Source organism: Astyanax mexicanus, chromosome 14 (assembly GCF_023375975.1).
Source record: "Astyanax mexicanus isolate ESR-SI-001 chromosome 14, AstMex3_surface, whole genome shotgun sequence".
Lineage (NCBI taxonomy): Eukaryota > Metazoa > Chordata > Actinopteri > Characiformes > Acestrorhamphidae > Astyanax > Astyanax mexicanus.
The window spans coordinates 32,984,506-33,126,555 of record NC_064421.1 but is presented as its reverse complement, the minus strand read 5'-3'; the positions used below and the strand labels follow the sequence as shown (position 1 = coordinate 33,126,555).

At 38.9% G+C, this 142,050-nt stretch overlaps 5 protein-coding genes and 1 long non-coding RNA gene across 55 annotated transcripts; 3 read left to right on the top strand and 3 right to left on the bottom strand.

The window, feature by feature from the left end:
* Window positions 1-8,854: 8,854 nt before the first annotated feature.
* yipf4 (Yip1 domain family, member 4) lies at window positions 8,855-14,183 on the bottom strand. The gene is made up of 6 exons (XM_007244575.4): window positions 13,892-14,183; window positions 12,336-12,489; window positions 12,090-12,261; window positions 10,948-11,025; window positions 10,732-10,845; window positions 8,855-9,836 (listed from the first exon to the last, which is right to left on the bottom strand). Exons 1-6 carry the CDS (start codon window positions 13,947-13,949, stop codon window positions 9,699-9,701), a joined length of 714 nt encoding a protein of 237 aa, XP_007244637.1. The 5' UTR covers window positions 13,950-14,183; the 3' UTR covers window positions 8,855-9,698.
* Window positions 14,184-15,814: 1,631 nt separating this feature from the next.
* On the top strand, window positions 15,815-18,500 carry LOC125781100 (uncharacterized). Of its 50 annotated transcripts, XR_007424221.1 has the most exons (8): window positions 15,816-15,988; window positions 16,790-16,956; window positions 17,162-17,203; window positions 17,295-17,328; window positions 17,364-17,689; window positions 17,746-17,849; window positions 17,892-18,309; window positions 18,345-18,500. It is a non-coding gene; the product is annotated as an uncharacterized LOC125781100 (long non-coding RNA). The 50 variants fall into 50 exon arrangements; XR_007424207.1 differs by lacking the exon at window positions 17,162-17,203 and adding an exon at window positions 17,051-17,126 and having other exon boundaries at window positions 15,815-15,988; window positions 17,274-17,689; XR_007424206.1 differs by lacking the exon at window positions 17,162-17,203 and adding an exon at window positions 17,038-17,105 and having other exon boundaries at window positions 16,790-16,943; window positions 17,274-17,689.
* A 1,928-nt stretch (window positions 18,501-20,428) lies between these two features.
* On the top strand, window positions 20,429-38,812 carry exo1 (exonuclease 1). The gene is made up of 13 exons (XM_007244576.4): window positions 20,429-21,093; window positions 22,603-22,722; window positions 22,813-22,936; window positions 24,119-24,256; window positions 24,860-25,072; window positions 25,789-25,976; window positions 26,553-26,655; window positions 26,816-27,038; window positions 29,690-29,927; window positions 30,735-31,287; window positions 32,641-32,730; window positions 32,987-33,180; window positions 38,520-38,812. Exons 1-13 carry the CDS (start codon window positions 20,933-20,935, stop codon window positions 38,584-38,586), a joined length of 2,412 nt encoding a protein of 803 aa, XP_007244638.2. The 5' UTR covers window positions 20,429-20,932; the 3' UTR covers window positions 38,587-38,812.
* Window positions 38,813-55,045: 16,233 nt separating this feature from the next.
* Window positions 55,046-69,219, top strand: si:ch211-125o16.4 (neuroblast differentiation-associated protein AHNAK). The gene is made up of 5 exons (XM_007244578.4): window positions 55,046-55,241; window positions 62,631-62,688; window positions 64,303-64,414; window positions 64,502-64,638; window positions 64,823-69,219. The coding sequence occupies exons 2-5, from the start codon at window positions 62,686-62,688 to the stop codon at window positions 68,651-68,653; spliced, it is 4,083 nt and encodes a 1,360-aa protein (XP_007244640.3). The 5' UTR covers window positions 55,046-55,241; window positions 62,631-62,685; the 3' UTR covers window positions 68,654-69,219.
* Window positions 69,220-74,131: 4,912 nt separating this feature from the next.
* Window positions 74,132-98,309, bottom strand: edaradd (EDAR-associated death domain). Its single transcript, XM_007244579.4, has 6 exons — window positions 97,920-98,309; window positions 83,663-83,721; window positions 81,423-81,465; window positions 79,441-79,511; window positions 76,810-76,861; window positions 74,132-75,430 (listed from the first exon to the last, which is right to left on the bottom strand). Exons 1-6 carry the CDS (start codon window positions 97,975-97,977, stop codon window positions 75,042-75,044), a joined length of 672 nt encoding a protein of 223 aa, XP_007244641.2. The 5' UTR covers window positions 97,978-98,309; the 3' UTR covers window positions 74,132-75,041.
* Window positions 98,310-119,467: 21,158 nt separating this feature from the next.
* Window positions 119,468-120,375, bottom strand: LOC125781111 (uncharacterized). Its single transcript, XM_049464208.1, has 2 exons — window positions 120,058-120,375; window positions 119,468-119,889 (listed from the first exon to the last, which is right to left on the bottom strand). Exons 1-2 carry the CDS (start codon window positions 120,367-120,369, stop codon window positions 119,506-119,508), a joined length of 696 nt encoding a protein of 231 aa, XP_049320165.1. The 5' UTR covers window positions 120,370-120,375; the 3' UTR covers window positions 119,468-119,505.
* Between the last annotated feature and the right edge of the window lie 21,675 nt (window positions 120,376-142,050).

The following is a 142,050-nucleotide window of genomic DNA, read 5'->3' as shown; positions in this document are numbered from 1 at the left end:
ACATAAACAAGGAATAAACAAGAAACTAGAAACTACCAAAATAACCAAGAAATAACCAAAACTAAACAGGGCAGGGATATAAATATATACAAGGAATATACTAGAAACAAAACACTAAGCAGAGGACTGGGAAACGAGGAAATAAACAAGAAACTAGAAAACATACACAAGAGAATAACTGAGGTAAACACGGGCAATGACTAGGGCTATGAAACACGGAAGAACACGGAGAGACAAAACAACAGGGGAAGGTGCAAAGACCGACGGAGACAAAGTGGTAGACGAGGGCTATTTAACAAACAGGAAACACACTAGAATTGGAAACACCTGGGGCAGGGGCGGAGCTACAAATGAGAAACACATGGAAAAGTACTGAGACAGAACACAGGGGCACAGGTCGCATGGGACACACACAGAGACATGAGACAGGGCTAAGACATGACAGAAGCCTCCCCCTAAACGCGCAGCTCCCGAGGCGCGGAAAAACGAACCCCGGGGGCTGGCGGCAGGGAGAGGCCAGGGAAAACAGGAGTCGAGACCGGGGACTGAAACGGAGACAGGACAGAGGACAGAGACTGGACGGGAGACTGAACGGGAGACGGAGACTGGACGGGGAACTGGACAGGAGATGGAGACTGGACAGGGGACGGAGACTGGACAGGGAACGGAGACTGGACAGGAGACAGAACGGGAGACTGGACAGGGAACTGGACAGGAGACGGAGACTGGACGGGGAACTGGACAGGAGACGGAGACTGGACGGGACTAGACATGGGAACAGGGACGAGGACATTAACAGGGACAGAAACAAACACGGTGACTGGGACAGCAACGGAGAAACCACCAGGGACAGGAACCGGAACAAACACAGACACAGGGACCAAGACAGGGAGAGACAGGGGCACAAAAAACATAGGTGGGTGCCCAGGACTGGCAAAAGTCTGTGTGGTAGTCCAAGGAGCCAGCCTGGGCACAGTTCTGGAGTGAAAGTCCGGGGACCTCGGTGCCTGCCTGGGTAAATGGGCCCTGGGGCCAAACAAAGTTCTGGGAGCAGGAACCGGTGGGGTAGTGACTCTGGCAGCGGGAGCTGGTGCTGGCGGCGCGGCGACTCTGGCAGCGGGAGCTGGTGCTGGCGGCGCGGCGACTCTGGCAGCGGGAGCTGGTGCTGGCGGCGCGGCGACTCTGGCAGCGGGAGCTGGTGCTGGCGGCGCGGCGACTCTGGCAGCGGGAGCTGGTGCTGGCGGCGCGGCGACTCTGGCAGCGGGAGCTGGTGCTGGCGCTTGAACAGCTGGAGCAGACACAGAGGCTTGAACAGCTGGAGCAGACACGGAGGCTTGAACAGCTGGAGCAGACACGGAGGCTTGAACAGCTGGAGCAGACACGGAGGCTTGAACAGCTGGAGCAGACACGGAGGCTTGAACAGCTGGAGCAGACACGGAGGCTTGAACAGCTGGAGCAGACATGGAGGCTTGAACAGCTTCAGCAGAGACGGAGGCTTGAACAGCTTCAGCAGAGACGGAGGCTTGAACAGCTTCAGCAGAGACGGAGGCTTGAACAGCTTCAGCAGAGACGGAGGCTTGAACAGCTTCTGCAGAGACGGAGGCTGGAGCAGCTTCTGCAGAGACGGAGGCTGGAGCAGCTTCTGCAGAGACGGAGGCTTGAACAGCTTCAGCAGAGCAGCCCCTGGAGGCAGCGGCAGACGAGCTGGTGTAGGGAGAAAGTCCTCCTCCTCCTCAGAGCTGCTGGGAGCGCACCCGAGAAAGTCCCACGGGTCCCGCTCCTTGAGCCTCGGGTACTCGGAGGCACCGAGGCTCATAACACCAACCCTCATCGCCCCCCCAAGAAAATCCTCCCTGGAAAAGGGGTCTTTTTCCGGCTGGTGGGACCCCTTAGAGCGCCTACCCCGAGGCCTGCGGCGTCCATGAGGCCTCGAGGTTTCCTGCGCCGGGATCCCGCCTGGAGTACGGCGAATCGCCATCCTGGAGCCTGTCCACACAGAACCTGCTGTGTCCATGTTTTGGTCGGTCTTTCTGTCACGAATGACCCAGGCAGGGAGACGAGGAGGCGGACACAAGTGCAGGTAGGGATGAAACGAATAATTTAATAAATATATATAAATAACAAAGATAAACAAATAACAAAGAACACGTAATAATAAAGTAAACCAAAATAAACGAGAGGAACTAGTGAACATAAACTAAACAAACAAGAAGTACTAAATATATTTATATACAAACAGGGAGTAAATAAACAAAGAAACAAACAAAGCTAAGAACATAAACAAGGAATAAACAAGAAACTAGAAACTACCAAAAATAACCAAGAAATAACCAAAACTAAACAGGGCAGGGATATAAATATATACAAGGAATATACTAGAAACAAAACACTAAGCAGAGGACTGGGAAACAAGGAAATAAACAAGAAACTAGAAAACATACACAAGAGAATAACTGAGGTAAACACGGGCAATGACTAGGGCTATGAAACATGGAAGAACACGGAGAGACAAAACAACAGGGGAAGGTGCAAAGACCGACGGAGACAAAGTGGTAGACGAGGGCTATTTAACAAACAGGAAACACACTAGAATTGGAAACACCTGGGGCAGGGGCGGAGCTACAAATGAGAAACACATGGAAAAGTACTGAGACAGAACACAGGGGCACAGGTCACGTGGGACACACACAGAGACATGAGACAGGGCTAAGACATGACACTTTTCATATTATTTTCTACATTGTACATTAAAATTGAATAAATCAAATCTATGAAGATACACAGTGGTGTGCTGAGGGGAAGCATATTCAAGAAGGACACCTCCAGGCTGGACAAACCGATCAGGTGGGTTCTGTCTGTCTCTTAAAAATACCGCCTTCCAACTTAGTTCCTCCTTTTAGGGATGTGGTATCAAATGCGATTTCTAAGAGGAGAGCAGCTGAAACAACATTACTGACTCTGGTTGAATTCTGACACCTTAATGTCAAGGTCAGATCCCTCTACCTGTGATGGTGATTAAAAACACTTCTCCAGAGAGCTGTTGTGGCTCTTCCTGGTTAGCCTTTTTTATGTTAATTATGCCAAATGGTTTACCCTCCACACATTTGGGAAGAGACACACTGATTTGTAATTTACTTATATTCATGCCTTTATGTGAAGTGAGATAAGCCAGTCACCTTCTTAATTCTTACACCTGTCACGGTTCCTTAGCTGTCAGCTGAGGATTTTTCTCCGCCTTTTGTTTTAGGTATCGGACAGCAGTCACTGACAGCATCCTTTTTCTGCCACATCCAGGTAGAGTTTCCACTGTGCTTTTAGCTTTAAACTTGCGAAATATGTTTCCAATTGTTTTTCTTGAAATATTTAATGTCTTTGCTATTTTTTATATCCATAATCCTTGCTTATGAAGAGAAATACCTCTTTTCTAGAATTTGGATATTCCCTGGACTTCACCATGTTGCAAAGACACCATTAACTGTCTAGAAGGAGCTGAGTATCTAAGGCTATGTTCACATTACCAGGCTGATGTGACTCAGGTCGAGGAGGAGAAAAAAGGGTCAGGCAGTTTGCTTTTGCTGTTTTTACAGCTATAGCTGCACAGCTGCACCAAGAGATGTGGGGGTACGAGAGAGAAGCACATAGCGCATGCTTAAAAGCAAAAAAGACACATGAATACTGAATAGACCATTTATGTCTTAAATATGACGTTTTGTGTTGTTGGTGAAGAAGGTAATGTTTATTCACATATCAATGTGCGCATGTGAGGCATTTCAGGGACAGATTCGTTTACATTACACACAGATACAGATCACTTACATTTGTGAATGTGAACCGACAAGATCCGATCTGAGAAAAAAAATTGATTCGAGCAATGTGGCTTGTAATGTGAATTTAACCCTTGTTTGGTGTTCATATTTTTGTTACTCGTTTACTTTGTTACTTGTATTTAATTCAGCAAAATTGAGCAATTTTACATTAAAATGCTTTACACATGCTTGCTTCACCTAAATTGCAAGCAATATAAACAGCTTACATGGTTAATATTTGCCCTTTACCTTTCTTATGTTACATTTCTTTCAAAAAGTGCTAGTCTTTTTTTATTAGTTTTTTTAATAAAATGTAAAAGAAAATGAATTAAACTCAAGATATGAGTAGAACATTTATTTAGTTTCAAATTTACAAATGAAGCAATGTTTATTAGCACCTGGCCAAACATACTGTATATAATATAAATGTGTGTGTGTAGGGGGGGGGGGGTGTACAGTGTGTGTTTATCGAAAATGTGTTTTGATATATGTTTTTCACAAAAAATGAGCCAATGCCAATGAGTTTGAGTTAGAAAAAAAAAATTTTTTAGTATCATTTGATGAAAAATGAAAACGGGTCCCACAGACCCGAACACCATACAAGGGTTAAATAAGTGTATATATACACTGAATTCATATAACCTAATATGACCCATTCTGTAAAGATTAGAAAAACAATAGGATTATCCGCATATTTGCACACACCTGCGTTACTGCACATACAATTTGCAAGCATCAACACTGAAGTTTTAATAGGGCTGAATACACAAGCAGGCGTTACTGCTGGTGAGCAGCCAAACATCCCATCTGAATTTATTAGCCTCAGTATTAGCGCCTATGCTATAGCAGTCAGGGTTTCTGTAGTGCTGTGAAGGAGATTCCCAACAGACCACTAAAGTCATGACATCATTCTGCAGTCAGAGGTTTAAAAACTCCATAACTAAGCTGGATTTCCCTGCTGGAAAATCACTCTGAAGACCAGCTTTGGCTGGTGGCTGGTGTCGGATGGTATAAGCAGGTCTTTTATGGTCAATGTGTTTAAAAAGCTGCTCATCCAGGGGAAAACATACCTATAAACTAGCTGGTTAATCATCTTAGTCATTCTGGTCTTGCTGGATAACCATCACAGTAATGTTTGCACACATTTGCTTGACATAACTTTAGTTTATCGAAGTTTAGTCACATTACTTCACTTATCATTCTCTTCTCTTCAAGTTAGTTGTGAAATACTATGGGCAATCTTCTTCATGTTGGTTAAAGGACGGCAAAACACTAACCCATCACCCTGAATACACCATTCCCACTGTGAAACATGGTGGTGGCAGCATCATGCTGTGAGGATGCTTTTCTTCAGCAGGGACAGGGAGGCTGGTCAGAGTTAATGGGGAGATGGATGAACCTAAATGCAGGGCAGTCCTGGGAGAGCACCCATTGCAGGCTGCAAAAGACTTGAGACTGTGAAGGAAATTTACCTTCCAGCAAGACAATGACCCTAAACGTACAGCCAGAGCTACAATAGAATGAGGATGGATACTTTAACAAGACAATGACCTTAAACACTGCTCAAAATCTACTAAAGCATTCATGCAGAGGAACAAGTACAACATTCTGGAATGATCATCTCATTCCCCAGACCTGAATATTATAAACAATCTGTGTGTGGTTTAAAGAGGGCTTTTTTCATGCTTAGAAACCATCAAACCTGACTGAACTGGAGATGTTTTGTAAAGAAAATGGTCCAAAATACCTTCAACCAGAAGCCAGACTCACATTGGAAACTATAGGAAGCATTTAGAGGCCAGTATTTTTGCAAAAGGAGGATCTACTAAATATTGAAGTATTTTTTCTGTTGGGATGCCCAAATGTATGCACCTGCTTAGCTTTGTTTAAAAAAATTGTTGCACACTTTCTGTAAATCCTCTAAACTTCATTTCACTTCTCAAATATTACTGTGTTCACTTGCTGCATGATATATTTAACTTTTAATTTCTGATCCAAACAACCAATGATTTATAAAGGACAATTGTGAAAATTTTCAAGATGCCCAAACTTTTTCAGACCACTGTAGATGACAGGATAAGTGCTTGGAGGATGTATCTGCTGCTCAGAGTCAGTCTTCTAAGCCCAGGGATCCAGAGTCTTATCACAAGTGCTGAGCTTCAGACTGAACCACACCTAGAGCTGAATATCCAGTTCTTCCAGAACATCACAACAGGTAGACTGCTCACAGGAAGGACTAAGAAACTGTGCATTTGAGCTCCTCCCTCTCTTTGTTCAGTCCTTCTTCAAAGCAGAAGGTTCTGAATCTTCTTGAGGTAGTTCTCATTTCAGACTGGCTTCTGTCCATCCACTGCTCCCAACTCAGCCTCAGGCATGAGCTCCACCAGCGGAAAGACCTCCTGCTGGTCCATGGCCTCAGTATGAAGAGCTTCCAGACTGTGTGGTGGAACCTCAGAACATCTTCAAGGCAGCTCTAGTCCTCCAGTCTGCAGGTAGGCTGTAAAATTAACAGCTCCAGTGGAAGAAGCCCTCTATTCAGCTCTGATTGGGGAGGCCCACTCTGCGGGACATTCCTATTTCACCCACTGGGAAAAGGTCATTTTCCGCCACTCACATTAAACTGGACACCAGTGGTGAGGCAATGGCTACGCAGATCCAGATGAAGAAGTAAACAAAAATATACATTTTAAATAAGAATTTAACTACGTTTCACAATTTAAATTACTTTTAAACTACTCAAATGCCCTTTTTGTTGTTCTTGTACCTTAAATGTTTTATAAGTACTTTAAACTAAAAAGTAACAAAGGACAACTACTTATGAAGCACAATGACACTTCATCCTTGGCCCCAATTTACCGGGTGAATTACCCAACCCACTCATTAGGACTCCCCCTATCACTAGTGATGCCACAACACTGAAGTGTGAAGACTCCGATACATGTGAAGTCAGCCATCGCCTCTTTTCAAACTGATGCTGATGCAGCATTGCCGAGTAGCATCACAGTGTGCTCGGAGGAATACTCGGTTCGGATACATCAGCTCACAGATGCCTTGTCCTGATCGACATCACCCTTTGGAATGATATGGGGAGAGAGCGTCATCTACCTACCTAGAGAGAGCAAGGTCAATTATGCTCTCTCTGAGCTCTAGCGGTTGGCAAGCTACATGAACAGGATTCGAACCAGCAATCTCCCAGAGAACTACTTACTAATTATGTCTCCTTTATAATAACTATTCCAGAGTAATACACACTGAAGTATTTTACTATATGTTGCTAATATTTGGAAGGAACTGAGGATAATAAGGTAATTAAGGTTACCACTACTACAAATGGTGTCACTTGCTTAATTCAAATATGCCTTCAATTAATATGCATTTAACTCAAATATGCCTGATTTAGATCTATAGTTCCCCAGGTGGGATGTAACGGTTTTCAGTAATTAATGTTGATTTAAGCAGTAATTAATGAATAGTTATTATAAAGGAGACATAATTAGTAAGTAGTTCTCTGGGAGATATGTAAGTCTCAGTAATTATTGTGGAGTTAATAGTGAACTACTATAATCATTAGTTCAGTACTATTTACTGAGTAATTATTCAGTACTCCCTGGTAGTTAATAGATAATATTTAGGTGTTAATGCAGCACTATTAATTAGTTCCTGCTTAGTTACCTATTAACTATGGATCAGTATTATAAAGTGTTACCGTATTTTGAATGGAGATTTTCCATTAAAATGGAAATATTGCCGGTCCTCCAGCATATTCTATCCCTTTAATTACTTATTTCCCTCACTTTATTTTCTATATATATGATGAGTATCATGTACCATATGTTTTGCATTTTAAAAGACACTATAAGGAACTTCTAATTTATCAGGTCTGGCCGCTGGGTGGTGGTGGTGGGGGGGAGGGGGGTAACTAACTTAAAGTTAAGTAAAGCTAAGCTAAGTAAACAAAACTGTAATAAAAAAGTTTTAAAGTCAAACAAGCGCTAGATGTTGATCTACATAGATTTTACTCCTGAAAACTGTTTATTTGGGTGAGTACAGCGCTTCCGTTTATTTGCAGTAAACTTAGATTACCGAATTTTTCCAGCACTAAGTCATTAGCAGCTAACCACTCCAGCAGTGCTAGCCGGGATTAGAAGGGGGCTACAGGCCGATAATACTCACCTCTGAACGAGGAAACAGTGGTTAGCGGCAAATGCTAATGCTACTTCAGCCCCGATGCTGGAGAACTAAACTCAACTCTAAACTCAAACAAACTCTAAACTAAATTTGGGAGAAAAAGAGAATCAGCTCATCTGTGAAACGCTGTGGGGGTGTCATGGCTTAAGCTTGCATGGTTTCTTCTGGGATGGGTTAATTAATCCGTAATTATGTAAAAAAAAAAAAACAGAAGTCTACAAACACATTTTGCCTGTCAATTTAATGAAAGATACAAACAAACTAATTGGGAAATCCTTCACAGTGCAGCAAGATAATGACCTAAAACCCACTGCCTAAATTGCATCACACAGCCAAAGTTTGGTGGTGTTAAGTAGGTCACAAGCAAGTGATTGGCAACTGGAAATTAATTCTTATTTACTTTAATTCATTGAAATTCAAAAATGGGTGGGTTGAGACAGAAGGGGCTATATTCTGAACTGTGTATCAGATCCAACAAAAGCTGAAATAAAAGCTAAAATTTGAATCTTTTATCTCACATTCAACTTTTAATGTCAAACCCAAATGTATTTAGTCTACAGAAAAAATAGAACAGGGATTGGTCTCAATACTTTTGGAAGGGACTGTATTTAAATAAAATGTAACACAGTGAACATAATAAATAACTTTGGGGAAAAACTGCCATCTGTGTTGTGTGATAAACCTCTCGCATTCAAAATGTACACAATAGTGTTTATTATTGTAAGCATTTATAAATCTTAACAATGGCGTAGGAGTACGAGAGTAAACACAAGAACAACAACAACGGCTGGTCTTGGCCAGTGAACATTGTTGCCAAAGAGAGGAGTGTGTGGAAGAGAAAAATAGAAAACCTCTCTGAATGAGATGAACTTCTTTTAATCAAATGAATGACCTGTATATGAACAGCACAATTCTGTACATTTAATTCTTCTTAAAGAAACTCGTTACAATCCTTGGGTGTGTGTTTTATACACAAAGTATAAAGTTCTCTTAATTCGCAAGTTACACATTTTTCTTTTTTTTGGCTACATTTACAGTCCAATAAAATAAACAACAGCCATATAAAACAACTAATAAAAGGCACCCATTCTTAGTAGACATTGTTTGCTCGTGTCCTTTAACCCATTCAGAATTTTCTTGTTAAAGTTATATAAGTTAGGAATCAAAACTGTGAAGAACAAAATGGAGAACTGTGTCAACAATAATGAAGACTAAAAAATCCCAGTCACCTCAAAATATCACAGAGGAAAAGAGTCCCGGCAACTTTTAATATCTACAGCATTAGGCTTGACAACACATTGAAAGGGTGTATCTGATATGCGACTGTGTGCGTCATAATAACCAGATCCAATTGCAACGTCTAGAAAAAGTATTTTTGTTAGTGTATTTCGTATAATGCATAATAGCCCTGACTTTACTAGAGTTATCTGTGTGAGAGAGTAACACATAACTGCTCAGCTTTCTCAGTAAAAGCTCTACCTTTTTAGTGGATACAAATTGAACCACCTTAAATACGTTAACTCTGCACTCTTTGCCCGTCGCTGTGGAAGAGTAATCCGGGTAAAATAAGACATAAAAAAAATGGGGAAATAAAGATTCCATGCTCCTTCTTCCGCGTCGTGTAAACAGTCCTGCGGTGTATCCCGCTGCGGTGCGCTGTGTCAGTGTCCAGACAACGTGCCAACCAAGGCCAGCGCCATCCAATCACACTCCAGTATACAGAGACAGGAAGTAGATATACAAAAGAAAGATGGGGTATATGAGGAGGGGTTTCTTCGTCTTGAACTCGTCACCAACAAGTAGTGACGCAGCGCTGTATGCAGCCCAGAATACTCCAGCGAGCTAGAAAAGAGGTTGGGGAAACAAACAAGAGGACATTAAATTATTATTGTACATACAGACAACAATGATACATGCCAACACATTTCCATCTACATCTGTAAGTATGTGGTCTGACAAGCAGCAGGGCTGGGTTCCAAGTTTGTGTGTTCCTTTTCGCACTATAAGTCACACTAAAAATCTTTAAATTGTCCCCAAAATAATAAGTGCGCCTTGTAATCCAGTGCACCTTATGTATGAATTTGACTAGTCAGTTTGTATGCAGCAGCAAAGCCACTCTGCTGAACTACAGCGTTAAACAGGAGTTTCAGTTCTCCAGCACCAAGACTGGAGCAGTATTAACATTTAGCCATTTAGAGGTGAGTATAGTCTGCCTTTAGCCTGTGTGTTTACCGTGTTAAAACAAGTTATGTGGGATGAGCTGCTAGCCAATACCACCCTGGCTTACAAGAACACTCAGAATTCCTCAGTGTAGAGCTGTTGGTCAGCATTTACTAGCTGTTAGCTGCTAATGCTAATGCTGCTGCACGCAGCCTTAGTGAAAATCTGGAAATCTAAGCTTACTGTAAATAAACAGAAGCACTTTTCAGGAGAGAAATATGTGTAAATTAATATCCAGCACTTGTCTGGAAAAAAAATACAATTTAGTTTACTTAGCTTAGCTTTTAGTTACCCCCCACTACCATCCAGCAGTGAGTACTACAGAATTAGAAGAAAAATATGGCGACACCCCTCTTCCTTATTAGTCGCATAATGCTTCTTATAATATGGTGCACCTTATGTATTAAAATAAGACGTTCATTGATACTGCACCTTATAATCCGGTGCTCCTCAGTGTGAAAAATATGGGTATATATTGTTAGTGTGAGAAATGTCTTCTAACTCGTGTTAAATTTACCTTTATAAGAGTAGCGACAACTTCAAAACCGCCAGTAATCAGAAGCACAGGAGCTATTACGATGAGTGGGAGCAGTGAGTATCCAATCACTCCAAGAACTTGACCGTAAGAAACCTACATAAAAACAGAAGAAAATTTAAATTGTTCTCTGCTCACTCATTACATTATATATACACATTATTATTTTTACAACAGTGAGCACTATTATACAATTACCTCTCCACCCAGCACTCGTGCAAGCAGGAAAACCGTTAGAGAGCCAAATATCCAAATGGTAATTATCCAGGACACAACCTAGGACCAAAAAGAAGAAACCCCATCAATCTTGAAAATCATACAGTCCTGGTGATTTTAACCTGAACTAAGTATATGCTGTACTGGTTACAAAATAACAGATATATGCATATAGGTTTTATTGATGAATCTTTAAAAAGATGTTGAGCTTTGATATTACAGAAAAAAATAAATAAGCTTCCTTAGCTTTCACTGGAAGACACTGGATGTGAAGGATTTGAAAATATGGCAGTGAACAGTACGAAACTGTAATGGAATATACTGGTACAGTTTTTAAAGATATATCACGATGATAAAAAATACCAGCACTACCCATCGTATTGTATTGACAGCATCATCGTATTGACAATATGCTACATTAAGGTTATGATCAGAGCTTAAAGAACACTGACCCAACTGTACATTTCATTACGGAGACTGTAATAAATCCCATTTAAATTAGATGATGTGCAGAAAAATAAATACAAATCACTGTCCTATGCATAAAATGTCTTTAAATATTGTAATATAATATTTTTACCACAATGCCCATCTTTACTATCCCATCAACACAAGATACCAACAAAGATAGAGCTGGAGTAGTTGCACCTCTCTGGTCTTGTTTGCATAAACAAGACTTGACTGTGTAGGTAAACAGGTGTTTGGTTGAATCAGACATTAATCACTGTATATTCTGCAGCAGAAGCTGGAGGTTATAAGCAACATGTTCGTGTGAAATGACAGCTGAAATTGTACATCAAGTGTCAGCGTGCACAGTTGAAGGTATGATTTTGTCACTGTTTGGAAATTAGGCAGATCATCCACCTCAGAGATGATGGCCCAGAGAACACATACTGTCCCATGTGTTCTCAGCTACGTTATTTTATTTTTATTTCTCCTAAGCTCTCTTTAACTGCAACCTACATGGCTTGTTCACCTGCACCACTGACTATGTCATACTAGAGGACAAGCATGAGAACGCTAAAATAAATACATTGATTGATTAATTAATTAATTAATTAAAAAAGTAATAAAAATCTACATTAGCGAAACACATCTGAAATGAACATGCAGTGTTTTCTAACCCGGAACTGTCCGTAGATGGAGATCATTGAGAAGAGGAGCACGACAGCCAAAGGCCCCCAGAAGTCAGGGTTGTCCCGGACCACCTGTCTGTTGAATCCCAGTGAGGGCATTGGCATCAGCACACATCTGACCTTATAGTAGATGTCCTTCAAGTCAATATCCAGCTCCTCCCTGTTCAAAACAATCTCAGCATTAAAAAAACAGAAGAGAAAATGAGAAAAACTGCTTCCAGCCCAAACACTTACAGCAGAGGCTTAGTGTCCTCAGCCTCGTCCTCCTCCACCTCCAGCAACCAGCCGTAACCCCTCTGCCTAAGGAATGTGGTGGCATACGCATCCTTGCCCTGATCACCGCCCATGTTCAGCTTGATATCAGGGGCATCGATGGTCCCACTCAGTTCTGCAGTGAAAAACAGTATTTACTGCAGACAAAGAGTCTAAGAGTATTGTCATTAGTGTACTACTGGCCAAACACACAATTGGTAATATAGCTGATAAACACGTAATCAAGCGTGTAATTAAAAATATATAGAGAATATGCAATCTAAACTAAATAATAAAAAAAAACTAAATTACAAAAAGTACATACAATCATATAGTACTAAACTATCGTTAGCTACATTTTGTACTGAAAGAAATTAAATTATACATTGGGTAGTACCGTCAGTAAAAATTACATATTGCAAATTACAAATTATATATTAACCGAGAAACAAAATGATACTTGTGATAGTAGTTATATTACATTGTAAGTACATAAATCACACTGTAAAGAAGATAACTACACTGTCAGTAGTTAAATTACACTGTAAGGAATATAATTATACTTCCAGTACCTAAATTACACTGTAAGGAATAGAATTATACTGCCAGTAGCTAGATTATACTGTCAGTAGTTAAATTACACATTAAGGAATAGAATTATTCTGACAGCTGTTAAATTACACTGTAAGAAATATAATTATATAGTAAGTAGTTAAATTACACTTTAAGAAATATAATTATACTGTCAATATTTAAATTACACTGTAGGAAATATAATTATACTGTCAGTAGCTAAAGTACACTATAGAGAAAAAATTGTAGCTAAATTACACTGCAAGAAATGTAATTATATTGTCAGTAGTTAAATAACACTGTCAGTAGTTAAATTACGCTGTAGGAAATATAATTATACTGTCACTAGCTACAATACACTGTTAGGAATAAAATGTACACTTTCAGAAGCTAAATTACACGATAAGGAATATAATTATACTGTCAGCAGTTAAATTACACTGTAAGGAATACAATTATACTGTCAGTAGCTAAATTAAACAGTGAATTATACCGCTGTCCTGACAGTAGTTAGCTAGGTTAATTAGCTAGCTAACCAAACCCGCAAAATAAATAAGCTAAAGTCTGGGTAGCCTGGCGAACTATTTGTCAAGATTTTGCAGCTAACAGCTAACTAACAGCTAAAGTAAACAGCGTCAGATCTCCTGAAGCACTCTTGTCCTGAGTGTAGTGTTAATTTTAGCTGTGAAATAAAGCAGTAGAGTTGTGTGTTGTGATCTGGGCCGGTCTGTAGAGTAAATTGGGGCTGGAGTGTGTTTGTTAGCCGGTTAGCTGGCTGGCTAGGTTACAGTGCTAACACACACAGCTAACCTACAGTAGCGAGATTATCTCTATCTCTATGCTGAACCTGAACCCTGCACTAGGCTGGCTAAGGGCGGTAGTTCCAGTGTGCGGGTCTGAGTGTGTTTCTGGGTCTGTAAGGGTCCGGTTCAGGGTCTCCGGGCCGCCGGACGGGGTGTCGGTACCTTCGGCGTCAGTGGAGGAGACGAAGGTGAAGTCTCCGTTGGTCGGGGAGAACTGCATGGTTGGCGGTTGGCGCTGATCTCTCTCCCTGCAGCCCGAGCTCCCTTCAGCGGTCTGGCAGAGTCACAGAGGCGGCGGCAGTCAGGCAGCGCTCACTCCATAGCCCGGTCCGGACGGGTTTAAGATGAAGCTGGGTGTGAGCTGGGCCTCGGCCCGTCCACAACATCAACCTGAAAACAGAGGAAGTGCGGCGGACACGACACGTCAAAATCTCCACACAGAGGAGAGGCGAGACCGGCGCCCTCCAGCGCTGAACCCGAAACACTGCACACCGGAGACCCGTCTCCCCGGAGGAGCCCTGACAGCAGCGAACCCGAACCGACCGCACAGTTTTACCTTCAGGTCCTCCTTAGAACTTCACACTCACCAAGCGTTCTGTTCTAGAGCTTTTGGTCAAAATCATATTATCGATTCTCACAGCTTAAAATGTAAAAAATACACATTGAATCAATCAAACTTTACTTTCAATCGGGAATAGACTGAAGGTACCCGGTCACTGTAACGATTATTAATTACATTTCGTTTTAGGATAAATGCAAAAAAAGAAAATTTGATGTAAAAACTCATAATTTTTTTTTTATGTAGTGCAGTGTACAATAAATAATTTTTAATATTTTTTTTCAATATTAGTTTTTTCATCTCGAAACAAAAAACTAGATGATTTTTAAAAAATGGATAAAATGGAAAATAATTATAATTAAGTTTTATAACCAATTTTCTATTTTCAAATTTAGCTAAATACAGTCAGAAAATTAAACTGCTAAACGTTACACTGACTACCACCCCCCCCCCACCCCCCATTTACAACTTCAATAAATCCTAGACAGCAGCAAATAACTTAAATATTAAATATTATTAAATATTAATTGTTTGGTTGCATCACATCTTTTAAGATTAATAAAGGAAAAACAACCTTTAAACAACCTTTACTTAACATTAACTAATAGGCATATTGGTTAATGTTGCAAAATGTTTGTGGAAGTGTTTCATGGCACGCGCAAAGAAGATATCTGAGGACCATATCAGAAAAAGCAACAAAACCAACTCTAAAGAGTTTGGACTCCACCAATTAAGTACAAATTGAGGACATTCAAGATTTGTTACCCTCCCTAGAAGTGGTCGACCAACATAGATCACCATCCAGAGTACACCATCCGGAGAACACTGAACAACAAACGTTTGCATGGCAGGGTTGCAAGCAGAAAGCCACTGCTTTATAATAAGAACATTGCTGCTCATCTGCAGTTTGCTGAAGATAAAATGCACAAGCTAGAATGCTGTTGGAAGAATGTTTGGTGGATGATTGAGACCAAAATAAAACATTTGGGTTTCATTAAAAAGCATTAGAACATTGTCTCATCTGTGAAATATGGTGGTGGTAGTATCATGGTTTGGGCTTGTTTTACGGTATCCTCACTCACACTAAACATTATACGTCTTATGGACGTGCAGATCATGTCTATATTGCGTCGGTCGGTCCAAGACCAATTCTGTACGTCTACACGACGTACAAACTAGGTCCGACCCCACTTGGACGTCAATATGCAGTTAAACATTTGAACAACGGACTAGGTCACTTTTTTGGACGTCATGGGGACGTCTAATACAGGTGCAGGAAATTAACGTTATTTAAGAATATATTTATTTTTAAATGTATGTCAACATTGTTGTTATCAATATTGTTAATCACTATGAATATAGATTATTTATGATTAAGCATCATTTATTTCTAATTATTTATTTGAGTATTATATTTTTTATCTATTTAATTAATTAACGAATGTAGGTATTTATTTACGTATGTTTTTATTTTTATTTGGAAATGCAATTTATGTGGAAAACTGTTAAGTTGATTTCAACCAGTCAACCCACTCTGATTTGCTGAGACCGCACGTCATCATAAACTCCACTCTGATATGCCGAGGCAAAACACGCTCAACATTTTTTGGCTGCTGCAGTAGCTCAGCTCAGCTCGTTCAGTTCAGCTCGCTCAGCTCAGCTCCGCTCCGGACCGGACTCAGCTGCCACTAGGCTATAAGGTAAGACGATATGTATAAGTTAATGTATTTGTAGTGTTAGTTGTTTTAGCTCTGTGGTCTTAAATCATCTGAACCTGCTGCCGTTGCCTCTCTTCCCAGGCAATTAGCTAACTAGCTAGCTAGCTAACGATAGCTAAACAGTGGCCATAGTTAAAATGGAATTGGAATTACTTTTGAGAACGACCGTATTGCCAATAATATTTACTGTAACCGAAGCTTTAACGTAGAAGCATTGTCCGGTCATTAAGTCAATGCACTAACCAGAGCTAGGCTGATAAGCCAATCTAAGCTAAATCAAAGAACCGTCTTTGGCTAAATTCGCTAAGCTAGCGTTAAGTTATATAAGTTTGTGGCGCCCACAATTAACCTAGGCAACTGGGGGCAATATCAAGTGCATTTTGAATAGCGTGAAGAAGTAAGTTTATGTTAATATTACATAAATAAAGCAATTTAAAATAGTTTGTTGTGGGAAAACATTTATTAAAATAGCTTAATATGATGTGTGAGAATTAAAACGGCACGATAATTCTCGTCAGGTGTTAAATGTGTATTCCCGCCTTTAGCTTAGCGTTAGCTAAGCCATAGTGTGAAGAAGTAAGTTTATGTGAATATTACATAAATAAGGCAATTTAAAATATAGTTTGTTGTGGGACAAAAATAAATTAAAATAGCTTAATATGATGTGTGAGAATTAAAACGGCACGATAATTCTCGTCAGGTGTTAAATGTGTATTCCCGCCGTTAGCTTAGCGTTAGCTATCTTTGCTGAGATTTCTAATTTGTCTTTTTCTACTTGTGCAGATGGAGTCATGAAATGTGACGGGACAGCCACCGAGGACTTCATACGGATGTGTACTTCGGAGCATCTCAAACATGCACCACAAAGACGTGGAGGACACACCGCTGTCTCTCAGGACCTAGAATCTTAATGAAAGTATAATGATGTTAAGGGAAGGTGTAATGGAAAGGTGTAATGTAAAGTTGTAATGGTGTTAAGGGAAGGTGTAGTGGAAAGGTGTGATAGTGTTGAGGGAAGGTGTAATGGAAAGGTGTAATGTAAAGTTGTAATGGTGTTAAGGGAAGGTGTAGTGGAAAGGTGTGATAGTGTTGAGGGAAGGTGTAATAGTGTTGAGGGAATGTGTAATAGTGTTGAGGGAAGGGGTAATGTTAAAGGTGTAATAGTGTTAAGGGAAGGTATAATATTGTTAAGGGAAGGTGTAATCTTAAAGGTGTAATAGTTTTGAGGGAAGGTGTAATAGTGTTGAGGGAAGGTGTATTGTTAAAGGTGTAATAGTGTTGAGGGAAGGTGTAATGTAAAGGTGTAATAGTGTTGAGGGAAGGTGTAATGTTAAAGGTGTAATAGTGTTGAGGGAAGGTATAATATTGTTAAGGGAAGGTGTAATGTTAAAGGTGTAATAGTGTTGAGGGAAGGTGCAATGTAAAGGTGTAATAGTGTTGAGGGAAGGTATAATATTGTTAAGGGAAGGTGTAATGTTAAAGGTGTAATAGTGTTGAGGGAAGGTGTAATGTTAAAGGTGTAATAGTGTTGAGGGAAGGTATAATATTGTTAAGGGAAGGTGTAATGTTAAAGGTGTAATAGTGTTGATGGAAGGTATAATGTAAAGGTGTAATAGTGTTGATGGAAGGTATAATGTAAAGGTGTAATAGTTTAAAGGGAAGGTATAATATTGTTAAGGGAAGGTATAATGTTAAAGGTGTTATAGTGTTAAGGGAAGGTATAATATTGTTAAGGGAAGGTGTAATGTTAAAGGTGTAATAGTGTTGATGGAAGGTATAATGTAAAGGTGTAATAGTTTAAAGGGAAGGTATAATATTGTTAAGGGAAGGTATAATGTTAAAGGTGTTATAGTGTTAAGGGAAGGTATAATATTGTTAAGGGAAGGTGTAATAGTTTTGAGGGAAGGTGTAATAGTGTTGAGGGAAGGTGTAATGTTAAAGGTGTAATAGTGTTGAGGGAAGGTATAATATTGTTAAGGGAAGGTGTAATGTTAAAGGTGTAATAGTGTTGATGGAAGGTGTAATGTAAAGGTGTAATAGTGTTAAGGGAAGGTATAATATTGTTAAGGGAAGGTGTAATGTTAAAGGTGTAATAGTTTTGAGGGAAGGTGTAATAGTGTTGATGGAAGGTATAATGTAAAGGTGTAATAGTTTAAAGGGAAGGTATAATATTGTTAAGGGAAGGTGTAATGTTAAAGGTGTAATAGTGTTGATGGAAGGTATAATGTAAAGGTGTAATAGTTTAAAGGGAAGGTATAATATTGTTAAGGGAAGGTGTAATGGTGTAATAGTTTTGAGGGAAGGTCTAATAGTGTTGAGGGAAGGTGTAATGTTAAAGGTGTAATAGTGTTGAGGGAAGGTATAATATTGTTATGGGAAGGTGTAATGTAAAGCTGTAATAGTTTTAAGGGAAGGTAAATGTTTAGTGAAATTGTTATGGTGTGAATCTAAGGTGTATGTTATGTTGATGTAAAATAAAGGCATTAACCCCAAATGAGATTTACTCATTATTTTTATTATTATATTAATGTTTCCCCAAACAGAAAGGGTCAATTTAAAATCAACAGTGGTAAGATGGGAGTAATTAATTTATTCCTTGCTTTTACTGGTTCTTTGCAGGTTGACATGGGGTTGAAATGCAATTTATTTGTAAAGCATATTGTGTATAACTAACGTGCATAACTAGTTCCAGAAGGTTGTGAACCTAATTGTTTGGCTTAGCTTTGTATGCGTTTCCAGTTATCTGCTGAAGCTGGAACAATGGAACAGTTGCCACCGTCTGAAATGGCACTACAGTTATGCAGGGAGCCTCAAAGTAGTTGGTCTATAAAAACGTATACATGTAAATTTCACGTAGAAAAGACGTCCACAACGACTTAATTTAAACTAGAATTAGCCCTTATCCGGAGGTCTCGGGGTCGTCAATACTGGACGTGCAGAAGACGTCAGAAAAAAGACGTCGTCTGGCGTCACAGTCTGCACCTTCAGGAGACCAAAATTGGACGTGCAAAAATGACCTAGAAAAGAAGTCGTTTCAACGTCTCTTTGTTTAGTGGGCTGGGCCAGGATGGCTTGCCTTCTATCAGAGAATTCTAAAAGAAAAGGTGGGTCATGTACCAAGACAATGACCCTAAGCTCACACTACATTCTACCAAAGAATGGATCAAGAAGAATAAAATTAATGAGTCTTGACCTTTATCCAGTAGAATTGTTGTGAAAGGACCTGAAATGAGCAGAAAATATGAGGAAACCCACCAACATCCCAGAGCTGAAGCTGTTCTGTAGGGAGGAATGAGCTAAAATTTAACCAAGACGGTGTGCAAGAATGATTACAAACAAAAAGGTAGAAGGGCAAAACGTGAAATACAGCTCTGGAAAAAAATAAGAGATCTCCTAAAAATGATGAGTTTCTTTGATTTGACCAAATTGAAAACCATCAGGAGGAAGAGGGATGATCAAAGCCATCACACCAAGCTAAACTGCTTGAATTGTTGCACCAGGAGTGGCATAAAGTTATCCAAAAGCAGTGTGCAAGACAGGTGGAGGAGAATATGCCAAGATGCATGACTGTTTCACCAAATATTGATTTCTGAACTCTTAAAACGTTATGAATATGAACTTGTTTTCTTTTGCATTATTTGATATCTGAAAGCTCTGCATCTTTTTTGTTATTTCAGCCATTTTTAATTTTCTACAAATAAATGATCTAAATGACGATATTTACATTTGGAATTTGTGAGAAATGTTGCCTGTAGTTTCTAGAATAAAACAACAATGTTCATTTTACTCAAAAATATACCTATAAATAGCAAAATCATAGAAACTGACTTTTCCAGAGCTGTATATAACAAATAAATATAAGAAATCAAATAAATATAAAAGTAAACAAAATAATTACAGGCTGTCTAAAGGTGGTTAGAAATTAAATTTGTAAAATCATTTAGTGACTCCAGCGAGCGAGTTTTATTGTTTCTTGTTGTAAATTCCACTTTGCTGCTGCATTGTAGCTAAAATTATCCAGTGTCAAGCTGATAGTGAGGACCAACTAGCTTTTTTATACACTAGAAGAGGTTTTAAAAATAATAAACAGAATACATAACATTAATTATTATTTTATTACGAATAATATTAGTATTATCCAGTGATTATCAAAATAAATCTACACATATTTCTATTAGGAATAGTATGTATGCAGGAGATCACTGTGTTGCATTCATGCTTTTTGCTTTAAACACTGACCTTTAACATTAAACATTACCTTTTTTATTGTTTATCAGAATTTTAATTGTTTTTCTCGTGTTTTTTGCGCCAAGTAGAATTGACCAATTGCGTTAGTTTTCTGTGTTTCATCACACTGTTGCCTATGATATCCTGCTTTGTGATTGGCTGGGGAGATCAGCCTGACCAATAGCATTCGTTGTAGGGCTGGACGTCAAGTTTTGCCGCTAAAGTCGAAATGGGTTAGTGGTGCGAGCTGAGCTGCAAAGGAGAGACGGAGAGAAGGCGATAAACCACCCCCGGTTATTGTGATTAAAAATGTTACTTGAAGCGGTTCGGTTTTAGAGACAGTTTATATAGCCTGTGGAGAGAGTCGGGCTGTGTTAAAGTTAGGCTCGGTCTGAGACTCGGAGATCGGAGTAACGCGGGACCGCTGAGCTAGCCTGCTTTAGCTAACGTTAGTTAGTTTAGCCCGTTAGCCGGTTTTGGCGCTGACCGACTGGTTTATGGATTAAATCTAAAGAAACGATGAAGCGATAACTCGATATTATCCACCAACATTTTAACTGGCGTTCAGATTTCTACATTTGATTCTTTTTAACGGTCATTTGATTCCTGAACCGATTCACTTTACATTAGCTAGCTATCAGTTCACGGTCGGTAGCTAAGTCAGTTATCCAGCAGTTGTGAGTGTAAACCCGGGTCAAAATGGGGATTCAGGGGCTGCTGCAGTTTATTAAAGACGCTTCAGAGCCCGTCCATGTGAAGAAGTACCGGGGACAGACCGTGGCTGTGGACACTTACTGCTGGCTGCACAAAGGAGCGTTTTCCTGCGCTGAAAAGCTCGCTAAAGGAGAGCCCACTGACCAGTGAGTGACTAACAAACAGGCTTCTTCTTACTGTAATAAACAGCGCTGCTCTGTTATTAACTATGTGACACAAAGAGAGAACTGCTGCAGTTCATTTTCAGTTATAGATACAGTATCAGTCAAAGTGTGGACGCACCTTTTCTCATTCAGTGTGTTTTCTTTCTTTATAATGATTTTTTTTACGTTGTACAATTTAATATTGATGATATTTAAGGAGAAATTCGGTGTTAAATTGACTCAGGTAAGTTAACCTTAGTTAAACCTGATAACGTTAAACTCACATTTGTCGACTAGCCCAATTCCCAACGGTAACACACAAGTTATTCATGTACTATTACCATATTAAAAGGTTATTTTGAGCTGCTCAGTCGTTATTTTGAGATACTGTCTTATTGTTTTGAGATATTAAAAGGTAATTTTGAGATGCTCAGTCGTTATCTTGAGATAACGTTACTATGTTGTTATTTGGAGATACTATCTCCTTGATAATAGATAATAAGTACTTACTTTGAAATATTAATTCGTTATTTTGAAATAATAAGTCATTATTTTGAGGTACTAAGTCATTATTTTGAGATAATAGGTCATTATCTTAAGATACTATCTCGTTATTTTGAGAAACTATTTCTTAATTGAGATGCTAAGTAGCCTAGTTATTTTGAAATATTAAGTCATTATTTTAAGATGCTTAGTCATTATTTTAGGATACTATCTCGTTATTTTGAGGTACTATCTTGTTCTTTTGAGATACTATCTTGTATTTTGAGATCTCATTATTTTGAATTACTAAGTCGTATTCTGAGATATCTTATTGTTTTTCGATATTAATATAATTTTGAGCTGCTAAGTCGTTATTTTGAGATACTACCCCACTGTTTTGATATAATAAAAAAATATTTTGAGACGCTTAGTCATTACTTTGAGATACTTAGTTGTTATTTTGAAATACTAAGGAATTTTGAGATGTCATTATTTTGAGGTATTAAGTAGTTTTGAAATACTATCTTTTTTATATGAAAAGGTCATTTCAAGATGCCACTTTATTTTGAGATACTATCTCATTGTTGTTGCATATTAAAAGGTAATTTTGAGATGCTAAGTCGTTATTTTTTAAATACTATCTCACTATTTTAATATATTAAAAGGTAATTACTTTAAAAAATACTTTGAGATTCTTAGTTGTTATTTTGTAATACTAAGTCGTAATTTTGAGATGCTATCTCATTATTTTGACATACTAAGTATTTATTTTGAGACTTAAAGTCATTACTTCAAGATAATAAGGCTAGTTAGTTTGAAATTCTAAGTTGTTAATTTGCGATAAAAAGTAGTTATTTGAGAGAGTAACGTTATATAGTATATGTTTTTTGCCTACTCCTATAATAAATACTGTTTATAATTACACATTGACATTAAGTTTCTTATGTAAAGCAAGTATCAACACACCTCTTTTATGTTCAGACATGAAAACATCTCTCTTTAACTATCTGTCCTCTCTGTGTTCATCAGATATGTGTCCTACTGCATGAAGTTTGTGGACATGCTCCTGTCTTTTGGAGTCAAGCCAATCTTGGTGTTTGATGGACGGAACCTTCCATCAAAGCAGGAAGTGGAGAAAGCGCGGCGAGAGTGAGCACTCGCTAATCCGTTTTTAGAAAGGAAAGAGGGAAGTATTCTTAGTAGTGTAATTAATCACGGGTTTGTTTCTTTGAATATCAGACGTCGTGAAGCGAACTTGCAGAAAGGGAAACAGCTGCTGCGGCAGGGGAAGCTGTCAGAAGCCAGAGACTGCTTTACTCGCTGTGTTAATGTCACGCCCACCATGGCCCATGAAGTCATTAAGGTAAGAGCTTCCTAAACCAATATTATGTGGGCGTTTTGTACTAAAATGACTTAAGAATCATGCTGATGTTCCACAGGCTGTATTAAGGTTTAAATAAGTGGATTTAAATGATCTTCACACTCATCTTTGTTTTAAACCACCAAAATGATTCTTCATTTTTAATTAAATAAAACCTGTATAAAGAATAACTGTAGATCAACCCTTTCTCCCTCTTTATTTTTCTACATTAAAAAGCCAAAATGTGCTTTATGTAGAATTATATTTTGTAATTCATGAAGGCACGTATAAAAAAAGAAATAGATAAGAAAATATCTGATTTCTTCCAAAAGGAAGATTAATAAATGTATTTTTTTTTCTGGATAGATTCTGGATAGCTCTTTTTATCTGATCAGAATTCCCAAAGCAGCTTCACAGAAATCTGGTGATAAGACAAAAGATCAAACAACACACAAAACATAAACCCTCACTGAGCAAGACAAAGGTACTGTACTTTCACAAAGAATAGTGAATATTCACGATATTGATGATGAAAAATATAGCCGGAGGCAGCAACTGACGATCGAAGCATGGCCGCGTGGTTTAGCAAGCCACCTAAAGGCCTGTCTGGCTCAAAGTTGACAGTTGTCCTTACAATATTGTTGTAAATGAACAAGATCAATGCTTTTAAATGCCACAAACCAACAGCTGGCTCCACATCACTGTTTATCTGAGAAAATAATAATATTAAGAAATGACTACTGAAATGCAGCAACACACCACACAAAACCACAATTTAGCATTAATTTAGCGATTATTTTGGTTTTCTGGGCATTGTAGAGGCAGGCTACTGAAGACTGATTTGGCTCAAACTTGGCTATTGTACTTACAATAGCATTATAAAGATCAATGTCCTTAAATGCCACAAATCAAAAGCTTGCTCAATTAATCATATTGCTTAATTATAATAATAAAAATAATATGATTTACAAAATGATTAGTTAGAGTTGTTCTTGTTTTTTGAGGGTGTTCACCTAGTCCAAGGCAGGTAGCAGTGCTTGGAAGGGGGGCAGCTGGCCTGTGGTGGGTAAACAGGAGAGCCCAATGGTTAAAGTTCCATCAGTGATGTCAGTTTCAGCTGTATCACTGAAGAAAATGTGGCCTTTTTTTTTATATATAAATATTATACACTGTCACTGTCCTTAGGCTGCCAGGACACGCGGGGTGGACTGTGTTGTGGCCCCTTATGAAGCCGATGCCCAGCTGGCCTTCCTGAACAAAAGTGGAATCGCTCATGCCGTCATCACAGAAGACTCAGACCTGCTGGCATTCGGCTGCAAAAAGGTATTAAAGCTGTTCTTCGTAAAAGACTGTCTGCTGTAATAACTTCATTAGTTCCTAGATGTGTTTGGGCCTCACAGGCATTGATCCAAAGCTTAGTATTTTTTTATTTATTGCTTTGCAAGCCTTTCATGCAAAGTCTGATCTGCCAAGTGATCCACTTTAAGTGATGCAACTTGTATAACTTTAGACTTCTAACAGTTTAGTCCAGTGCTGCTTCCGTCAGGGTGCTTTGCATTGCTATGGTCCTTTAAACACAAAACAGGATGTTAATGGGTGGTGCTGTCTGTACTTCTTCTTCATATTTACCACAACTCAACAACTGTTGTGCTTTAGAGCAAAGAAAAAAAACTTCCCACTGCTTGAAGGAATACTGATTTAAAAAATGTTGCACCTATGTTTTTTGCTTTTGACACTCAGGGGAGTAAATATTTTATAGAATCAAATAACTTTAATATAATAAAAAATAATATATAGCCGATCCCGTTTTTTTTCGTCTGATATCTGCCAGACACTGATTCCAATCAATAGTAATTTTATTTCTAGTAACTGCTTGCATATAAAATATGTACAGTATCCATTCAAAGATCTGCTCTGTGACTGCAGGTGTTATTAAAGATGGACAAGCAGGGGAACGGTCTGGAGATTGACCAGTGCCACCTGGGACGCTGTCGGTCGCTGGGTGACATCTTCACGGAGGAGAAGTTCCGCTACATGTGCATCCTGTCAGGCTGTGACTACCTGGCCTCGCTGTATGGCATCGGCCTGGGCAAGGCCTGCAAGCTGCTGAGAATGGCCAACAACCCTGACATCCTCAAGGTGCAGAGTTGTAGGGTGCACTAAAAAAAAAAGTGCCTATTCTTATTGGTAGATATACTAGTGCATCTCAAAAACTAGAATATCATTGAAAAGTTAGTTTATTTCAGTAATTTAGTTCAAAATGTGAAACTTATATTTTATATGTGTATTATATAAATGCAGAGGTAAGCATGAGGTGCTGTAAGATTTTGCAGGAAAACACTGAACTGACTTTGGACTTGATACAGTATAACACAGTGGATCAACATCAGCAGATGACATGTCTCTCCAAACCATCACTGATCATCAGTAAATTTTACATTTTATTGGTAAATCAAGGAAGCAGAGTCTGGAGGAAGAGTGGAGAGACACACAGTCCAAGCTTCTTGAGGTCTAGTGTGAAGTTTCCACAATCAGTGCAGTGTTTTCCCGGAACATCTTACAGCACTTCATTCCCTGCATTCCCTCTGCTGACAACTTTTATGGAGAAAAGCCAAAAGCACCAGTTGTTCTTAAATAACATTCACATTTTCTAAGACACTGATTTTTGGGTTTTCATTGGCTGTAAGTCATAATAATCAACAGTAAAAGCAATAAACACTTAAAATAGATCACTTTCTGTGTAATATATCTATATAATATGAGTTTCACAATAAAGTAACTTTTTAATTATATTTTTTTGAGATGCACAAGTAGTTGCATCCTAGTAAAGACTTTTATCATGTTGTCCTACCCAGGTGATCCGGAAGATTGGTCAGTACCTGAAGATGAACATCACTGTGCCTGAAGAGTACGTCGAGGGCTTTGTGAAGGCCAACAATACATTCCTGTACCAGCTTGTGTTTGACCCCATTAATAGGAAAGTCGTGCCCCTAAACCCCTACCCTGAGAACATCGATCTGTCCACGCTCAGCTACGCTGGAGTGTATCCTTTAACAGAAGTTGACTTATTTAAATTATCTTGTTGCCTTTTATATGATAAATCATACATAACTCATAACCAGAGTAAACATTTATTGACCTCATTACAAGATTATTACAAAATTTCACTTGCTGTTTTAGTCAAATTAAATATTTTCAATAATTTGATGTAAAAAAATGTATATTGTTAAAATCTCGCTTTTGTCTCGTCAATCCAATATCATATCTCCTCTCTTTTTGTAAGATGATTGACTCATCACACCCCTAGTGTACAAAGTTGTTTCAAAGCGTCATACTTTATTTGCTTAAAGTAGAGAAAATGTCAGCTAGATTTGTTGCTGTTGCCATGTCGCTTGTCATCATATATTGGCTGCACATCACATGGAAGGCAGTGTAATAATTTTGGTTGTCAAGCGTTCTGTGCATTCTTGGTATTTTTGCAGGTGAAAGTGTTTTACTGACCTGGAAAATGTGGTCTCTAACTAATTTCTGATGTTTATAACTTTCTTAAAGAACAAAAGACTATGTCTGAGCTTTCTGTCAATCTCTTGGGAACAATCCTTAATTTGCTTGACCACAGGAATGTCGGGGATAAGCAAGGTCTGCAAATGGCTCTTGGAAATGTGGATATATACACTATGAAGAGAATCGATAATTTTGACCCGGATGCTCCACCAGCACAGGTAAAAACCTGAAAACAGTTTCAGCTCCGTCTGTTAAGCTCCCAGATTTCTGATAAGTGGTGGCCAAGTTACATTTAAACATCTAGGTCTTTAAAAATGAAGCAAGTGTGTCGTCATAAATTCATATATGATGCAAGTTTTTTTATTTCCTCCCCCACAGCCTATCAAAGCACCACGCAGTCGAGGCTGGAACGATAAGTGTGAGGTTCAAAGCCCAGCCCGTGGCAGCATCTGGAACAGGGGTTACCTGCCAAGCTCCTCCCAGCCTCAGATACCGTCCTCCCCTGACAGACCTTCTCCTACCCGGGGAAAAGAGAGGCTCGTTACAGTGAAGGGCCTAAAGCTCTCCAGCAGAGAGCCACAGGTCAAAAGACCTCGTGAAGGTGAGCAAGGAGTGGCTGTATTACTGAACAGCTGATGTTTTTTTTTTTTTCACAAATCCATTTCTGCTAAAGAATATATAGCTGGTGACCACGTTAATGTTTATGTTAAGCATGCTGTTTATTTTAATAAAACACAAAGCAGAAATTTAATTATATAATTTTTGTTGGGTTGTTAATGCTTTACTTCATGCAGTGTTGTAAAAAAAAATAGCCTCTATAGACTATAGTAACTTGCATGTTAAAACAGATAGCTGACTTCAGCAATAGTTCTCAAACTGGTGTGTGTGCATCACTGGTGGTACGCCAGAAGAGCTCAGAAAATGTGTTGTATGCCCTAAAATATTGGAATGTTTTCCTGTAATTTTCAACATTTTTGGCCAAGAACCCTGTGGAATGCCACAACTTCGAATAGTTTTTGCATCAGAATTAATAGCTGAATAACTGTCCTTGCAACCTGAAGTGTAGTGTTATACAGGAGTTTCAGTTTAGTTCTCCAGTATCAAGGCTGGAGCAGCATTAGCATTAGCCACTAAGAAATAGCTCTTTTGCCATTCAGAAGCTAGTATATTGGACTGTAGTCTGCGCATTTACAGTGTTAATACAAGCTATGTGGGATCACCCGCCAGCTAATATCGCCCCAGTTGGGCGCTGTTGGGCACCGTTTACTAGCGCTAATCGCAGCTAACCCAGCCTTAGTGGAAATCTAAGGGCGTATTCACACCTGTAGTTCGTTTCTTTGGTCCGGATCAGTTAATGAGTACATTTAGTTGGTTTGATTTCACACAAACATAAATGTAAAAGCACCAAAATGCGAGCAGGCCGTGTCCTCTGATTGGTCAGAGCTGTCTGGTGTGGGAGTAGATATAAATATATGAAAAAAGTAAAAATAGCGAGAAGATTCTGTGTTCCAGCGCGTATATCTATGCTTTAACACTGAAACGCTGCGCTTTCAAACACAGTGTTTGGACTTGCAGTGCAGGTGTATACATAGTAAACGGAGTCACGCAGCTGTGTGAAGTGAACACAGCACACACCCTGTGTGCATGGACCCAGCGTTTCCTTATAGGTGTGATAATTAGTGGTATCTAGCTAATATATCAGTTTAAAATGCGCCTTATCAGCAGTTTAGCTCAAAATAATGGACAATATTTAATAGCTGGGTCGGATCGAGACCAGATCATGTTCTCACCACAAGTGAACCTCTCCAGAGTTCGTTTGGGACTGGACTGAGACCACCTCCTCTAGCTGGTCTCGGTCCGGTTCTTTTGATCCAAACCAGAGTATATTTACTGTATATTTACCATTACCTGCTCAATGGAACCACACTAAAGTTATAAACGGACCAGAGTTTATTTTAACCAGACCAAACTGGTGTGAAAACGCCCTAAGCTTACTGTAAATACACCGAAGCGCTTTATTCACCCAAATAAAAAGCCTTATATCACCTATAAAATCCAGGATCCACTTTTAAATGTGGTCCAGCTGATCCCAGTGTTTTCACTAACTGATTTTGTTGTGCTGGTGCATTAGTGTTCTCTGAAAGAGAAAAAAAAGCATTAAAAGAAAGCACTGATTCATCACGTGACTGAGAACATTAGTGCAGGATATGAGTCCGTTCACAACTGCTTACAGATAAATATAGCAGGGCTGCTTAATATAACCCATCATTGCTGAGGCGAATGCAAATTTAAAAGGTCAGTGATGCACAAAAAACACATAGACACTGCTGTGCACAGATGTGGAAAAAGTGAATCAAATGAGTCATCCTTCACCATATTCTCCACAATGTGTGTGTATGCATAATAACTGCAAATTGGCTCGAGAGGGCAAGTAGCAGTGGGGAGCTGATCTTGGCCTGCAAACCACCAGTGCCAGATCTTTATTTTTTACATATGGATTTTGATTTTGTACTAAAACAGTTCTCCTAAAATTAAATTTTCCACAGGGTTCGTCACATGGTAGACCACCACACATCACTGTCACGGCTGGACTGAAAATAGTTCACAAACAGTGTATTTTTCGCGATAGCGATACTACTGGTGATATGACAAAACACTGAATAAAAAAAAATAGTGTACAGTGGACCAACACCACTGCACCAACCATCACTGATTGTGGAAACTTCATACTAGACCTCAGTCAGTTTGGGCTGTGTGTCTCTCCACTCTTCCTCCAGACTCTGCTCCCTTGATTTCCAAATAAAATGCAAAATTTACTGATGATCAGTGATGGTTTGGAGAGACAGGTCATCTGCTGGTGTTGATCCACTGTGTTTTATCAAGTACAAAGTCAGTGCAGTGTTTTCCCGCAAAATCTTACAGTGCTTCATGCTTCCTTCTGCTGACAACTTTTATGGAGATGCGGATTTTATTTTCCAGCAGGACTTGTCACACTGCCCACACTGCCAAAAATAACAATTGGTCTTATATAATATTAGAATTTTCTGAGAAACTGATTTTTGGGTTTTAATGGGCTGTAAGCCATAATCATTAACAATAAAAGAAATAAACGGTTAAAATAGATCTCTGTGTGTAATTGTGTACAATTTAATCAAAATACTACACACTAGTATGCACTAGTATGTCTAAAAAGTTTTAGATTGTTTGTATGTTTATATCTATGTGTATGCTTGTATGTTTTAAATGCACCAGAGTCAGAAACCTCTGAAGTGGACATTTTGGAGCAGTACTCGATTAGTCCAAAGAGGCAGTGCAGATCAGAGCCTGCTCGACAAGCTCCAATCACTGTTGAAGTGGACTGCAGTACATCCAAGGACACCAATTCCAGCATGGTTTCCAGCAAGCCTCGACCTCGTAACCGTTTTGCCACGCTGCTGCAGTGGAGGAACCAATCAGATGGGAACGATGGAGAGCAGGGAACACGCAGCAGGTAAGCATACTGTCTAAAGCAGTGGTCGGCAATAGGCGTCCTGCAGGCCATATGTGAAATCATGAAACGTGGCTCAAGGATGAGCTTTTGTTTACATTCCTTCCCCCTCTCTCTCTCTCTGTCGCACTCGGCGTGACTTTAGTTTCTGTATGTTCTCGTTTTTTCTACCCGTTCTTGGGCTCCCTGTCTCCCTATAAGGGCATTTTGTTTTGTTTTTTTCCCCCCAGCCGTGTCCCAATTCACTAGCCAAGGCAGCGGTAGTGTATTAGACTGTGTAGTGTGACCCTGACAACACGGGTTTGATCCCGCGTGAGGAGAGTTGTGTTTATTTCTTTATTTAATTAATTTTTTTTCTTGGGTTTACCTGCTTTGAGATCAACTGTTCTGCAAGAGTGTTTTTTTTTTTTGTAGCCCACCATGTAATGGCTTGGAAAATATCTGGCCAAAATTATTTGGCCAACCAAACTTCATTTCTGATACCTGGACTAAAAATTGTACTGGTATGAATTGGTGTTCAGCTCCACAGAACGGTAGAGTACACAACACGCATTGCTTCCCATTAAATGTTATTTAAGTATGTTCAGAGCGATACAATCTGTGATACTTTCTGCTATATGTTGCACTGACATTTGTGGTGAACAAAGTAGTTCAATTATGGACAGTGACGTTAGCAAGCAAAGGTCATAACTGGTGTAATGTGGGCTGAGTACTGTGTTCTTTTTGTTTTTCCCCTTTTCCTCTTCCCAGAACCTGATTTTAATCAAGGTTAACAAGGCTACTAACATTTCTGTCTTGGTATCTCCTCAGATTCTTTGGTAGCGTTAATGATTCGGGAGCTGAATCTCAGGAGCAGAAGTCCTCTGTGAAGGAAGAATCATCCAGTTCTAAGAAAACAGATGACATGCCCTTACCAGCCAAAGACCTAGTATTGAAGAATGAGACTGTAGACCCACTTACTGAACCCTCCAGCTTTTCACCTTCCCCTTCCCCTCCTCCTGGCCATGCCAGCATGGGCCTCAGTGCCTTTAAGTGGTCCAGTAGCACTGGAGGACATTCCAGCAGTGTTTCAGCAGCAGCTTCATCTGCCACTACAGACTGCCGAAGGACGCCCAGCACTCCCTCAGGCCTTTCAGCCCTACGCCAGTTCCAGAGAAAAAAGGATACTCTATCCTGGGGAGAATCATCCCAGCGCTCCCAATCGTCCTCTCCTGTAGAGGGCGCTGCCGACATAGAAAGTCCTCCTGGTTCTCCTCCCTCTCAAGACAGTGCTTACTTCTCTCAACCCAGCAGCAACCCCTCTAGTGTGGAGGATTATTCACCAACCACAAGTCATCAGGTCATTGGAGACTCACCTGAAAAGGTGATAATTACTAAATATTTTATTCTTTATCTTCCCTATTTTTTCATCACTTTCATTTTTAACCTCTTTTGATTGGATCGTCTTATGTTTGTGTATTTGTGTAAAATATTGATAATAGGAGCATAAATAGCCACAGTATAAAACATTTAACTATTTAAAACATGTACTGGTCAAACGCTGCTTTACTTATTTTTTTTTACAAGGTTTCTAAGCTGAAAATGTAAAAACATGTTTAAAAGCAAGTCCTCTAATTCCTTTGATTTTCTCTCAAGAAAGCCTTTATTTTAAAGAAATGGTTGACCGCATGTTCAAATGATTGATATTTAGGACAAAAAAATCACTCCTGTTAATGGCACTCATTCCTGTTACTGGCACTTATTACTGTTACTTTTTATGTTTTGAGTAACAGGAATAAAAGGAACAGGAATGAGTTTTTAGCGTATGATTAACAAAAACATAAAATAGCCGAATGGTAGCTATGCTAATAGCATGAGGACAATGAGCATATTCTAGTGATTTTCCCAAAAATGTGTAATTTAAAAATAAATAAGTTTATTTATTAATTTGGGTAACAGAAATGAGTGTTGAGATTGATCAAATATACAGAAAATCAAATAAGGGAACCTAAGTTTGGTCTTCCCGTGTTCTTCAGAAGAACCAGCTGATGTAATTTCCTGTTGTATACGAGACTAGAATGACTAGAATGTTCATTGACTAGAATGTTCCAGATTTTTCAGATGGTAATGTGTTACGGTATCAGGTCTGAGTGAAACGACAAGAAAAAACTGAGGGACACAACTAAAATGTGTATTTTACTTAAATATTATGGATTTGTTATGAACAAATAGTTTTAAAGCATAGATGAGGTTTTAAGTCACACAACAATGCAAAAAAGTACATAATTATTTTTGTGTGTAATATTGTGAGTGTGTAAAAAAAAAAAAAAAAAAAAAAAAATATATATATATATATTGCCCAACCTTGTCAGTCTTCGTGTTGGTGTACCATTGTTAAATGTTGTCATAAACGACCACTGCAGCCTTAATTATAATAATAATAAAAATAATTTTTATTATTATTATTATTATAGTAGCTTACTCAGAATTTTGTCAGTTCAATCAGATCAGCATATATTAAGCATATATAGTTGGGCTGTTGTATTGATTTGTCGAATATGTTGCTGAACGGATTTTAAACGGCCATAGCGTCCTTTTAGACAATTGTTAGGTAAAGGTGAGAGAGAGAATGGTGTAGGTGAAGAGAATGGGATGAGCTTTATGTGTAACCTCATTTAATATGTGCAGGATTTTGTCATTTTTCTGTACTATGACACTTATTTCTTTCGTTTTTTAGGAGACAGATCATTGGAAAGGTTGCGATACTTCAGCGATTCCCAGCAACTCCCCTGTAGAGGAGGTCAAATGTACACCCATGAGATCAAAGGTACTTGTGTCTCCTTCATATTAAATGTCCGTGGGTGGAGTGTGGTCGTGGTGGTGGGGGAATGTCTGTGGCGTGTGTTTCCATTTTATCTGTCCTAAGCCTGCGTTAGGTGACCATTGGGGACAATCCCTAATAAAGTGAAAGTGTGTGATGACTGTTTTTTTTTTTTTCTCATTCATCTTTCTTCATAACTCATCTTTAATCATCTCTTTCTCAACCTCACACCCCCACCCTCCATACACCCAACGCACCGTAGGTGTCAGGTCTACCCCGCACGCGGCCCAGTGAGCAGGATAAAGGTGTGAAGATCAAACCTTCTGCCCCAGCCAGGGTGAGCGGCTTGAGAAAGAAGACTGGCACTCTGGGCAAGAAGGGAGCCGTTACAAACGAGAACAACCCAGGACTGCAGGCCACCATCAGCGGCCTCTGGAAGAACTTCGGCTTTAAAAAGTAAGTATCAGTGAAGATTATGTTGCTCTTAAAAAAAAAAAACAAGAGCGGTTCAGTGGGCTAAGCACTGTCACTATGATTGGGGGATTGTTGGTTTGAATCCTGGTCATGCAGCTTGCCATCCGGTGACGGAGCCCTGAGAGCACAATTGGTCTTGCTCTCTCTGGGTGGGTAGATGGGTCTCTTCCCTCATCACTCCTAGGGTGATTCTGATCAACATAACACAAGGTGTTTGTGAGCTGATGTATCAGAATTGAGTTGCTGCATTTTCCCAGAGGCGGGGCTTGACTGCACACGTGTCGGAGGAGGCATGTGCTAGTCTTCACCCTCCTTGTGTTGTGGCAGCACTAGTGATGGGGGATACACAACTGAATGATTGGGACAGCCGGTCTAGCTAAATTGGTAAGACAAAATGGGAGAAATTTTGAAATAAATCTTAAAACAAAAATTACTTATTCTATGTACTGTAAAAACATTTCTTTGCAAAAAGAAAGTAGTAATTTTAGTGGGTTTATTGGGTCCCAGATTTTGCTTAATTTTTTAATTTAATAGAATGTCTGATTCCTTATAGTTTTAGTGGAGTAGAATCCAAACTAGGCTGTTAGTTTCTAGTGACAAACTTCACCTCATGCATCAGCTTAAGGCTGGGAAATATAAATGTCTATATATTCAAACGTATTTTTACTAGACATATAAGATAAGAGTGATAATATTGTTACTAGCTACGGTATTTTTCTTACTATAAGACACACTTAAAATCATTTAATTTTCCTAAAAATCGTAAGTGCTCCTTATGTATAAATTTAACCAGTCAGGTTGTAAGGAGCAGTAAAGCCACTCTGCTGAAGTGTAGTGTTATACAGGAGTTTTAGTTTAGTTCTCCAGTAACAAGATTCAAGACTCAAGACTGGAGCGGTATTAGCATTGGCTGCTAACCGTGCTAGCTTTTTTGTCGTTCAGAGGGTGAGTGTTATCGGCCTTTAGCCTGCTGCTAACCCGGCTAGCACTGCTGGAGCAGCATTAGCAGCTAACCAAACTACCGATTTTGCCGTTCAGAAGTGAGTATTATTGACCTGTAGCATGCGTGTTTACCGTGTTAAAACAAACTATGTGTAATGAACTGCTAGCTAATATCACCCTGGCTTATTGTAACACTTAGGGTTCCTCAGTGTAGCGCTGTCAGGCGGCATTAGCAGCTAACCGCGGCTAGCCTTTGTGCTGCCATGCTGTGAGACCTGCTGAATTAGAAGGAAAACATGGCGACACTCCTGTTCCATAATAGTGTCACATAATGCGCCTTACAAGCCAATGTGCCTTGTGTATGAAAATAGACCAAAAAATAGTTAATTATTGACGGTGCACCTTATAATAATCCCTTGCACTTTGTAGTGCTTACGTGTGTTTTAAATCCAAAAAGCATGGCACATTGGTCTTGTGTGTAAAAATGTTTGGTTTTCATTTCAGCCAGCCCTACATCAGCTCCAATTAATTAATTCATTATTATTATTATTATTATACAGTGCCAACTGGAGCCATGCTCACGTACAAAAGGCCATTAGGGAAGGGTGAGTGGTATAATCTTGCATGTGCCATTACCATGACAGAGGTGCACCCAAATGCTTATGTGAAATAATTTCGGGTGAGGTGTTGTCTGGCACAAGCTGAAAGGAAAATCTTCTATGATCTGAGTGACTAGAATAAGCCACTCCTGAGTCAACTGGGTGATCTATCATAGTTGTGGAAGGAAGAAGAGGCCAGTAATGCTTGTGGTAAATAGATCTGTACCTCAATGCATCTTGTGGTCTGCTTTTGGGTTGTTCTTTGTTGTTTCTGAGCTCGGCAGTAAGCTTTCATCTGGAGTTGCTTCTGTATTTTATGGCATTACCACATTGGATTTTACTTTACCCCCTAGAGATGTCTTATCCTACTGGATCACCAAAAACTTTGGACTACCGACCACTCAGGTACTTCACTTAACTCAACTTTATCCGCTTATGCTATTGGAGCAACTGTTTGGTTGTCATGATCTGCTTCTGGGTACATCCTCTGTGAAAGATGACAATTTGGATAGTTTTGATACAGCTTTTAGACGCATTTTAATTATACTCCTGCTACTTATCTCTGGCAATGTTCACCCGAATCCTGGGCCTGCTTTTGACACTACCTCATCTCAGTTGTTATTTAATGACTTCTGTGATCGCAAATCTTTGGGTTTTTTACACGTGAACATTTGTAGTCTGTTAAATTCAAGGCACTTTGATAACTTAAAAACACTGGTACATACTTCTAACCCTGATGTCTTAGCCATCTCTGAATCCTGGCTTAAGAAAAGCAACACTGATCTTGATATTTTGTTACCAGGTTACATTGTATTTAGACAGGACAGAAGTACCAGGGGAGGTGGTGTAGCTATGTATGTGAAAGACCATCTGCATTGCACTGTTGCTTTTTCTAAATCAGTCCCCAAGCAATTTGAGTTATTGGTGGTAAAGCTTAAACTTTCAACAAATTTCGTTCTTACTGTTGCTGTTTGTTACAGAGCACCCTCTGCTCCAGCTCTGTCACTAACAGTTCTCAGTGAATTCCTAGCTCCATTCATCACCTCAGAATTTGTTCTTTTGGGTGACCTGAACTGGGATATGCTCAACCCCCCAGACATAGTTCAGCAACAATTTGATGCTCTAAACCTCTCTCAAATTATATCTGAGTCTACAAGACCTAACCTTAAATCTCCCTTATCCTCCACACTGTTAGATCTTATTTTAACTAATACTCCATCTAACTACCAATCTGGAGTTTTTAGTCAAATAAGTGATCATTGTGCTATTGGATGTATACGCTCTGGCACCTCTGTTAAACGACCACCGGTGATTGTGACAAAGCGTTCCCTGAGGAAACTTGACATGCAGGCCTTTGTTCAAGATGTTGCAGCAGTGCCTTGGGACATAATCAATTCCATCCACAGTTTAGACAATGCCTGGTCTTATTTTAAGAAAACATTCAGCATGCTTATTGATAAACATGCCCCGATGAAAAGATTTAGAACAAAAAATCGGTATAGTCCCTGGTTCTCCCAAGACCTAGCAGTGCTTATCCATAAAAAGAATACTCTCTGGCGAAAAGCTCGATCTACTCAATCTCCTGCTGACTGGCTTGCTTTTAAGCAGTGTCGGAATAAAGCCACACAGGCCATCAGAAATGCCAAAATCTCCCATTTTAGGGAAAAATTTAACACTTGCGGTTCTGATGCAAGAAAGTTTTGGAACACAGTCAAGTCCATGGAAAATAAACTTAATTCTCCTCATCTGCCAAGTTCTATGATATTCAACAACATTGTTATTAATGATAAGCATCAGATGGCCTCACTCCTTAACCATCATTTCATTAATTCAACTAAAGCGTTTACCACCTCAAACTCAGTCACTACCTTTCAGCCTCCCTCTTCCAGCAATTCAGGCTTTTCCTTTAAATCCATCTCTGTCTCAGAAGTGTTGGAAGAACTCACTAAATTAAATCCAAATAAATCCGCTGGCTATGATGGACTTGATCCCATGTTCCTCAAGGCATCTGCTCATGTCATTGCTGCTCCAATCACAAAAATATTTAATCTGTCTTTACATCTGTCTGCTTTTCCATTGGACTGGAAGTCAGCCTTGATTTTTCCCCTTTTTAAAGGTGGTTCTGGCTCAGATCCCGATTGTTATCGGCCCATCTCCATGGTCCATAAACAGTTAAGCTACTTCCTTGCCTCAAATAACATCTTGTCTGACTTTCAATCTGGTTTTCGGGCTGGATATGGTTGTATGACCGCTGTCACAAAGGTCCTTGATGATATTATCACGGCATTAGACAGCAAGAAGACCTGTATAGCTGCCTTCATTGACCTAGCCAAAGCCTTTGATTCAGTTGATCATAGAGTTCTCCTAAGTCGGCTTTCTAGTATTGGTTTGTCCACCTCCTGCTGTAATTGGTTTGCCAGCTATTTAGTAGGCCGTGTTCAGCAGCTGAAAACAGAAAACTTTCTGTCCGAGCCACTAGCCATATTTAAAGGTGTACCTCAGGGTTCCATTCTGGGTCCAACCTTGTTTTCTATCTACATTAATGATGTAGCCAAAGCTGCTGGTAATTCACATATCCATCTTTATGCTGATGATACCATTCTATATTCATTTGGTCCCTCACTTCACTCTGCAGCTTCTACACTTCAACTTAGCCTCACCTCCATTGAGCAGTCCTTTCAAAACCTCCATCTCCGTCTTAACACTAATAAGACTAAGTGCATTATTTTTGGTCTAAAAAATGACGCCACTAACCCTCCCAAGATCAGCTGTGCCAATGGCACAGCTTTGGAATATGTTAATGTTTATAAATACCTAGGCATCTGGCTGGATTCTTCATTGTCTTTCACCACACACATCAATAACTTGCAGATGAAAGTTAGATCTAGACTTGCCTTCCTTTTTCGTAATAAAGCCTCTTTCACTCATGTTGCTAAATACACTCTTGTCAAGATGACAATACTCCCAATTTTGGACTATGGTGACGTCATTTATAAAATGGCATCAGGCACTGCTCTTAGGAAATTGGACACTCTTCATCACTCAGCAATCCGCTTTGCCACTAACTCTCCTTTCCACACTCATCACTGTGACCTCTATAAACTGGTCGGCTGGCCCTCCCTTCATACTCGGCGGCTCCATCACTGGTTTAATTTAATCTATAAAGCAATATTGGGAAAGACACCACATTATCTCTCCTCTCTACTTGACATAGCCCGTAATACGTATCATACTAGGTCAAGTAATTGCATTAAGCTCACCATTCCAAAAACCCGTACTATTTTTGGCCGTAACTCCTTTCGTTTTGCAGCAGCAAATGACTGGAACGCCTTACAATGCACATTGAAATTTGAAATTTTAACTAAATTTACCACTTTCAAGCAATGTGCAAGATTTTGAACAATTGAGAGCAAACCAAACTTGTGTCTGATGTTTAAATATGACAGACTCTGCCCACATCCTCTCTAACCCTGTTCCAATCATCTGCAGTTGATGTGTTGCACCTCATTCTTTTTATATCAGTTATATTATTAAATATAAACACAATTATGTATTTGCACGATACTGTTTAGACGTGGTGTGCCTTTGGAAGAGAACATGTCTACTGTTAATTATTAGGTAGCAATTTAAGCAATTAGCTGCTCAAGAATATTAAGTCAATAAAACCAAATCTGAGATTTTATTTTATTGTGATTGTGTAATTATGATAAAACCATAATAAAGTGAGGTAGGCTAAGAAATCCAGATAATGTTTTAATTTCCATCACTCCTCTGTTTCAGGGAAAGCTCAATGTTAAGCCCAAGTAAGAAAGGGAAGCCCATGTCACCAGTGAAGGACAACGTGTAGAAGAACAGACCTTGATGGAACAAACACCTCCACTTCCAGCTGTGGCCAGTTTGCCAGATGTGCTGATACTATTGGAAGCTGGTGACTCTCTGTAACAACAGCTGATCTTTAGAAACACTGGGCTTGGATTACATACCTGCTGTAATACTCTTTAAACATACTATGTATGTTCATGTCTTAATATGGTTTTAGTTCAATAAATATAAAATAAATCAGTTTAAATAAACTGTGCGTCTCTGTCATTGTACAGCAGTGCACCACTGCATGTAACACACACACACACACACACACACACACTAGGGGTAGTGAGTACATACACTTCCAGAATGGTGGGCTGACACTCCTCTGCCTGGGAACCAATTGCAGATTAGGTGTCTTGCTCAAGGGCTCCTCAGCTGTGCTTGTAGAGGGAGAAGAAGGCGTTGTTTAAGTTCCCTGCCCTGATTTTTCTTTGTCATTCCAAGGCACCAAGCTGACAAACATATACTGTATAAACTGATAAGATAAACTAGCTTGAGCTTTATATGGGAAAACCTTAATGAGGAGTGCTTAGGCCAAGGGTCGGCAGTAGGCGGCCTGCAGGCCAGATGTGGCGCAAAAGCATTAAACATCTGGCCCGTGAGGTTTTTTGAACTATAATGAATGAGAAATAATAATAATAAAAAAAAATGCTTCTCTAGAGAGCTTTTGTTTACATTGCTCCCCTGTATCTCTGTCACGTTTGGCGTGACTTTAGTTTCCACCTCTCTCCTTATAAGGGCGTTTTTCCCAGCTGTGTTCCAATTCACTAGCCGGGGCAACGGTAGTGTATTGGACCGCAACCCTGACGACACTGGTTCATGAGGAGCAGTGTGCTTTTTATTTATTTATTTGATTTTTTTTCCTTTCTTCTTAGGTTTACCTGCTTTGAGATCAACTGTTCTGCAATTGGGTTCAACAACCCTCTGGGCTGGAGAGCTACTAGTCTGTAGCACTCCATCCCATTACACTTCATTTTTAAAACTGATTTTTTTTTTTTTTTTTGTGGCCCGCCACCTAATGGCTTGGAAAATATCTGGCCCACAGCAAAATTTAATTCTCCCCGACCCCTGGCTTAAGCAGTGATGTAGTGTTATCCTTAAATATGTATTGAATTCTCATATGGGTGATTCACTGTATTGCACTTTCTACATTTTGGGTCTGTGAGTCTACCTGCATGCTGGATGAATGAACAATGCGTAGTTGTGTGTTTGCCGCCTGTAGCTGGACTGGTTTGGGAATGCGCCATGATGCCACAGTGAATGCGGGCCTGAGGCAGAGAATGAATAAGAATAGTGTCAATTAGCATGACTTCATGCTGACTGGCACCCTTATTAATCATTTATCATTTTGTAACATAGTATTTTTGATCAGGGTTGATTTATTGTTTTGTAAAAAAGCTGCACACACAAGTCTGATTCTTTTAAAGAGCTCTTTATTCTTTATTTCTCAACATTTTTACAACACTGCATGTGGATAATGCAGTTTGAGCAGCTGGCAGTTAAACACAATGAAGCACTACTGCAGCTTCATGATAAATGTGTTTCTTATGAAAAATCATTGAAAAATGTATTATAACAATAAAAATAGGCTTAGCAGATAACTTCTGCATTTAACTCATCCGTGGCAGTGTAAACACACACACGAGCAAAAGTCATAATTAGGATTAGGAATAACCATTCTCTTATTCTTTTCTCTGTAGATGAAGGTAAAAGACTCGTAGATCTTAAAAAATCTGCAGACAAAATGTATCTGGCTGCTGCTGCTGAAAAGCTACTAGACTTTTGTTCCTGCTTATTTGCGTAGACGTTGGGCTCGAACATGTATCGTAGATGGTGGTTTCTGCCTTTGTCACTGTATTGTAAAGTTGTTTCCCCTCCAGCTTGCACATGTTGTGAAACCACAGGTGTGTTGGCAGCCAACTGGACGTGATAAAAGGTTATCTGTTGGAATCTCGATCGTCTCTCATCAAGCCAGTCGAGCGCTGTGGCTGTCACAGATACTTGGAGTGCCTTTGTCTCATGCGACCATTCCAAAGCTCACAGCAAAACAAGAAGAATGTCAGGTTGGGGGTTGTGGGGTTGTGCTGTAGACAACAGGTCAAGTTCAGCAAGTGATGTGAGGTAATGTAATGGAATGCTCGTTAACACTGCCTGATTCATGCAGTCAGTCGGTCAAGAGAGTTTTAAAATATGGTAAAAGTTTTGATTTCAAAATCAGGCCTAATTTTGGCTTGGTCAGCTGATGTTTGACTAGCAGTGTGAAAAGAAGCAGTCTCCAATAAACTGCCCTAACGAGCACCAAGCTTTTCAAGAAAATAGCTGAAGTCTTCAACAGACATGCAGCAGGTCATGAAATCCCTTAAATGCCATCAATCAACAAATAATATAAAGTATGAAAAATCATAACAGAATGACACGGTATACCTGACAGATCAATTTAAGAAAAACAATATACTATCACACTACACAGCCTGGGCAAAAAAAAGTCACCACCTGGATTTAACTAAATGATGTATGGTTGCTGGAGTTGGTCAGGTTTGGGTTCAGCAACAGTATATGCTGAAAGATGCTGACTACCTGAATATACTGAATGACCAGGTTATTCCATCAATGGATTTTTTTTCTTCCCTGATGGCATTGTAAATTGCAGGTATTGTCCGTACATTGCCTACAATTCAAACGTGCAGCATAAGCTGTAATCAACATACACAATTTCCAAAATCACAAAGTGTACACCTGGCTTAAAACCTTATGATTTAAGAAAAAAAATGAAGCTGATGTTGGAGATCTATGTAAAGCCAAATCATGAATTAAATTTATGGATAAAAAAAACACTATCTGTTGAGAATGAATCCTAGATGAACTGCATTTCTCAGCCACTACAACACAAAAGATTGTTCTAAACTAAAGAAACCTTCATACGCAGCCAAGAAATGCAGCAGATGCTTGGAGTATTCTTCACATCCCTCGATCACCTACAATTTACTTGCCACGCCCAATACAATGAGGGAAAAATGGTGTTACCAAAGACTGACTGAAAGAGCTTGTCTTAAAATGTTTTAAATGATTCATAAATTAGTTCTGTGAAGAGATGAAAAAGTTCATAAATATCATGCTTTAGTGTCATCACATGACATTTGCACCGGACATTACACCAAAACAAGTTATGATGATTTTTCATAGCTTTGTGAACGTGCCAAATCCATTGAGTGAAGAAATGGGTTTCTATCTTTTTTTTTTATATATATATATATATAATTTTATTTCACTTTTCAAAAACAGAATTTTAGGAAAAAATATAGATTTTAATTTTTGCATCTTGTAACAAAAATATAAGAGTATAATCCAACCTACTTTTGTTACAAGATGCAACTATTTGAAAATCAAGAGGATTCAATGTGCGTGTGATTCCCTGACATTCAAATCAGATTCAAATTAGAACATGTATCAGATTTTTAACGTTACACAAACCCAAAAAACAAGTTGAAGTCTGATTTGAGGATCTAGAATGCAACACAGATATAAAAATTTGACTGAAGTCACATTTCTCCCCACCTTTAAATGTTTTCTTGTTTGCCCAGGATTTTATGTGGTTTTTGGCTGTTCAGACTATCAAAAACCAATCTTAATACGAGCTAGATTTGCCTAAAATCAGATTTGGTTTTGCAGTGTGAACATAGCCTAAAGCATTTCCTGCTCTACCACACCCCCTTCACCTCTGACTGGGTTTGGTAATGAGTTGATTAGTTGAATCAGGTGTGTTGGGAGCAAGGTGCCTCCCGGACCAGGCCTGAGAAACACAGCTTCACACGATCTCTCAAAGTACTAACAAACAGTCGTACAGAGCCACTGAAACTCTTCTGTGAGCTCTTTGGACGTGTAAAGGTATGTTTCATCAAGTACAACCACTGTGTGTCTACCACCAATATCCATGTAAACAAAAGCTGTTTAAACACTGCATAGTCAAGTGTCTTTAAGTGCTAGTCAGTCCAGGGTGATACAGCATGTGGGTGTCGCAAGAAGCGCAGGCATCGCAATGCGGCCTGGTGACATTCCTTCTGGATGCATTCACACTGTCCAGCAGCAGCTACAGTTTAGTCAACGAGTGTACTAGCTACGTGGATGCGGTGGTGCTGACTAAAACACCGATAATGCTCCTGATCCACCAGATCTGGTTACAAAGTGTACTGTTCTTTTAGCTGTGCGTCAGGTTCAGTAGGCTACAGGCCTTTGGGCCTTTTGTTTATGGAGTTGAAACATGCTTATGCTAAAATGTTTGGCTAATGTTTGTCACACACGTTGTTGGCTACAACATGAGCAAAGTATATGTGAAAGAAGTGAACTCAACCTGTTAAACGTAATAGGAATGTGATACTCTCTACTACCGTCTTATCCTAACCTCAATGTTTTTTTAGAGAAACAACAAGGACCAGGAATGTGATTGGCATGCTTTCATGCCCTGATATAACCCCACCCACCCCTCTACCATTGGAATTTACCTGTCCGTTCAGTACAAAACATCACTGGTGCCTGAGTGAGATAAACTTAGATAAGATATTTACAAGGTGATTGTAAGTGTTTTGAGTAAGGGCAAATTGGTATTAGTAAAGGGGCCACTGGTACATATGGGAAAAAAAAAATATATATATATATATCATTGAAAAGTTACTTCAAAATGTGAAATTCATATGATTTATTTATTTTATTGTTGATGATTGTGACTTTCAGCCAATGAAAACCTAAAATTCCAAAAAATAGAATATTGTATAAGACCAATTGGTCCTTGTGGCAGTGTGCCAAGTCCTGCTGGAAAATGAAATCTGCATCTACATAAAAGTTGCCAGCAGAGGGAACATGAAGTGCTGTAATATTTTCTGGGAAAACACTGCACTGACTTTAGACTTGATATAAAACACAGTGGATCAACACCAGCAGATGACATGTCTCTCCAAACCATCACTGATTGGTGGAAACTTCACTTCTAGACCTCAAGCAGTTTGGACTGTGTGTGTCTCCACTCTTCCTCCAGACTTGATCCTTGTTCCCACACTGCCAAAAGTACCAATTGGTCTTACATAATATTTTATTTTATATTTTATTAGATGTTGGCTTTGTTTGGTTTTCATTAGATGGGAACCATAATTACATTTAGAACAGAATTACTGTACAGTAACATTTCAATTATTTTCTAATTTCTTGATATGCACCTGTATAACCTTCTGGTTTCTGGCTTTTTCTTAATACCACAATGTATTAAGTCTAATCATACATTATTAATGTACATCACTCTCTTAGAATGTTATCTTAAATAATTAAATGATGAGCGAGAGGTCAAATAATAAAAATAAACCATTAATATCAGTAAGGTGATTTTGGCACGCCCCAACTCGTCCCAAGTCTTATCAAAGTTTAAAGGAAACCCCTGCTTCCCAGTGGTAAATACAAGTTTGTGGTGCTTGTATTAATACTTCTGACATGGCTTGAAGGCACCTTTACAATGTTATCTTGGATGCATACTGTTGTTGGTCTGTCTGGTTTGTAAAGGAGTGTGTGGTAGATCGATTACATAAGGCACATTGTTGCCCCCAAATGTTTTTCACCATTATGTTCAACACTGAGCGGTAAACTACCTTTGAGATTGAGTGCCTGTGAGATTTTTAGAATTCTTTTGTACTGAGATAGGCACACTTCACGATCAGTTTTAACCCCAAACATGTCAGACATCTTATCCCAAACTAAACAAAAAAAACCACAAACCTAAAACCCTGTAATTAAATGTGCAATTCAAAAAATGTCGCCATCATTAGAGGACTGTTGGTTCTGAAGAAGTAAGAGGATCTTCAGTTCATCGAAAACAAGACTAATTATGACGGGAATGTTTATTTTTCTTCTTTTATATTTTTTGTTCATTGGTCAAACTTGGAGACACCTGCTTCTAGGTTCGCCTTGCTTAAATGATGAGTTAATCGAGCTCCACGTTTCCTGTGAAGTTCAGCTTCACCCAGTGTTAAGTGTTAATCATCACTGAGGCCTGAGCATGCTCGTGAATGAAGTCAGTGTCTCAGTTTTTTCTAACTGCAGTTTACACCTGATAGTATTTCATTACATCCACGCTCTGAGGGAGGCAAGTTCGAGCTTGAGAGCCAGACACCCAGACCAAAATGCAAGATCAATTGTAGAACAAAAAAAAAGCCAAAGCCTTGATTCCAAAGTCTTCGCTTTAGGCGAGAGCGCTGCTCTGACTGTAGACATGTAGTAACAGATGCATCACCTCCATGCGCTCTCCAGTTTTCATTCATTAGCAGAAGAACGTCTGGTGCTTTCCTTGCTGAAATTCTCTTTGTCTGAGGAACGGGTTACATTTGTTTTATTCATCGCATTCTTTGTCAGAGAATGCCTTTTCTTTGTGTAAACTAACGAGTGAAAGGAAGACTTTTCTTGTCGCCACAGTAAAACTTATAAAAATCTGTTGTCACAGGAAGGCATGGTACATGAACCTTAACCCAGCTACAAATGTTTTGTTGATTTGGGTTATTAATGTTCAGTTTGTTCTGTTAAGTTTTTTGCATGTTCCTAAAACATTGTATTCATTTAATTAGTTTTACTTTTTAAAATGTTTGTTTATTATCATAGTTTACATGCAAGTTCTTCATATAAACTTTTTTATTGTGTATTTTTTCTGCACATCTTTCTTTAATGTTAGTTTGGGTCTAACTGAGAACTGAGTAGACATTCTAATATTCCTGTGATGCTTCCTGTGAACTTTTATTGCATCACACAGTTTCCAAACCTTTTTTTGGACATTGTTTCTGTAACATTATATGTGATTCTTAAAGCTGTTGTAGTTTTTGTACACTTACATGACTGGTTGGCAACACATGGTCATAAATTACATGTTGTTGTTTTTTTCATCTTGTGAAATTGCAATTTATCACAAGAACATGTCAGAACTAAATGCAAGGGCTACCATGCAAAAAATATGTTTGTTGGGCACAAGGTTCTCTCTGTATGCAATCGTACTGGCTGTAGGTAGTCGCTGCTCATGACTCTCTCTGTTAGTAAGTCTTCATGTTCTGTATGTTACAGTAAAATAAATATACACCAAAATCCTTAAAGGGGACATTATTATAACCCGTTGCCAGCCAGGCCTCTCACGTTTGCGCTGAGTGTTTACCACACGTTAACTTGTGCTAAAATGGCAAAACACAAACAAGCTAGATCATGCTTAGCTGCGACTCAAGCACAAAACTCCTTATTTGAAAGTAATTACATCTCCTTTATCTGCTGACTTGTCTCAGACAGTAGGTACAGATCCCTCCTTCAGATGAAGTCTGCTGGCTAATCCTGCTGTGTACTGTTTAAGGTTCTCAACCCAGCAGACTCTAGAGGGTGGGGCTCTGGTGGGTGTTGATGGGGAGGGGTGGTGCAGGGTGGTTCTATGCAGGATTCTTTATACATCACAATAAGGGCGAGCATCTGATTCCTAACACCAAACTCTTTCAGCTGATTCACAAAAAAACGGATGGATAGATTTTGTTTTGGTGCTTGGGAGTGTTTATGGCACGGTGGAGACCCAAGTGGACATACAAAAACACACATTGAGTTTTGTGTAATATGTCCCCTTTAAACTTTCAGTTGGGTCCTGTTATTCGAAGAGAATATGGTGCAGGCGCTGTGTTAATATGTCAAGGTCCCTCGTCAACCACACCATCAATCGTAACCGTGTGTTATGTTCTTAATTAATAACATGCCATTACATTTTAAACCCTAGGCTATGGTCTGTGAGCACAGCATGTTTTCTGAAAATATTTTTTTTATTATTTTATTTCTCCTCAATTTACATAGCCAATTACCCAACCCATACATACCAGGAGGGTAAAGACTAACATCAGCTTCCTCCAATACATGTGAAGTCAGCCACTGCTTCTTTTCGAGCTGCTGCTGATGCAGCGATGCAGAACAGCCAGCACACTCGGAGGAAAGCACAGCGGCTCAGTTCTGATACATCAGCTCACAGACGCCCTGTGCTGCAGACATCACCCTAGGAGTGATATGGGGAGAGAGCGCCATCTACCCACCCGGAGGGAGCAGGGACAATTTTGCTCCCTCTGAGCACTGGCAGCTTGATGGCAAAGCTGCATGAGTGGGGGTTTGAACCTGCGACCTCCCGCTCATAGCGGCAGCGCTTTAGACCCCTGGACCACTCGGCGCCCCCTGAAAATTTTTATACAATTATTTACAATTGAAAATCTATGATCAAAACAAAATTATTTGAATTACAATTATTTTAGTCAACAAATATATACATTTCATGAATGTTTTATAAAAACATCATCCCAATTGTAAAGTATGAAGTAGGGAACATCATGATTTGGTCTTGCTTTGCTGTATCAGGGCCTGGCCAGCTTACAGTCACTAAGGGAAAGATGAGTTCACAAGTGTTTCAACAAGAAGTAAAAAAAAAAAAAAGACCAGAATGATCAGATTTTTTTGTTATTTTATTAGGCACATTATATTTGTATATATACTAGTGCATCTCCAAAAAACCTTATATAGACAGGTGTGTGCCTTTTCAGATCATGTCCAATCAACTGGATTCACCACAGATGGACTCCATTTGTTCTACTCCAGCTGTAGAAACATCTCAAGGATGATCAGTGGAAACAGGATGCACCTGAGCTCAATTGTGAGCTTCATGGTGAAGGCTGTGAATACTGTAAATACTGTAAATGTGATTTCTTAGTTTTTTATTTTTTAATAAATTTTCAGAACTCTCAAGAAAGCTTTTTTTCAGATGGTCATAATGGGGTAACGTTATTTTGTGTAAATTATTGAGGAAAGAGATTAATATAATACAATTTGGAATAAGGCTGTAACAGAACAAAATGTGTAAAAAATAAAGCGATGTGAATACTTTCCGGATGCACTGTATATAATGAGTTTCACATTTTGAACCGATTTACCGTGTTTTTTGCACTGTAAGGTGTACTTTAAAATCCTTTCAATTTCCCAAAAATCGTCAGTGCACCTTTAATCCATTTCTCCTTATGTATGAATTTTATCAGGCTGGTTGTAAGGAGCAGTAAAGCCACTCTGATGACATGGTGTTATAGAGGAGTTTCAGTTTAGTTCTTCAGCACAGAGTCTGGAGCAGTATTAGCATTAGCTGCTAACCATTTAAAGGTGAGTATATTGGACTGTAGCCTGCTGCTAACACTGGCTAACACTGCTGTAGCAGCATTAGCATTAGCTGCTAGCCGCGCTAGCTCTTTCGACCTTCAGGAGAGAGTATGTACCGCGTTAAAACAAGCTATGTGGGACGAACTTCTAGCTCATATCGCCCTTGCTTACCGGAGCACTCAGTGTTCCTCAGTGTAGCTAGCGGTTAGCCACTAATGCTAATGCCTTAGTTCAGAAATCTTAGCTTACTGTAAATAAACAGAAGCGCTTTACTCACCCAAAAAACAGCTTTCAGGAGAGAAATCTGTGTAGATTAACATCCAGCGCTCATTTCACTTTAAAAAAAGAATTTTTCATTATTTGAAATGATTTATTATTTATTCTTTACTTAACTTAGTTAGCTACATCCCCCCCTCCCCAGCAGCGAGACCTGCTAAATTAGGGAATTATAGTTCACTATAATAAGTGTCTCTTAAAATGCGCCTTATGTATGAAAATAGACCAGAAAAAAGACGTTTGTTATTAGTGTGCCTTATAGTTTTAAATATATGGTACTGAAGTAAAACAACCATTTAGTAATATTCAAATTTCAAAATATATAATACTCTCTACTTGGAAAATTAACAATTTTTATTACAAATTCATGTAAAGAAAGAAAATAGCATAAAATGCATTAAATACCAAAGGGTTCACATGCTTTGCTTGCCAATGTTTATTAAAGTGCACAATGTAAAGTCCAGAGCAGTTTATATCTGTGGCCGTTTGCAGTTATCCAGTCATTTCAAGAAAATCTCTGATAACAGTTGGTGAGTCACCAGTCACCTACCTCACTGTTTATTCATTCTTTAGCAGTAAAGTAACTGATTTGAGAGGGAATCGTCTGTAAGTAGATACTTAACAACAATTTTAATGATCTCAAGTATGAATTACTGCTAATGCTTATTGTATTCTGACGACATGACTGATTACTTAGAAATGAGGACAAACGAGACTCCACCACACACCTACGCTTTGAAGGTTTAGCCAGGATGGCATACTTTGTATACTATTTGTATTAGTGTTGGCAAAGGCGTGAATGTTCTCAGAATCAAAAACTAAGGTATGTTCCTTAGAACGATGATATGTAATGTAGTTTTAGTACATAATTCTGATACATTGTCATAGGTGTAAAATGTACGTTCATTACTCTGTAGGTAGAAATATAGATACAGGGTTTAAAATACTAGTATCAACTCAAGCTTTTTACTTTTTTAAGTAAAAGGGTAAAAGTACATCCTTTTAAAACTACTTAGGTAAGTATAAAAGTAAAAGTAATGTAAGGGGAAAAATGCCATTAAGAAAAAAAGCTTAGCCTGAGCAACAGGGTCCTATCGGGTCCTTTAGTCGTGTGGCTTTCACACAACATGGTATTACAAATTACACAAATTTCCCAACAAAGCTTCTTTAGTATATTTTTGGTGCTCAGATTTTGTCTTTATTGTCATTCCCCCCCCCCCCCTTACTTTAAATTCACGTTTGTACTTTAAGTAGTTTTGAAACAAGTACTTTTACTTAAAGTAAAAATCTTGAGTTGATACTTAAACTTCTACAGAAGTATTTTAAACCCTAGTCTCTATACTATTGAGAAATGCTTAATTTCTTCAGACAAAGATAAGAAAATATATTTAATAAATATATTTAATAGAAAATATATTTGCTTTGGGTCTGCCAAATATTTAAATTGATTTCGATCGCAATTTTTCATTTTGCACCATTTTGAGGCCACTTCAATTTCTGAATCAGTTTCTGATTTTGCTATTTATATGTATACTGTTTGTTTTAGTAAAATAAACATTGATATTTTTATTCCATAAACTACGGTCAACATTGCTCACAAATTCCAAATAAAAATATTGTCATTTAGAGCATTTATTTGCAGAAAATGAGAAATGACTGAAATAACAAAAAAGAGCCTTCAGAGCTTTTAAATAATGCAAAGAAAACAAGTTCACATTCATAAAGTTTTAAATAGTTCTGAAATCAATATTTGGTGGAATAACCCTGGTTTTTAATCATTTTTCATGTTCTCCACCAGTCTTACACACTACTTTTGGATAATTGGTTAACAGTTCAGGTTGGTTTAATGGCGTGGGATCATCCACCTTCCTCTTGATTATATTCCAGAGGTTTTCAATTTGGTAAAATCAAAGAAACTCATTATTTTGTAAGTGGTCTCTTATTTTTTGTATTTTTTTTTTCATTATGAAACTTCTTTGTCTTCTCTGCTACACTGATCTTTGTAGATACAGTAATAACAGTCCCTGAACTAGAGGCTCTATAGCCAGGGTCCAACAGGCAGGGCCATCATCCTGACTTTAAAGTGAGATTGATACTGTTAAAGTGATCTCAGAACAGCTCCGCCTCTCTTAAGTGCCTGGTATTCGTATGCGTTCCGGACTGATACATGGCCCAGGGCGGAGGGAGGAGGTAGAGAAACTTGGCTGTGTATGGGGCCATTCCTTGGAAACACACTTCTTAGAGCACAAAACATACAATCAGTATCTAATTCCTCACTTTCTAAGCTCAGACGCTGCCACCCAGAAGAGAGGGGGCTGTGGTTTGATGGTTTGACTGGTAAAATGACGACATGCTCAATCATGATCGCCCCTTTCAGGATCTTATCCTAGTAGCTAAAGAAAGAGGGGTGTGAGACGTTTACTGATTATTTTAAAGCTCCTACATGGAGAGAGAGAGTGCACTGAAGAGCACAAAAAGGCTTTTATTTTTATTAGTGTCATTTAAAGAAAAAGAAAACACTGGTCCAGAAGATGCTGGATATTCTAGAGAAGGTTCCTCTGGGGTTCTGTATAGTTCTGTATAGTTATATGTAGGTTTCTCAGGACTTCAGGACTTTCAGGAGTGTGCTGGAGTTGTTGTTTTTTCTAGGCTGGTTTACATACTTGCCTGCTCGAGTCAGTAATTCAAGATCACTGTCATTTCTTTGGTCTCAAATTACACAGTGAAGTTCAACCACCATGTCACACTAAGCTTGCGACAGCAGGGAATGCAACAGGGTGGAATGTTTAAGGCTAAACAGGCAGCCGTGCTGCTCCCTGTTATAAAAGCAAGACTGTTTAGATATCGGTGTAACACGGAGACATTAGTAATATTGAATTAACACAGCATGAACGTGTATGTTAAATTAGTTGAGAACTTTACGTATACCAGAAATCAAAGTTTTTAACCAGAAAAAACAAAAGTGTCGTAGATGGAGCTTAGATCGGGCCCAAGCACGTGCGCGACTGCCTGAGCCTGACCCATCCCCATAAACTGTCATTATGATCCAGAGCCCGACTTAAAACTGACATTGTTTAAGTAAGTAGAGCATTTTTAAAACTGAGCTTTTAAAGACATTTCCGGGTTGTTTGAATGAGCGAAATCTGTTCAGAACTGTGAATTAACGTTGCAACACTGAAGAAGCATAGACCTATTATTTAAGAACAATGTTTATTAAGAACGAGATCTCCAAAAGATTAAAACCCAAACAATGCGAACAATTATCTACCATGCCTAAACATCAGTAAATTAGGCTACAAGAATGATGTCTGAACGACATTCCTCTAATCCAATATAATTTAATGTGGTTTAGGAAATTAATATATATAAAAAAATATAAAATATAAAAAACTTTCTAAACAAACTAACCTTTTTTATATCGAGCTTACAGCCCATGTGCAAAAAAAAAAAAAAAAAAACAGCAATACGGCTATACCCTGCACATTTATTAAACCCAAATAGACCAACAACAATAACTAGGGGCGTAACGGTTTGTGTATTCTTTACGAACCGCCACGGTACGGGGGTCACGGTTTGGTTCGCGTTAACGCACGCAGAATACACGGTGCACAGGCTGAAGCACACAAGCAAAGAGCGCTCGCAGAAAATCAGATGATTCAAACTGTCCACACACAGTCGCTGCACTGCCAAAGAAAATGACTGGTCACCTGTCGCTTTCCAGTGTAAACACAGGGTTACTATACACTCTCATCCAGTAATTTGCTTAGAAAAAAAATTGTAGTTTAAGCAGTTAAAGTAATGCTGTTGTTGACAGTAGGTGAGAACCCTGGTTACAACATTCCATATAGCCTACATCCAAAAACTAAGGTCAGAGCTGCGTGATTAAAACATTCTAACTTGTGCAACTTTTAAAAAAAGACACATTTTGATTTGTTACTTTGCTATATTGTAATGATCACACAATAGATTTATATGACATAAAAATAGCATTAAAAAACAGATGCCTACATCACAGACCATTTTCTTGAGTCCGACCCGACCCGGCCTGAAGAAAGTGGTGGGAAATTTTGGCCCGACCCGAGTTCGTGTCAGGCATTGGTTCAGGCTTGACTCGAGCACAGAATCTAGACTCTAGTCACAGACCCTTTAAAAGCTGTGTACAATTCCTTACAGCAGTGGTTCTCAAACATTTTAGATCATATACCACCCACAGTCAAACTAAAATCTTTAAGTACCACTCAAAAGTCATCCACAGAAACATACGCAAGCAAACGAGAGGAACGATATGGAGAAAATATGCAGAGTGTGATAACACCGTTAGATATCCTTATGTTGACGTATACTCCAAATTCCAATAGAAATGTTCCAAAATGACTTTCAATTTGAAGTTCATGGCATTTGGAGAAATTTCTGTTTATTGTAGAAATATAATGGTTTTAAGTGACAGTGACTAAATGTCATTGTTTCCGATGAAACTAGGAAAATTCCTAAGACCCTAAGATTTGGATTTCCCTTGTATAATCTTTTGTTTTTGATTCATTTAAAAAACATTTATTTAGTGGTGTTCCACCTTGGTGTGCTTCATAAACCACAGTGGTAAACGTACTACTTTTTGAGAAATACTGCTTTACAGCACTCTGTCCTTCACTTTAACTCATGAAGTCTTTAATAGCACTTTTCCACGGACGTGGAACCGGCACCAATTTTGTTTCACTAACCTAATTTTGAACAGTTTGCAACGTTTCCATAAACAACAGTAAATTATGGAAATAGGAACATTCGTTTGCAGTGGGAACCGAAGAATATTAGTTTTTTTTTCAGACGCGAACCCTGACCGCTTTCATTCACCACCGCTGTGCAACAACCTCTGTTAATGACGTATGATGTGACGTTTTGACGGTTCCACTAAAATTGGTGGAAATGCAGTTGGTTCGCTGAAAAGCACAACGGTTCTTAGAAGAAGAAACGGAACTGGTTGAAGAACCAGAAATCTTTTGGTGGAAAAGTAATAGGAGTGAAATACAGTGGCTTGCAAAAGCATTTATACCCCTTCAGTCATAACATATAACATAATGTAAATGTATTATATTGAGATTTTAAGTGATAAACCACAACAATGTAGCGCATTAGGAAAGTAGACATTTGTATAGTATTTGTATTGTGTTCAGCTCCCCTTAATCAATTACACCTTTCCTGCAATTACAGCTGCAAGTCTTTTGGGGTTTGTCTCTACCAGCTTTGCACATCTACACACTGAGATTTTTGCCCCATTCTTCTTTACAAAACAGCTTAAGCGCAGCCATTATTGGTAGACAACGTCTGTGAAAACCATGCCTTTTACACGTGTACTTGAATAAACAGCTCAATACATGTAGAAGTTGATACTTCAACTCCTACAGAAGTATTTTAAGCACTAGTATCTGTAAGTCCTACAGAGTAATACATGGAAATACTTTTGAATCCTTTGGTATTCTGTAGTGTAGGGGGGTGGAGCCAAATCTTTGGTAAGGAACATAACTTTGACCTCATGACCTAAAATACTGTGAACCAATGAGACCTAAATTGTGTTAACTTCATCCTTATTATTGTAAACAATAAGAAAAGGCTGAAAAATGCGTTTTAAACATCAGTTAAGATGATAAATTTGCTGTAGTGTGGGCCAGGCATTAACTAAGGAAACATTCTCTCAATACTTCTCTCATTCTACAGCATTCCTGAGATATTTAAAATGCTGCAGGTAACTTTACATCTTCAACAGAGCCTAAATTTTACGAGTAAATTCAGCTCCTTCAAAGAGGACGATCTGGCTTTGATAATTGCCATCAAATATGAAGGAGTTGCATTTTTGTCTTTGTAGGCCAGCGTCAGGGTTTTTAATCTGATGAGGGTGGCAACAGGAAGCCAGTGGAGGGAATGCAGCAAAGAAGTCTAATGACTGAACTTCTGTGCGTTCTGAATTATTTACAAGGTGGCTCGCAGTGGAAGAGACTGGGTTCTGGCTCACACTCTAATTCATCCCAAAGGTGTTCTATTGGGTTGAGTTCAGGACTCTGTGCAGGCTAGTCAAGTTCTTCCATACCAAACCTATCAGCTCATCAACGTTGGAACAGGAAGGGGTCGTCCTTGGGCTCCGAGTGGTCCAGCAGACTAAAGTGCTGCCACTATAATTGGGAAATTGCTGGTTCGAATCCCGTTCATGTAGCTTGCCATTAGCTGCCGGAGCCCTGAGAGAGCACAATTGGCCTTGCAGAATAGATGGCGCTCTCTCCCCTCACCACTGCAAAAGGTGTGATGTCTTTTAGCTCAAGGTGTCCGTGAGCTGATTTATCGGAACTGAGTCGCTGCGCTTTCCTACGAGAGCTCTGGCAGTTTGAAAAGAGGCGGTGGCTGATTTCACATGTGTCGGGAGAGGCATGTGCTAGTCTTCACTCTCCTGGTGTTGGGGCATCACTAGTTATGAGTGGGTTGGTTAGTTGGCCTTGTAAAATTAAGGGACAATGGAATAAAAATGGGGAAAAAAGGAAGAGGTCATTCTCAAACTCTTTCTACGAAGTTTGGAGCATTGCTGAAGCATTAAGGATCCCTTTCCCTGAAAAAATCTGTTCGTAAAAAGCCTGCATGTCTAGGTACTTGGTTTTATATCAAGTGATTGGAACAGCTGAGGTCAGTGATTTGGATGGGTGAGTTAATATTGTAGTTCTATTAACCTCTCCTTCTGTCTTTCTGGAAAACGTCCAACCAAAAGTCAGATTCAGGTATAGGATGTTTTAGATGTTAGTGGACTGCGTCATGACCCGTGTCATCACACTCATTCCTATAAGCCACACTGCCACATTTGAGCAAGTGTTGCTAAGTGGCAAAGTGTGTGTGTGTTTGTCATATTTTGGAAACCTTGTAAAGCCTGTTAGATCCTCTCTCTCTCTCTCTCTCTCTCTGTCTCTCTCTCTCTGTCTCTTTCTTGCTCGCTCTCAGGTTTCGGTGCCCTGTGCTCTATGCTGTCAGCTTGTGTGGATCAGGGAGGCGGGTAGCCGGGCTGCAGAACCTGTTTGCTCGCTTTACACTTATCTGACAGGAGCTCTATGCTCGGCCAAGTGAGCAAGCGTTTCAGATTTAGCCGAAGTTTGGAGGAGTCAACATCTCCTCCGGACACATCCAGACCTCTCCCATCAGCATCTTCAGGTGAGACTTACAAATAGCATCAAACAGGATCAGTCCTGTAATGCTGTAAGAAAATATCATAGAATATTGGTTTTATACTGGTTTTATACCTGTTTTGGTCAAAATACGCCGCATGTTTTGATATAACATGATGTAGGCTGTTTCTCAGCAAGGTGTGGTTTAGTGTGATTGCTATAGTGTGATATCACACAGTATGGTGGTACATAATTGTGGTAGTAAAATGTCTATAATTGATTGGGGTAATTTAATTAACCTTAATCTGTTATCTGTTTTTTATGATGTATTATCTTAAAAAAAAAGAGACACAAGTCATTTTGGTGTTTTCTTTGCTAAATCTTAAGTTTTACAAAATGTCTGGAATTGATTGTGGGAAATGTAAAAAAGGAGCTAGCATTTTTGCATTTTTGGTTGAATTTTATCAGTTTTGGTGTTTTCTTTGCTAAAATGTCTGAAATTGATTGGGGCAAATTTTATTACTCATTCATCTATTTATTGGATTTTTATTGAATCTAGAAAAAAGAGGCCCAAGCATATTCACTTGAGTTTACTTTGTTGATTAAAGCCGTGGATAACTGGATAAACACTATATCAAACAGTCATCCATGGGTGTAATTTCTGAAGTCTCTCTGAATAGGTGTCATAGTCTGGGAGCACTATTCTGGTAAGGATTTCCTCTAGATCTTGGTTAGACTTTGCTGTGCGTATAATAATCTGTATTCAGTCATGAGAGTACTGCAGTGTGGTACAAATAATAGATAATTGGGATGATTGCTGAATCTAATTATCCAAAGGTTGTAGATTATGCTCCATCACTCTAGAAGACTTGTCTCTATAAGCCAGTTTCTCTGGAGATTTCTTTTACACGCTCTTTGTGAGAGGCTGTCTCATCAATTCACCAGCTGTCCACAAATTTCTGGACATAATGCCTGCAGATCCTGTACCTTCTCTCTCATGAACTTGGTATATTTATAACTGGTTATTGTTGATCCCATCTATAATTTAGTTCTTCAAACTCACATTAGTTTATGTAAGTTGCTTAAATATTGAATTATAGTTATTGAATAAGACGCCTCAGTTTGAGGGGTTTACACTTCAGAGACTGTACAGTATGTTGTGTTATAAGTAGGTGTGGTCTTATGGAGTTTTGCAGACTTGGTTTAAAAGTATTTCTTGTCTCAGAACTCTTATTTTTTATAATTGACTTTTACAGAGATTTTGTTTTTAGAACAAATATTTGAAAATTTCTCACCACATCAGTATCATAGGTATGTTAACATACTATATGAACCTAAATAAATAGAAAAAGAGAGTAAAATAAGGCAAAATAAAATAAAACACGTTTAGTAAAAAAAACAAATTCAAATACAACTTTTTTTTGAACCCAGGGAAGATTACGCATTTTACTGCTGTTGGAACAAACCCTATGTCTCAATAGGGTTCAAAAAACAAACTGCTTTTTATTTTATTTTTTTATTGTGATTGGACCAATATAAACACAATCCAAAATAACTTCTTAAATTCTGAATGTATTTTTTTTTTATATATCTATTTACTCTCAGATGTGGACTAAATCTATGTGTTGCAAGAGACCTCAGATAATTTATTTTATAAATACAATTTCATTGTATTTTATTGAATAGTACAGTTTGGTTTTAAGTTAACTGATTTTTGTTTAATGGTCAATAGCCTGGGTCAGGCCTGTAGTATCCCACCTACCACACCTTTTTAATTAGAATGCAAATAAGCTCATGCTGATCACTGGGGATAGTTTTTGCCCTTTTTAAAGAAACGTGTGAAATGTGAGGTGTGTTAAAGAGAGAGAGAGAGAGAGAGGGGGAGAGATGGAAAGAGAGACAGAGAGAGAGACAGAGAGAGAGTTATGCAGCAGGGCTGGTAAGCGACATGTCAACCTCCACTCATCTGAACGGACAGGTTTTGCGCATTCATCTCAAACCCAATACCATGCTTTACATTCCACCATGCCACTGGCATGAGCTGGTCCGCAAACACACGCATACATAATTACTGTTTTAAAAGATAAAATGGTAAAGGTTTAATGAATGTTGTTCTTTCTGGCAGGGCTGATAAGCACTGAAACAGTATAAAGGTATGGATAAGGGATGTATCAACAATCTCAGTAGTGTTTTCCCAGAACCATTCGGTAGCAGAGTGTGGGTATAATTAGCTGAGCTGCCCAGGAAATGCCCTGACTAAACCATACTAAGTGAAGTAGCATTGTCTTTATGTGGTAAATTCAGAGTGTTGGATGAGGGAGCATATGTCTCTAGGTAAACTAAAGGGTTGTAAATCTGCTAAAGTGTATATCTATAGTAATTTTTATTAACTAGTTTGAAGTTAAGGAGAGATAGGCCATACAGCTAAACTTAAAGAAGTAGGCATCTAGACAAACTAAAAGGGTATAGATTCTTAGCTAACTGAAAAAGGGAATATGCGACTAGTTATATTAATGTAGCATATGTAGCCACTTGCATAATTGAAGATATATATAAAATGGCCTCTAATTCTAGCTAAATCAAAGGAGAGTAGATATCGAACTAAACCTGGGCCTTTAGCTAATAAACCAAACTTGGACATTTAGTTAAACTGTAGAGTTATAGGCATCTTAATCATCTAATAGAATTAAAGTTCTTTAATTCTCTGAACAAATAAAGGTGTAGGCCTTTAGCTAAACAAAAATAGTTCAGGCCCCTAGCTATTTAAAAAATGGGTTATAGGCATCTGCTAGATACATTTAAAGTGGCATAAGCTCTAGCTAAATTAATCACTGAAGAGATACATGCCTCTAGCTAAACCAAAGGGACATTGACATTTATCAAAACTGTAGTTCCATAGGTATCTTGATGAAGAACAAATAGGATGTAGGCCATTATTAGCAAAACAAAATAGGTGTAGGCTTTTAGCCCAACCAAAATAGTGTTGGCAGTTAAAAATAAAAAGCTAACATTTAAAAACGTGAACATGCACCTAATGCTTTTATATGGATTAGGCATCTGGCTAAGCTAAAGCAACAAGGTCAACAAGAGACAAAGATCTCTAACTAAACCTGGGCTTTTTGTTAACTGTATGCATTAATGCATTTTGTTAACTGGATGCATTAATGTAGCATTGCTAGCAAAGCTAAAAGGCCCAGTTCACAAGCTAAACTGAAGCAACATAAATGTTTAGCTGAACCTGCTCCTTTAGCTCAAACAAAGGAACATGAGCATTTAGCAAATCTGCAGTTTCATAGACATCTTTATGAATGAAGTTGTTCCATAGGCATCTTTATGAACAAATAGGGTGTAGGCCCTTAGCTAAACAAAAGAGGTGTGTGCTTTTAGCTTAACCAAAAGGGTGTTGGCATGTAGCTAATTGAAAAGACAAATAGTCATCTAGATGCATTCATTAGGCTTAGGCATGAAGCTAAGCTAAAACAACAAGGTCACCAGCAAATCTGACATAGGGATATAGGCTTCTAGCTACAATGAAGGCTTAAGGCGTAAGGCTACTTAAACATGTTTTTTTTTTTTTGGTCTAAACCAAAGGGAAAATGGGCATTTAGTTAAACTGAAAAGGTGTAAGCATTTAGCTATTTAAAAAAATGAAGCAAGCATTGAAGTACAATAAAGCAGCATAGCTAGCCAATCTAAAAAGACTATTTCACAAGCTAAACTGAAGAGGCATAGATGTTTAGATAAACCTGGACCAAAGATTTAAGAATGTAAAGGATGCAGACTCCTAGCTAAAACAAAAGGATGTACTGTGTTTTTCGGTGCATCAGATTATAAGGCACATTATCCAACACCAGTAGGGAACAGGGATGTCGATATGTGAGACTTGTAAAGCTAAGTTAAGTAAGCAAAATTGTAATTCTTAAAAAAAAAAAAAAGGCATTTTGTTTTACAGTAAAACAACCACTGGGTGTTAATCTACACAGATTTCTCTCCTAAAAACGTTTTATTTGGGTGAATAAAGTGCTTCCATTTATTTCCAGTACGCTTAGATTTCCTGATTTCCACTATTTTCAGTAAAGGTATTCACGGTTAGCATCTGATGCCGTCCGAAAATGCTACACTGAGGAGCCCTGAGTCTTCTGGTAAGCCAGGGTGAAAAAGCTAGCGCTTAGCGTGGTTAGCGGCTAATGCTATACTACTCAAGTCTCGGTGCTGAAGAGCTAAACTGAAACGATTGTATAGTGGCTTTACTGCTCTTTACAACCTGACTGGTAAAATTCATACATAAGGCGCATTGATGAATTTTGGGAAAATTAAAGGATTTTAAGTGTGCTTTAAAACAATGAATGAGTAAAAAATACTGTAGGAAACTAGATGCACTGTAGGATACATAAACAGCTAGCTAAATAAGCAAAACGAAACACAGACCTCTAGCTAAACCAAAGAGACATTGATCTCTAGCTTAACCTAGGCAGCTTTTTGCTAAACATAGTGACAAAATAGTGTAGATACTTAGCTAAACAAATAATTCTGGCTTCAAACTAATGCAACAAGGCAATATAGGCATAATACAAGCAATAACCTCTAGCTACTCTGAAACTATTAGCCAACGTGCTGCATTGTAAAGATATAGGGCTCTAATTAAACTAAAACTTAATAGCAGAGGGGATTTCAGTACTTGACCAATACTTCACCCCATATACCTGATACTAGTGCACACATTTTCCTCACTTAGTGTGTGTATGTTTATACAGTCTTTAATGGTTTCTGGTTAATTATTATGCAATAATTAGCCCCGCTCTACTGAGCACTACTGTTGTGATCACAGGCAATGCATTTTAAGCAAAACTGGGTGTGGCTGCAATGAGCTGAAACCAAAATAGCATGCTCTCTTTTCGAATCAGTAGTTCCTACAAATGTAAACATGTTCAAATGAAATCTAACCAAGTCATTACACATATCAGCTACTATCCACTACTATCTCTTGGATAGTAGTGGATCAACACCAGCAGATGACATGTCTCTTTAAACCATCACTGATTGTAGAAACTTCACACTAGACCTTGAGTACTTTGGAACGTGTGACTCTCCACTCTTCCTCCAGACTCTGAAACCTTGATTTTACAAATAAAATGTAAAATGTATTGATGATCAGTGATTGTTTGTCATCTGCTGGTGTTGATCCACTGTTTTTATATAAAGTCTAAAATCAGTACAGTGTTTTCCCAAAAAAATATTACAGCACTTCATGCTTCTTGCTGCTGACAACTAATAGAGATGTGGATTTCATTTTCCAGCAGCACACTGCCTGGTAACAATTGGTCTTCTATATAATATTCTTATTTTCTTTTGGGTTTTCATTGGCTGTAAGCCATAATCATCAACAGTATAAGAAATAAACACACACCAGATCAGTCTGTGTGTAATACATCTATATTAATATATAATAAGATAAGATATGACAAGATTTTGAACAGATTTTGTATGAGTAATAGGCACAGTGTTACATGTGGTCATTTCTACTTAAGTAAAGGGGAAAACCTGAAGCGTACATTCAGGATTCTGCACATTGTTGCAGAGCAGTTACATCCTACATGACTAATATGGTTTAATCCTTAACATACACATCATACCATTCCACTAAATGGGTGCCATTTCTGTCCCCAGGAAATTACATGTATAAATGTGCACACAAAATAACTTTAAAATATATTTTATTATTAGGCATGGTGTCTTGTACATTCACCTAACATGTTTTGAAAACATGTTAAGTGAATTAATTAACAATACTTATCACATAATTTCTGAACTATTAACTGACACTAGTTAAGACATTTTAATATATATATTTTTAAACAATAACTCAATTACTATTTGTAACAATCTTAACCATTAACATTTAGTTGATTAATAATGTCTTCATTAGCAGCAATATTTAATGACATTACTTTGTGACATTAATAATGTTCACTACTTTCATTACTGTTATTTAAGTGTTAAAATGTTAATTAATGTAAATCTTGATATGTTGAAGCATTGTGATACTCAAAATTTAACAATACTGTTTTTGGAGAAAACAGTAAGTAAATTTAATTTGCACAGAAATTGGTGGCAGTGACTCATTTCATGCTGTGTTTAAACCGTGACCACTAGAGGGCAGTGTTTTTCTTTTCTTTTTTTATCATCTAAGTGTTTTGATTGCATAACAAAAAATAATTTTGTGTTGCATATGCGTACAAAGGTTTATCATGACCAGAGTCCAGCACATTTTGCATATGCCCTTTAGACCTATTAAACAAGGCAATTAACAAGCGAGTTTAATTAGGTGTGCTAAGGTAGAAAAGGCATAAAACTATGCAGACGTTCAGCCCTCCAGGACTAAAATTGCCCATCCCTAGGGGTAGGGGCTCCACTTAATATCGTAGAAGCATGGATTGCATTGTCATGTTTGTGAAAAAATTGGAGACAATTTCTTATTTATGACAATATCATGCTGGAAGTACCAAGTACAGGATGGGTAAAATATGGTCATGAAGGGATGCACAGGGTCAGCAACAGTATACAGATGGGCCGTGCCATTCAAGTGATGATTGATTGGTTGATACACAGACTCTGTTGCAGCCCATCCATTGTTTAGTTTTCTTTTCACCACAATTGTGTAAAGTGGTTCTCTGAGCTACTGTAGCCTTTCTGTTAGCTCCAGCTACAGAACTGAACTGCCACTTACTGGATTTTTTTTTTTTTTTTTTTTTTAAACCATTACATAATTTCGAGTAATGCTAGAGACTGTTGGTAGCTCTTCTGATGCCAACACTCATGCCCCCCTCACTGAAAAATTATTTTTTCTGCTTATATTTTGTATTATATAAGCTTATATATGGTGTAAGTAATAAAACAGTAAAATGCCAATGATATAAACTGTATAATCTGGTATTGATTCTGTACTAAAGTCTTCTGTACAGAGAGTGGCTCAGTTTGATGACTCAAGCTGGATGCGTGGGGCACCCAGGTTTTCTCACATATGACGCTCAGATAAAAGCTCAGCCGCAGAGACTGTGGCTGTGACCCACTTCCACGTCCATTTATGGACTGTGTGCACTGTGTGATTTTGAGCAAAACAGAGTGTCTGTTTATGTTGATATTTGTGTGTGTGGGTGGGCACGATGCGTGCAGTGACGTGGCTGATTTTACTTCCGTCGTGTTCTCCAGAACTCTATACATCAGACACTAAAGCTCCTACAGGTGTTCAGCTATTGCTTTTGTCGTGAGAGTTGAAATTGTCCTTATTGCATCAGTTTCACATGCAGGCCTAGGCCTAGACATAATATGCCTAGGATCAGCTCCAGCAATTCACTCCACTTTTCACACTTTCACACTTGACACAATGATGAGAACAAAATTTAAAAACAAAATGTTCTTTTCTTTGTGTTGGCAGATCACTTTTGGACCCCTATTTTGTGATATGCAGCAGTAAACGTCATAACGAGACAATGGTAAGTGAAACAGTTCTTATCTTTACTAGTTAATGCTTCACCTGAATCCTAACTCACTCATGCCATTTATATACCCATGCTGAAACACATGATGTCCCTAAAGCCCCTCCAACCTTCAGTGGGCACATGTTTCAAGTGATAAATTACATATATTACTTTTATAGTGCATTCTGAATAATCAGCACTTACTGAATAATACTGAGTAATACTGAATAACTGTAGATAATAAATAATTAGTGTGTGCTGAATACACTTATTACAGTGCATACTGTATAATAATGCTACATAATTAGTACATTTTAAATAATAGGTGGGCACTGAATATTCAGTCTTACCAAATAATTGGAGATACTGAATAATCAGTATATAAGAAATAGTTAGTACATAGTAAATACTGAGTATAAGTTACTGAATAATTAGTACATAGTGAATAATTGTAGCTACTTAATAATCAGTAGATACTGAATAATTATAGATACTAAATTATATAACAAATAATTGTAGATACTAAATCAGTACATAGTGAATAATTGTAGATACTAAATAATCAGTACATTCCAAATAATTAGATACTCTGATTAGTACATAGTAAATAATCAGTAGATATTAAATAATTAGATATTGAAATATTTGTAGAGATTAAATAATCAGTACATACTGATTAATTGTAGATACTGAGTAATTTTAGGTACTAAATAATTAGTACATACTGAATAAATGTAGATACCGAGTATTCAGTAGATATTAAATAATTAGCTTCTAGCAAGTATTTGTAGATACTGAATAATTGTAGAAACTGAGTAATAAGTACATAGTAGATAATTAGTACATAGTGAATAATTGTCTGTATTATGAGTACATAGCAAATAATTGTAGGTACTGAATAATCTGTAGATGGTAAATGATTGTACATACTGTGTGTACATGGCAAAGCTGTATATACTGAATAATTGAAACATTTTGAATGATTATTGAATAAATAATTACAGGTACTATATAAATTGATACTCATTGGATAAAATGTAATGTTATGTAATGTAATATGTAACAATATATATATATATATATATATATATATATATATATATATATAATATTTAATATTACTATAATAGGTACTGTGTAATTACTAGGTACAGAATTATAACTACTTATTACCATACTGTACATGCCATTTCTCCTTAATTATAGTGTATATTTATTTGACACTATCAAGCATGATTGTATTTGTCATGATAATAATACCAATGATAATGTGATATTGCTTTATCATTGAAGATTATTGAAGCATGGCAACTCGTAGCAGCATGCATCATAACATGTTTACGGTATGGGCATAGTTGTCAATGCAATGAAGCAAGGTTACCAGTAACAGCCACACAACCAGTTTGGAAGGCATAACAATGTGTTTGCAAGACTAATTATTAACTGTCTGTCTATTTATTACTCCTGCACAAACAGGGGTCAGACAGCAGCAGTTTACACAGTTAACATTTGATTCATTTAAACTAGAATCATTTTCTTTATATGTATGACTGTGTACAGCTATCTAATATAATGTTCATGCAGAAAGATCAGGATTATGACTTTTTCCCAACTTTTGCTTTTTTTCAGAATGGGGAAATAGAGAGTTCTGTCTCCTTAGACGGAAAAGTCTTGGAGAACAACGGGAATGAAGCTGGGCTTGATGTTGGATTTAAAGGTCCCTTGTTTAATCTGAAAGGGGGTAACTATCATGTTTTGACCTCATCCTGTTCTCACACGGTTTATTATAGCGTGCTAGTTTCACTGAGCATTCATTTCTATTCTCTAGATGCAGATCAGATTGTAGCTGCCACAATTCACTTGGACCACCTTGCAAAAGAAGACAAGCTGAAATTGCTGGAGATCATTCAGCCTTATGATCAAAACCTTGAAGTAAAGACCAAAGGAGGTCTAAATGCTGGATTGGTAAGCAACACCTTTACATAAGCAAAGCTGTGGCAGCATTTCCAAATGGAAATTGTTTTAAAAGACTTACCGTCCCCTACAGAAACATACTAAATAAATATACTCAAAATCCGGTAATGCTGTAAATGCCCTTGAAGGTACACTGAAAAATGATTGTCTACTCTCTGTAATTTCTTCCCCTTAGAGTCTTGGTGATGTACTCCTGAAGGGTGAAACCCCAAAACTTCAAGCACCAGCAGTTGAAGTCCGTGGGCTGAATGGAAAGTTAAATTCCCCAAATATAAAAGGTGACCTCACAGTCCCGTCAGTTAATGGAGAAGTCCCACAGATGACTTTAAAGGGCTCTGCACCTGATCTGACTGTAGGAGAGAGTGGGAAATTCACATTGCCAACTGTTGATGTGTCTGCACCTCAACTTCAGGGTCCCAATCTAGATGGCAACATCAAAATGCCCAATGCTAAGGTCTCTACTCCAACTCTGAGCTCTCCAGACTTCTCTGCAGATGTAAAGAACCCAGACGTGAAGTTTAAGGCTCCTAGGTTTAAGATGCCAAACTTTGGTCTACCTGCTGAAAAAGCGAAGCTTGATGGGGGTGTGGCAGTAAATACTCCAGAGCTGAAATCTCCAGACATGAGTGTGTCAGTCCCAAAGGCAGATGTGGATCTCAAAGCACCTCAGGTTGATGTGAACTTGCCCAAAGCAGAAGTAAAAGGACCAAATCTGAAGGCAGAAGTACCTGATGTTGATGTTGAGGCTCCCTCTGGAAAATTCAAACTGCAAAAGCCCAAATGGAATCTCGGCAAGCCGAAAGTAAAAGCTCCAAATGTCGATGCAGAGATGAAGACACCAGAAGCTGAACTGTCTGTACCAGATCTCAAAGCTGACATCAAGGCTCCTGGTGTTAAAATGGATTTGCCTAATGCTGAGCTCAGCAGCCCTGAAGCAGATATTAACACACCAAATCTTGACATTGATGCTCCCTCTGGTAAAATTAAATGGCCCAAATTCAAGAAGCCAAAAGGAAAAGTGAAAGGGCCATCAGTGGACATTGACACAGATGTGCAGACTCCAGATCTAAGTCTGTCTGCCCCGAATGTGAATGCAGATATCAATGCACCAAAAGTTGATGTCAACGTTCCAGATGTAGATGTGTCCCTTCCCAAGGCAGAGTTGGAAACTCCCAAAGTAAATGTTAACACTGGAAAACCCAAGTTTCCCACTCTGAAGCTACCAAAGATGAACCTAAGTAGACCAAAGGTGGAGGGACCCAACATTGATGCAGACCTAAAGACACCAGGGGTAAATGTCTCAGCCCCTGATGTGAACGTGAACCTGCCCAAAGCTGAACTTGATGGGCCAGGTCTAGATGTCAAGGCACCCAATCTTAACCTCTCTGCACCAAAAGTAGAAGGTGATCTCTCTGTTCCAGACCTAAATGTCAAAGCTCCAGATGCAGACATCAAGGGCCCGTCAGGCAAACTGAAGATGCCCAAAATAAATTTCCCAAAGGCGAAGGTGAAGGGGCCAAATGTAGATCTTGATGGTAACCTTGGTGCCCCAAATATTGATGTCTCAGTCCCAGATATTCCGAAAGTTGAGGGAGAACTCGCCTTACCCAATGCTGAACTTGATGGGCCAGGTCTAGATGTCAAGGCACCCAATTTTAACCTCTCCGGACCAAAAGTAGAAGGTGATCTCTCTGCACCAGACCTAAATATCAAAGCTCCAGATGCAGACCTGAAGGGCCCATCAGGCAAACTGAAGATGCCCAAGATAAATTTCCCTAAGGGAAAGGTGAAGGGGCCAAATGTAGATCTTGATGGTAACCTTGATGCCCCTAATATTGATGTCTCAGTCCCAAATATTCCAAAAGTTGAGGGGGAACTCGGCGGACCCTCACTGAAGCTACCCACTGCAGATCTTAAAGGACCTGAACTAAACGCACAAACGCCAGAACTAAACCTCTCTGCACCTAAAATTGAAGGAGATGTCAGTGCACCCACAGTTAATGTAGACCTCCCAAGTGCTGACCTGAAAACTCCTAATGTTGAAGCTCCATCTGGAAAATTCAAGCTTCCTCATATTAAGATGCCCAAGTTTGGTCTCTCTGCGCCAAGGGTGAAAGGACCAAAAGTTTCTGGGAATCTACAAACACCAGATGCAAATGTAAACTTGCCATCAGCAGAGCTAAAAGGGCCTGATCTAGACCTAAAAGCACCTGACCTTAATGTCTCCACTCCTGATATGAAAGGTTCCATATCTGCTCCAGCTGTAGATGTGGATTTAGCCAAAGCTGACCTGAAAGCTCCAGGTCTTAACCTTGAGGCAAATACTCCAGATCTGAAACTCTCTGCACCAGATGTGGACCTAAGCTTGCCAAAAGGAAGCATTGAGGTCCCTGATGTAGATCTAAACGTCCCTGATGTTGATGTTCCTTCTGCAAAATTAAAGACACCACATTTGAAATTTCCCAAAATTAATCTCGCTGGGCCAAAGGTCAAGGGCCCCAAAGTGGATGTTGGTGCAGACCTAAATGCACCAGATGTTGATGTGAACTTACCCTCAGCGGATATCCGAGGACCTAATCTCAACATAAAAGCGCCTGAAATGGATCTCTCTGTTCCCAAAATTGAGGGCTATGTTGCTGCTCCAGCTGTAGATTTAGATTTACCTAAAGCTGATCTAAATGCTCCACAGGTTAACATTGCTGCAAAAACACCAGATCTCAACCTCTCTGCCCCGAATGCAGAGCTTAGCCTGCCAAAAGGAAACATTGAGGGCCCTGACGTAGATCTGAATGTCCCTGAGGTTGAAGTTCCATCTGGGAAATTAAAGATGCCACATTTGAAATTTCCCAAATTTAATCTCACTGGGCCAAAGGTACAGGAGCCTAATCTGGATGCTAAAGCAGGTTTGGATGTTTCTGTCCCTAAGATTCAAGGAGAAATAAATACACCAGATGTTGATCTAAGTCTACCCAAAGCTGAGGTCAGTGTCCCAGATGTTGACGTAAAGTTACCCAAAGCTGAAGTTGATGTCCCGGATGTTCAGGTCAAGAACCCAAAGTTCAAAGTCCTTACCATCAAAAAACCCAAAGCTACTGTATCGACCCCAAGTGTAAACGCACCAGAAGCTTCAATAAATGCAGATTTAAAAAGTGTCAATGTCTCAGCCCCAAGGGTAGATGCAGATGTTAAAGCTCCTGAGGTCAATTTAAATGCACCTACAGCTGATCTTAAAGGCCCTGAGGTTGACTTGAATGCTCCAGCAGTTGATGTAAAGGCTCCAAAAGGAAAGTTTAAATTTCCAACATTTAAAAACTTCCGTCTTTCTGGCTCAAAAATAAAATCTCCTGATGGCGACATTGCTGCTAACGTTGAAGGACCTGATCTAAAGATGTCTTCCCCCAAAGTTGAGACACCTAATGTTGATCTGAGCTTGCCCAAAGCTGAGGTTGATGTAGGCTCTCCAGATGCCAATGTTTCGGTCGATGCTCCAAAGAGTAAATTCAAATGGCCCTTCAGTCGGAAGTCGAAAGAGGGATTGAAGGGATCATTAGATCTTCCAGATGCCACAGTTGATGCTAAAGAGGCAGAAGTGACCCTTCCGTCAGGTGTACCAATGTTCAAGACGCACTTTCTGCCCAGCAGCAACCTGGAAAACCTCATCCAGGACATTGGTGGGGCGATTGATTTGAGCAGAGATCCAACTAAATCAGTGGCACAGGCTCTCCCTCAGCTGAAGGCGGAGGTGAAAGCGTCCCCTGGGTCTTCTGATGAGAATGGCCAGACACAGACAGTGAACATCTTGGAAAGACTAAAACTGTCTGCCGCACGCTCGATCAGTGACCTGACCGAAGGCAGCGAAGCCGAGACATCCTCAGTTCCAGACAGTCCGAGCAAAGCGAATAGAGGAACGTTTAAAATAAACTCCACAAGTGAGCAAGATAAAATTTCTCTGAGTCTTAACAACATGCTTGGCTTGCCAACTGGATCTGACGCAGGTGAAGATTAAGGTCAGGCTCAAAAGAAAACCTTCCTTTCTGAAAGAGGAAACGATTCTTAAACTTTTTTTTTTAACGTTTGATGTCTTTCTATTAGCGCTGGTTTCTGAAAACAAGTCTAGATCCACTATAAAATGGACGTTTACTCATGTGGAAGATCAGCTCTTTGTGTGACACTTTTATCACATTAGAGAGAAGACATAAATAAAGTTTAAAATGGAGGGATGACATTTTGCAACATGTAATTCTGTAATTTTTTGTATAGAGTCTGTAAAACAAGCAAAGTCTTGGGTAATAATTTTACAAGATTATTAATATGAAGGAAATGTCTCATTCTGAATATCATATACTTCTTTATATATATATATATATTGTTTTTATGTATGTGTGTGTTGTTTTTTTTTACATGTATTCATCAGTATTGTTGCTACTAGAAAAAAAATATATAATGCCCAATGAACTAATAAGTACACTGTCAACATTTTTTTTGCTGCATATCCGGCCTTTTACAACTTTGACAATACTTTTAAACTGTATAAATATATATGTTTTTCTAATAAAAATACATTTTGACGCAGTCATTCTTCTTTTGCAGTTATTTACTTCATAACATGAATTTTGCTATTAAACCATTTGTTCTCTGAAGCCAGAAAGAGGTTTGATTTTTAAACACTAATCAGATTAAAACACACTAACTTACTATCAGCTAATTTATTTAGAAAGAAGGGACAACAGCCAAAATATCCGACACAAGTACACACCCACCCACTCACACAGAGACATGCACGTACACCACAGCCCAAACGACCTTGTAACCCTACAAGGTGTTTACGAAGGTAAATTACATTTGAACGTCAGATAGGAAAGCGAAGCAGCAGGATTACGCTGGGGATCTCCAATATCTGCTTTGGGCATCCCCAGCTACAGCCAGCTTCTTTCCATCAGCAGCTCAGTGCTTATTCAAATAGCACTTGTATAAAAAAAAAAGGTGGTGTATCACAGACATACACAGTACAGTTCAATTAGTTAAGAGACTCTACGCTCTCCATCCAGGCTAATCTGGGTATTGCATCAGATTTTTTGTAGAAAACATCTTCCTGTCTATTGCCAGTTGAGTTGTCACCAGATTCACTGCAAAGGGAGATTACTAAGGTATTAAGTTCAAAAATAAAGGCATCGACTCATCAACATCTCTAACATAACATAACTTATCTAAAAGTGCATCTCTAAAACGGCAACATTACACAGTCATACCAGACTTTTAACACCACCTCCTTGTTTCTATACTCACTGTCCTCAGTGTTATCAGCTCCCCTAAGCGTAGAGGAGCACTTTGTAGTTCTATAATAACATAATTACAGACTGTAGTCCTGTATCTGTTTCTCTGCATACTTTATTATCCTTTCACTTCCTTACAGCCTGTTCTTTCATGGTCAGGGCACCAGGGTGGTGGGTCGTTATTCTCAGCACTACAGTGAGTGGATCAGACACAGCCGTGCTGCTGGAGGTTTTAAACACTCCATTAAGACACTCGTACCTACAGTAGCTACTCCACCTTGTAGAGTAAAAAAAACACAAAGTAAAAAACACTTTGTGTTGCTCATCCTCTAATCCTTAATCAGAGCTCAAAGAATGCTGTACACCGGACACTGTTAACTACATGTTTCAGTTAGTGGACTACTGTGAATCCAGCAGTGATAATGATTTAGTGTTGGGCGATTTAGGCCTAATTTTTTAAAGTTTTTTTCCCCCTACTAAAAATCATACTATAGATGTTGAAGGAATGGTGCAAAACTCGGTTTACCTGTAAAAAATATGTATTTATATATACAGCTCTGAGTTTCTCTGATTTTGCTATTTACAGGATATATGTTTCAGTAAAATTAACATTGTTGTTTTATTCTATAAACTACAGACAACATTTCCCCCCAAATTCCAAATAAAAAGTCATTTAGAATTTTTTTTTTGCCGAAAATGCGAAATGTCTAAAATGGCAAAAAACGATGCAGAGATTTTACAAGTTATATTCATAAAGTTTTAAGATTACAGAAATCAATATTTGGTGGAATAACCCAGGTTTTTAATCACAGTTTTGATGCATCTTGGCATGTTCTCCTCCACCAGTCTTACACACTGCTTTTGGAAAACTTTATGCCACTCCTGGTGCAAAAATAAACTCGAATCAGTGATTTAAAACATTGTTTACAAGCCCATGCGTTTATATCGCGCACTGACCTCGTGTACTCACAGCCACAGAGAAACTCGCACTGATGGACACTGGATTATACTTCAGAATGCGGGTTTGTGACTGAAAATTTAGAAATAAAAATGTACAAATCACAGAAGGAACGATTATTATTGCTTTCCACAATTAATTATGGATTCTTACTAGAGAGCAATCACGCTGCAGTTCTTAGAAACGGTAGGATTTTTTTCTAGCTAAATATATACTTTATCACCACCGGGTGTTTGTGTGGAAAGTGCTGGAACTTTTTTTTCTGTACGAGCTCAGTCCTCGGATAAGCACTTAAGAAAAGAGTAGCGTTTTCGGATATTTTAGGTTAAAAAGATAAAATGTCTGTATGTAAAATCGCAATTACTTCCTTTTGAAAATCACATAAAAACTGTAATTGTAAATAATCAAATTAATGAAAATCACCCAGCACTGCAATGAAGTGTTTAAAAACTCCAGCAGCACTGCTGTGTTCGGTCCAATCATACCATCACAACCACACTGACCAGTGTCACCTAACTGCTGAGAATAACGACCCACCACCCAAATATTAATATCTGCTCTGTGGGGTCCAATAAACTATAAACTATACAGTGGAGCTAAAAAAAAATTAACAGTGAGTGTAGAAATGATGAAATGACTTATAGGAAGAGGAATAAACCTTTAGAATAACCTAGAATCAATTGAAACATTTTATCAAGTCATTTATTTTGCGCATTTCTAACGGTCAAATACAGTAAGTGTTTTGCATTTAAACATCACGAAGTGGACTCTCTCTCTTTTTGAGAGGCTGTGTATAACGGCACCTTTAAGCCCTTTAATGTAGGCTGTGCTTAGACTTACACTCCTTTCTACTTACTATTTCTTACTACTCACTCCTAATTAATTACTGCCACAATTAGCATCAGTTTCACAAACCGTAAAAAAAACAGAGCCCTGTGGGACTCCAGAAAATGTGCCAAACTGTTTAACTGTTTAATTCATAATTGCTTCTGCATTCTTATAACTCAATCAAAAACTTAAAAGAGTTCAATGTGTTTCAAATTCCCTGTATTTAAATCGAAACTGCCCTATAAAATTCTACATGTTTATGTTCCACACAGCTAAACATAATCAAACAAAACAAAACTATCACATGATGGCTTGGACAAATATGATGACAACTCAGTGAAATGTCATCTTTATTATGATCGTTTGTGTGACGTGTCCAAATGGAAACTAACCTACCGTTCAAAAGGTCTTTGCTCTTTAAGCGCTAAGTGGGAGGTTACTATCCGAAGCTGTCTGAACACTTAATAGTCGGTTCAGAAGATCTCAGGCCTGGTGTACTTTTGGAACATGTGCATAAAAAAAAGTGTCAAATAAGTTTTAATGAGATACAGTGGCATAGGAAGTCTGGGCAAGCTTGGTCAAAATGACTGTTACTGTGAACAGTTACGCAAGTCCAAGAAGAAACGATAAAATCTCCAAAAGGCATAAAGTTAAATAAGAAACACACTTAAAAAAATTTAACGTTGCACAAATATGGAACCCTAGGAGATTTGAGCACCCAGCTAACACCATAATTAGCATGTTAGGGTTATGGCTATTTTCACAATCATCGTTAGGAAAGACCAGGTGATGCACATCATCAAACCTGCAGCAGCCATGGGTTCTTCCAAGCAGCTGCATAGCACTCTGTAAAAGGAACTGCTAGAAGCCAACAAAGCAGGCGACGGCTATAAGGTTGCCATTTCCTGGAAACCTGTGGTGGATTGTTCTACTGTTCAGCTTTACCTACACAAATATGGCCTTCACGGAAGAGTCACCAGAAGTAAAGCTCCTCTGCATCCTCACCGCAAAAGTCATCATCAGACGTTTGCAGAAGAACAAGGTGGAGGAAATTAAAAGTTGTACCATGGCCATCACAGAATATTAGTGAAAATCTGTGCACCTTAAAGGAGAACTCTGGTAAAAATGATGTATGAAAACGTGATAAAAATAATTATCTTTGTCAAATAGCCCCCCTCTGCTCTCCCACAGCGGTCTGAAATGCAGTATTTTGTGCACTTTGCCCAAACAGGCGTTTAGAATGAGTGAGACGGGGCATATTTTTCCCCTGCAGATAAATCGTTTTTTCAACCGTTATTCAGGCTCAAAGTAGCTTCACACTTCATTGGTAGGATTCGGAGAGCCCCGATATTTTAAACTAGTTTTAATCTACTGTTTACATCCCATAGGGTAGGTAAATCTTCGGGCGCCGCCATCTTAAATATAAGTCACAATAAATCAACCGTTGAGCACGAATAGTAAAACTGTTTGAGCAATGTTTATGTAATTTGTTGTTGGTTCTTTGCATTCTATTATCCACAGTAACCTTTTTTTTAGCAACAGTTGGAATTCATGCTTTCCCAAGGAAATCATTTTGCAATCTGCTCAACTATCCTACCTTGTTGTTCGTGATGATTTGTGATGTTGTTCGATGATTGAATTATTGTGACTAAGATTTTTCCCATTTTCTCCCCAATTTAGCACAGCCAATTACCACTATCACTAGTGATGCCCCAACAAACCAGGAGGGTGAGGACATCAGCTCACAGACGCCCTGTGCTGCAGACATTACCCTAGGAGTGATGTGGGGAGAGAGCGCCATCTATCCACTCGGAGGGAGCAGGGCCGATTTTGTAAACAGTGGCTTTTAATAAACTTCTTGTGCAGTTTTAAAGTTAAACTTAATGCTTCGTTTTAAATGTCAGGGCTCTCCAGAATCTACCAATGAAGTCTGGAGCTACTTTGAGTCTGAATAACGGTGTAAAAAACAATTTATCTGCAGGGGCAAGACATGCCCCATCTCACTCATTCTAAAAGCCTGTTTGGGCAAAGTGCACAAAATACTGCATCTCAGAAAGCTGCAGGAGAACGAAGGTGGGCTATTCAACAAAGTTAAGTCCTTTTATCCTATTTTAATACACCCAAAGTCCATCTCACACCAGAGTTCTCCTTAAAAAAGACCAGAACATGCATGATGGCCATGGAATCTCACAGCACTGAAGGACTTTTGTAAGGAAGAATGAATAAAAATCCATCAAACAAGAATTAAAAGAGTGCTACTAGGTACTAAACCTGCCCAGACATTTGCTTTGGGCTCGTTTATATTTTCAAAATAACAACAAAATTAGCTTAAAATACAAAAGAAAATGTGTAATCTTCAACCTTATGCCTTTTGGAGATCTTTTCATCTTTAAATTGTTTAAAACTGTTTTCATTAACAGCCCATGGGTGTCCATCCAAACGTTTGCATGCCACTGTATAGAAGCCTATGTTCAGACTAAAATGTATCTGGATTCATTTTTTTTAAATAGTCTGGACAATCAAAAAACAGATCAAATCTGATTTAAGCAAATTTGATCCAAGCCACGTTTGAAAGTGGTTTGAAATGTGATTACAATCAGTTTTGTACAGATGTGTCTCAATCTGTATGCTCTGGATGCTTAAATCAGATTTCAACCTGTCAACCTTGTGCGTCACAACACGACAAACAACAACCTCATCAAAGGCAGACTGACGGAAGTGCGGGGGTCCTAGAAGAGCACCAAGGTTAGTTACTTATGCCGACCTCGATACCATACAGATGTTTGTTTGTGATGTCCAGACTATCCATTCACTTACAATATCAGTGCAGACAGTCATCTCAATCGCGAACTGATTTGAAAAACAAAACCAGAAACAAAGTAACTGCCTGCAGTCTGAAGACTAAATCAAGAGATTACGAGCTGAAGTGGCTCTTGATTTAACCCTTCGTTGCCCCCAGCAGTTTTACAGTTCTTGCTGAAGAGTGAACTGCAGGCTGGTTTTGGAAACAGAGGGGGCCTGGTTAATGTTGGTTGGTTAAATTGCTCCAATTTATTGATTAAATGATGAGAGTTTTTTTTTTTTTTTGCATAGACAGTTCAGCATCCTTCCAGGCCTATACCCAGAAGTATACTGAGTGGCTGCTATTAAAAAGACAAACATTTAGATGATTTGCGCTGCAGCAGCATTCTCAACGTAAGTGTGTTCTGTTCCTAATGTGCGGATCCATGCTGTCATCTGCTCATAGTGCTCCAAGTCTCTTATAGAGAGCACAGCGAGCGTCCACGTCCATCCCACGCCCGCTCACTTCTCAGCATCCGCCTGCCGAATCAGAGTTAGTGCGGCCTCCTCCAGCGTGACGGCCAGTCGTTCTCCACCCACTGCTGAAGCAGCTTCAGTACGTCGATGCGCTGGTAGAACTGGCAGAGTTTGGTGAGCTCCGTGACGGGTTTCTGGCTGTAGCGGAGCAGGAACTCCTGCGTGGGGCTGTGGTACGTGGAGCCGTGTGTCCGCTGCTCCAGCAGCGTTAGCTCGTCGTAGCTCATGCCCCAGCGGCTTGCAAAGTTCTTCCAGTTCTTGATGGTGCAGTGTGTCGGGTCCAGCTTCAGGCGGAGAGAGTAGAGGAGATCTTCGTCGTCCAGCAGGTCGCTGATCTTCGGCGCAGGGATGGAGCACAGGCACTTTTCGCAGGAGCTGGACAAGCACTGCAGGTCTTTGGTGAAGTCTGAGAAGCAGATGAAACAGGGATGAGAAATCTACTGTCTCTGAACAATGATGGTCTATAGCTAAAAGCATGCATTCATTAGTTTTGTCAGCTGATTAAAAAAAAATACTGGATTAATCATATCAGAATTCTGTGTTAAATCACGGTTAATCACACTTTTTCTTCTACTTAAGACTTAAGTAACTTTTACTCATGGGTAGTTTAATTTTAAATAAAAGAATCAGTGTTAGATTGGCAAAATGAAATTATTTTTTTTAGAAGTGTCCATCGCTTAAAAAAAAATATTGCATTAATCACAATAATATTCTTTGATTTAATCATGATTAAAAATCATAAGAAGAACCCTGTATTGTTGGGAGTGATCCAATAATAATAGTGTAGTGTGGTTTTGCTAGTATTTCTCACGCCCTGGAACTGGAATGAAAAAAAGAGGGGACCTCAGAGGTTTTGGGCAGGAGTTCGAGGCAGTTTTGCTGGCAAGCAGGAAACTGAAGCCCCCCCACGAGAAGAGATACAGGAAGAGAAGAAAATAGTAAGAAAGAAGGAGGAAGTTACAAATACTATTCAGTATATTTCAAAAATATTTATTGTTTTAAATAGGCCCGTCACAGTCATTAAATTCTTACATTGACTTATCATGCAATAAATGGAAACACTCTCAATAATTTAACTTATCGAGTCTAATAATGTGAATCTGTATGTCAACCTTGTTTCAAAATTTAAGTTTATTATATTTTTCTTAATAATAGATTTAGCCCTGTGTGTCATGATAATTATATGAATAACAAATCGTACAATATATGGAGAAATGTTGGCTCAACTTGGTCAGAACATCAGCTTTGTTTAAAAACAGCAGTTTTTTAATTTATTTAATATCATTGCTGTTAGTATGTTTTATAAATGTAGTATTTTAATGTCTTTTTCTGGTGTGCACCATCTGAATCAGCCTTTCTTGTTTTATTCTCTGACTGCTACTCACTGTGTATTTCGCCTGTGTACTCGGTGCTCTAGCATCTGCACAGATCTGATTGGCAGAGGAAAGCGTTTGGAGATCTTACAGCACACTTGATTGGTCTGTAAGTTTACGGCACCGCAAACCACATAAACCGTAAAGACAATAAAAGTTCCGCCGCATTTAAATAAACACCGGCAGAATTAAATCCTTCTCTGTATAATTTATTGGTTTGGGTCCGCATTGGACAACGTCTGGGTCAGGACCCGGACCGCGGTCCGCCTATTAGTGACCTCTGGCCTAAAAGATAAACCCCCTTTGGCCCAAAGCTCTCATTAGAATGTGTTCATTAGAAGGAGTGTCCTTAAATATTTGGACATATAATAAATTAGTGTAGAGTGTGAGCTTAACAGAAATGTTCATGTACCTGGAGCGATGGATCCTGGACAGATAAATTCACTTGCGTCATTTTCAACTGGCTGAGAAAACAAGTGGAAAAACAGTGTTAAGTTCAGGGGATGGGAAAATAAAAGCGAAAATATAATAACAGAAATGACGATTCAGAAACAGATACTCTGCCGTACACCTATCTACACTGTGATCGACTGATTAGATTCCTTGATTTTGACAGACATTTCAGACACGCAGCTCTCTCCCCCACCTTCACAGTTCAAAATGAAAGGTTTAAAGGAAATTACGGACAAGACAGAGCCCACATAAACACACAAAAAACACTCACACACCCACTTGTGAGAAAGAACATCCACTCACTGTGGTTTTGGCATGTCTAATAATAAACTTCCTACAGGAAGCTAGCATGTGTAGCATGTAGTCTTGTGAGCATGACAAACTCAAACGAGTTATCACAACAACAAACCAGGTAACTAAGTTTAATGGCAAAGGAAAGAATATATTCGCCACAACTGTGATTACATGCACTCAAAAATGTGTTCATAATCAGATTACCGAATTATGACTTTTCTGATTAATTAATTAGTCATGCAAATAGTGCACAGTGATTTCTTAGATAAGTCAATGATCCAGACTGTCATCATGACACTTATAATACACTCCAAATGTCTCTAGTAGATACATAATAGAACAATAATGAAACAGTGTGAATTTTTCTTTTGCTAAAAAAATCTATAAAAGAATTTTAACCATGCTTCTCCAGATGTTAATGACCTAACATGTCATAATATTTATAATGCACTACACGTATCAAAGATTGGAAAAATCAAACATAATCTGCCTTTAGTAGATATGTCATGAAAAAAATTAAATACTGCTTAATTTATCATTTGTATTTTGTATTCATTTGTAATTTGTGGCATGATATGTATGTTAAGAGCTCTATGAAATTATCCATTTAAGATTTATTTTACTTTTTAGTGTTTTTATGATTCTGTTTGTTATTCATTCAATTATCCATTCTAGATTTTTTTTCAGTGTTTATATGATTGTGTTCATGATTCTATTTGATTGTGTTCATGTGCTCCCTATTGCAAAAATGATAGGGCCCTACACTGCATGTCCTGTGGTTGCGCGTTTGCACATTGTAATGGCGATGCTCAAGCGATATACTGTGCAGCCTTAGATGGGAGTAAATTTAAGATTAAGAAATCTGATGAAGAGAGCTGGATTACAGCTCAGTAATGGTATTTATCAGTGCATGTAAACTCTTAAAATTAGTATTCTAGTATTTCTCAGTCTGTGCATGAGTGAAAACAGACTGTGGTAAAGGTGAAAAGCATTTTCATAGCGACACTAAACCTGAAGGATTGAAATAATCTTCTCCTGAGATTGACGTGTTAAAAAAGCAGGGGCGTAAAGTTTTGTTTTTACAGGATGTTCACATCATGACTTATTTTTAGAGTGTACTGCCAGATTACAGACAAACTCAGTTCTAAAGTAATAAGATTATGAAGTGCAGGAAAACACATCCACTAAAGTAGAATTTTTTTATTTATTTCTAATTTTATCCCATTTTCTCACCAATTTGGAAGGCCAAATTTTGCTTATATTGAAAGCAGCACTAACACATTGGGAGTGATGAGGGAAGAGAGCACCATCTACCCACCCAGAGAGAGCAAAAGATAAATTGTGCTGCCGATGACAATCAACAGATTATAGTAGCAGCTTTATCTTGACAACACCTTGTGATGATCATATGTGCCATCTAGTGTGTTTAGTGTAGTTTTAGGGCATTTTTAGGGCAACTATTTTGATCGGACAAAACAGACTTTGTCTCATTTGCATCTTTGGTGCGTTATATTTGGGCAGGTGTGAGAACAGTAATCACTTTTGGGTGCAGACTAAAACAGCTGTACAAAGAGGCGGTGGTCTCGTTTGTGGTAAGTATGTGAACCGAACTTAATCCGAACCAAATACCAAGTATACTTCTTAGGATTGAGTTAAACAGCTGTTCAGGTGCAGTTTAACCTGATATATTACTCAGATAATTACCACTGCTATGAACAAACACTGTCTCTGCTGTTTTTACACAGAACACCATATTGGCAGAGCTCCCTGCTCATGCCCACACGACTACTGTGTGGTCATCCTATTGAAAACACTGTGTTTGGAAGCACAGCTGCACATTTTCTGCTCTCAGTGTTAAAGCAGCTTCACAAAGCACAGATGTGGTTAGGTCTGGCATACTGTATTAGAATATCTCAGGCTAGAGTAAGAAAGAGCCAGGCAAGGTAAAGTGATGATGTGTCGTTGTGGGATTTTAACTATTGATCTCATGCTTAATTAACAGCAGTTAAACTGTAGGGACACTCAATAGCTATGAAATTACATTACATAAAACACACGTCTGAAAATATTGTGAAACGTCCCCCTGCTTCTAGAACACATACATGTACAAGGGTTTATATCATCTTTAAAGTGAAGCAACTAATTAACTGTCAATAGACATAAGATCATAAATTCAAATCCAATCAACAACACAGCTATTCTTAGTCAGGGGTCTGAGAACACAAAGGCCTCCCTGCATGTAAAAGGGAATTCTAACCTGCATATGGGATTAAACAAACTTGCAAAAATGCCTCACCTGTTGTATTCGGTCCATAGGAGGCGTGAGATATCCAGGAGGAACTGAACTGAGCTGCAGAGTCACATTATCTGTATTAATGAGAATTACGGAGAATTAGAGGACGCACACAGTTAACATTTAACAGATATGTATGCCAGCTTTTAGCTCCACTCACTTCTGAAAAAGGGTTATGTTTAGTAATGGTACTAACGTTTAGCGATTAGTACTATTGTAGGTTCTGACTCGTTTTTGTTACTGTTGTTGTTTTTGGAGGCAGATTTTTTTTTTTGATTACAGCTATGCCAGCAGTTGATTACATTGAAATTGTACCAAATCAAAATATCAATGTAGTTTTAAGGCTCATTTTGACATGGAAGGTTTACCAGATGTATCAAAATATCAATGTAGTTTTAAGGCTCATTTTGACATGAAAGGTTTACCAGATGTATCAAAATATCAATGTAGTTTTCAGACTCATTTTTACTGAGTGTTGAAAGCAAATACAGATATGGACATAAAGCCTTAATTATACCTGAGCTAAAAGCTTACATACTTCTCTAAAAGCTTACAGATATGGAACAAATTGAGCAGTAACACTATAAACCATGAGGGACAGTGCAGCCAAAGGTTAAAGCAAAACAAAATATATTGTACAATATTAATATTTAATATATATATATATATATATATATATATATATATATATATATATATATATCAGGGACCACAGTCATTTAGACCACTGCCTCTTTTAACTTTTTTTGGAGTAAGTAATTTATGATTTTGGAAAAATACTGACATAAAATATATTGTTACCATATTTTTTGGAATATAAGGCACACTTAAAATCCTTGAATTTTCACAAAAATCATTAGTGCTTATAATCTGGTGTGTCTTATGTATGATTTTTACCAGGCAGGATGTAAGGAGCAGTAAAGCCACTCCACTGAAGTACAGCGATATACAGGAGTTTCAGTTTAGTTCTTCAGCACCGAGACTCGAGAATGGAGCAAAATTAGCTAAGCGCTAGCTCCTTTGCCATTTAGAAGTAAGTATTATCGGTCTGTAGCCTGCTGCTAACCCCAGCTAGCACTGCTTGAGTAGCATTAGCATTAGCCATTAACCGCAAAACTAGCTCTTTCACCGTTCAGAGATGAGTATATCGGACTGTAGCCTGAGTGTTTAACGTGTTAAAACAAGCTACGTGGGAGAATCCGCTAGCTAATATCACCCTGTCTTACCAAAACACTTAGGGTTCCTCAGTGTAGCTCTGTCAGGTGGCATTAGCCGCTAACTGCCTCTAGCCTGAGTGGAAATCTGCAAACCTAAGCTTAAATGCTTAGATCCTGTAAATAAACGGAAAAGCTCTTCTCATCCAAATAAAGTTTTCAGGAGAGAAATCTGTGTAGATTAACATCCAGCACTCGTGGGTGCTGGGTGGAGCATCATTAACTAGATTTAGCGCTTAGCGTGGTTAGCGACTAATGCTAATTTTGCTGGAGAATTAAATTGAAACTCTGAAATACTGTATAGAGAAGAAAATTTTAAAATTTTAAGTGCACCTTATTGTGTGAAAAATATGGTATGTATTTAAGTTACAGATTATGGTATGAATTCATATTTTACTGGATAGCTAGAAACCCTAAAGGCTGAATTATACTTTTAAATCAGATCAACAACATACATGTGCATCTGCATTGCTCTGCAGTTTAACCATACAGCACCCCCCACCCCCCTAATCTTGTGAGTGAGGTTAACAATGCTGGTCAATGTGCTCATGGCAAGGCGATATGAATTATTGGAGTTTATGTGAAGGTGGAAATGTGTAGCCAGGAACATGTAGCTCATATATTGGCCTTAATAATAGACAGTGAGTTGTAGAGAAAGCATATAAGTATGTGGGAGTGACAGTTTCATTATACATATTCACTTTCCTTTGTAAAGTGAGTAGAAATGAGCATTTATCATTGAAATATTAGTAAAAGCTGAGCATCAAATACCTTGTGGATCAGTGACTTGAACTGGGTAGTTGGACTTCAGAGACTGAGAGCGAGAGAGAGAGAGAGAGAGAAAGACAGAGAGTGTGAGAGAAAAAGATACAGAAAACTAATCGTCACGCCTTCATTTATCATACAAAGTCGTCACACAAAGAGTGCACACAAACACAGATACTTGACACTAAGACAATATTTCTTTTATCCCACTTTTTTCCAGGTAGAGACATATTTGAACAGATAAGAGGCTTAAAATGCAGCGAGGGAGAAAAAAGCGCTCAGACTATGTGGGCTAATGAGTTGAGGACAAGCTGAAACACATCCACTGACAGAACCAGATCTCCGTTCCAAAGCACCGCCGGCTCGGCACAAAGGAAAACTTTGTGCCTCTGTGTTCTATTAAAGCATCAAGCTCTCTTTAAACAGGCTTACTAGAGCTGAAAATGGCTCGTCCTCTCTTAAAGCTTATATGGCTAAGAAAAGAGCAAGTCACCCAACATTACTAATACCTAGAACTCTTCTAACGCAACATACAGTCTTAAAAATAAAGGTGCTAGAATTCGTTCTTCAAACAAGGCCGTAAAAAAAACACTTCTATTACACTTGACTACATTGTTGGTTCTTGGATTTTACTGTACTTTGTCTTCATAGCATTACTGCACTATTCAAACACATTTCACAGTAGTACTTCACAGTCTAATACTGCACTATTCCTCTCTTATTTTTCATTTATTTGTTTAATTGAAACAAAAATACTGTAAATGAGCCAGAGTTAGCCGTACAGGCTATACATTATCTGTAGTCAATTCATCAAACATATCACATCAACACAACACACTTAATACAAACAATGCAACACAACCGTAACACAGATCCACACCGATACAGCTCATTCTTTTATACTTCTGTATATCATTTCTCTCTTCAATGAAAAACAAGTATCTACATTTTTTTAGATACTTGATTTTAAGATTACCACATTATTTCAACAAACCAACTGTCCTTTATATTGTGTTAAAATTTCTTAATGTATAATTTCTCCAAAATTACCTGAAATAAACAGTTTTTACATTGACTTGTTTTTTCTCCCTCCTGTAAAGTTGCTGTTTTGGAGATACTTCTATTCATTGGACAGCGACGATACATGTATTATTATATATGTACATCTATATGTTTTTTATGGCTCCACTAATAATAATAATAATAATACATAATAAAAGCTGCCCTGCGATGGATTGGCGGCCTGTCCAGGGTGTATCCTGCCTTCCGCCCGATGCCTGCTGGGATAGGCTCCAGCCCCCCCCGCGACCCTTCACGGATTAATCGGTTGACAATGAGATGAGATGAGACATAATAAAAGCATATTAACTTACATAAATGCTTAGGCATGTCAGAATAACCAATAATAAAAATAGTAATAAATAATAATGTATATTATACCACAGTTAGTTCCGACCCTGCAATGTGATTGGCCGAGAGGCGTTCTATGAATGACATTATCAGCCGGTAATGCACTGTAACCGAAGCTCTCCATGTATTACTCCATGTATAAATGTAATATGGAGGTCGGCTAAAATTACTGAAGTAATATCCATGTATTGTATGATTATTATATTGTAATTATCAATAAAGGCCTGTAAATAAAACTGCATTTTGAACTTCTGGTTAGAGTCTAACTGATGCATTTTATTGGTATAATGTAATGTAATGTAATGTACTGTAATGTAATCCAATCCAATGTAATCTAATGTAATCTAGTCCAATCCAATCTGATCTAATAAAGATCTAGACCAAAAGATTTTCCAAATTACATCGAGTGAAATTTAATGAAATGTATAAGTTTATATACATTTATTTCTTTTTCAAAAACGCCCTTTACAGAACAAACATGGTTCAACAAAGGCATCATTTAAAGAACCCTTATACTGTAGCACATTTACAAACGTTGCTGCTCGATGTTAACATATCATTTTTTAAGTTAGATAAAGCTGACTAAAACACCACGTGTCCATCTTTGTCCAGCCCAGTTTTACACAAGCTACACCTCAGCCATGAGGCCCTCATATCTGCTGTGTGACGACTGTGTAGAGCAGTATAACTACCTACAACAAAACCCTGAGACTAGCTGATAAATAAGTGTAATCAGGTTAGCTGCTGGTTGTTTAGAATCAAAATCTGAAGCCACACCAGATCTTCACATAAATACTGGTGAGCACTGGTGTAGAGTGGTGAATAAAACAGCTTACCATATCTGTAATGAAGCTGCTGGGGTCCGTATCCTCAACCGGTTCAGAGGCGACTCTCCCTGTGAGAAACACAACACTGCTAAGGTTCGGAAGCAACAGCTACACACACACACACACATTCGTGCACACGCAAGTGTGAAGATGCCATGAGAGTAAGAATACACACACACGCAAAACAGGAACTGGTCGTGGTCTTGTGTGTTTCACTTTAACTCGAATACTCTCTCAAGCAGCAGCAATTTCCAGGATCTGTAGTACTGATGAAGTGGGAAAGTAGGGGAATTTCAACCACATGTTAACAAATTCATTTTTAGAGTTGTGTCCACATACACTATACGGACCAAAGTTCCTTTTAACTAGGCCTGTCACAATATATATTTTAGCAACTTATATCCACTAATACAAAATAGTGGCACAACCTCAATCACTATACTTATCGAGGAAGGCGTATAAATGTGGAATGTAAAAATAAAACACTGGTTCTCTTTTCTTTTATGTTATTTATAGAAGATATAAGCCTGTCACAATAACTACATTATTGACTCAATGTGACTACAATATACAGACTTGTACCCAGTCATTTTAGCTGACCTTAGAATCACCCTTTAGGTTTTTCTTAGTAACAAGAGCACACTAATGTGGCCAAAATATAAAACTTTATTTGATTTATGTACATTTAAGGATATTTTAAATAATACTTAAATTTGTCTTATTATTCTTAAAAAATTTAACAATTATTACATATGCTATTAAATTATCATTATATTAGTGGTATAAAACAGGCTTAATATGACTATAATATAATGTATCGCAATTATTTCTGGGACAGTATATCATCCACAGGATCGTCCATTGTGACAGGCCTATCCTTAACCCTCCTGTTGTTCAACTGCAGGAAACACCAATAATAATCCTGAGTCAAATTGAACCAATGCTATTTTAATCATCCAAATTTACAATTTCATTTATGGAAAAGTTTAAAATGGATGTAAATAAAAACGGAATGAAATGATTTGCAAATCTCATTGACTCATATTGTATTCACAACAGAACATAATATATATATATATATAGTTTGGGCGGAGCAAAAAAGGATGGAAAAGTAAGTGGTACTAATACAAAACAGCTGCGAAAGGTGCAATGTATAGGCATAAAAGGGAATTTTAGAGTGGAAAAGTCTTCCAGAAGCAAACTAGTCAGAGGTTCATCAATTTATGAAAATCTGTGTCTAAAACTCATGTAAATGTGTGACAACCTTGTATATCCCACCATCTACAGTACATAATATAATCCAAAGATTCTAATAATCTGGAGAAATCCCTTTGCATAAAAGATCATCAACATCAATACATGATTCTGGTGATCTTCAGGTCCTCAGGTGGCACTTCATTAAAAACAGGCTGTACTGATCCTGTACTGAAATCACTACATGAGCTCAGGAACAATTCCAGAAATCACTGTTTTTGAACAAAGTTCACCATGCTGTAATCCACAAATGTAAGTTAAAACTGTCATGCACTAGAGAAGCCACATGTTAACATCATACAGAAATGGTGCTGTCATGTCAGGGCCAAAGCTCATTTCAAGTGGACTAAAAGAAAGGGGGAAAACAGTTCTGTGATCAGAAGAATTAAAATTAAATTTGCGACAATATGTGAGACAGCATACACCATTTTGTGGTGATTTTTCACACTGGTAGGCGACTAGTCTGTCACATCTCTCTGAGTTTGTATCTGGATGTGTTTAAGGCTGCTAATGTAGTCTTGTGTGGGTGTGTATCAGCATCGCCAGTTAGCACAAACTTAGTTAGGAAAAATTTGCTCGGCCAACTGATCCAGAATGCAGCTAAACTGCATCATAAATCATTTGCATAAAGTTGAGAAATTCAACAAATCTGTCTAAAAATTGCGTCAGCCTTCTGGTTACCAGTGGAAGTTAACATTTTTTTGTGAGTAAAGTTTATGGACAATACTTTAATTAAGTATGTATTTTAATATAATTTTTATTTCAAATTTTCCTATTTTCTCCCAATTTAGCTAGGCCAATTGTCCCACCAATTTAGCTGCTACTCAGCTGTGTGTCCCCCATCTCTAGTAATGCTACAACAGCAAGAGGGTGAAGACTAAAACATGCCTCCTCCAATGCATGTGAAGTCAACCACCACCTCTTTTCGAGCTGCTGCTGATGCAGCATTACCGAGTAGCATCACAGCGCGTTCAGAGGAAAGCGCGGCGATTCTGATACATCAGCTCACAAACACCTTGTGCTGATTGACACACCCTAGATATCATCCTACTACTGATCAGAGTTTTAACACAATCATTCTAACCCCTTTTTCTTCCTTTTCTCTGTGTTTCCTCTCATGGTGCTCTGTTTTAGTGATCTATAGAGCATTGGTCAATTTCACATAGCGCAGCTGGATTTCGGGCGTGTCGGTGTGTCTTTGGTGTCAAAAGGGCACAAAAAATACGCCTTGCTCGGCTAAAAAAGTGCAAAAAGGCAACTCTCTAATTATTCATAGGTGTGTTTTGGGCGTAACGTGAAATAAACCAATCAGTGTGTCACTTGCTATTTCCTTTAAGAGGCAGCTGCACTCTAATTGCATTAGTATCTTAATTTAAAAGTTTCCGCACATTTTCTCACTAATTTTGCAAAGCCACACAACCCACTCATTAGGACTCCCCCTATCACTAGTAATGCCCCAACACACCAGGAGGGTGAAGACTAACACATATATGAAGCCAGCCACCGCTTCTCTTCGAGCTGCTGCTGATGCAGCATTGCCAAGCAGCCAGCGTGCTTGGAGGAATGTGCAGCGACTTGGTTCCAATACATCTGCTCACAGATGCCCTGTGTTGCGGACATCACCTTAGGAGTGATGTGGGGAGAGGGCGCCATGTATCCACCTGGAGGGAGCAGGGACAATTTTGCTCCCTCTGAGTGCCGGCGGCTGATGGCAAAGCTGCATGACCGGGGTTCGAACCTGTGATCTCCCACTCACTGTGGTAGTGCTTTAGACCGCTGGACCACCAGCAGCTCATTTAAGAGAACAGCATTGTTATTTTATTCTTTATTCTGTTTATTCTTGAGTTAAAAGTCGGATGTACACATGCCACACCTACAAGAATGGACGTTTGACTGTTGTCTAGGTTCCTTCAGTCAGTGGAGCATCTGTGTTTTCCGCCCTCTATTAATGGTTTCAGAGTTACAGAATCGAGCCTGTCCCATTACTTAACAGAGTTTAAACACAATCATTCTTATACCCTTTTTCTTTCCTTCCTTTTTGTTCTATCCATCTTTTTCAAAAATACTGAGATGCTCTGTTTCTGATGTTGCCCAGCCTGGCTCTCCACTGCGATGCACTCCTGATCTAATACCCTGCATTAATCCACTCCTGCCACACTCCATAGCTGTGCACACAGTTGGTTAAAGTGCCTAGACTTTAACATTAACACTGATCACTTGCCCATCCTCTACTCACACTCCTAACCTGATTCTACATTAGCTATAGCTTTAGCTATGGCGGTAGATAGAGGAAGCATGTGTAAGTCTTCACCGTCCTGGTGTGTTGGGGCATTGCTAGTGATAGGAGGAAGCCTTATGAGTGGGTTGGGTAATTGGCTGTGCTAAATTGGGGAGGAAATGGGAAAAATAGAAATAAAATTATATAAAAAAAAAAAAAACTAGCAACATGAAAAAAACATCTTTTAATGTGTTGGCATCCAACATTTTTGATATCGTCCTGCTGACCTGCTCTGAAAATGTGTAGTATGGTATACGTATGATCTAAGTGGACTGAAAAACTTTCCCACATCCTTTCATCATTAGCTACATGGGCGGAGTCTACTAAAACAACTTTACTTGACACTGATTGGTTTGTAGACTGCTGTTTGGCAAGCTGCTATTCTAGGTGTTGTGCCAAATTCTACCTCTGCCAAAATATGACTCCCCTTAGCACACATCAAGCAGCAGAATGTGAATAAGACATTGCCCTGAGAATAATTCGATTTCTGTTTATAAATAAGGGTTAATCTACAGTTACAGCAGATACAGAAATCACCAGAGTAATCTGATATAACTGTACTGCTGTGTGACATGCCTGCACACCAAGGGGACCATGTTTCTGAACAAAGAACTCCTTCTGGGACTTTATGAGAATTATACATTTGGTAACATTATGAAGAAATATTATGAAGTTGAAGCCGTCAGAGAGTATTGAGGAGAACTGGAACACTTTGCCTCACATCTAGGTAAGCCTGTCACAATAATTACATTATCGACTTATCGTACAATATATGGAATGAACCTCAATTATTGAACGTATCATGGACAGCCCATTAATGTAAAATAGCCAGTATGTCACCTTTGTTCGAAAACACTTGTTTTATTTTGTTATTAACATATATCAGATATATGCTGCTCTGGAAAAATTAAGAGACCATTTTGAAGCAGTTTCTCTGATTTTGCTTTTTATTGGTATATGTTTGAGTAAAATGAACATTGTTTTATTCTATAAACTACAGACCGCAAAAAGAGCTTCCAGAACTCAATTGATGCAAAGAAAACAAGTTCATATTTATAAAGTTTTAAGAGTTCAGAAATCAATATTTGGTGGAATAACCCTGGTTTCTTGGCATGTTCTCCTCCACCAGTCTTACACACTGCTTTTGGATACCTTTATGGTAACCACTCCTTGTGCAAAAACTCAAGCAGTTCAGTTTGGTTTCATGGCTTGTGATCATCCGTCTTCCTCTTGATTATATTCCAGAGGTTTTCAATTTGTTAAAATCAAAGAAACTCATCCTTTTTATGTGAGTTTCCAGAGAGTTATATTAATAAATCATATGTTATTGTACAATACACAGACATACATGCAATAAAATTAAAGTGCATGCTCAAAACGTAGACTTTGTAACTAGCAGTTTAATGTTATGTATGATTAGTTAAAAATTAATACATGGGAAAATGTTTCAATTAGAATGTCTTAATATTCTTAAGAATTGAAAGTTTATTACTAATAAAATCTGTGTAACTGTATTTTTGTTCTTTTTAATTGTCATTATTTCAGTGGCATGAAATTAAATGACAATCATATTTTTTTATCAAATTTATTTCTGGGACAATTTATAATACACCTGAAAATAAATAAATCGTGACAGACCTAGGGCTAGATCTAGGGCTGCAACTAATGATTATTTTGGTAATTGACAACCAGATCTGATGATAATATTTTTGATGAGTCAATTTTCTGTTGTGCACTTCAGTGTTTTAACCCTTTAATCTTCTCACTAGAAAAAAACGCAGTGCTTTCATTTTTATGTTTTTTTGTTTGCGGCAATAACAAAATATTTTAAAATATATACCTTTTTTGAGATGTTTGAAACTGAAACCAAAACAAAAGTTATATGGTTTAAGCAATAGAAACAGCTGAATTCGGGATTTAAATGCTCTGAAGATATTTAACTATGGAAAGATCTGTTATTAGTGAGTAAATATGTAATCTGTTTTGTTTGGGCACTTTTGGAGACTTAGAGACAAGGTTGAGTTTAAATTGTGTCAGTGAGCCCATTTCCCCCTACCACTGTGTTTCTGTCCTCAGCACTAAACTATGGAGCCTTATCTCATCCTTTTATCTGTATTGAGGTGTGCGATATGGCCCCAACATTATATGATAATGTTTCATATAATATTTCACATAATATTTTTGTGATAACAATACTCTTGGCGATATGACAAAACACTGAATTAAAAATGAAAATTAATTTTATTATTGCATACGAAATTGTGACGATCGTCACAGGGTGTTTGTGAGTGTGTGTTTTGGGCGTATTAGGGGGACCTACCATCACTGTGCAGTTTAGCCAGTTTAGCCACCTGAGGGGTTTTATTATTATTTATTATTATATTGGCTTTTACTCTCCAAGCACTTATAAGAGCTGTAAGTGAGCAGTAACCTGTTAATAAAGAGCTTTTTGCTAAGAGCATGCCTCCTGTTTCTTCAACTCCCTGCCAGTTCTTACAACATGATATGGCACATCCTTAACTGAGATATTAAAAAATACAATGACTTTAATAGAATGTCATGATACTAATAATGAACTACAAATATCTCTGTATATCCAGGATTAAAGTAAAATAAATGATACTGTACAGTAGTGCTTGGTGGTATGGCCAAAAATGCATAGCACTGTTATTTTTTAAGATTCTGACAGTTTCATGGTATATTACAGTATTTTAATTTTTTTGCATGACTGGGCTTTAATATAGGTTTGTGAGTTACTGTGCCTTAAACACGAAGGCTTTAAAAAAACAGCTGAAGACTCTAAACAATGCATCTTAAAAAGAGATACGCCAACAAATTTAACACAACTTCCTTTACAAAATGTAAAAAATATTTTAAATAGTTCCATAAATGCTATAAATAGACATAAAATAGTCAATGTTTAAGTATTCAAAGAGATATTTCTCAAAAGCTCTATTGCACAAGTAAGTATTATCACTGTGTTTTTCTTAAAAAGAAGAAGCCATAGGCGGTAGTGAATCATGTGAAGGATAATTAAACATTATTATTATTAGAGATAGACAAATCAGTATTTTTGAGCCTGAATGCATCTCAGCTTGATCGCACGATAGCCGATACTCACAGAGGGTGGGGCCATATTCCACACTACCCCTCCAGGCAATCCTGGTAATGCAGTGTTTCAGTAATGTACCGAACGTTGTCTCTTAAGATGAAATGTCAATGTTATATGTCAGTCACATTAAAAATGCTGTTGAACTACGAGCATCATCTGAGCGAGTCTGTGAATTCCAGTACAGAACTGAATGGTGGAGCTCAGAGTGGAAACACAACTGAAAATAACTGCTTATTTACAGCTGAAAACTCTGGTTTCTGGTTTCATTACAACAATACCAATATTAAAACTGAATTTTAAAACCCAGAGATCTACACGTTACACGTTATTGCCAAAAGAATTTGCTCACCCATCCAAATAATTGAACTCCATGATAAGTCCAGTCCTGAAGTTTCACTACTTACTACTAAATATTCCACAGCCAACTGTCAGTAAAATTATAACACAGTGGAAGCAGCTGGAAACGACAACAACTCTCTCTGTCAATGTAAGATAACAGAGCAGGGTCAGAAGGTGAGAAGGTGATAAGCATCACAGTGCACAGAGTCACAGAATCACTACAGACCTGCAAACTTCAAGTAGCTTCAGATCAGCTCAAGAACAGTAGAGTAAAGAGAGCTTCATTAAATGGGTTTACATGGATAAACAGCTCCAACGAAGCCTAACAAATTGTAAGCAGGTGAGTGGATATTTTTGGCAATATAATGTATTAATTGCCCATGGCTTGGATGTCAGCTATGGCTATAGAAACTGGATATAATTTCTGGAAACAAGTGAAATTTAGCTAAACTTTAGATCAATTTCTTGCTAGGAGTTGCTTATATAGCAGATATAGTACATTTTGCTGTTTGTTATAAAATAGATTTCTTTCTTTATTCTTAACTTGCATTATGAAGCCTAGAAAACAGGTTAGCTGCAATGATAACTTCCAAGCTAAGCAAGGCTAAATCTGTCATGCTAACAGACACGGCAGCTGACTCAGCAATGTTGGAGTAGTTTAGCTGCAATGCTTACAGTTTGCATCAATATGTTTGGAGGAGTTAGCTGCTATGCTAACTGTTGAGCTCAGTCGGCTTAAAGCTGCTGTTCCAAAAATGGTTACCGTACTTTTCGGACAATAAGGTGCACTTAAAATTCTTTTTATTTACTCAAAAATCAACAGTGCGCCCTATTGTAACACTAGTTACACTAGTTACAATAGGGCGCACTGTAGCACTAGCTCTTCCGCTGCTCAGAGGCGAGTATATTGGACTGTAGTCTGCGTGTTTGCTGTGATAAAACTAGCTTTGTGGGAATAACCACTAGCTCATAGCGTTTTACGTCCTGCTACGTCCTACGTAGTGCTACGGTTAGCAGCTAATGCTAGTGCTAGAGAATCTTCACTGAAAAATCACCCTTAGACACAATATTGGAAATCTAAGCTTACTGTAAATAAACAGAACTGCTTTACTCACTGGGAAAAACATGTTTTAAAATAAACTTTTAAAGACTTTTTTTTATAATTACAGTTTTCTTTACTTAGGCGCTTCCCCAGCTTCCCTATTAGAAAGGAAATGTTCTAATAATGTTGTGGTGCAAACTATCATTACGTCACATGTTTTCAGAATGTATTGGTACAAAAAAATGCATTGTATGCAAAGAAATGAATAAAGTACTTTTATTTTATTTTTTTTGGATGGAGGTAAAATTGATTGGTATGCATGGGTGAGATTCTCTAATGACTTGCCTTTTTTTTTTTTAACCAAGTAGTACTAGCAATGAGCAAACGTCCACAATATGATAACTGCAGTTTTTAATACCCTGGTATACATTAAACTGTTGCACCACCTCATAACAAGATTTAAAGCTGTTTTTAACCAACCAATGAAAATACTGCACTGTACAATAGGGCTACAAACAGGTTGACATTCACAGATGTGGAGTAATAGATGGTATGGCAGATAGTTTCGTTGACTAATCAACTAACTGGAAAAAATATTTTTTAGACTACCAAACTACCAAAACAATCATTTGTTGCATCCCTAGAGTAAAATTGAAAGTAAATAAAATATTTATTAGTTGAATGCTCCTCTTCGATCTGACCACAAATCTAATCTTGAAAGACTTCTTTGTTTTGTAAGATTCACCCAGAAAAGTGACAACAGTCTTGAAGTACTAGCACCCACCACTATAAAGTGCCTCTGCACTTCAAACTATTTCAAAGACAGTTTCATTTCCTTGGGCAACAGAGGCCGCAAGCTTCCTCTAAAGCCTGTGAACTCCACCACAGCATTTTTCCAAGCCTTTATCATTACAGTCACTGCCGCGGTGCCACAACGCAACAGGACACACCTCTCTGTTTCTATGACTGTGTGCCCATTGCATCAGAATAAGGAGGTTAGAAACTTTCCTTACTGAGCATAGCAACAGTTTACGCTCTGATAGTGCTACTGGTTCTCAAATTAAACTATGGAAAGTAAGGTGTATAATTAGAGGAAGTAGTCTAGCTATTGTAGACTGTGTAGTAGTTGAGGATGTCTATTTATGATTTAAGATCTCATCCCTGTGTGATTTCAACTAAAAAGGTCAGTCTCATGAAGACTCATTTAAGTGGTCACAGAAAGTCCACCTACATCCCGTCTGTTCTGAGTCTGTCAAATGTATACTGAATGTCTTTAAGAGTGACTATATGAGAAACATACTGATTTAGTTGACATAGCTGATGATGTTTTACAATGGGAGCCCATTTCAGTGATTCAACAGAATATTATAAGACAGAAACTATCTGTATCCTTTTCTCTAATGATGGCATTAAGAGAAACACATCTGACCTCAGCTAACCAGAATAGTTTTAAAGATGTCATTTTGCTAGAAAGCATTCAGTACTTGCTCTTTCTGAAATACAGTAGGTCACTGTATGCTGTAGGTTGTAAATGTTTGCTGCATGCGAAACTGTTCTTCTACCCCAATTGCCCACATTAACCAATACAATCGGGAAAAGCCCCCGACTGACCTCAACTCGTAAATTAGGATTCATGTCCTTGCCCACCTAGGCTTGCGACCGCCCAACACAAAGCCGTAGGGGTAGCATCACAGTGCAGTTAACCTATCAGAGGCAATACGTTTGCATAGACCTAGCCTACACATAACCTATGGTGGACCCTGCATTGTAGCCCGACATGCCCCTCTCCAGAGAATATTTCAGAATATTTGCTGCATGCAAATAAGCTGCAAATATATACAAAACAATCATAAAAAATATTCTTCCTTTTTAAGACAACGTTTAAACTACGAAAATAGTGATATTCAGGAAATACAGCTTTAGTAATATCATTATAGCTAAAAAAATATTACTTAAACATAAACAGAAGAGGTTTCTGGGTGGAGCATTATCATTAGGAGATTGTGGTGAAGCAACAGCAAACCATAACTTGGTATTCTAAGACTGTATGACCAATTATATACTCTCAGCAACAGAAACAGCAACTGACTGCAACTACTATATTATAATATTCTGATAATATTCAGAACATTAATACTCTAGTACTCTTTCAGTAATATTTTAACAGCTACAAATCCAACCCCAAATCATTTTCCTCCAAGTCAACACTGCATCTAGACATAACTAACAGATGGTTTCTGGTATTTAATTATTTGATGTAATTCTGTATAGAGCTTGATATCAGTTCTATCAGCTATTGTTAAAGATGGAAATCATAGGTGTTTAGCTTAGACTTTCACCCAAGATATGTATATACTTTTTCCCCAATTCTTCTTTCTGATTTGGTTTAAATTACATTATTGGCTGTAGAGCAAGAAATATCCAAATATTTTCCAATAGTTTGAGGTACTTGGTGACTGTCTACATGAGAATGAAGGTCATCATACAACAAATGCCAACTATAAGCTTGTTAACTTGTTTATCGGTTGACTTATCATGACTTAATTTTAAAAACTACCTGAAGGTAATGAGTGTATAAACAGAGTTTTTAATAAACTATCTGTACTCTTTCAAAGCTTTTAGTGTCTCGTTTTAAATGTTAGGGCCTTTGGAATTCTACCAATTCCAAGTGTGGATCTATACTGAGTTTGGTAATAGTGATTGCTTTGCATGGGTAATGCTATGCCCCTATCACTAGCATTGTAAGGCTGTTGGGAGCACCGGCTAAAAATGTTGTATTTAGGAATGCTGGGGGTGATCAGTGATGAGCTATTTGGAAAAAAGTAAGTACTCGTTATCATGTTTCACATCCCAATCTATTTCACACTGGAGTGCTCTGTTAAAGAAGCAGCCATTTCTGGATGCTGTATTTGTAGTAAATGATTATTGCAGTCAACTGCTGACACTGTCTGTTTGAAATCACTTTGTTTAAGTTGTTTAATTTTTTAACCTAGCCCTAAACTGCTGCTTTTTTTTCCGATGTTACAGGCTTGAAACGCAGAAATGGATGTATATTAATAAATAGAAAAATTACCTGACCAGAAACAACAACAAATATATTGAGTTCATACTGTCTACAATAAAATAAAAGTCAAAGTAAATGTAAGAAACACTGCATTTTGTTTTCGATATACATTTTTCTCAACTATGCTTCTATTTTAAGGTAGTATTACTAAACCTAAAAAAAAACAAGAAATGAAGATTCTGGGTGGCACTACTGTCTAGCTAATCATGGCTTGGGACTCCAGTGAGAGTCAGTTCTGTACTAACTGGGTGGGTAGGATGGTTCTCCATTTTCCCCTAATCACTTATTGCCAACAATATTTAGCTACCTTTCCCCTGCTTTGATAAACAGAAATACCAACTGAACTGACCACAACTGGGTTTAATAACTACTACAATGACAATGTTTCTTATCAAGATGCATGGCAAGAAAAAAATGTATAAATCATAAATTCCAGGACTAATCAAAGTGTGTGTAACGTTAAACACTTAAAAGTCTACTTTGAATGCCCACTCAGTTTTTCCTAACTTCGACTACAACGAAGTTGCTCAGAAAGAGCAACCTGATAAGGAGGGCCTTCGGACAGTCATAGTGTGGACGAAAAAGGGCCCAGCCAACTTACTGTAATTCTGGTTGGCTTGAAGCCCCACGGTCTGAGAAATGAAGAGCTTTGCGCAGACGAAAACCTCAAGACTACCTGTAGGTTAAACCGCCAAACAGGAAATAATGTGCTAGACATAGGATGTCTTGTTCGCTAGAAATTTAACAAAACAGATCAAACGAGAGTGAACTTTCTCAGCGTCTGTCTGTTTCTCGCTTATTATTTTTTTCTGAAGAAGTGCAACATTTCCTTTTTGTTTTTTCATGAAGACAGCCTTCAGTGCAGTGCTGAGATGTGTCTAGTCTCATGTGCATCTGTGTGCAGAGTCCTAAATCAACTCGTCATTGTTTCTGCTCAGCAAAGGGAATGCAGCGAGCGTGTAGCTGCTTGCCCTGGATGAACTTGAAGAGATGAAATGTAAACCACATCATAATATATGGCTGCAGGGCTGCCCTTCCACTCAGATTAGGCCCACTTTTCTTCCCTGGCCACCCATATACACCCATTTAGAGTGGAGACAACAAAAAGGTGCACTTTCATACACAAGGCTTCTTGATTATGGAAAACTTGCCCCATGAATGCCCTGACATGCATAAATCTGGAAGGCGGTGCAAAAGATCGCTGTATCTTCTGCAGTGTCTCCTTCGGCTACATGTGATGTTTTTTCTGGGTACGTTTATCCTTATTACAGATCTGTTAGAAACACTAAAACTAATATCAACTTTGTCCAACATAAATAAAGGTCCTCAAAGTTACTTGACTTTTTATATCTGTGGCCATGGCTGTAAAAGGCTGCTTAAATACCGTAACACTGTAACTTCAAGTTATTAAAGTTAATGACCCAACACTTCCTGTCAGCTCAGGGCTACAAGAATGTCTTACAAACCTGTCATAACCTGCTTGGATTGAACTGTTTTGTTCTCTTAACTTTCACAGTACTGTAAATTTTAAGCTGCCATTTTTTGGCATACTGAAAAATTCTTTCAAAACAGTCTCAGGCACTAAATACAAAAAGAGCAAACTAAAACTAAAACTAAAAAACAAAGAGAACAATATACAGCTCTGGAAAAAAATAATAGACCACTTCATAAATCAATATTTGATGGAATAACCAGTTTTTGTGAATTTTGGCATGTTCTCCTCCACCTGTCTTACAGACTGCTTTTGAATAACTTTATGCCACTGCTGGTGCAGAAATTTAAGCACTTCAGCTTGGTTTGATGGCTTGTAATCATTCATCTTCCTCTTGATTTTTTTTTCCAGAGGTTTATACAATCTTTGGTTAATACATAGTACTAAAAAACAAAAGGTTACCAGGTGGCACAACAGTCTAAGTGCTGGCCCTATCTATTGTAGGTAGGCATCAGTTTGTGTTCTCTGGATCTCTGGATAGCTGAGCTATCCAGTGATGCTGTGCTTTTGCCTCACCTGAAAACCTATTGATTTTCAGTTCAGAAGCATGTATTAGCAACTTAATTAAAATCATTTGAAAATTCTTACCATCGAAAGAAAAAGCCACTATACCTGGATACATAATCATCACATTACATATGATGCTTCCTAGTTTTCTTATAATAAATACACAGTAGTGTTACAATTATTTTAACATTTTCAGATATTGCTCAAAAATAAATAGTGAGCTTTTAGAGAGGATTAAGCCAAACACAGTCAGGGTCAAGTTTCAACAGGTGTTTTATTAAATAGTTTAACTGAAATTAACTTTGTGGAGTGGAGGTTACTTCTACCATAACCTAAATTACCTACAGTGTAATCTTTATCTTCCAGAACCTGTAATATATATTAAAACCTGATTCACCCACAGCATATGTTATATCTACCAGAATCTGAATTATCTACTAAAACCTGAAGTACCCTTTAGTGTAGGCTGTATCTACATTTAGTGACTTTAACATAGGGAACATCTACCAGAACTTGTAGTAACTTTAATGTAGGGTACATTTATCAGAACCTGAAGTACCCTTGGTGTAGGAGATTATATCTACCAGAACCAGAAATATCTAGAATCTGAAGAACCCTCAGTGTAAGCTATATCCTCCAGAACCTGAAGAGCCCTCAGTGTAGGCTCTATCTACCAGAACCTGAAGTACTTTCAGTGTAGGCTATATCTACCAGAACCTGAAATATCTTTTAGAACCTGAAGAACCCTCAGTGTAGGCTATATCTACCAGAACCTGAAGAACCCTCAGAGTAAGCTATATCTAAGTCTAGGCTAAATCTTTTAGTATCAGAAATATCTACCAGAACCTGAAATATCTAACAGTATCCAAAGAACCCTCAGTCTAGGCTATATCTACCAGAACCTGAAAAATATTCCAGAACCCGAAGAACCCTCTGTGTAGACTATACCACAACTTAAAATATCTACCAGAACCTAAAAAATATTCCAGAACCTAAGTATATCTACAGAGTTCCAGTAGTGAAGGAAAGCAGAGCAGAACGTTTTAGAGCACAAAGGGAAAGCGCAAGAAATTCCCCTCAGAAACTCAGAAAACCCACATCCTACAGCGGAGCTACCGCAGCGGGGACAGCGCGCGGAGGAGGAGAGGCTACAGGCTGAGAGAGTTAACGCTACTTACCGAACGGCTCGTCGAGCGCCTTCAGACTGGCCATGTTCGCCATCAGCGGGGCTAACATAAAGCTGCGCGCGCGGGGCGACCGTTACCTGCGCGAGACGGTATGGCTGGAGGAGCGCGAGCGTCCCTGTGGCAGCAGCGCGGCGAGCCGGAAGACGAGGAGATTCTTCCTCTGAATAAAGTAAATAAACACGAGCTCGCGGTCAGCGCGCTCCCGATCCCGGCCGCGCGCTACACATTATATACTTAACTACGAAGAAATACGGCGGCTCTATAACACTGAGATACACCTAAGCTTCACACCTGAGCTTCACACACCTGAGACACGCGCGTGGAGAGCGGCAGGTGGAGCTGGTGCAGTCCGCGCGGAGGCTCGATCTGAAATGAGGCGGGTCTCGAGCAGCAGCTGCTCCCCCCGCCCTGCCGCGACACCACCGTCACCAGGGGGCCGGAGGTCTGACCTCGCCCCCAGACACAGGACCGCACTCCGCCTCACAGAAAACGAAGAAGTCCCGTATCCTCTGCGCTCACAGCTTCTGCCTACTGCCTAGAAGCACAGTCAGTCTTAGCCTTGGTCTTTCAAACGTTTAAACATCAGGAGACGTATAGAAAGTTTTATTAATGTCCTAACCAAGGTTATAGTAGTAGTGTTGAATTTTTCATTATAGTTTAATTTAATTCCGTTGTCACTTTTCCTCCTCCAATTAAGTTAGTTTCAATTAGATTTTAAGTGGGTTTGCTAGTTTTAATTTTTTAATAAGTGCTTAGTTTTAGTTAGTTTTTATTAACTCCAGAGTTAATTTTAGTTTTTTTCATACTTTGGGTTATTTGAGAGGTGCAGTAAGCTTGCTTTGTTGTGCTGGCTGAGCCTAGGTGAGTGGAGGACAGAAGTTTATTCACGGGCGTAATTTTAACCAACGGTAGAGGGGGCTGTGGAAGTTTTTCAGTAACCAAAACGCTTACCGTTGGTTAAAATTACGCCCGTGAATAAACTTCTGTCCTCTGCTCACCTGTCTAGGCTAGCGGGAGCACTGTAAACAAGAAGTAATGTCATGGACGCAGTTGGCACTGTTGTGCCAAAATTCGACTCCCAGCTGAATCCGACTGTCCTTCACGAGCAGGCTTTCGGCACAACCCCAACCCCTCATTCTGAAATACATTGCTTTTAGTCCATGCTCCCAACACTCTTACAATGCAAGTCAGAGGCTAAAGCACCACCAACTCTGCCCTTTATCAACCAAAGTGCTCTTTTGAAACTTCGTTTTAAAAAATATATATATATATTATTATTAAGATTTTACTGAGGCCGATTTGAAATTATCTTTTGAAAACCTGAGTGATTAAAAACGATTGAAAACAGAATGCAATGAAAACAGCTGGCACACACCTGACTTCTCTCTTCCTTTGTCACGTGACCCCACGCGGTCGCACAAGGCACACTAGATGCAGAAGCAGCTCAGTTCAGCGAGTCTTCAGCACAGCACGCACGGCAACAGATAGGCTTCTTCTCCCCCGTGTCCCACCAGGCAGGTAACATACACATCAAGTAAAATCCTACTGTTTGCCCTCTAAGCCCAACCTTAAATCATTTTGTTGTGCAGTAAAATGTCTCATACAGCATCAAACTACTATGTATTTTATCAGTAGGTGGTGTGACATTTTTCCATTAAAAACTCACGTTTAGAGAATGTTACAAATAAAAGTCAAATTTCATTCAACATGTGTTTTTTTTTATAATGAAGTGTTCCACGTGAGCTAAAAAGTGCCCTTTTTCCCCCCTGAGCACTTGCCTTCCAAAATGTCTGTGCACGCCACTGATGCAAGTGATAGGGCCATAGTGCTGCCCATTCAAGGAAATCACTATTTTTACATCATTAACAAACTCAGAGTAGCTCCACACTTCATTGGTAGAATTCTGAGTGCCCTGACATTTAAAAGGAGGCACTGAGAACTTTGAAAGAGCACAGGTAGTTTATTAAAAATAATGTTTATACATACAGTACTTTTAGGTAGTTCTCTATGGAAAGAAATAAGTGCCAAATTGAAAAGCAAACGCTGTCATGAAAAAAATGTAAATGCAATTCACAAAACGCATTCACACATGCAGAATATGTGAAAAAAAAGAATTCAAAACCTATATTACATTACATTTCACTGCACTTGATCTCTTTATTGAAAAACAATACACAAGATTTTACATTTTCAAAACCAAACTGAATTTGTATCAGAATTGCACTTAAAATGCAATCAGCTCAAATGCATTCTATTCCAATGACCTGTATATTAATGAAAATCTGTGATGTGATTTTAAGTGGGCTGGCTGTTCATGCTCGTAAACCATCAAACCTGACTGAATGGGAGGTCTTTTGTAAAGAAGAATGCTCCAAAATACCTTCAACCAGAAGCCAGACTCTCATTGGAAGTTATAGTGTTAATGCAAAAGGAGGATCTACTAAATATTGATATATTTTCTCTGTTTCTCTGCCTAAATTTATGCACCTGCCTAATTGCAATTGCTAATCTGACCAAATCATGACAATTTTTTGGGGTGCCCAAATTGTTCATACCACTGTACAGTACAAGCTTTCCATTGTTCAGTGGTGTGTGATGTGGTGACTAATGAATGATAAGCAGTCAAATTTGCATTCAGTTTTATTCTGAATATTGTTGCTGTTACGAAAAAAAAATCAAAATGGCAATTTGTGTAAAATGAAAGTATGTCAAAGCATCATATGCATCATAAGTTTATATTCATAGTTACACTCATATACAGTCATGCAGTAAGGCTTTAAAACATCAGTCAGAAGTTTCCATTGTTCTGTGGTGTGTGGATGTGGTGAATAAGGCTGTGTTCAGAGTACAAGCAAATCTGATTCAATTAGTGGCATCTTTACAAGAGAATAAAAAAAACATTTATATTGGTTTATTTATTATTATATATTGACACAAAGCCAGCAGCCAGAGTTTTTGTGTTTAAGTGTTTATGATGTCATTACAGTCATTTTCATATAGTTACTGTCCATGGAAAACAAGTATTTCTATTTCTGTACATTTTTAATGTAGTACATAACTTTATGAATGGACCAATTGAAATTCTCCAAAATTACCTAAAATAAACTCTTTTTTATTTGACTTCCATTAAATGTAAATGAACCATCAGTAATAACAAATGTGAGCAAGTGTGTTAATTGGCGACAGGAGTCAAATTTCCAGACATTGTATAGAGTTTTCTACCCCACCCACTTCTCCCCAGATGCGAGGCTAACACAGGTTGCCAGACTGACACACAGTGGGAAGAAATGTCTTACCCTCTAGCTGATTGGTGAATATACAGCTCTGGAAAAAAAGAGACAACTTCAGTTTCTGCTATTATAGCTATATGTTTGATTAAAATAACATTGTTATTTTATTTTATAAACTACAGACAACATTTCTCCCATATTCTAAATAAAAATATTGTTATTTAGAACATTTATTTGCAGAAAATGAGAAATGGCAGAGCTGTATACGTTTCAGCGTCCAAAAATCTCTGCTACAATAATGGATGAGGTATATTGCCCAGCTATGTTTAGCAACCTTACTGAAGCTCAGTGATTACCTATTCAGCAGAAAAATAGCCACCTTGCCTGTTTACATGGATGTTGTTTATATGTGTATGTACAGTGCCCTCCATAATTATTGGCACCCCTGGTTAAGATGTGTTCTTTAGCTTCTCATAAATTGAGTTTTGTTCAAAATAATATAGGACCACGATGGAAAAAAAGAGTAAAATACAACCTTTAACTCAAGTGAATTTATTCAGTAGGAAAAAAATCCCACATTAAGAAATAATTATTTAACATCAAATCATGTGTCCCACAATTATTAGCACCCCTGATGTTAATACTTTGTACAACCCCCTTTTGCCAACAAAACAGCACCTAATCTTCTCCTGTAATGTTTCACAAGATGGGAGAATACAGAAAGAGGGATCTTTGACCATTCCTCTTTGCACATTCTCTCTAAATCATCCAACGACCTGGGTCCTCTCCTCTGCACTCTCCTCTTCAGCTCACCCCACAGGTTTTCAATGGGGTTGAGGTCTGGGGACTGAGATGGCCATGGGAGGAGCTTGATTCTGTGTGCGGTGAACCATTTCTGTGTAGATTTGGCCACATGTTTAGGGTCATTATCTTGCTGAAAGACCCAGTGACGACCCATCTTCAGCTTTCGGGCAGAAGCCACCAGATTTTGTTTTAAAATGTCCTGGTATTTTAGAGCATTCATGATGCCATGCACCCTAACAAGGTTCCCAGGGCCTTTAGAAGAGAAACAGGCCCACAGCATCACTGATCCCCCGCCGTATTTCACAGTGGGCATGAGGTGCTTTTCTGCATACTCAGCTCTTGTGTTACGCCAGACCCACTTAGAGCATTTGTTGCCAAAAAGCTCTATCTTTGTTTCATCTGACCAAAGCACACGGTCCCAGTTGAAGTCCCAGTACCGCTTAGCAAACTCCAAACGTTTGCGTTTATGATTGTGAGTGAGAAATGGTTTCTTCCGTGCATGCCTCCCAAACAGCTTGTTGGCATGTAGATAGCGCCTGATGGTTGTTTTAGAGACTTTGTGACCCCAAGAAGCTACCATTTGTTGCAATTCTGTAACAGTGAGCTTTGGAGAACTTTTTATTTCTCTTATCATCCTCCTCACTGTGCGTGGTGGCAAAATAAACTTGCGTCCTCGTCCAGGCTTGTTTACCACTGTTCCAGTTGTTCTTAATAATTCCTCTGACAGTAGATATGGACAGGTGTAGGCGAGTAGCGATTTTCTTGTAGCCATTGCCTGACTTGTGAAGGTCAACACACATCTGCCTCACTTGAATGGTATGTTCCTTTGTCTTTCCCATGTTGAAGATAAATGGCCTCTGTGTCACGTCATATTTATACCCCAGGGAAACAGGAAGTTGTGAATTACTAATTAAATGTTCCTACATACTCTGATCAACTTCGTAAACTACTGTAGAAGTGACAGAAATACTTTTATTAAATTTATTTCCTAAGAATTGTTAGGGGTGCCAATAATTGTGGAACAGGTGATTTTATGAAGAATAATTATTTCTTAGTCAGGGATTTTATTTCCCCCTTAAAATTTACTTGAGTTAAAGGTTGGACTTTACTTTTTTTTCCCATCGTGGTCCTATATTATTTTGAACAAAACTCAATTTATGAGAAGCTAAAGAACACATCTTAACCAGGGGTGCCAATAATTATGGAGGGCACTGTATATACCTGTTGTTGTGGAAAGGGGACTGGGGGCAGATTCAGAGGCCACTCCCACACAGGTTACTGTGATGTACCAATCAGTTTAAATAAGAAATTACTGACTAAAGCTCTGCTGTCAGTTTCTGCCAGTGCTTAAACTCTGCATGTCTCCATAATTTCTGATGATACATCCTGATGATGTTACAGAGTTACTACCGAAACCGAAGCTGCTGTTTTGGAGACACGTCTTTCATTTGACAGCAACAATATGCTCTCCAAACTCAACTCTACCTCATCACAGACACATTTCCAGACTATGTTTAGGCCTATGATGAAAAGTACACCATCCCTATAACAGTGTATGTGCATGCATGATTTCTGTGTAGTTTAAAAGTTTTGTTAATATGAAAAGAAGTCAAAAGATTAAAAAAATCTTTTGAAAAGTCTGGTTGATTACCAAACGTCACATTATTCTGATGAGGACCAGGATAGGACTCATGTCCTAGGTGAGGTTAAGATGAGCTGCAATGATTGGTTCCATTTAGGAAGAGTTCCAGTAATAGTGCATGTACAAACCCCACAATGAGTGTATTGACTGGCAATTGTAGCAGCAGATGAGTCACAGTGCTCAGTCTCACCCCTGTCCACCTCTGAAAGCGCCTACAGATCAGGATGCAACAGCCTCAGACAAATGATAGATAAAAGAACACTGGACCACAGAGCAGTGGAAGAGGATGGTCTGATCTGATGAGTCACATTTTCTATTAAAGCATGTGCCCCAAGTGTGGGTAGCACCTTTACAACCGTGTAGGACACCAATGCAACTACCAAGAAACCCCCTGCAAACCCACCAGAGCACCCGAGCAAATTATATTACAGGCAGTTTATCAGATATTGCCACGTGTTTGTTCTGGGTTTACATCAGTCAGTGGAGCACTTGTGTTTTCCGCCGCCAAAATAGCAACACGCCGAAATTTACCTGAACACAGCTCACCTCCAGACCACCACACCCATCAGTGTAGATTACAAGTACCCTACTTAGGCAGAAATGTTGGTTATCTACACTTTACTTAAGTATTTATTTTTCAGATTACTTTTTACTTCTACTTCTTATATTTTCACACAATTTTAACTCTTTACATTTTAAAAATACCCCTTTCACTCCTATTTAATTTCAGCTTGTTTTCATTTCGGCTTCTCATCATTAGAAAAAAACCCTATCCAGATAAATCTCTCCATCCAGACAGAGTGAATCTGATTGTGGTTGGATGTAGAGAAGTATAAAAATATACCATTCCGACCCCCTATTGGTTTATATGATCCATCACACCTGCAATCAGCCCCCCCCCCCCCCCCCCCACACACACTTCTGCAAGAACAGAGCAGACGTATGTAGTCTAGTATGAAGATGATCCGTGCAGAAACTCAAGAGAATTCAACAGGCCAAACGTCCAACTAATCTTCTTTAATATATTTACATTCTACTAACATACATTTATTTTCAATGGTTATATATGCAGCTGAAACAGGTAGCCTAGTGCTCCCCAAATGTATCAACATTAACATTTTAATATAACATCACAGTCATTATGGCTTTTAGAAAAATGTGTTTTGGGGAGGGGGGTAGTGCACTTCAGGACTATAGGCCTAAGCTTTTGTCCTTAATGGCATTTTTTACTCGTATATTACTTTTACTTTTATTCTTGAAACCAGTACTTTTACACTTTTACTTAAAGAGTAAAAAGCTTGAGTTGATAGTTCAACTTCTACAGAAGTATTTTAAACACTAGTATTTATAGTTCTACCTACAAAATAATGAATGTGAATACTTTTGGCACCTTTGGTCTAAGCATAAAGAGACTGTGTCACAAGCTCATGTGTTGCTCTTTTTCAAAGTACGTAAGAGTGAGAGAGTCGTCCTCAATATGTGTCAGAATCACAAACCTCCTAGAAAGAGTGAGATCCCTGCCGAATTAACCACATGGCAGCACCCAGAAACAAAATGGGATACTATAGAAAGCACTCAGCAACATCAAGTGTGACATGGAACCCATTGAAAGTTTTAGCATGAAGAATGAACCCCTGTTTGCTAAAATTGCAATGTATGTAACAATGTATGAACTGAAACTACAACAGTGTTAAACTACGACAGTGTTAACCTCAATCAGACAAACAAGGCTTAAAATTAGATTTGGTGAATATAAAGGCAACAGGTCAACAAGTTATTCATTTTGTAGATAAACAAGGATGGAAATCGAGAGAGACAACACAGGCAAGGGTAACGCTTTGTGAATTGGATAAACCAAGCAATACTCAGGAAGGTGTGTGTGGAGTGAAGGTGTATTTATACTGAGGGGAACAGGTGAAATCAATACTCTGGTGATTGCTTTCCAGGTAGTTCCATGTGCAGTGTCATGAGGAGGTGACGGCAGTGTAAAAGTACATTCTGAGAATTGTAATCCGGAGGCTGGAGATCGCAGGTAGAACAGGGAGAGTGTGGTAGAGACAGGTGTGCCTTCTGTGCCAGGCGTAACACTACTTTACAAATGTACAACAGAACAGAACATCTGTAGAACAGTGTAAAATTCTGAAATTGAAGACCTTTCTCTTATTAAACATAAAATACATATGTTTTCTGATTGAATCCACTATATTTTAAATATTATATTATGTATAGACCGGAATTTAAAGTCTTTTTAAAAAAGAAAAATCAAGACTTCTGTGTTTGATGGTGTCCCAAAGAGTGCCCTGTCCAGTGGAGTAAATGGGATGCACTGCTGTTTAGAGTTCTCCTACAGATGTACGTGATGAGGAGCCAGGTTGGATTGAATGGAGCTGCAGTGGATTAAATGTAATGTAGTGCTGTAAAAGGGTGTATTTACTTCTACAAGTTTCCTAAAGGATGCTGCTCCAGTGAATTAAATGTGATGTAGTGATATATATATATATATATAAATGCCAGATAACATGCCCATGTGGGGCCTTAACAGGTAGCCCAACTTTGGCCCCAGGGATGGATTGGCCATCTGGAAAACCGGGAAAATTCCCGGTATGGTGCTCTCTTTGTGGGCCGCTGAAATATTTAAAAATGAAATTCTATAAACCAGTATTCTGTAATTTTTTTTTATAAATTTTATTTGTTCATTTTGTATTTTCCATAACAAACATCAACAATTAAATCACAAACCCTAACCCGACAACCACACATACAAACCACACAAAACAAAGGGAAAGGAGAGAAGAAAAAAAAACAAAAAAAAAACAGCCCGGCTCACTTAACTGTCCCTTGAAATAGTCCATTACGAGTTTCCAGGTTTTGTTGAGATGTTGTGCACCCTGGCCATGACTGCGTAAACATTCCATTGAGGCGAATGTAAGCATCTCAGACAACCAACGTTTAAAGGATGGAGCAGTGGACAATTTCCAGTCGAGGAGGATCAGTTTTTTGGCCACAACCATACCAGCCATTACCACTTGTTGTACAGGATATGGAAAAGCATCCAGTGATGTAGAGTAGCCACAAATTGCAGTTATAGGGTCAAAGTCCAACTGTACATTAAGAGCTCTTGAGAGCCAATTAAATACATTTGTCCAAAAGCTTTGCAGAACAGGACAAAATAAAAACAGGTGAGCCAAAGTACCCTCCTCTAATTTACATCTTTCACAAAGTGGGGATATTGAACTAAAAATCTTATGCAGTTTAACCCTCGAATAGTGCAGTCTATGTAAAACTTTAAACTGGATTAGTCTATACCGTGAACTTATTGAACATAGGGAAAACCTTTTTAAGCTTTCCTCCCATACCTCCTCTGTTATCTGACTATTAGTCTCCCTGGCCCAAGCCTCTCTGTACTGTGTGGAATCAGGAGTTGAAGACAAAACTGAAATAAATTGAGAGACCAGGTGTCTAGACTGGGGATCCACACAAAAAAAAATTATATATTGGATGATCATTTGGTTTAGATTCAAAATTAGGAATATTTTCTCAAACATAGTGCCGAAGTTGCAAATAGCGAAAAAAATGTTGAGAAGGAAGATTAAACTTAGCTTTAAATTGTATAAGTGAAACAAACCAGTATTCTGTAATTGATTTGAGCATTGGTCCACAGGCGCACAGCCATAAGCCAATCATGGAAATGATTCACTGCCACCTGCAGCATGCAATGTGATTATATTCTAGAGATTTTCAATTTGGTAAAATCAAAGAAACTCATCATTTTTAAGAGATATCTTATTTTTTTCCATAGCGGTATATATGGCGGGCTCCTCCTTATATCAGACATATGTGATGTGTGAAAATTCATATGGGGGCTGATAGGAAGAGCTGGGTGTTTGTACTTTGGAGTTGTTGTGATTATAGATATGGAAGTCAGTGATGAACCCTATCAGGGTTGTACTCTGTAACATGGGCCCCAACTGGGTTGTACATGTATATCAGATCATATATGGTGCGTCGCAGGTTGTTTAGGCAGGTGGGGCCATGGTTTGTGTACTACCTGAGTCCACCACTGTTTAGGCCTCAAGCTGGTGACCCTCTGACCTCACCAAACTGTTTTATTCTTCTTCTGTTCTGCTTATTCAGGCCTCCATTGCAGCCTCTTTCAGCTGTTGTTTGTTTTAGGGGCTTCTCCCTTCACTCTCCTCTCAAAAGCTCAAACACATGTTCATCTGGGAGGAGAACTGGTGACTGACTTGGCCAGTCTAGCTCGTTCCAGAAGCTACCATGCGAGCCTTAGCCGTGACACCAGCAACAGCGTGATCAATGACCTTGTATGTTTTAGATCATGATCAGATCCTTTCTTTCTCCACATGTTCCATCACTCTGGCAGAGGTTAATCCTGGTCTCATCAGTCTGTGAAAGTTCGCTCCAAACTTAAGTGTCCCATCTCTGTGCTTCTTTTCTAATTAAATTACATTATATTATTATTATTATTATTATTATTATTATTATTATTACTGCTGATGAGTGATGCGAATTTATATTTCTCTATATTTCTGCTATTTGTCATAAGTGGTGGTGATAGCAGTCAGTAATTGAAGTTAAATCAATTTTGCAATCACTTAATTTTAGTACTGCTCTGAATGTGATTAATCTCAAAACTTTTATTTTATTTTTTAACCATTTGATGCACAACATATGCACACCTCCTTTAATGTGCAACACAAGTCAAAAATGACCTGCATTAATTTTCTATGTAACTTAATTTATGGCTGAAGGTTTCTATAAGATATCTTACCAATAAATTAATTCAGTCATTCAGTATTCAAGGTATTTCTCAATTAACTTGTTTTTAATACATCCTTTTTTATTTTTACCTTTATTACTTTTCTATGTAATTCATGTATGGCTGAGGGTTTCTATGATATTGCTTAGCAATAAATTTATTCAGTTATTCAGAATTTAAGCTATTTGTAAGCTGATTTTAAAATGTTAAATGGTAAATGTGGGTTGTGTCTGTCCCATGTGTAAAAACCTGATGTAGAAATACAAAAGCTTCTTAATAAAGAAAATAAAATAAAAATAAAGATTTGTGCTTAAGAAACCCTCAGCCATACTTGAATTAACATAGAAAATGAATGCGGGTCATATTTGACCCATGTGTAGTGATACAAAAAGGGCTTTTATTCAAAAAGTAAGAAAGGAAAAAATAAAATAAGGATGTACTATGAGAAAAAAAAACAAGTTAATTGAGAAATACCTTGAATAATGAATAATTAAATGCATTTATTGCAAAGATATAGAAAATTAAAACATACGCATCAAAGGTTTAAGCGCATTAAATTTAACAATAATAATAATTTAATAATTAATTTTAACACATTTTTCCCATGTTCTCGCTGTATTTCACTAATACGTCACTTCACAGCTTGGTAAACACAGTGCTGCAACAGTTAAAAATTTCAAAAGGTAGATTCCGATTTATCTATATTGAAATATGAGTCATATATGGATACACTTTTCCCTCCCTCTGTTTCTCTCTTGCTCTCTCACACACACATGCATGTTAAAATGAATCTGATATGTCTGTGTTAGTTTAGTAAACACTTTTAAGTTTACTAAATAATTCCATGTTTTTTTTTTCATAGTTTGGAAGACTTTAGAATTAATCAACAGAAAACGTTTAAATAAGAAAAAGCTACTAAATTTAAGGGGGTTTTTAACTGGTACTCTAAGAAAAAAAAGTGTGATAAACTATCTTTACTGTTGCGATTAACTGAAATAGGTGAAAAAAGTAAGATAGACCACACAGCCAGTAAAACATGCATCGAACTATATAAAAAAGAGAGCACTGCTGATATGAAAGGTTTTTGACAAAGCAAATAACTTTCGATGTTTTTGCTTTCTTGTTGATTCCTGTATGTAGATCACCATTAAACACTAAATTAATCCTATAAATACATTCTGTGAGAGGCTCATAATCCGAGATGGAGAAGCACTGAGGGATATCTCTGCTCTAAAAGCCCTGATTGAACTCATACATTTAGGCCTGGAGAATTAGTTGACGAGTTGAATCAAGTCCTTGATATACGCCAGAAACTGAAAGTAAGAATCTATATTTACGCAATTTAGGCCACCTAAAAACATAAAGTGATTCTTTCAATATAATAAGAGTTAGCACAACATTGTTTTAATATCTAAAGAGTCAAAACTCCCTACTAATATCTACCACTAATAGCAGATGGGTCATTATCAGAATACTGAGCCTTTTAGCATCTCACAACTTCCAACAAAATTACTTAAGATTTTAATCGTTTTGATTATTAATATTATTTATGAGAAACACGTGGTTGACCAAGAGTTGAATTGATGAATGGTGATCGTGTTCTGTTTTAAATATTCATGTTGATTTTCTAAAATAATTTAAATTACCTAAAAATTTGTATTATTATTTATTATTTACCATGTCAAAGGACACAACGTAAGTGTTACCTCAGCTAATTATAGAGACAATTTGAGAAATATTAAGTGAAATTAAAATGATTAATTGCTGATCATGCAGCAGCCAGTGTCCTCTGTCCCTTGAAAAAGAAACAGGATCAGTGTGAAAGTGAAAGTGAATGATGCTAAATGTTACTTTCTTTAAGGGGTGGGGTTATCTCAAGATGACAGGGTGGACAGGGAGTTCTCAGACATGCCTTAATAGCTTAATATTTTTATGAAAATATCTCAATGAATAATTGAAATGCCTAAAGGTTTTAATTTTTAAAACACATTTTAATGCAAATTTTTGAAAAAATATTAAACGTAACCACAATGTACAAAAAGTTACATTAATACTCTATATTTGTAATAATGTGTTTATTCAAAGTAATTATCATGTCTGAAATTTAGGGAGCCCCTTAAGCGAAATAATGCGTGGCCATGCATGGAACGAGATAATTAAGACGTGGGAATGAGATCCTAATGTGTGGGAAAGAGACAATTAAGATGTTGGAACAAAATAATTAAGGTGTGGGAATGAGATCTTAAGGCATGGGAATGAGACAATTAAGACGTGAGAATGAGAGATAATTAAGGTGTGGGAACGTGATAATTATGGTGTAGGAATGAGATCCTAAGGCATGGGAACGAGATAATTAAGGTGTGGGAACAATAACCTAATGTGTGGAAACTAGATAATTAAGGCATTGGAATGAGATCCTACTGTGTGGCCACAACTTATTAAGGTGTGGGAATGAGAACCTAATGCATGGGAATGAGATAAATAAGGCATGGGAATGAGATCCTAAGGTCTGGGAATAAGATCCTAATGCGTGGGAACGAGATAATTAAGGTGTGAAAATTAGATAATTAAAGCATGGGAACAAGAACCTAATGTGTGGAAACAAGATAATTATAGCATGTGGCCACAACTTATTAAGGTGTGGGAATGAGCACATAATGCATGGGAATGAGATAATTAAGGTGTAGGAACGAGATTCTTATGAATGGGAACGAGACAATTAAGGCCTCAGAACAAAATAATTAAGGCATTGGAATGAGATCATAATATGTGGGAACGATATAATAAAGGTGTGGAAATGAGAGCCTAATGCATGTGAATGAGATAATTAAGGGGTGGAACCGATAAACTAATATGTGGGAAAGAGATAATTAAGACATTGGAATGAGAACCTAAGGTGTGACCATGACTTATTAAGGCGTGGGAATTAGATTCTAAGGCATCACCACAATTTATTGAGGCGTGGGACTGAGAACCTAAGGCGTGGCCATGACATATTAAGGCGTGGGAACAAGATCCTCATTTACATGCCTTAATTATCTTGTTCCCACGCTTTAGGCTCTCTATCCCACACCTTAAAAACTTGTGGACACGCATGATGTCACCTTAGGGTCTCCGTAGAAATGTGAACATCTATACTGTGACACAAATGGCCTGTAATATCGATACTGACACAGATGTAGAGAAGCTCATGTGCTCATAACACTCTTTATACAGATAAATGTATAATAATGAATGAGATATTATTATCATCCTCTTTCTCCCTCTCACTCACTTGCTCCTCAAGTACCTCTCTCGTACTCGCTGCCCTTCATCAGCGTGTGTTATTAGATGTATCCATGTAGAAACAGAATATTAATACTCCTGTAGGGACCTGCCAGCTGGATAATTATCTGTGATCCTGAAGCTAACTGCTGCATTGTTGGAAATGGCAGACTGTGGCGTGATCTACAGCTTTGTGTTGGTGTGCATGTTTCATTTCCCCCCACTCTGCTCTGCGTAGCATGCAACAGAGCGTCTGAGCTAATACAACAGAGGAGAAGGGAAAATCAAAAATGCAATTTGGCACTTCATCACCCGAGATAATTACTGTAGATTAGAGAGATGTGGGAGAAATGCACCATATCATCAAGCGTACCGTACCCAAACATGCAGCATAACTGATTATTGTCTGGAATTTCTAAAGCAGCAATGCAGAGAAGAAGGAAGGTTAGGCTTAGCTTAAAGGAGAACTTAATGGGCATAAAATGGACTTTTGGTGTAGTAAAACAATATAAGAAGTATTTACCTTTCAGTGGCGTGCACAGACATTTTGGGGGGCAAGTGCTCAGGGGGGGAAAAGGGCACTTTTTAGCACACGTGGGACACTTCATTATAAAACAAATTACACGCACATGTTGAATGAAATTTGTATTTTATTTGTAACATTCACTAAACGTGAGTTGTCAATGGAAAAATGTCACACCACCAACTGATTAAATACATAGTAGATTGGTGCTGTATGAGACATATTACTGCACATACTGATATTGGGGGGGGGGACACATCTATAATGTAATATAACATAATATAATGTAAACTGCTTATTTGAATAAGCCCATTTTATTGTCTCTTAGAACAACATTTGTGGAATTACCTTTAATCACAAATAAACCATTCTTTTTGTACTTCTGTTTATTATTAGTTACATCCAAGTAAAGGTCACATCCTAAGGTTTAAAACCTAAACATGTTACTCCACTTTACATTTACTGTTGAAAAAAAAAAAATATGTGTCCAATGTCTGAACTATATATAACTATATGAAAAAAATATAGTTATATATGGGGGTGATGGGTGGGACATGTTCCACCCAATATTAGAAACAGGTGTATTTGTTCCCCCCAAAAATGATATCGTTTTGCTCAGATCAGCTGTACTATTAATGAGGAGACAGACAGGACCAATCATGGACCCGGTTCAGGCATTAAGTCCCGCCTTTCAGTAGAAACATCCAATCAGCTTGCTGTTTTTGCAGCGTGCGGAGGAGAGGCAGTTTGCTGGTGGAGGAAGCCCCTCCCCCTCGCTGTGAGATTTAGCAGCGGGATCGGGACGCAGCAGCTTCAGCTGATTTTAAAACAGATCTAGAAATACGGAGATTTTTCTAAAAGAAAGGTAACGGTAGGCTAACCATGTAAACTGTGATGATTTGTTTCTGATAGCTGGTTAAAAATACACCTATCTGAATCAGCACACAGTTTAAACCCACTGTGATTAATAAACTGCAGCTGTGTGAGTGAGTTAGCTTAACTTTGGAATTAGCTAGATTGGGAGTCAAGGTTAAAGAAAAAAAAAAAACTATATATGTAATGTTCAACTTTCCCTGTACCTGATCAGCTAATCACTATTTCATTTTCAAACTGTGATTCTTAATTTAGGATTACAGGACTTACTGTGAGCTATAATTAACGACAATCAATTTAGCTAACTAGTTATCTAGAAGCTGGATGTAGTAGATAGCTAGAATTTAGTACAGTACTTTATGTTTGTAGTTTGAAGCAGTTTCTTAACCCTGACCTCAGCCCTAAAATTTCGTTTTCACCTGATCCAGCTGATCAGCTAATAAACAGTAATTTACAGAGTTTACCTGTTAAAATTCTTTAGCCCCCTATGGAGCCTATATTAATCATGTATATCCAGCAGTGTATTAGACACATCATACCACCACTAACTTTATTGAATGCCTTTAAAGCAGAGGAAGCTGTAGAATACGCAGAACAGTGTTAATATTCAGTAGAATATGTAAAACAGGGTTGAGAAACACTGCTGTAAAGTGACTTCTGTTCATTTGTAGTTCACAGTAAGACCACATGTCCTGACGTTTATAAAAATCTCTATGAAACGTAAAGTTACATTCTTTTACATAAAAGGACAGTAGAAAAAAAATAAAAGCGCAGGAGAAAATGTAAATATACGACAGAATTGACATGCCAATACATAATAATAATAATAATAATAATAATAATAATAATAATAATAACCAAATCTGTTATATTATTTTAAATATTAGGTGATAACTGATCATTTTGTCATATGTATATAATTCAGACATTGCATGCATAATTTTTTCTAACAACAGTAACTGTAACGTGGAGTTACATGTTTAGGTTGTAAAATCACCTTATAATAATAATAATTTACTTTTAATTAAAAGTAACTTCCACAAATGTTGTTCTACGAAACTATAGGGTGGGCTTGGGTTTATATTGGCAAATGTGTCCCCCCCAATATCAAGCCCGCTCCTACGCCCTTGGCTATCAGAAATAATCTCATAACAGTGTACATGGTAAGCTCCGTTACCTTTTAGAAAAATCGCTGTATATCTGTTAAATGAGCTGAATGCTGAATCTAATAAAGAAAACTTTACAAATCCTCCACAGCGAAGGGGGGCTTCCCCACTCTCTTCCACGCTCCGCAAAACCAGCGAGCTGATTGGCTGTTTCTATTAAGAGGCGGGATTTTCTTCCTGAACCGGCTTCGTAATTGGCCTTTGCTTGCGCGACCGCGCGGGGCGGCGGGTGGCAGCACCGAGCTGTGACTGAAGTGAGGATGGACGGAAGTGAAGATGGCTCTGTCAGTGAGCCAGACTCATTTGGTTGTAGGAGCGGGAATTGGGCTGGTGGGGGAGAGTGGCAGCTGGTCCGATCTAAGAAAAGCAGGTGTTTATCTGAGGATAGAGATTCTACTGGCAGTGGGGTGCGGGGAGAGACGGTGAAGCGTCGGAAGGAGGAGTACCTTATACTGATACAATTCGAGTTGGTTGGTGTTCTAAATCCAATCAGGTTAACATCTGAAATCAAGGCGGCTCTGGGGGATGTGGCTGGTGCCAAGATATTAAGAGGAGGTAAGCTTTTGATTACCTGTCAAGATGAACGTCAGCGGGATAAAGCGCTGAAACTAAAGCAATTAGGGGCAAGAAGGTTATGACGAGGCTGTTTAAAGATAGGCAGTGGATGCGGGGTGTAATCACAGGGGTACCTTTGGATATAACCATGGATCAGATCAAACGTAATCTGTCTGGAGGCACTGTGATTGAAGCAGTTAGGCTAAAAGGATATAGGAATGGAGCAAAAGGAGAGAGCCTTTCGGTGATGATCTGTTTTGATGGCGACGTCCTGCCTGATAGGGTTCATCTACGATATATTAGATTCCAGGTGAGAGTTTATGTACCTCCACCTCTAAGGTGTTACAACGGTCAGAGGTATGGTCATGTAGCAGCTGTCTGTAGAGGGAAGAAGCGGTGTGGAGTCTGTGGGGAAGACCATGAATATGGGCATTGTGGAGAGGGTGTTAAACCCAAATGTTGTAACTGTGGTGGGGAACATAAGGCTGCTTATGGTGGTTGTGAAGTCAGGAAAAGAGCTGCAGAGGTCCAACAAGTCAGAGTTAAGCAAGGAATATCTTATGCTGAAGCTCTGAAGGAGGTTCGTAAGAATGCTCCCCCAGAGGGTCATGTAGTTACATCAGCACACAAAGTTTCTGTTGTTCCCAGTGCCGACCCGAGCCACCAAGTGCATTGTTCCATTACCCAGGATACTTTGGTTGTTGATAAATTGAAATTTGTTATGTTTATGGGATGTGATAAGCTCAGGCCTTGCTGGAAGGGCAGTGCCCACACAGTCCAGTGATGGGCTTCTTAATATTACAATGGAATGCAAGGAGTTTGATAGCTAATGGTCAAGATTTTTAAGAAATGTGTTGTTAGCAGAAAACAAGTACCAGATATTGTATGTGTACAAGAGACTTGGCTAAAGCCCCACTTAGATTTTACTTTGGCAGGATATGTGATTGTTCGAAGAGATAGGGAACAGGGTAATGGTGTAGGTTTAGCAACTTTTATTCGAGAAGGAATTGGTTTTAAAATTAATTAAGTTAGTAGTGACTTTGAGTCAGTGGAGGTGGAGGTCTGGGGCACGTGTGGAAAGTTCAAGGTTGTTAATTTTTATAACCCTTGTAAAAAGCTCTCTTTGGATGATCTGCAAAGAATTGAAGGGTCAGGCCAGGGTAAGGCATTGTGGTGTGGAGATTTTAATTCACATACTACATTATGGGGTAGTTCATATACAGATAGCAATGGTCTGGCAGTTGAGGAGTTCTTAGAGGAAGAGGGATTGGTCTGTTTAAATGATGGTAGGGGTACTAGGTTTGGGATTCATAGCAATTCCACTTCTGCTATTGATTTAACTCTAGCCTCTTCAGCTATGGCAGAAAAGAGTTATTGGGAGGTTTTACAGTATACTAGTTTAGGCAGTGACCACTATCCTATTTTTTGTGTATTGGGAACTGAGGTTATTATTGAGGAAAAAGGATATCTGCACAGGTGGAATTTTGAAAAAGCTGATTGGAAGGCATTTTCTGACTTATGTGAACAGAGGCTGAAGGACTGCTCAATGGTTGGAAATGTAGATGTATGCAATGAGGAATTTTGTGACCTTTTATATAAATCTGCTGAGGAATCTGTCCCAGTCAAGAAATGTGTTGGTAAGAAGGCAGCAGTTCCCTGGTGGACATCAGAGTGCTCCATGGCAGTCAGACAACGTAATAAAGCCATCCGTGTGGTGCGGAAGACACTCTTGTCGTCTGATTTAATTAAGCATATACATGCTCAAGCTATGGTAAGAAAAATGGTAAAATCTGCTAAAAGAAAGTACTGGAGAACTTTCTGTAGTACTATTGGGACTGATATTCATGTGAATGAAGTATGGAACATGATTAGGAAAATGAGGGGCATTAGAAAAGCTGGGACTATTCCTGTATTGATACAGGGAACACGGGAAGCTGTGTCTGATATGGACAAGGCAGATGTTTTGGCACAAGCTTTTGTTAAAGTGCATAGTTCAACTAACCTTAGTAGAGACATTATGGATTGTAGGGAGAGAGTTCTTGCTCTATACTCTGGGGTGTTAAATAAAAGGTCAGTGTTTGAAAGTGTATTGGACGGTGACCTTACTTTGCTTGAACTTAAACAAGCCATTGTAAGATCTGGCCGGATGTCTCCTGGTAAAGACAACATATGTTATGATATGTTTAAGCACTTATCTGAGGACTCCCTTGGTGTGGTTTTAAAATTTTACAATAAAATCTGGACAACAGGACTGCTTCCATCTGCGTGGAAGCTTGCTATAGTGGTACCCATAGGGAAACCGGGAAAGGATTTGTCTGATGTAGCCAGTTATAGGCCTATTTCACTGACCTCACATTTAAGTAAAATCATGGAGCGTATGATCACAGAAAGGTTGTCCTATTTTCTTGATCGTCATAATAGCTTTTCTCCCTATCAGAGTGGTTTTAGAAAGGGAAGAATGACGATGGACTCAGTATTATGTTTGGAGTCTGATGTACGTAGGGCACAGCTGCATAAAGAAGTGGTTGTAGCTGTGTTTTTCGACATTGAAAAAGCATATGATATGCTGTGGAGGGAAGGATTGCTGATTAAGTTGTCTAAGCTAGGAATTGGAGGGAGGATGTATAATTGGGTAATGGATTTTTTAATGAATAGATCCATACAGGTCAGGGTGGGGACTGCCTTTTCTAAAGTCTATTATATAGACAATGGCACCCCTCAAGGTAGTGTTTGTAGTCCCCTATTATTTAACTTGATGATTAATGATATTTTTATGCAGTTGGGCCAGACATAGCGAAGTCATTGTATGCAGATGATGCAGATGAGGGCTTTATGGAAAAGAGGTAGGAATTTGCCATTTGTGAAAAGGAAGATGCAGGACGCAGTAACAGCTGTGGAACAATGGGCAAATGCTTGGGGTTTCAAGATGTCTGTACCGAAAACTCAAGTAATTTGCTTTTCTAAGAGCCATAAAGCAAGAGAGCTCGGGCTTAAAATGTATGGTCAGACTCTTGAACAGGTTAAGGTGGTCAGGTATCTCGGTATGTGGATGGACTCAAAGTTGACCTGGAAACAACACATTATGAAGATTTCTGATAAATGTAAAAAAGGAATGAATGTTCTTAAGTGCTTGGCGGGGAGTGGTTGGGGAGCTGACCGTTCCTCTCTATTAAGTATTTATGTTGCCTTAATAAGATCAGTGTTTGACTACGGCCGTATGGCATATAGATCAGCTGCTGTGTCAAACTTGAAGGTGCTTGATGTGATTCAGGCGCAAGCACTGAGGCTATGTTGTGGTGAGGTCAGATCTTCCCCTGTTGCTTCTCTTCAGGTAGAGACAGGTGATATGCCTCTGCTTTTAAGACGAATGGCACTGTCAACTGTGTACTGGATTAATCTAAAAGGACACAAGGAGAGTCATCCAGTCTTAGCCTATATGCATGATTGTGGTCAACAACTACATGGTCCGAGTAGAAGTTTTGGGTGTCTGAGTAATTCAGAAGCAGGGAATATGGGATTGCAGGCATACAGTCTCAGCAAAACTGTTCCGAGATCACAGTTTGCTTCCTTTGGGTTCCAGCACACATAGGAGTAGAAGGGAATGAAACGGTGGATGTGGCTGCTAGACAATGTCTGAAACGATCAAGGGTTGACATTGTCATCCCTCTTAGTAAATCGGAGATGCGGGTGATTATCAGACAATATGTGAGACAGTTATGGCAGACTGAGTGGGAGCAAGATCATAAGGGGAGGCATCTTTTTGCTATACAGGCAAGGGTTGGTTCGAGCGGCAGTGGAGGGTACGGTCGGAGACAGGAAACTGTTCTCACCAGGCTCAGAGAAGGACATACTTTGTTAAATTCCTTTCTGCACATTATACAAAAGCACACCACGGGGCTTTGTCGTAATTGTCACCAGAGGAAAACTGCTGAACATGTATTACTTTCTTGTGGAACATATACTGCACACAGGGACATAATGTTTAGTGCACTAAAGGACAAGGGTCACACTGATTTTTCTAAGAAAGGGTTACTTTCTTATGGGTCAGGAATGGGGGTTGTACACAAGCAAGTTTTTCTTTTTTTGAAAACTATTGGAATGTTTGATATCATATAATTTATTTATTTATTTATTTTGCTTAATTATTTTGATAATTATTATTAGTTATAACATTTTTCTTTCACTACTGTTGCATTATTAACTTGCCCGAAATCACACTTCACAATCCAGCTCAGTAGGTGGCGGTAATGCACCTTTAGTTGGTCTGCCATCCGCCATTAGCCTGAAAGAACACGGCTTCAGTAAAATCTTAATAATAATAATAATAATAATAATAATAATTAAACAAAAAAAAAACGAAGTTTCAAAAGGGCACTTTGGTTAATAAAGGGCAGAGTTGGTGGTGCTCTAGCACCTGATGAGCACCTATGAGTACAGGCTCCACTATCACCTCAGCTTCAGCCAGGTTGTTATGGTTGTTTTTTATGTAAACCTTTTTTATTTATTTATTTATTTTATTTAAGGTTATTTTTTGTTTGTTGTTTTGTTTTTTTGCTTGTTTTCTCATATTTAATTGTTTTTGAGGTTGTTTTTTATTTTTTTCTGGAGTGTGCTACTGTACTTCACATACAAGACTTCAAAAGGACTAAAAGACCTAAAAAAGACCCCTTACACTGAAATTTTGATTTATGCAGATTTATTTCTAATTTGCGTTGACACAAAACAACTTAATCCTACACTGTTCTACTTATATAGCCTATTTCCTCGTTTTCCTAGTCTTCCTCGTCTTCGTAGTCTTCCTAGTCTTCGTAGTTTTCGTGATCTTCCTCGTCTCCCTCGTCTCTTCTGCTTCTTTTTGTATTCAGCTTCGGGTCTGCATTCAGCCTCCGTCTCAGCTTCCTTAGTCTCTGCTGGGTCAGTGCCCAGTAGCAGGCTGGCAGCTTCTAATGCCCCATCCATGATGAGCAGGCTGAGAGCATCTGGTGCCTCATCCATAATGACAGTGGCCTGATCTTCCTCTTGTGGGCAGTCAACTCCTCCATCTTCCTCCAATGTTTCCACCACACTCTCACAAAGCTCTGTATAAAGGGTCACCTCAGCTTCCTCTGACTCTGTTAAGTCACTGACCTGTAGCAGACTGAGAGCTTCTGGTGCCTCATCCATAATGAGAGTGGCCTGATCTTCCTCTTGTGGGCAGTCAACTCCTCCATCTTCCACGAGTTTTTCCACCACACTCTCACAAAGCTCTGTATAAAGGGTCACCTCAGCTTCCTCTGACTCTGTTAAGTCAGTGACCTGTGGCAGGCTGAGAGCTTCTGGTGCCTCATCCATGATGAGAGTGGCCTGATCTTCTTCCTTGGGGCAGTCAACTCCTCCATCTTCCTCCACCAACTCCATCACAGTCTCGAAGAGTACAGGTTCAACCATCGGCTCAGCCTGCCTCTCCTCCACCGTTTCAGGGTCTCCTTCCACTGGAGTGATCACAGTCTCTTCCATTGTCGTCGGCTTCTGAGTTCTGGATCGGTACAGGTAGTAAAGCGATCCACCGGCCGCTACAGCTAGAGCTGCAATGCTGGCTGCTCCTAGTATCCCTCGAACTGCACACATCTTGTCGCTGCCAATATCTGTTGAATGAATGAAGTTTTTCGTGCTGCTGCGCCTTTTATACGGTGACGTCATATTTCTATCCACAGCAGTAAACTAAACTGTGATGTCATTGACATGAACGTTCCAAAGTTGGCAATAAGCCAACAAACAATAATAAAAAAAAACATATCCAAGTCCAAAATCTGATTAAAAATATCTACCAACCTTTTTATTGTAAACTTTTTTTGGTCGTTTTTTAATATTCTGTCACAAACGAGGATGGAGGGATGGACGTAAGTGCACAATATTATTTATTTAAACAAACTAGATTTAAAAAAAACAGAAAACAAAACACGGGTAACGCAATAACTCAAAAAAAAGACAAGATAAGGATATAAATCTAACTAAGACAAAGACTAGAAAAACTGAGGAAACATGAAACTCTAAATATAACTCTAAACATAAAATAACCTGAGAACACAAAGATTACAACCTGAACAAACTTGGAACACTTACATACAGAGGACAAGGATACAAAAGACTCAACACTGAACGCTCAAACAGAGGGGCTTAAATACATGAGGAGAGTGAGGAACACCTGGGCTTGGATAACGAGGGGGCAGGGTTACAAACAAGACACAGGTGAGAACACTAATAGTTAGGGCGGGACTAGGGCGGGGCTAGGGCGGAAACAGGTACAAAAACACAACACAAGCACATGGCAGGGAACACATGACAGGTAAACAGAGGGGCAGGAGCACAAGAGACCAAATGAGGGAGACAGACATGGGCTAAACTGTGACATTACCCCCCCTCAACGGCGCCACTACCAGAGGCGCCGAGAGAGAGGGAACAGAAAAACAAGACAAGGCTAGACAAGACCAGAGAAAGAACACAGGGGCAGGAACTGAGACAGGAGACTAGACAGGAGAAACATACTGGGACTGGAATGGAGACTGGGGAGGTGGAAAAAACAGAGACTGGACAGGGGACAAGAACTGAGACTGGATAGAGGGCTGTACATTGGGCAGGGATGCAGAAAGGGCAGGGGACATGAACAAAGACTGGACAGGGGACGGAGACCGGACGAAAGACTGGACAGGGGACGGAGACCGGACGAAAGACTGGACAGGGGACGGAGACCGGACGAAAGACTGGACAGGGGACGGAGACCGGACGAAAGACTGGACAGGGGACGGAGACCGGACGAAAGACTGGACAGGGGACGGAGACCGGACGAAAGACTGGACAGGGGACGGAGACCGGACGAAAGACTGGACAGGGGACGGAGACCGGACGAAAGACTGGACAGGGGACGGAGACCGGACGAAAGACTGGACAGGGGACGGAGACTGGACAGGGGACGGAGATTGGGACCTAGACTGGGCAAGGGGCTTAGACTGGACAAACTGGGTCTGGACAAGACAGGGCGATGGAACCGGGACAAATACACTTACTGGGACTGACACAAATACGGTGACCGGGATGGGAACAGAAAAACCACCGGGGACAGGAATGGGAACAAACACAGACACTGGGACCAGGACAGGGAGAGACATGGGAACAAACAAAACTTGGGGATGCCCAGGACTGGCTAAAGTCTGTGGGGTAGCTAGAGGGGCCAGCCTGGGCACAGTTCTTGGGCAGAGGTCCGGGGGCCTTGGGGCGGGCCTAGGAGCCCGTGACCTGGGAGTAGGCCTGGGGGCATACAAAGTTCTGGGAGTGGGCACAGGGTCAGAGGCGGCCGGAGCCGCGGGCACAGGGTCAGAGGCAGCCGGAGCCGCGGGCACAGGGTCAGAGGCGGCCGGAGCCGCGGGCACAGGGTCAGAGGCGGCCGGAGCCGCGGGCACAGGGTCAGAGGCGGCCGGAGCCGCGGGCACAGGGTCAGAGGCGGCCGGAGCCGCGGGCACAGGGTCAGAGGCGGCCGGAGCCGCGGGCACAGGGTCAGAGGCGGCCGGAGCCGCGGGCACAGGGTCAGAGGCGGCCGGAGCCGCGGGCACAGGGTCAGAGGCGGCCGGAGCCGCGGGCACAGGGTCAGAGGCGGCCGGAGCCGCGGGCACAGGGTCAGAGGCGGCCGGAGCCGCGGGCACAGGGTCAGAGGCGGCCGGAGCCGCGGGCACTGCTGGCGCTGGAGCTGAGGCTGGAGCAGCGGGAGCTGCTGGCGCTGGAGCTGAGGCTGGAGCAGCGGGAGCTGCTGGCGCTGGAGCTGAGGCTGGAGCAGCGGGAGCTGCTGGCGCTGGAGCTGAGGCTGGAGCAGCGGGAGCTGCTGGCGCTGGAGCTGAGGCTGGAGCAGCGGGAGCTGCTGGCGCTGGAGCTGAAGCAGCGGGAGCTGCTGGAGCTGGAGCTGAGGCAGCAGGTGCTGGAGCTGGAGCTGAGGCAGCAGGTGCTGGAGCTGGAGCTGAGGCAGCAGGTGCTGGAGCTGGAGCTGAGGCAGCAGGTGCTGGAGCTGGAGCTGGGGCAGCAGGTGCTGGAGCTGGAGCTGGGGCAGCAGGTGCTGGAGCTGGAGCTGGGGCAGCAGGTGCTGGAGCTGGAGCTGGGGCAGCAGGTGCTGGAGCTGGAGCTGGGGCAGCAGGTGCTGGAGCTGGAGCTGGGGCAGCAGGTGCTGGAGCTGGAGCTGGGGCAGCAGGTGCTGGAGCTGGGGCAGCAGGTGCTGGAGCTGGAGCTGGGGCAGCAGGTGCTGGAGCTGGAGCTGGGGCAGCAGGTGCTGGAGCTGGAGCTGGGGCAGCAGGTGCTGGAGCTGGAGCTGGGGCAGCAGGTGCTGGAGCTGGAGCTGGGGCAGCAGGTGCTGGAGCTGGAGCTGGGGCAGCAGGTGCTGGAGCTGGAGCTGGGGCAGCAGGTGCTGGAGCTGGAGCTGGGGCAGCAGGTGCTGGAGCTGGAGCTGGGGCAGCAGGTGCTGGAACTGGAGCTGGGGCAGCAGGTGCTGGAGCTGGAGCTGGGGCAGCAGGTGCTGGAGCTGGAGCTGGGGCAGCAGGTGCTGGAGCTGGAGCTGGGGCAGCAGGAGCTGGAGCTGGAGCAGCAGGTGCTGGAGCTGGAGCTGGGGCAGCAGGTGCTGGAGCTGGAGCTGGGGCAGCAGGTGCTGGAGCTGGAGCTGGGGCAGCAGGTGCTGGAGCTGAGGCTGGAGCAGCAGAAGCTGCTGGTGCTTGAGCTGGAGCTGAGGCTGGAGCAGCGGAAGCTGCTGGGGCTTGAGCTGGAGCTGAGGCTGGAGCAGCGGAAGCTGCTGGTTCTTGAGCTGGAGCTGAGGCTGGAGCAGCGGAAGCTGCTGGTTCTTGAGCTGGAGCTGAGGCTGGAGCAGCGGAAGCTGCTGGTGCTTGAGCTGGAGCTGAGGCTGGAGCAGCGGAAGCTGCTGGTGCTTGAGCTGGAGCTGAGGCTGGAGCAGCGGAAGCTGCTGGTGCTTGAGCTGGAGCTGAGGCTGGAGCAGCGGAAGCTGCTGGTGCTTGAGCTGGAGCTGAGGCTGGAGCAGCGGAAGCTGCTGGTGCTTGAGCTGGAGCTGAGGCTGGAGCAGCGGAAGCTGCTGGTGCTTGAGCTGGAGCTGAGGCTGGAGCAGCGGAAGCTGCTGGTGCTTGAGCTGGAGCTGAGGCTGGAGCAGCGGAAGCTGCTGGTGCTTGAGCTGGAGCTGGCTGTAGAGCTCGGGCAGCGGCGGGTGCAGCTTGGGCAGGCTCGGAGGGTTCCAACCCGAGGAAAGGCGCTGGGAGCGGAATATCTCCTCGGATTTGCTCGGCGAGGAGCCGGAGAAATTCAAGGTCCGCCTTCCGAGTAGCATGCCACTGTGCTACGTCCATATTTAGGTTGAGTCTTATGTCACAAACGAGGATGGAGGGATGGACGTAAGTGCACAATATTATTTATTTAAACAAACTAGATTTAAAAAAAACAGAAAACAAAACACGGGTAACGCAATAACTCAAAAAAAAGACAAGATAAGGATATAAATCTAACTAAGACAAAGACTAGAAAAACTGAGGAAACATGAAACTCTAAATATAACTCTAAACATAAAATAACCTGAGAACACAAAGATTACAACCTGAACAAACTTGGAACACTTACATACAGAGGACAAGGATACAAAAGACTCAACACTGAACGCTCAAACAGAGGGGCTTAAATACATGAGGAGAGTGAGGAACACCTGGGCTTGGATAACGAGGGGGCAGGGTTACAAACAAGACACAGGTGAGAACACTAATAGTTAGGGCGGGACTAGGGCGGGGCTAGGGCGGAAACAGGTACAAAAACACAACACAAGCACATGGCAGGGAACACATGACAGGTAAACAGAGGGGCAGGAGCACAAGAGACCAAATGAGGGAGACAGACATGGGCTAAACTGTGACATATTCATTTTTTGGGGATTTTTTTGCAGGTAGTTGTTTTATTTTTAGTTGTTGGATGATTTTTAATGTAATCTTCTTATTTTGCTTTTTAATATTTAATTATTTTGTGGTTGTTTTTATTTTTTTTTATGGTTGTTTTTTTTAACGTAGTAGACTGATGCTAACTGTGTTTTTTCGCTTTTTAAAATTTTATTATTTTTTGTGGTTGCTAAAACTATCCGGTTTATTCGTATTTTTCGTAATTTAATGTATTTTTTTATTTTGTTTAGATTTTTTTTAACCTTTTTTATTTATTTCAATTATTATTGTTTTTTAAAAAAGCTCCAAATCTTTTTAACATGAAGATGACAAATCCGTTTCCATGTTGATTAGAATAAAAAAATAGTTTTATAGGTGATAAAAACTAAACAACAAACTGTGCTGAATTCCTCACTACTGCTGTAATGCGTTTGATCTTATTTACTATGACTAAGAAGGTATATGTCACTGCTGTTACCTAAATTAATTCTTTAATACTTGTTTATTTTTAAAATAGAAATTTTGGCAAAATCAGTGTCATGTACTCAGTGAATGAATTGCTCAGTGTCCTCATGCTATTAGCATAGCCACCGTTTAGCTATTTTTTCATGTTTTTGCTAATTCTATGCTAAAAACTCAGTCATGTTACTTTCAGTCCTGTACTTTTAACATAATAACAAGACTGAGTGCCAGTAACAGGAGTGAGTTCCAGTGATAGAGTGATAGGAATGAATGCCAGTAACAGAAGTGATTTTTAAATGTTTTTTGTTTCACTGTTTTATGTTCTGTGCACATTTATGCATGTAATTTCCTGGAGACAAAAATATATATCATCATTATAATCTTATGCAATTCAAATGTTTATTATGTAATTGTTTTATTCTTGTAAAGTGTCTGTGAGTCTGTATAATTATATAATTATATAATATTTATTATTGTTATTATTATTATTGTACAATATAATTATAGAGCATCAACCACACAGTATTTTTTACAGCTTAATATTTTATACAAAAATTTTTTTTATAATTTTAATAATTATTTTTAATTAACACTTTTAGGTATTATTTATCTGCTGAAAGGCAACCATTTAAAAACACCAACAATAAAAGTGTGGGGAAAAAATATAATAAAAAGTCAGGTTACAAAAGTGATTTTATACATCCATATTTCTGGCGAGTAAATTATTATTTTTTCCTATAATCATACCATCAAAATGTATGATTGTTGCCCCCCAAATTGTCCCACTGTTCTTATGTCCTGCATCAATATATTTTTGTCAGGTGATAGTAGAAATACAGAAGGAAATTTCTGTATATAACAACTTTGTGTAATACGGAGACCGGGGAGGGGGGCCGTGGATAAAAAAAAATTAAATCGCGTGAACGATATAGCAGTCCGTGCTCAAGATTTCTGTAATTCGAGCAAACGATTTTTATGCGCACTAAGATAAGAAGCTTGGAGGGAAAGGAGCATTTTCCGCTCTTGAGCTGCTACAGGGGTGCGGTGATGATACAGTTATCCACACTTATAACCTGCTGACATTAATGCTCTAATGTTACAGTGCGCAGACTTTGCCGTGGTGGCGGCGTCTCCACAGCCCGTCCGCTCCCCGCCACGAGACGCCTGCCTTGTGGTTTGAGCGCGCGCAGTCCTTCGCGGAACTTATTAACCAACAATTTATGCAGTCAATTCCAGTCATGAATAAAGGAAACAAACATTTTACTGATGCACGATGAGATGACTGTCTCTGTGTTATTAAAACCAGATCAAATCAAAGTTATGATGCAATGTAGAATTGTGTTTATTAATTTCGTATTTTCAACAAAAATATCAGGTAAAGAGGTATTATTTTATAAATATACAACTAAAAGATTTAGGTCCAAATGTACAATGTAAAAGGCCTAAAGATAATACATAATTAATGCAATGTGTGACAGTAAAGCTGCTTTAAATCTGTAACACTATATTAAATCAAAATAGCTGGTCTAAAGTCTAATACAATTTTTAAGATGTTTAGTGAATAGGCAGTTCATATAATAATTTGGATTAATTTGATCATTTATTCTGGACACGGTAAGAGCGCACCGTTCAATCGTTCAGCCGGACGACAGATCACTGCGTTGGGCGGGGGCGGGGCAGATTACGGAGGAAGTAGTGGTCAAACTTGGTGCCTTAATTAACTTGCCTTAAAGAAATAGTAAGGCGTTACTGATTCCAAATTAACAGCGCGTGTTAACGCTTTAACGTTGACAGCCCTATTTAAAAAGCGTTTGGTCATAAAATTTGTCTAAAAGGCATGAAAAAAGTCATGAAAAAATCATGGAAATGTATTGGTTAAAAAGTGTAAGAACTTTATTTCATTTCTTTAATTAATTAATTTATTTTTAAATTATTGCCCAAACATAAATTCATGAGTATGTTGTATTTTTGTTGTGTTTTATTGTGGTTATAGACAGTTTTCATTTCAGTATTTTAAAATAATTATTATTTTTAACAATAGATATTGAGCAGCATTTTTGAGAATTGGAACTTTTTGCACTCCCCTTTCAGTGTAATTAAAATTTTTTTTATATATAATTTATTTCTAATTTTTCCCATTTTCTCCCCAGTTTAGCACAGCCAATTACCCAACTCACCCATTAGGACTCCCCCTATCACTAGTAATGCCCCAACAAGACAGACACATGCTTCCTCCGATAGCACACTCAGTATCTGTTTCGGTATTAGCCATAGCTCTATAGTTTGTGCCCATCACATTCTTATATTAATAAATTAGTACCTGTTATATTAGCCATAGTTCACATTAATTCTCTGTACTGTTTTGTTCTGTTATTTGTTTGTTGTTTGTTTGTACTGAGCGGGTCAGGATGGGTTCCTCGGACTGAGTCTGGGTTCCTTCCAATGTTTCTTCCTCTTAAAGGGAGTTTTTCCTTGCCACTGTGTCACCATACAATTGGCATCTCTGTGGTGCTGCTCATAAGAGGCGTGGACCTGTTTTACCTGTAAAGCGGCTTTGTGACAACCTTTGTTGTAAAAAGCGCTATATAAATAAAATTGAATTGAATTGAATTGAATGTCAGTGTAACATCACGGTGATTTTGAAGCTGACTATGTTGTAGCCTGTGCTTTTAATGTGTTAAAACAAGCATTCATGGGATGAATATAGCTAATATCGCCCTGGCTTACCAGAACACTCAGGGTTCCTTTGTGTAGCACTGATGGGTGGCATTTACCTCCCGCTAGTGCTGCGGTTCGCAGCTAATGCTTATGCTGCTGCTCCCAGCCTTAGTGGAAATCTGGAAATCTAAACGTACTGTAAGTAAATGAATTTACTCATCCAAATAAACAGTTTTCAGGAGAAAAATCTGTGTTGATTAAGACACAGCACGTTTGACCGAAAATGTATTTTTTAATAATATTTTAATAGTTACAGTTTTTGTTTACTTAAGCACCCCCAGACCTGCTAAATTAGAGACCTGCTGAATTAGAAGGAAAACATGGCGACACTCTGTTCCTTACTGGTGTTTGCATAATGTGCCTTATAATATGGTGTGCCTTATGTATGAAAATAGACTAGAAAATATAAGTAAAACGGTATATTATATTATATTATATTATGTACAGCTCCACTTTTAACCCCTCACGTCCCAACACAAATTGAATAGACAATTTGAATAATTAGCTTGTATTTTTGTAATTGTTTAGATGCTGATTGCCAACTATAAGTAGATTTTTTTTTTGTTTTAAAAATATTTTAGGGGACTTCCGGTTCGACCATGTAGGAGACGGACGTGAGTTCGGGGCTCTCCTGATAATTTTATTTTAAACAGCTATTCCATCGAATCTAACTTTTACTTGGAATTTAAAAATTTAGTTGCAATCAGTCAGTGAACCTCCTGGACTGTAATGAGTGGCTCGAAGCAAAAACAAACGGGCGTTCAGCCTGCAACGCGGTCCAACACCAGCCTCGCAAGCAAACTAGCCACAATGGCGGCTACCTCAGCACACGACACGAAGAGCCAGCACACGGAGAAAGACCCCGCTGAAACTCTCACCATGAGCCAGCTAGTTTCTGAACTGGCTAAACAACGACATGGACTTCTGGAAGACATGACTGTCCTCATCCATGACTCAGTGAAACCATTGCAAGCGTCAGTAGATGCATTACGGGAGACAGTCAACACCTTCCAGAGCCGACTGACTACAGCGGAGTCCATTGCGGGCGAAAACTTTGAACGGCTCACCGTCGCAGAAACTACCATCAAATCTCTCCAGGCTCAAAACGCATCCCTACTTGACCGGCTAGACGACCTTGAAAACAGATCTCGCAGAGCAAATCTACGGATTATCAACGTACCTGAAGGGAGTGAAGTTGGTCAGAATCCAGTAACTTTCATATCCAATATGCTCGTGGAGGTTATGGGCGCAAACGTGTTTGATAAACCGCCGGAGCTGGAGCGAGCGCATCGCTCTCTTGGCCCAAAGCCAACACACGGGAAACCACCGAGACCATTTATCGTGTGTTTTCACCGATTTCAAGAACGGGAGCGAGTCCTCCGTTGGGCTAGGCAACACGAGCTGACCTATAAAGGATCCGCGTTAAGGATTTACCCTGATTTGAGTGCCGCGCTGGTTCGGAAACGCGCTGCTTTTAAAGAAGTCAAGCAGGCGCTATATGAGAAAAACATCCGATTTCGCCTATTACATCCTGCTCGCCTTCAGGTCCTGTTCGGAGGTGAAACTCTGCTTTTTGAAACACCAGAAGAAGCCAGCACTTTCTACCACCAGCGTGTGATCGGACAGGATTGAAGCCACCGCCCGCACTATAGACTGCCTTTTCCAGCCTTGAGTCTGTAAGTTTTCATTTACGCGACTTTACGCACGATGGATACTCCGGCTTATAACGTCTGGACACGCCGTGGGCACGTTACCATTATGTTTACTTAATATTGACTGAGTTAATACCTTAGGCCCACTTTTTGTTTATGGATGGAGTTTTGTTATTCAGTAAGACTTTTTACAAAGTACAGACAATACGGCTGATGCTTTTGTGTTTCGCAGTTTCTTTGAATAATAATTGTGTTATAGCTGTTAAATGATAACGTACCTGAGACTTTCTCAGGAGTCCCCTATTATTAGAGTTAATAACTCAAGGAGTAGCCAGTTGGAAGTTGGGTAACTTATTGAGGAATTGCTGTTGGGCTCAGTTCACAAGCCCAACCTTTCAGTTGTTCAGGGGTTTTTCCTTTTTCTTTTTACATTTTATGTTTACTGCCTTGTGGTCCACTGTTTTTCTTTATTTTAAGAGGGAGATACTTGCTATGGATGAAAGTTTACACTGTTACATAGAAATAACTAAGTTAAATACCTTTACATATTATCCACGTTTCACGTGGATATCTAGTAGTAGCAATTACAATAATGGGTGACAATTTAGCTATGGACAAGGGCTCTCCAGTTCGCTTTGTCAGTTGGAATGTTAAAGGTCTTGGGGGTCCAATTAAAAGGGCAAAAATATTCTCACACCTTAAAAAATTAAAAACTGAGCTAATTTTCTTACAGGAAACACATCTACGAGTAATCGATCATAACAAGCTTAAAAAACCATGGGTAGGACAAGCCTTCCATTCCTGTTTTAATAGTAGAGCAAGAGGTACGGCAATATTAATTCATAAAAATATTCAGTTTTCTCCCTCTAAAGTTACCTCTGACCCCCAGGGAAGATTTGTTATTGTATCTGGATTTCTTTTCCAAACTCCTGTAGCCCTTGTTAACATCTACGCTCCTAACTGGGATGATGTGGATTTTATCAGCAAGATTATTTCTTTATTACCCAATTTAAACACTCATCGTTTGATTCTTGGCGGGGATTTGAACTGTGTGATTGATCCAATATTGGACAGATCAAATTCTAAAGTGTCCTACAGTTCTAGAATGGCTCAATCCCTGGCAGCGTTTATGAAGCAGTCTGGTTGTATAGATCCATGGAGGTTTTTTAACCCTCATAACAAGGAATTCTCCTATTTCTCGCATGTACACCATTCATATTCAAGAATTGACTACTTTTTTATTGATAAACTTTTTCTCCCCATGGTCAAGAATACAGAATATTCAGCTATAGTAGAATCAGACCATGCACCTGTTATATTGGATATGGCCTTCGCACAACATCAAACAAATCATCTGACATGGAGATTTGACACAGCTCTGCTTGCAGATGAATATTTCTGCACGTTGATATCTAGTAAAATTGACGATTTTCTGGTAACCAACAAATCGGACTCTGTGTCACCCTCTACATTATGGGAGACACTTAAGGCAGTAATTAGAGGGGAAATTATATCCTACAGTATTTCACTCAACAGAGCAAGAAGCTTTAGGCAGAAAGAACTCATTGAAGCAATAAGGCAATTGGACCTTCAATATTCTGTATCCCCTTCACCAGCACTTTACAAGGAAAGGTTGAGTCTTCAAACACAATACAACTTAATATCCACGGAAAAGACAGAACAAAACTTACTTCGGTTACGCGGTTACATGTATGAACATGGGGAAAAGCCTGGTAGACTGTTAGCTCAACAGTTAAAATGTAAATCTGCTTCCCGCATTATTCCACAGATTCGTAGCACCTCTGGGGATCTTACGGTAGATCCGTGTGAAATTAATTCCACTTTTCATAAATATTATTCAAACCTGTACTCTTCTGAATTCCCTTTGGACGAATCAAAAATGCTTACGTTTTTAAGCAATATAAATGTCCCTAAAATGAACTCAGAAGTAAAGGAAACCCTGGATAGGCCTTTGGAGCTTGAAGAAATTTTGGCATCCATAACAGCAATGCAAAGTGGCAAGTCACCGGGCCCGGATGGCTTCCCAGTCGAATTTTTTAAAAAATTCTCAGCTAAATTAGCCCCCCTTCTTTTAGAAATGTTTGAGCACTCTCAAAGCAAAGGATTCTTACCTCAAACCCTCACTGAAGCATCGATTACGCTCATTTTAAAACCAGATAAAGACCCGTTGGAGTGTAGCTCATATAGACCAATATCACTTTTAAATACAGATGTCAAAATATTTGCAAAGACTATAGCATCTAGGATGGATACCATAATGTCTGAATTGATTTCACCAGACCAGACTGGGTTCATGAGAAACCGACACTCTTTTACTAATATTCGTAGGCTGTTGGGAATTATTCATTCCCCTGCGTCCTCAGATATTCCCGAAATAATTGTGTCTTTAGACGCAGAAAAGGCCTTTGACAGAGTAGAGTGGAATTATTTGTTCACAGTTTTGGAAAGATTTAACTTCGGGCCAAACATTCTTTCATGGATCCGTCTATTATACACAGCACCAAAGGCATCAGTAATCACAAATAAATCACGCTCACAAGTCTTCCCTCTCAGGAGAGGCACTAGGCAGGGATGCCCTCTTAGCCCACTCCTTTTTGCTCTGGCTATTGAGCCCCTGTCTATTATGCTCAAAGCTTCCCAATCTATCCATGGAATTTGTAGAAGGGGCATGGAACATAAAGTAAGCCTTTATGCTGATGATCTCTTATTATTTATTTCAGACCCCGTTACTGTTATTCCCAATCTAGTCCAAGTATTAAATACATATGGAAGTTTTTCAGGATATAAACTAAATTTCTCGAAGAGTACATGCTTTCCTATAAATGGTCTAGCTTTACTAATACCAAGCTCAGACCTGCCCTTTCGCATAAACAAATCAGGTTTCAGATATCTGGGGATTAACATTACACGTACTATGGCCAGCCTTTATGCACATAATTTCCTACCTTTGCTTAATAAGCTCAAACTTGATTTTCAGAAATGGAATATTTTAGGATTAACTCTTGCAGGTAGAATCAATTGTGTCAAAATGAACGTACTGCCCAGGTTTTTATACCTGTTTCAGAGCCTCCCAATCTTTCTCTCAAAATCATTTTTTCAAAAAATAGACAAAATGATTACATCATTTTTATGGTGTGATAAGGTCCCTAAAGTACGAAAAGAGCTTCTTCAAAGACCAAGGCCTCAGGGTGGATTAGCACTCCCCAATTTTATGTTCTATTATTGGGCAGCAAACTTACAAAAAATAATACTCTGGATGCAGTCTCCACAGGCACAATGGTGTAAAATGGAATCCCGCTCTTGCTCGTCAACATCTCTTGCTGCGCTAGTTACTGCCAAACTACCTCTTCCGATTGTACAGTACACAACTTGTCCAGTTGTTAAATCTACCCTTAAAATTTGGGCGCAATTTCGTCGAAATTTTAAACTATTACACTTATCGTTACAAGCTCCTATATGCAATAATCATCAATTCCCTCCAGCTAAATTTGACTCTACGTTTGCAAAATGGCAGGAGCGCGGTTTAACCAAATTCAGTGACTTGTTTATAGAGGACATATTTGCTAGTTTTACAGATGTCTCCACAAAATATAAGCTCTACAACACTAGTTTATTTCGCTATTTCCAATTAAGACATTTCATTCAAAAGGAATGTCCAACTTTTCCATATCTACCTCCAAGTTCTTGACTAGACACAATTTTAGAAATCTTCTCAGAATCTAGGGGCCTGATCTCACGTGTATATAATACCATTTTGTCTTTTGAAAATTCAACACAGAGGAGAGTACGCTCGGAGTGGGAGAAGGAGATTGGAATGGAAATATCCGATACAACCTGGGATGCTGCACTAGGTAGAGTCAATGGAACATCATCCTGTGCTCGTCTCAGTTTAATTCAGTTCAAAGTGCTGCACCGAGTGCATTATAGTAAAGTTAAATTGGCTAAAATTTATCCCAACACCTGTGATACATGTGACCGCTGTCATGCTGACAAGGCTGATTTGACACACATGTTCTGGGCTTGTCCCAGATTGTCAGAGTTCTGGACAGCTATTTTTAATTTTTTATCAGAAGCACTTGACGTTGATGTACAACCCAGTTTGGAAACAACTATTTTTGGGGTTCTAGAAAACGCTGGCCCAGTTAATAACAAAAAGAAAGAAGTCATTGCTTTTGCTACTCTCTTAGCAAGGAGGAAAATTCTGCAAGATTGGAAATCGGCCTACCCACCCAAATTTAGACACTGGCTAAGTGACCTTTTTCTATTTCTTAAATTAGAAAAGATCAAGCATTCACTTAGAGGATCAACTAAAAACTTTTACAGAATTTGGAACCCAGTATTATCTCATTTTGAAAATATGCAAAATATCACCTTAGACTGAGTAAACTTACAACATTATTTTTATTGCACACCCTAGTGTGTGGAATTGCTAACCAAATCTCTACATGACCTCCCCTGTTTTTTTTTTTTTTTTTTTTTATGGAACCATAAGGCAGCTTAAGTTGGGTATAGGGGATGGGTGGTGGGGTTGATAGTGTGGGGTATTCTCTGGGGTTTTTTTTTTTTTTTTTTCTTCTCCTGGGAGGGGGGTGGGAATAATAATGTAAAAAATGTCATTTGATGCTTGTCATTCGAATGCCTGTTCAGTTCAATAAAAATAATAAAAAAAAAAAAAAAAAATATTTTAGGCCCTCTGAGAGGGTGTAGAGGGCCATGACGGTTCCCCACTGGGTATATATCATTTTGTAATTCACAATTAGTAAAAAACTTTCAAAGCAAGTGTCTGCCCCTCTACATGAAACAGGAGTCACTTAGTTTGCAAAGCTTGATGGAGAGATGGAGGAAAGAGAAAGACGCATTGTTTCTCCTCTGGAAATCCAACTAAAGAAACTCGTCTCTTCAATAGCTGAGAAAGACAAACAGATCCAGGACCTGCAATGTAATGTGACGACCCAGACACAAGAGGTCAGTATAATGAAGCTTATGTTTCATTAAAAACTGTTTCAGGGTTCTGTGGTTTTCCGTTTTCTCCCCTGTAACATCTGAATTTGTTTGTGGAATGCTGAATTAATTATTACACTTTAATTGAGTGTACTGGTCCAGGATCGATTACTTACATTTATATAGAACCTTCTATAGCACTGTACATCATTTCTGTTATAGGTCTGAACTGTTTCCATGGTCATATTATTCCATTATGTCGAGCACAGACCTCAGAGTTTCATTCTCCATCTGTTCTGCTGCTAAATTAGGAGTAGGAAGGGGTTTACATCTAATTTCTTAGATGCTCACATAAATGAATTGTTCACATTTGCTGGCCATAAAAGAACATTGTAGGCTGATTATGTGTGTGAGTAAACATGTTATTATTGAAGGAAAAGTGCATCTGAGGTTATATAGCTCAGAAACGACACTTAATTAATGGAAACTCATTTTTATATCGGTATTTATTGTATCAGTGCTACTGTCTTCTGATTCTTGGCTCATGTGTCTGAGAAGATCAGAGCTGCAGTGAAATCAATGCAGTGAAATTAAAAAAGGTTAGTCTGAAACGAACAAAATGAAACATTTGGACGAAGACTGAATGGCAAATACAAAACAAAAAATGCTATATTTTTTTATCACCAATTAAATAATTAAATTGCCTAAATATGTCTTTGACTTGCTTTTTGAACAGAATTTATAACACTACAGCAGAATTACCAACAAAGCACAATATGTTTACTTCAGCAGTTCTATTTTAGTCACACAAACACCTCAGCAGTGCTATTCTAATAATAAATATACCCGAGTAGAGCTACTCTAACTAGTGAATGACGATTATTTTTCAAAATGAGAGCAAATGTGACCAATTGCCGAAAATTAGGGCCGATAATTAAGGTTTTAAATATTGATATTTCTGATTTGTCCCCCTTTTATTTTTAATCATCATCATCATCATCATCATTATTCTAACAATAAATGGCAGAATGGACTCAAGGAAAAGCTCTAATAGCGAGCCTAAGCAGCAAAATTCACTTTGCTGCCCAGAGGGTTGCCTGAGGGCATTAATTTTATTTCCGATTTTAGGGTCACGATTCGATTCGATTCTCGATTTTCTTTTTTCTTTTTTTTTCAGCAGAGAGGCTTATGCCAGTTTTAGATTAGTCTATGGTCAGTCATTGGTTTGATTCATCAAATTTACAATATTTTATTTCAAAGGTGGGCTCGATATAAGCGATGCAAAGTGATACAAGTGATCTGTAATACAATACCATTTAAATAATTTAACTAAGATATAAATGTAATGCCATCTAGTGGCATTTTGGTAGCAGCAGTGTGCACTATTAAAACAGCAATGTGCAACATAAATAATAAATAATAAAACAAAAATACAGGAACTGTAATGTACAAAATAATAGAACAATTAGAGCCATAACAAACTGAACTCTATCCTACTATAACAGTTTAATATGAAAAATAAGACTTTTTCGGTCCCTGAGAATGACAAGTTTTTTTCTTTAACAAATATATATTATTAACTTTATCTGAGAGAAAGATGCTCCTTAAGGTACCAAAACTATTCATATTTTTGAGGCTAGACAAAACAACTGTTATTTTTATATTTTCAAGTTTTTTCTTTAAGAAGATGAGAATGTCCACATTCTCTGGAGAAAGGGCTGCTCTTTGAGCACTCACAATGTCCGCGGCGTCTGCTACAGTGTGCTGCGCCATTTGCGCGTGCTTGCATAGCTTAGAGGGAAGGATCTTTGATCCTCTTTTTGACTTTGAGGTTCGAGCCCATGACATAATTTCGATCGATTTCAATGAAATATTGAAATTGTGACACCCCTACTGAACACTGTTTATTTGGGTGAGTAAAGTGCTTCTGTTTATTCACAGTAAGCTTAGCTTTCCAGATTTTCACTAAGAATGGGTGCAACAACATTATCATTATCATATATAATGCTATATTTCAGCAGAGTGGCTTTACTGCTTCTTAAAACCTGACTGGTAAAATTCATACATAAGGTGAACCGGTTTACAAGGTATACTGACGATGTCTGGGAAAATAAAACGATTTTAAATGCGCTTTATAGTGTGAAAAATACTCTTTCAAACAGAGTTGGCACATTGGCTAATTCATGTTGATAGGCTCTCCTTGACTAATAAACTTAATGGTTAATATTAAGATCAACATGTATTATTGAGGTGATGCCCATATATGTTGTACAATAAATTTATAATGTACGTAATGTGACAGACTTGCATGTGAGTAAAATGTACAGAGAAACACAGATGATCTCTTAGTAAACAAACAAATGCTAAGGCTAAGTTACTTCAGCTAGCATTACTATCCTAGCCCTGTACAGCTGGTAACTTTTGGCAGGAAAACAGCCAGTTTGCACAGAAGTAATGACATTATACTAAAACTTTGTTAAGCAGGTGATGCAGAATGCCTAATTTTATAAAATTTATGTAGGTAGAGCGTAACAGTTGCATTAAACCTCCCTCACTCCCTGCAGACTGTGTAGATATACAGCAGAGCTCTGACATGCAGATATGTTTACACTTACACTGATGTTTGTGTGGGTTAATAAGGACGTATCATAGAATTGCCCAATGAATCTGCCTACAGGAAAGAAGTGTCTTCTTACATATATAACCCATAATTTCTCATCTCAGATCTAGTACATTTGAGCTTAGTACTTAAGGAGACAAACAGCCCCAAAGAAGTCAGCCAGCCTCGTCAACAGACACACATACAGTCATCCACAGTCTCCTCTACACCTACATTTAGCCACTTCTGGAGACATATGGTCATCGCAAATGGCATTAATGGCCAGCCAGCATATTAGAGACTCATCCACACGTCCTTCAACACATACCCCATTAGAAAGACTAATGACCGTGTACACAGACTCATCCATGTCCAAGTCTCTCACACACACACACCAAAGTGTAAAGTGATGTAACAGTAACTCAAATATTCCAAAAATAGATCCCTTTAAACAGTTACAGACTGACTGCTGAAGCTGAGAGGTCGGAAGATGGTTTGTTGGAGCTTAAAGCCTGTTTTCCTGGTTTTTAGATTAATAGTGTTTTTATCACTGGTTTTACCATTTCTGTGGATTCTGGCACTACTACTTTCATCTTTATGTGTGTGGCTAGAAGTTCATAAACCTCACTTTCACACAAACATTTATACACATGTGAATGTCATGTCCAGCATAGTCATGTCCAGCTTGGATGGATGGATGGATAGATGGATGGATGGGCCAATCAGATGATATTGGAAAATAGGATTACAGCATCTCTGCACAAAACTTCACGGTCAAAAGATTCTGCAGCTCATTTAAGGCCCTATGATTTCTGTAATTTTGAATACATGGACAGAATCACTGACTTGAGTAATAAAAGTAGAATTCACCACTGTATTTTATTTGGATTCTAATAAAGTAGACCTTTGATCAAATATCAAAATTCTGTTAATATTTGCATCTAGTGCTGGGCAGTATACCGTTCATATGGTATACCAGAGGGGAATTTAGAACCAGTATACTTTTTTTCACGTACTTTTTTTCACCAAAAAAATAAGGCGCACTATCAATAAACGTCTATTTTCTGGTCTATTTTCACAAACAGGGCACATTATTTTTAAAGTCAAATGAGTGCTGGATCCTGGACAAAGATTTCTCCCCCAAAAAACACTCATTTAGGTCATTAAAGCGCTTCCGTTTATTTAGGTAATCATAGATTTCCAGATTTCCACTAGGGCTAGCCAGACAGAGCTACACTGAGGAACTCTGAGTGTTCCAGTAAGCCAGGGCGATATTAGCTTGCGGTTCGTTCAACATAGCATGTTTTAACACGGTAAACAAGAAGGCTACAGTCCGATCTACTCACCTCTAAATGGCAAAAGAGCTAGCGCTTAGCACAGTTAGCGGGTATTGCTAATGCTGCTCCAGCAGCGCTAGCTGGGGTTAGTAGCAGGCTACAGGCCGATAATACTCACCTCTGAACGGCGCGGTTAACTGCTAATGCTAATACTGCTCCAGAAATAAACTATAGAAATAAACTATAACGCTGTACTTCAGTGGAGTAGCTTTGCTGCTCCTTACAACCTGACTGGTAAAAGTCATACATAATGTGCACTGACTCTTTTTAGAAAAGAAAGAATTTTTAGTGCGCCTTATAGTGAAAGTACTAGTCATTATCTTATATAGCCTCTTTAATCTATACTGTTACTTTATTTTTTTCTTGTCAGTGGGGATATATATTTCTTTATTGTATGTTATGTAAATACATTAGTCATTTAGGTAATATATCTGTGTATTAATTGTCTATATACACCCCAAAAATCATGAGTGTTTCTTCTGGGTTCCTGTGGCAGTTATCATATGTACTCGACTCCTCTGAGGTTTCCACGGAGATGGGCCGACATTTTCGGTTTCCACTACCTGAGGTAGAGATTTGCTTCGCTCTCAAACGCCACAGGGAAGATTCCGCCGTCACCGTTAAAATGTCTTCTGCGGCTCGCAAGAGAAAGAGTGGAGAGATGGAGAAGGTAAGAAATCAGCCGCAAAATCAAAGAGCAAGAGACAACAATACATCTGATGAAACATAACTGTTAAGTTCCATTTGTATATGCTTTTGTTTATTGGCTATTTATGTGTAGAGATGTCCCGATGTGATGGGGCATTTTTATATAGAGAAGTTTTCAGCTGTAGCTAATCAGGTCCTAACAGGTCCTGGACTTGGCAAGTTAAAATACATGAGTTGCGTCCAGAAACCCCAAAAGTGTCTCCTTTTTCCTACCGATCCTCCTCCTCTCCTCCGTGACCCGGAAACTGATTTCGTGACGCCATCTTGCCGCCTATCCAAATATTGTAGGAGACGAACGAAGCCGCTTAAAATCCTCCTGTAGTAGGCTTCCAACAGAGGGTACATCAAACCATCCTAGTCCGGAAGACTTTTAAGGATTTTGGAATGACATCACTGCATCCACGCCCACAGAGCACGTGGGAAAGGAGAAGGCCACGCACAAATATACTTCATAAGCATATTAATTAACTAGGTTTCTTAAACAGCCAATAAAGCAGTAATATAATTTTGAGTTTAGATAAGCTGTATGCTCAGTAAAACTATATTAATGATCCCATATTTGTAACATGATATATATATATATATATATATATATCACTAGCCAGAGAAATGTGGGCAAAATGCGGCTGGGAGTAAGCAGGATTTTATTGGAATATCTGAACATTTAGCTGTGTGATATTAATGTTCCATTTATGCTGTTTAATCTAATATTTTTTCACTTCAACATGTATGCAAAATATAATATTTATTATTATATTTATTATTTATTAATATTTGTTATTTGTTTTATTACATTCAATGAAATTATATTTTACTATTAAAATAATTTATAAAATAATGCATATTTACATGTGCAACCTTCATCAATGGCTAATCAGGCTGCACTTTGATCTCTAAAATTTGGAATTGTGTTTAATGATCTCTCGTTTTTATTTTTGTATGTGGAGCTCTATCCGGAAGCTGTGATTGGCTGGGCAGTATCCGGCATGTGCTGAAAGTGAGCGTTGTGATTGGATCAGTTCAACAGTAGTCAACATCCTATCTAAAAGGTATCAGCTGTCCCATTTCCCCAATTACAGCTCCTTCCCTCCATTCCTCCTCCTCCTCTTCTCTCCTTGATTCCTCTACCTTCTTTCGGGGTAGGAGAGGAGGAGTAGGAAAGGAGGAGTAGGAGAGGAGGAGTAACAAAACTTTCTGGAAGCAGCCATGGTTTAATGTTTAGCAAAACTGGACTAATAATATAAGTAGTGATGGGCAGTAAACTGCAGTGCACACCAGCATATAGGTACATATTTCTTGCTAATGCTAGCCAGTTAGCACAACACGCTAACACAGTCTGGACAGGAGTGTGGGGACTGTAGCTCAGCTCTGTGAAATCATACACTCATTTTGCTGTTGTCCAGCCTGGAAAAACACCCTGAAATGAGAACAACACTTTATCAGAGAAGCTGCTGCTGCTTCTCATCGAAGGAGTGTTTTTATCTGAGTAAAAATAGAAAAACAACAGCAAACAGACAAAGCTTTCACAAGGGAAATTGCAAAATCGATCCACAACTATGAAAAAGTTCACCTCTTTTTCCAGGCCAGCCCAGAATTGGTCCTGTGCACGGAATCATTAATACGGGACAACTGACAAAATGTATTTAAACAACTACAACACTGTAGCTTGAAGGATATTATTAATACACACTGTAATCAGGAATGCTTTATATGTTAACTGGAAAACCAAGGAAAAATTGACTAATAAACAGCCATTCTAATACTTTAGGGCCTCTAATAACTGATTCCTTCATATTGTCGCTGTCCAATAAAAACAAGTATCTCCAAAACAGTAACTTTACAGGAGATATAAAAAGAGGTAATTTTGAAGTATTTCTATTGGTCAGTTCATCAAGAAATGTTTGCACAGTGTAAGGGATAGTTTGTCAGTTCACATTATGTAGTAAACTAAAATTCAACAAAAATGGAGGTACTTGTTTTTTCATTGGACAGCAACGCTATATTGTGTTATTTTGTGGGACAGAGTAAACCCTATATTAATCAAAGCCTTCAATTACCGTGGTATACTGTGAAATTGTCAGGAAATTAAATGAAAAGTGATATACATGTTTAGTCATAACGTCCTACACTAAATCAAAGTGAGTATATGTATAGTGTAACACCGTATGTACAAATTTGAGCTTGGTTTTCTACCATAGAAAAAAAAACAATTCGCATACCTAAAATTAATAACTAAAATTCTAGTATATGGTCATGATATTATTGGCCGTTATTGGTGTATTTAAATGTTTGACCACAGCTGTATATGATTAGAGTTGCATTATACTCACTATAAAGAAAATTTATGATCTATTTATTTATTTAATACACATTTAATCCGCAGATTCGTTTTTTTTTAAATCATCCTAATTAGTCGTTATCAGAGCTTAAATAGGCCTCACTTAAACTTACAATTTAAATTCATTATGCAACAGAAGCATAGTGGCAGTCTCATTAAGTAGATTGGTGCGTGTGGGGTGGGGGGGGGGGGGTGTTGGGGGTTTGTGGATGGAACAGATTCTGGTTTGGAGTCTACATGACTACATTACTCACACCCGAGTGTCTGGAACCACAGGCTGATGTGTACCGTATATAAAACTGTATAAAAAGATCAGTTAGGGAAGTTACAGTGTGGGAGAAAAATGATGAAATATGAAAAGGCTATTTAAGAGAAATGTTGTTTGTATCCAATAATACAAAAATGACGTGCTTATTTTGTGACAGTCAGAAATGGGCTGTAACAGTTGGCAGAATAGATGTAGCACACACATTCAATTCAGATGCTTGTAATGTAATAGCTTGAAGTTATTAGGGTGATGGGCCAGTGTACTGAAGCAATTACAGTAATGGTCTTTTCAGTGACGGCACAATCA

Excerpts from the sequence above, each read along its gene's own strand:
- yipf4 (XM_007244575.4), bottom strand. The coding sequence starts at position 13,949 with ATGCAGTTCTCCCCGACCAACGGAGACTTCACCTTCGTCTCCTCCACT. Across the intron at positions 12,262-12,335 it reads GAGGACACTAAGCCTCTGCT|GGAGGAGCTGGATATTGACT; the intron begins GTAAGTGTTTGG and ends TGTTTTGAACAG. Across the intron at positions 9,837-10,731 it reads TTGTCGCTACTCTTATAAAG|CTCGCTGGAGTATTCTGGGC; the intron begins GTAAATTTAACA and ends CCTCTTTTCTAG.
- exo1 (XM_007244576.4), top strand. The coding sequence starts at position 20,933 with ATGGGGATTCAGGGGCTGCTGCAGTTTATTAAAGACGCTTCAGAGCCC. Across the intron at positions 26,656-26,815 it reads CGGATGCTCCACCAGCACAG|CCTATCAAAGCACCACGCAG; the intron begins GTAAAAACCTGA and ends CCTCCCCCACAG. Across the intron at positions 33,181-38,519 it reads AAGAACTTCGGCTTTAAAAA|GGAAAGCTCAATGTTAAGCC; the intron begins GTAAGTATCAGT and ends CCTCTGTTTCAG.
- si:ch211-125o16.4 (XM_007244578.4), top strand. Across the intron at positions 64,415-64,501 it reads CTTGTTTAATCTGAAAGGGG|ATGCAGATCAGATTGTAGCT; the intron begins GTAACTATCATG and ends TCTATTCTCTAG. Across the intron at positions 64,639-64,822 it reads GAGGTCTAAATGCTGGATTG|AGTCTTGGTGATGTACTCCT; the intron begins GTAAGCAACACC and ends TCTTCCCCTTAG.
- edaradd (XM_007244579.4), bottom strand. The coding sequence starts at position 97,977 with ATGTTAGCCCCGCTGATGGCGAACATGGCCAGTCTGAAGGCGCTCGAC. Across the intron at positions 81,466-83,662 it reads GCAGCTTCATTACAGATATG|TCTCTGAAGTCCAACTACCC; the intron begins GTAAGCTGTTTT and ends TCTCGCTCTCAG. Across the intron at positions 75,431-76,809 it reads TCCAGGATCCATCGCTCCAG|ACTTCACCAAAGACCTGCAG; the intron begins GTACATGAACAT and ends TCTGCTTCTCAG.
- LOC125781111 (XM_049464208.1), bottom strand. The coding sequence starts at position 120,369 with ATGTGTGCAGTTCGAGGGATACTAGGAGCAGCCAGCATTGCAGCTCTA. Across the intron at positions 119,890-120,057 it reads AAGCTCTCAGCCTGCCACAG|GTCAGTGACTTAACAGAGTC; the intron begins GTCACTGACTTA and ends AGTCTGCTACAG.